The sequence below is a fragment of the Anopheles arabiensis genome, chromosome 2, assembly GCF_016920715.1.
Source record: "Anopheles arabiensis isolate DONGOLA chromosome 2, AaraD3, whole genome shotgun sequence".
In the NCBI taxonomy this organism is placed as follows: Eukaryota; Metazoa; Arthropoda; class Insecta; order Diptera; family Culicidae; genus Anopheles; species Anopheles arabiensis.
Window position 1 is genome coordinate 38,074,680 of NC_053517.1, and position 119,768 is coordinate 38,194,447.

At 47.5% G+C, this 119,768-nt stretch overlaps 17 protein-coding genes and 1 long non-coding RNA gene across 27 annotated transcripts; 10 read left to right on the top strand and 8 right to left on the bottom strand.

Moving 5' to 3' along the window:
• The first annotated feature begins 11,464 nt into the window (after nucleotides 1–11,464).
• On the top strand, nucleotides 11,465–17,400 carry LOC120894841 (phytanoyl-CoA dioxygenase domain-containing protein 1). Its single transcript, XM_040297689.1, has 3 exons — nucleotides 11,465–11,802; nucleotides 15,096–15,652; nucleotides 16,642–17,400. Exons 1-3 carry the CDS (start codon nucleotides 11,779–11,781, stop codon nucleotides 16,922–16,924), a joined length of 864 nt encoding a protein of 287 aa, XP_040153623.1. The 5' UTR covers nucleotides 11,465–11,778; the 3' UTR covers nucleotides 16,925–17,400.
• Nucleotides 17,401–17,598: 198 nt separating this feature from the next.
• Nucleotides 17,599–18,576, bottom strand: LOC120894842 (omega-amidase NIT2-like). The gene has a single exon (XM_040297690.1). The coding sequence runs from the start codon at nucleotides 18,521–18,523 to the stop codon at nucleotides 17,693–17,695; it is 831 nt and encodes a 276-aa protein (XP_040153624.1). The 5' UTR covers nucleotides 18,524–18,576; the 3' UTR covers nucleotides 17,599–17,692.
• Nucleotides 18,577–19,640: 1,064 nt separating this feature from the next.
• LOC120896211 (omega-amidase NIT2-like) lies at nucleotides 19,641–21,231 on the top strand. The gene is made up of 2 exons (XM_040300175.1): nucleotides 19,641–20,350; nucleotides 20,445–21,231. Exons 1-2 carry the CDS (start codon nucleotides 20,012–20,014, stop codon nucleotides 20,937–20,939), a joined length of 834 nt encoding a protein of 277 aa, XP_040156109.1. The 5' UTR covers nucleotides 19,641–20,011; the 3' UTR covers nucleotides 20,940–21,231.
• A 1,486-nt stretch (nucleotides 21,232–22,717) lies between these two features.
• LOC120897203 (omega-amidase NIT2-like) lies at nucleotides 22,718–24,006 on the top strand. Of its 2 annotated transcripts, none has more exons than XM_040301879.1 (3): nucleotides 22,718–22,848; nucleotides 22,922–23,009; nucleotides 23,092–24,006. In XM_040301879.1, exons 2-3 carry the CDS (start codon nucleotides 22,991–22,993, stop codon nucleotides 23,928–23,930), a joined length of 858 nt encoding a protein of 285 aa, XP_040157813.1. In that variant the 5' UTR covers nucleotides 22,718–22,848; nucleotides 22,922–22,990; the 3' UTR covers nucleotides 23,931–24,006. The 2 variants fall into 2 exon arrangements, with proteins under 2 accessions (XP_040157813.1, XP_040157812.1); XM_040301878.1 differs by having other exon boundaries at nucleotides 22,721–22,864.
• Nucleotides 24,007–24,703: 697 nt separating this feature from the next.
• LOC120896249 (phenylalanine--tRNA ligase beta subunit) lies at nucleotides 24,704–26,816 on the bottom strand. Its single transcript, XM_040300234.1, has 3 exons — nucleotides 26,631–26,816; nucleotides 26,320–26,533; nucleotides 24,704–26,249 (listed from the first exon to the last, which is right to left on the bottom strand). Exons 1-3 carry the CDS (start codon nucleotides 26,686–26,688, stop codon nucleotides 24,749–24,751), a joined length of 1,773 nt encoding a protein of 590 aa, XP_040156168.1. The 5' UTR covers nucleotides 26,689–26,816; the 3' UTR covers nucleotides 24,704–24,748.
• A 5,175-nt stretch (nucleotides 26,817–31,991) lies between these two features.
• LOC120893784 (ankyrin repeat and KH domain-containing protein mask) lies at nucleotides 31,992–44,461 on the top strand. Of its 4 annotated transcripts, none has more exons than XM_040295884.1 (9): nucleotides 31,992–33,279; nucleotides 39,935–39,973; nucleotides 41,015–41,150; nucleotides 41,244–41,333; nucleotides 41,442–41,502; nucleotides 41,581–41,737; nucleotides 41,823–42,122; nucleotides 42,586–43,000; nucleotides 43,130–44,461. In XM_040295884.1, the coding sequence occupies exons 1-9, from the start codon at nucleotides 32,191–32,193 to the stop codon at nucleotides 44,422–44,424; spliced, it is 3,582 nt and encodes a 1,193-aa protein (XP_040151818.1). In that variant the 5' UTR covers nucleotides 31,992–32,190; the 3' UTR covers nucleotides 44,425–44,461. The 4 variants fall into 4 exon arrangements, with proteins under 4 accessions (XP_040151818.1, XP_040151819.1, XP_040151820.1 ...); XM_040295886.1 differs by lacking the exon at nucleotides 31,992–33,279 and adding an exon at nucleotides 34,509–35,343; XM_040295885.1 differs by lacking the exon at nucleotides 39,935–39,973 and having other exon boundaries at nucleotides 31,993–33,279.
• Nucleotides 44,462–44,502: 41 nt separating this feature from the next.
• On the top strand, nucleotides 44,503–59,795 carry LOC120893783 (ankyrin repeat and KH domain-containing protein mask-like). Its single transcript, XM_040295883.1, is given in 13 exon segments — nucleotides 44,503–44,837; nucleotides 44,985–45,081; nucleotides 45,183–45,658; nucleotides 45,770–46,583; nucleotides 46,670–46,936; nucleotides 47,143–47,270; nucleotides 47,380–47,667; nucleotides 47,757–48,026; nucleotides 48,099–50,346; nucleotides 50,349–54,187; nucleotides 54,285–56,147; nucleotides 56,221–56,373; nucleotides 56,458–59,795. Coding segments are annotated over 13 exon segments (10,785 nt in total). The 5' UTR covers nucleotides 44,503–44,528; the 3' UTR covers nucleotides 56,491–59,795.
• A 680-nt stretch (nucleotides 59,796–60,475) lies between these two features.
• On the bottom strand, nucleotides 60,476–62,139 carry LOC120893786 (alpha-2-macroglobulin receptor-associated protein). The gene is made up of 2 exons (XM_040295888.1): nucleotides 61,818–62,139; nucleotides 60,476–61,733 (listed from the first exon to the last, which is right to left on the bottom strand). The coding sequence occupies exons 1-2, from the start codon at nucleotides 62,019–62,021 to the stop codon at nucleotides 60,738–60,740; spliced, it is 1,200 nt and encodes a 399-aa protein (XP_040151822.1). The 5' UTR covers nucleotides 62,022–62,139; the 3' UTR covers nucleotides 60,476–60,737.
• Nucleotides 62,140–62,269: 130 nt separating this feature from the next.
• Nucleotides 62,270–63,104, top strand: LOC120893787. The gene is made up of 2 exons (XM_040295889.1): nucleotides 62,270–62,380; nucleotides 62,466–63,104. The coding sequence occupies exons 1-2, from the start codon at nucleotides 62,369–62,371 to the stop codon at nucleotides 62,937–62,939; spliced, it is 486 nt and encodes a 161-aa protein (XP_040151823.1). The 5' UTR covers nucleotides 62,270–62,368; the 3' UTR covers nucleotides 62,940–63,104.
• A 655-nt stretch (nucleotides 63,105–63,759) lies between these two features.
• On the top strand, nucleotides 63,760–67,461 carry LOC120898163. Its single transcript, XM_040303624.1, has 4 exons — nucleotides 63,760–63,775; nucleotides 63,862–64,323; nucleotides 64,416–64,602; nucleotides 64,704–67,461. The coding sequence occupies exons 1-4, from the start codon at nucleotides 63,760–63,762 to the stop codon at nucleotides 67,333–67,335; spliced, it is 3,297 nt and encodes a 1,098-aa protein (XP_040159558.1). The 3' UTR covers nucleotides 67,336–67,461.
• Nucleotides 67,462–67,605: 144 nt separating this feature from the next.
• On the top strand, nucleotides 67,606–69,532 carry LOC120902941 (cytochrome P450 9b2-like). The gene is made up of 3 exons (XM_040312040.1): nucleotides 67,606–67,702; nucleotides 67,792–68,068; nucleotides 68,142–69,532. Exons 2-3 carry the CDS (start codon nucleotides 67,848–67,850, stop codon nucleotides 69,442–69,444), a joined length of 1,524 nt encoding a protein of 507 aa, XP_040167974.1. The 5' UTR covers nucleotides 67,606–67,702; nucleotides 67,792–67,847; the 3' UTR covers nucleotides 69,445–69,532.
• A 145-nt stretch (nucleotides 69,533–69,677) lies between these two features.
• On the bottom strand, nucleotides 69,678–78,709 carry LOC120902931. Its single transcript, XM_040312030.1, has 5 exons — nucleotides 76,075–78,709; nucleotides 75,449–75,568; nucleotides 75,265–75,345; nucleotides 70,947–71,086; nucleotides 69,678–70,841 (listed from the first exon to the last, which is right to left on the bottom strand). The coding sequence occupies exons 1-5, from the start codon at nucleotides 77,728–77,730 to the stop codon at nucleotides 70,622–70,624; spliced, it is 2,217 nt and encodes a 738-aa protein (XP_040167964.1). The 5' UTR covers nucleotides 77,731–78,709; the 3' UTR covers nucleotides 69,678–70,621.
• A 123-nt stretch (nucleotides 78,710–78,832) lies between these two features.
• On the bottom strand, nucleotides 78,833–82,992 carry LOC120902923. Its single transcript, XM_040312020.1, has 5 exons — nucleotides 82,700–82,992; nucleotides 82,219–82,382; nucleotides 80,566–82,146; nucleotides 80,028–80,497; nucleotides 78,833–79,941 (listed from the first exon to the last, which is right to left on the bottom strand). The coding sequence occupies exons 1-5, from the start codon at nucleotides 82,862–82,864 to the stop codon at nucleotides 79,343–79,345; spliced, it is 2,979 nt and encodes a 992-aa protein (XP_040167954.1). The 5' UTR covers nucleotides 82,865–82,992; the 3' UTR covers nucleotides 78,833–79,342.
• Nucleotides 82,993–83,331: 339 nt separating this feature from the next.
• Nucleotides 83,332–93,903, top strand: LOC120908608 (regulator of gene activity). 6 transcript variants are annotated; one of them, XM_040319794.1, is made up of 9 exons: nucleotides 83,332–83,464; nucleotides 84,796–84,988; nucleotides 86,347–86,560; nucleotides 87,815–88,420; nucleotides 92,354–92,576; nucleotides 92,673–92,990; nucleotides 93,082–93,286; nucleotides 93,369–93,533; nucleotides 93,635–93,903. In XM_040319794.1, exons 4-9 carry the CDS (start codon nucleotides 87,818–87,820, stop codon nucleotides 93,858–93,860), a joined length of 1,740 nt encoding a protein of 579 aa, XP_040175728.1. In that variant the 5' UTR covers nucleotides 83,332–83,464; nucleotides 84,796–84,988; nucleotides 86,347–86,560; nucleotides 87,815–87,817; the 3' UTR covers nucleotides 93,861–93,903. The 6 variants fall into 6 exon arrangements, with proteins under 6 accessions (XP_040175728.1, XP_040175726.1, XP_040175727.1 ...); XM_040319792.1 differs by lacking the exon at nucleotides 86,347–86,560; XM_040319793.1 differs by lacking the exon at nucleotides 86,347–86,560 and having other exon boundaries at nucleotides 83,333–83,464; nucleotides 84,799–84,988.
• LOC120908609 lies at nucleotides 89,200–91,577 on the bottom strand. The gene is made up of 2 exons (XR_005741156.1): nucleotides 89,502–91,577; nucleotides 89,200–89,405 (listed from the first exon to the last, which is right to left on the bottom strand). It is a non-coding gene; the product is annotated as an uncharacterized LOC120908609 (long non-coding RNA).
• Nucleotides 93,904–94,579: 676 nt separating the features above from the next.
• LOC120908607 (centrosomal protein of 152 kDa) lies at nucleotides 94,580–98,562 on the bottom strand. The gene is made up of 3 exons (XM_040319791.1): nucleotides 95,987–98,562; nucleotides 94,973–95,902; nucleotides 94,580–94,899 (listed from the first exon to the last, which is right to left on the bottom strand). Exons 1-3 carry the CDS (start codon nucleotides 98,162–98,164, stop codon nucleotides 94,702–94,704), a joined length of 3,306 nt encoding a protein of 1,101 aa, XP_040175725.1. The 5' UTR covers nucleotides 98,165–98,562; the 3' UTR covers nucleotides 94,580–94,701.
• Nucleotides 98,563–98,856: 294 nt separating this feature from the next.
• Nucleotides 98,857–103,642, top strand: LOC120897245 (O-phosphoseryl-tRNA(Sec) selenium transferase). The gene is made up of 5 exons (XM_040301959.1): nucleotides 98,857–99,041; nucleotides 99,111–99,240; nucleotides 99,307–100,218; nucleotides 100,291–100,542; nucleotides 102,997–103,642. Exons 1-5 carry the CDS (start codon nucleotides 98,925–98,927, stop codon nucleotides 103,044–103,046), a joined length of 1,461 nt encoding a protein of 486 aa, XP_040157893.1. The 5' UTR covers nucleotides 98,857–98,924; the 3' UTR covers nucleotides 103,047–103,642.
• Nucleotides 103,643–105,645: 2,003 nt separating this feature from the next.
• Nucleotides 105,646–106,752, bottom strand: LOC120897246. Its single transcript, XM_040301960.1, has 2 exons — nucleotides 106,498–106,752; nucleotides 105,646–106,218 (listed from the first exon to the last, which is right to left on the bottom strand). Exons 1-2 carry the CDS (start codon nucleotides 106,696–106,698, stop codon nucleotides 105,919–105,921), a joined length of 501 nt encoding a protein of 166 aa, XP_040157894.1. The 5' UTR covers nucleotides 106,699–106,752; the 3' UTR covers nucleotides 105,646–105,918.
• Nucleotides 106,753–119,768: the final 13,016 nt, after the last annotated feature.

Here is a 119,768-nt window from a genome sequence, read left to right on the forward strand (position 1 = left end):
GCTAGTGTAACGACCGTGAACCATGGGGCTTGCAACCTATCCGGCCAATAGCTGGTACGTCCGCTTCCCATTCACTTGAACTGGAGTTTCTGAAACGGAGAACGGATTACGTTCTAGGCGTTCTACTAGCCCCAGACGAATCGTGATAGGGCGCCGACGATAATGTAACCTTTTTCTTTTCTTTTCTATAGCGCTGCTGGCAACCGTTACCCGTCGGCCGGAATTCACGACCGTTCGAGCGCATCGTGCAGGTTGCCAATTCGCGCGATGACGCCCCGTAAAAGCGATGCCCTAATGCCTCTAGCCCACCGGCAGACGCTTGCCAACTTCACGGTGCAAGACGCATTTGAGTTGGAGCATTCGTCTGCTCAAGAACCTTGCACCACCATTCAATGCAAATCAAATCTTCGCTGCACCTGACGTCTTGAGAGGTTCGTTGCCGTTAATTTGACGGTCTGGAAAAGTTCTTTGTTTTGCTGGCAGCTTCCCTGGTGGGGCGCGGTAGGTTGTTAGGCACTGCAACAAGCCTCATCTCGTTGGCCCGGGCCCGGGCTGCAAAGTGTCCATTCGGGGCCGCTTCTACTAGGTGCAATCTTGCACCACGCTGTATAATTTATTCTCGTTTTGCATACCGTTCCACCGTTTCCATGTCAGCGTAACTTTTCCGCCGTCCATTTGATTGCACGGTAAGTTTTACGAGTTCTGTTAAAAGATGATAAATTGTCTACCCCGGCAGTAGGTTGTTATTTCTCAATGCTTTCATTGCAACCGATGCGAGTATTGCCGACTTCACTGTAATACTGCATACTACTTTTCTACACGCCTTTGGATACTTTCATCGTACAGCCCGGTACCACAATGTGCCACACACTTATCAATCCACTGGTTAGTTTTTCCTCCCCACTATTAGTTAATATTGTTATGTCTTTTCTTTTGCTTCCTCCATCTCTCGCTGTTTATCTCCTTCGCGTGTCTTGCTGTGCTGCGACTCTTCTTGCGCTGATCGACGGAAAAACGGAAACCGTTGTCTAAAATTAGTCTCATCCGGTAGACTACCTACCGTCTACCTTCCCACTGCCGCACAGCAAACCGGCTCGCTGTTATCGTTCTCTCAGCCTAACGTCACTTTTGCACCATCCGCCGGGAACCATCCCATTTCCCATTGCAAACCTTTCTTCTTGCGCTGTGCTGTGTTTTGACCAACCATCGTTCCAGCGATCATAAGCAAGTGAGGGATGGAGATTTTGTGGGACCAAAATGTGGGACAGATGCATTCATTGTTTGATTTTACTGCGCTGCCGGAGCGACTGTAACGAACGGTAATGGTGGAGTGGATACACTTTTACTATCGAATTTAGCAGGGCAGAAAATCGATGATTGATACGGGACGGGAGAACGCTAATGAAGACATTAGCTGACAGGCCGTGTTTGCGATCGTGCGAATTTTACTCACTCATTAAGCGATGTATTTTGACGCTACTTCCTTTATTTTACCTATTTGTGCGAGGGTGTTTAGTGTGGTTGGAAAGGCATAGCAAGCGACATGAAAAAGAAAGCTGTATTTTTTTTATTATTTTCATTTTTTAAGCTAAACCAACATTAGTCTTAAAATATATATTGATGCCATTGTTCAAAACAATGATTACAGAATATTGTTTATTTTATTACAGTAAAGAAAGATTTTTTTCAGAGAAAACATGATATTACTTGCAACTATTGTTTTTAAATATTTAGAATTTAATAGTATATGTTAAAGATCATGTAACTGAGTCTTTATTTTCCTCTATCAACTTCGTTATACGCTAGTAAAGAACCAAGCGATCATACAGGCCTACAGAGGCTATCGAGTCTAATTTGTAAGTATACTACGCAGCCGGATTGTCATTATTTTATTCGGGGAGACGAGGAAGATGTACGAGTTGACGACTGTATCATGGGACCGCTCTATACGCTAGTATTAATGTTAAATTAGACGATTTCTCTTGTTACTTTTTGTTACGATTAACCAATTTGCTATCGAACAACCGTTTAAACAAATTAATACACCATATTGCATACTTTCAGGTGCTTAGTAGAGCAAGATGCTTGTTTAATGAACAAAATAACTTTATTAGTTCAGGTTTACGCTTACGAACTAAAATAAATATTTTAAATATCATTTTCCCGAGCTACACGATACTCAAGAATGGCGTTTTTAAAATGTTGACAGTTTGTAAGTCAAATCGAGATAATTTTCTCCTACAATTGTCAAAAAAATTTAAATTTTAAAAATTTTGAAATCACAAAAAAATCAGAATTTACCGAATTTTTAAAACGAATTGTATTAAATAAGAAATAAAATGCATAAAAGTAATATAATTTTAACCAAAAATTAATGTGTATCGACTATTTTTTGGCTGAAAACATGCTATTCGACACATGACGAAAATCCGAGGTACGCGAATATCTCCGGAACGCATTACTCGCGTAATTCAGAGATATACTGTAAATAAACTTATTTTCAATACGCTTTTATAAAACTATTCACGCTATTCACAAAGTTGTCATTATCTGTTTCGTAAATGGTAACAGTAAATGGTATAGTGCAGTTATGTTTTTGCAAGTTAACTATCAATTTAAGCCTTTCTTTAAAAGATCAATTAAATTGATCAGTGATGATTCATTAATCATTATCATGGAAAAATCATAGAATCGATAGAAATTCATAGAAATCGATCATAGAAATCATAGAAATCGATTAAAAAGTTTTTTTTAACTCGTATCTTTGTAAAGCTAATATATCTTAATATTCTAATAACTTTTGTGTTCACCTAAACCAATCCTATCTGATCACCCTGTGATCGATTGCAGACCTCTCATGAGCATGAGATCCCAAAGATGCAGCAGCCACTCATCTCAGTGCATCACTTACACTCAGAGAGCTTTTCCGGCAATTACACCGTAAAAAAACACTTGTTGCATGTGCTGTAAACTGCTTTTAATGCATGTTTGAATACGCCTTGCAAGAGGGTGAAAAACTGAATGAATTATACATTTTATGAATGCAAAAAAAAAAACATATGGACTCATTTCATAATTACATCCTTTCTGCGCATTTTTTCACGCGCTCCCTCTACAACACATTCGAGCTTTGCGCCACCTCTGGGATGCAATTGAATGTTCCATTCCATTTCAATTGAATAAACTGCATTTTCTCTTTGCGTCTGTAGTGAAAAAAAATCACATGGTCAATTACGCATGGCAGAAGAGCTGATGATTCGATCTTGCTGCTGGTGATCAGCGAAACGTAAACAAAGCGTAACTCAAGAGATAGTGGACAACTTTAGATGATGGTGGAGGGTGCTCACGATCAGAGAGATTCAACAGGGTTCGTTAGGTGAAGAGAAGTTGGTTTAAACATTATTGGTTATATTTATTATTTCATCTATTCTATTATCTTATCTATTCTTGATTCTGATCATGTTATGTGTTTGGTTTTTATATATTTAAATTAGCAATAACATATATTTGTATCAGGATAGGAAATGTTCAGGTCAAATTGTAATGTTTTTAACGGTTAAAATATGTTATTAACCTGTAGTTGTCGAACAATATTACTCCTCAACATGTATCATTTAATGTACTTTGATAAGTATAAAGTTGTGTAATGTGATCGAACGTACGCGGGGCCGTCGTGCACCGTTTTTGCGGGGAGTCAGTCTTTACTGACATGAGCTGAGGTGGAACAAACTATTCGAAGCGGACTGATTTGATCGTCCAGGCGATCATGGAAACCCGGAAGGAGTTTCCCTTACTGGAAATGTTGGAGTTTAGAAGCCTTACCTTGGGTAGGGAGACATAACTAAACTCTTGAAATAAGTTGGTACACGAAGTTTTTAGGAAGCGTAACGTCCTATCTTGGCAGTCCGAACGAATCTGACTTGCCACGGTCGGAATTGGTTTTATTTATACTCAATGGGTTTCGAAATATTGGTTTTGGAATGTGTTTTGTCCTAATTAAAGGTTATTGATATGAAGTACAATTCATACATTGTATTGGAGTGAGGTGTCTGTCAATTTGTACCTATGCTGCGCTTTTAGTGTTTTTACAAAGGTTCTGGAAAGTTTCAACTATTATAGCCAAAGAACGAGTGCGTTCGTCGATCTTTGCCTACACTGCGCTTTTAGCAATAAGTTGCTATGCGTTCTCTGTTTGTCCACTTTGCTGCAGTAACGCTTGAATTGCTTATGTTGCGCGTTTCGGTTGTTTTCGATAAATGTCTCAATGGTTTTTTCTATGGATGGTATGGTCTAGGTATGTTGCTATGGTGTGGATTGATTTGCAGATGTAATATAATGAATGTGTTGCAATAATGTGATTTGGCTTTCCGCAGTGTGTTACAATGTGTCTATAGCTGATAGTGTGTATTATAATAAGTTCTGTATAACAGATATGCTACACCTCCTCCCTTTAGGAGAATAACGTAAATAATAAAATGATTGAAGTTATTCTTTTGATTTAATTAACCTGTTTTTGTGTACTGTTGACGATTTGTTGGTGGTTTTGTGTATTATGGTGCAGTTTGGTTCTTGTATATTTGTTACTGTAAATGGTCCAATATAAACGGGATCCAATTTCTTCCTATTTTCATTTGTTAAGTAAACTATGTCGCCTATCTCAAGTTTTAAGGAGTTAGTATTTTTATTTAGTATATTTTGCCTATTTTCTTTAGAGCTCACAAGGTTTTTCTGTGCTATTTCGTGTGATTTCTGTAATTTAAATTTCATTTCATTATAATATTGTTCAACATTATATACTGGCTCTATTTTGTTTTGGTAAATTTCTTGAGGTAGATTAATTCGTAAGGCGTATAACCTGTGTCTGTGTGTTCTGTGGTGTTATAAACAAATTCGTAAAATTTAATCCAGTCATCCCAGTCATCATGGTGCTCATTTACAAAGCTTCTCAGATATTCATTTAAACTCCTGTGGTTTCTTTCTAGTGCTCCTATGGTTTGAGGATGGTATGCTGTACTGAACGTTTGTTTAATTTGTAAGATTTCTGTTATTTTGTTAAGGATTTCGTTATTGTATTCTAAGCCTTGATCTGATTTAAGCTCTATAAAAGTTCCAAATGTTAATATGAAATTTTCTACTAATGCTTTTGCAATAGTGTTTGCTTCTTTATTGTGAATAGGTATTATTACAACATATTTTGTCAAGTCACATTGTATAGTTATTGCGTACCTGTAGTTGTTATTGGTCTTTGTCAATGGTCCAACTGTGTCAATAGATATAACGTTAAATGGTTTGTTAGGCGTCGTTGTAATTACTGTATGTTCTTTAGTGTGTCTGTTTACCTTATTAACTAAGCATGCTTCACACTTATTGATAAAATTTTTGATATCATTGCGCATGTTTTTCCACGTGTAAGTATCTCTTATTTTCCTGTAAAGTCTGAATTGGCCTACGTGTCCTCCCGAAGGGGTCATGTGATAATCATGGATTATTCTTAGCCGATCATGTTCTGTTTCAACCCACCTAGGTGGTGTAAACAGTATGAATTCATACTTGTCAATCACTCTGTTGGCGATTTCTTTAAGGGTTTGATGAGAGTACTGTGTAAATATTTGGTCGTGTAGAGACCAGGCTAGCTTTTTGTTTTTGTAGTTATTGGCGATTTTGCAAATGTTGAGAAGAGCAAGCTCTAAAGCTTGACTTCCATTTTTTCTGCTTTCGCGTTAACTTTCCCTAGGACTTTCTTGTAAGTGCTGTTGCACACTTCAAATGTTATATTGTTGTCGGAAATGCTTGTTCTAATTTTTAGAAGCTTCCTTGTTTTGGATGGTGTATCCGTTGTCCACATCGTTGGTTGATCAGACCTGGTATCGATGGGTTTATGAGGTGTTACTTTTTAGCCTCTTTTGTTTAACCATTGCTCTGGTATTAACCATGAGGATTGTTGATTTAAGATTTTGTATATTGTTAGTTGTTGCTAACATTATGTTTGTTGGTATTTGAGCCTTAAGTTCATCTGAGGTAATGACTACTCTAGACAACGCGTCCGCTGCTACGTTTGCTTTCCCTGCTAAGAACTGTACGTCAAAGTCAAATTCTTCTAGATCTAATCTCATACGAGTTAACTTAGATGTTGGATTTTTCATCCCAAATAGGTATGCTAATGGTCTGTGGTCTGTTTTTACAATGAATTTTCGACCATATATATATGGTTTAAAGTAATTGATTGCCCAATGGATCGCTGTCAGTTCTTTTTCTATTATTGGTTTGTTTTTCTCCCCTGGCGTGAAACTTTTGCTGGCAAATGCCACTGGTAAATCGTTTCCGTCAGTTATTTGAGACAATACAGCGCCACATGCTGTATCCGATGCATCAGTTGTTATAATGAACTGTTTTGTAAAATCGGGATATTGTAGTATTGTTGGTGAGAGTAAACTTTGTTTAAGTTTTTCAAAAGCTTCCTGACATTCTTTGGTCCAATCAAATTTTACGTCCTTTTTAATAAGGTTATTAATAGGTTTAGCTATTTTTGCAAAGTTTTGTACAAATTTTCTGTAATAATTACAAAATGCTACGAAGCGTCTGGCATCATTTGCATTTTTGGGTACAGGAAATTTTTCTATTATTTCGTATTTTGAGTCATCCGGGTATATACCTTTGTCTGTTATTTTGTGACCTAGATAGGTTACTTCTGTTTTAAAGAAGCAGCATTTTTCTGGATTTAACTTAAGATTGCATTTTCTTAATTTGTTAAAAACCTTACTTAAGTTACTTATATGGTGTTGTGCGCTGCACCCTGTAACGATTATATCGTCGATGTAAACAAATGCTAGCTCAGGTGATAATCCTGCCATAGCTATTGCCATCATACGTTGAAAACTATTTGGGCTTATATTTAAACCAAAAGGCATTCTCGTAAATTGATAATGACCTGTTGGTGTGGAAAATGCAGTGAATCTTCTTGATGCTGGTTCTAGCTCAATTTGGTGGAACCCTGACATTAAGTCAAGTGTGCTAAAATATTTTGCTCTACCTAACTGGTCCAATATTGTATCTATTCTAGGGAGAGGAAATTTATCCGGCAGGATTTTTTTATTTAGTTGTCTGAAGTCAACTACTAATCGCCACTTTTTACTTCCGTCAATCGATTTTTTCGGGACTAAGAGAATGGGCGAATTATAAGCTGAAACTGAATGTTCAATTATATCATTTTTCAGCATTTTGTCGACCTGTTGATTAATTTCATCTGCTTGGGAATGGATTTGTTTATAATTAGGTATGTATGATGGGTTGTTGTCCATTAGTTCTATTGGTTGTTTGTAGAAATTATTTGTTGTGATAGGCTCATTTTCGAGACAAAATATATCTGAAAATTCAGCAATAAGGTTTTTAAATTTCTTTTGCTATTTCCGGTACTTGTTCTATATGAACTTTATCTTGAATTATTCTAGTTCTTTCTGGGGTATTGTAATTATTTGCCAAGAAAATTTCATAATTTTTAAAGGTTCTATTTGTGGTCTGATTGTGCCTGTATTAATAAAGGCTGTTGACTCAGTTGTGTTGATAAGCTTGATGTTTGGATCAGTTTTGCTAATTATTGTGTTACCGATAAACACTCCTGGTTTTATTTCTTTAGAAAAATTACTGAATCTTCTGTTATTGGTTTTAAAGTGAGTTTGCGAATTACCTCACTTCTTGGTGGTATTTCAATAATTCCATTGATGCTGTCATCAACGGGGTGTTCAATGATATCATTTCCGTTACGGAACTGTAACATCCAAGTCGAAAAAGGATGTCGCATTGGAATTTACTGATAAAGTCCATTCCTAATACTCCGTCTGCTTGAGTTGGTAGGTCTTTTATAATAAAAATGTATGCTCGACATTTTTGTCACCAAAATGAATGGTTGCTTGAGTGTATCCCTTTGTTTTCATTGTATCTGTTGTGATACCTATGAGTGTGAGTTCCTTGTTTTTCTTTAACTGGATTTGTTTCTTTAAACTTGAGGCTTTAAAAAGTGATACCTCAGCTCCGGAGTCAATGACCAATGTTGTGTTTTTCCCGTTAGCTATGTTCAATTTAACCTTTATGAAGTTGTTTGTTTTTATCCCTGTCATCAAAACTACTGTGGGTATTGGTTTTGGTCGTCGTCTAAAAAACGATCCCCTTCCTCTTCTTCTTTCTTGTCGGGTGTGTTGGTTTGAATTTGTGTATGCATAACCCTGCTGTGTGCCGCTTTGAATGCATTTGCGTTTCTGTTTGTCCCGTTGGTCTGGGGGCCATATCGGGGTTTCGCTTGTGTCGAACGATTTGCGTTCGGTGTAAAGTTTGTGGTGCGACTATTCTGTTCATGTGGCGGGTTTTTTCTTTCATAACTTTTCACTGTATCCAGCATGTCGGTGATACTTGAAAACTCTTTTATGTCTAAAATTAGTTGGCTGTCTCTACTGATACCTGCTTCTTTTAGTTTTATTATGACGTTCTGCTGTGTTAGTGTCTTTGCTATGTCGGGTGTCATGTTTTCCTGAATATATGCTGTTTGCAGTTGATCAGCCAATTCGTTGAGGCTATTTGCAAAAGTGTTAAAATTTTCAAATTTACCTTTTCTTCTGTCGCATAATTGTTTGTAAATTTTGGCGACTGAGATGGTATTCGTATACCTTCCTTTGATGGTAACAATTATCTCATCGAAGGATTTAGGCAGTTCTTTAAACAATTCCCTAGGTTCTTTTCCTAGTTTTGTGAGTAGGAGGTTGATTGCTATAAGGGAATTTGATGAACTGATCATACTTTTACTGTATTGACTGTATCGATGAATTTAGTCAATTCGGATGCTTTACCCTCAAACGGTTGCATGCCCGTGAGTACGGAGAACCCTACGCTATTAAGATCGAAAGCCATTTTAGATTTTTTATGGAGTTGTAGAAAGGCTGATATGGTCTGTGCTAAGAGTTTGAACGATAAATTATTGGTTGTCAATAATGTTAAGTTGGTATTTTTGTCTTCTAAGCTATTTGTTGAGCAATCAGATGTCTTGTTATGTGAGTCGTCGTTGGTTTTGATGTGCTCATAGCAATGATATTATGAATTAGTGCGTTAGAAATTTTACTAAATTCTAATAGTTTGTTAAAGGTGTATTTGAATTTATTTTTTCTATCTCTTTTTGAATCTCTTTAAATGTTTCCTCGGCTTGTATTCTGAGTTGTGTTTTCGTACAAGTCCTTTGATTGGGGTCCTGTATTTTTTAAAGATATGTTTCAAAATTTCAATTCTATCGCTTATAGTAATCATTCCTGTTTTGAATTGTTTTCATGTAATCTTTTATAGAACTCATTTCCTAGCTTGAAAACTTTGATTTGATTTGATTTGATTATGTTCTAAAGTTTCAATACCTTAATGGGATATGCTGCGTGCATTTTGTTGCTACTGATGATGATGCTACGCTGAATCTATACCGGTGCTGGGTGTTTAATCGGTATTTGGTGCATACTCGATATTCTACGATGACGTCGTCGATCAGTCGTCGCTCGATGTCTTGTCGGGACACTTGTCTATTCTTGCCTGCCAATCCAGATTGGGCAGTGGGCTCGTCTTGTATTTTCGTCTTCCACGTTGGGAAGGGTGTTTCATTCAATCGCTGCTTGTGAACCGTAGTTTCGCTATGCACTTTATTGTCCCATATCAATTGCTCCACGAATCGTATAGATTACCAAAATGAGTTACATTATATAGGCAGTTGTATGTTATTGATTGCATCACGTTTTGCTAGAGTTTTCAATATTTTGAAAATGGTTTTAATTACTTTTTGCATGAGTATGATAGCAAGAAGTATCAGCACAATGTTCAGTTTTAATTCATGGGTTTCATGCTGCTCTGAATGAACATTTTGTGTTTGAATAATGGTAAGATCATTATCACCATCAACATTAGCTTTAGGGTTTGATGCGTCGTTACCCATTTTAAGGTTACTCTACTTGGTAAATCGATCGCATAAGCGTTACGTTTTTACACATTGGGGTAGGTTCTCACAACACTGTGATGTTCATCAATTTGACATTCCTTTTGCACTACATTGCACTAAATGTTGTTTTTTTTTCTGCACTGCACTTGCTTCTGGCTGTTCTTTCACCGTTATTATTTATAACATATGGGTCACTTGTGCCAGCAGCGTTGTTGAATGTTTCGTTAAAAAAAAAATGCACATTTGACACTTTTTTTTTCTCACGTCCCGTCGAATGCCGGTTATGGTCACAATACTTTTGGTTTGTCACACGACACTTACGTTTTACGTTACCGTTGTACTTATCACATTTTACTTGTAAATAATTTGCTTATACTTCTGCCTGTCGATTGCAGATTAAGGTCACGGTCGCCATGTAATGTGATCGAACGTACGCGGGGCCGTCGTGCACCGTTTTTGCGGGGAGTCAGTCTTTACTGACATGAGCTGAGGTGGAACAAACTATTCGAAGCGGACTGATTTGATCGTCCAGGCGATCATGGAAACCCGGAAGGAGTTTCCCTTACTGGAAATGTTGGAGTTTAGAAGCCTTACCTTGGGTAGGGGAGACATAACTAAACTCTTGAAATAAGTTGGTACACGAAGTTTTTAGGAAGCGTAACGTCCTATCTTGGCAGTCCGAACGAATCTGACTTGCCACGGTCGGAATTGGTTTTATTTATACTCAATGGGTTTCGAAATATTGGTTTTGGAATGTGTTTTGTCCTAATTAAAGGTTATTGATATGAAGTACAATTCATACATTGTATTGGAGTGAGGTGTCTGTCAATTTGTACCTATGCTGCGCTTTTAGTGTTTTTACAAAGGTTCTGGAAAGTTTCAACTATTATAGCCAAAGAACGAGTGCGTTCGTCGATCTTTACCTACACTGCGCTTTTAGCAATAAGTTGCTATGCGTTCTCTGTTTGTCCACTTTGCTGCAGTAACGCTTGAATTGCTTATGTTGCGCGTTTCGGTTGTTTTCGATAAATGTCTCAATGGTTTTTTCTATGGATGGTATGGTCTAGGTATGTTGCTATGGTGTGGATTGATTTGCAGATGTAATATAATGAATGTGTTGCAATAATGTGATTTGGCTTTCCGCAGTGTGTTACAATGTGTCTATAGCTGATAGTGTGTATTATAATAAGTTCTGTATAACAGATATGCTACAGTTGTATTTTCTCCATTTATATACAATATTTATTCGCTCACATTCTTAAATAAATAAGCAAATGCTTTTTCACAGTCCCTGCTTATATTACAAGCCCTATGCTTCAAACGATCCAAAACAAACCGACCTACACTCATGAGAGTATTGTAAACGTAAACAACGAATGTGCGCGCGCATCGCGAAGAGAGTGATTCAATGTTATTTTTTCTCTTCTCGAACGAATGCTGCTACCACTCGCCTTTGTCCATGAGATTTACAATGTCGACAGGCCAACATAAAACCCTGCCACCGAGCGGGTCCGCGCGGTAGTTTTGCTCGCATGTCCGACGCGACTAGATCGTAGCTCGGTGAACAACGCAGTATCGCTTTCAGTAAATTATTGATAAGGTTTTGGGTGCGTTTGTCTGTGTGAAGCAGTGAAGTGACGGTAGGGCATAAGGACTGCGATAAGATAAGCCCTACATTATTCCAGAACAAAACCAAACACTCCATCGTGATCGTTTGTGTTTGGTGATTCGGTTCGCATTCGCTCTTCAGAGTCACTGTAAGCTTATCGTGCTTGGAGCAGCAGTTGTGTACCAGTAAAGCTTCTAGAAATTGCCCGACCATGAGGAACCGTCTGATCGATCAGGTAAGCAGTTTGCAATCGTGAATTCTTGCCCCGTGATCTTGCACACAACCAATGAGCACCATTCAGGCACCTAAAATTAGAAAACCGTGTGCAATTTAACGGACAACACCGGTCCGCGGGACCGTGCCGTGGAGAACGGTTTCGGTGGCCAGCGCAACAGGATTGCGCAGGAATTAAAGTTTGAACACCCGCGCGTGCAAAGGAGACGACCATTCGGGGTTGGCGGGGTTTTGCGTATTTCAGTGCGGAAATGTAAATGTTAAACGTGTTTGCCGAATCTTAACACGTGTAAACCACTCGAGCTCATCGGTGTAGGTAAGGATGGCGTTGATACACAACAACGTATCCCAAAACATTCCACCACTTTCGGCACGTCAGATGGACGTGCTAAAATTAGGCGTTTTCGTGTCACCGCAGACTGCTACGAGTCTTTTCACTTTTCACACTCTACCTTGAGCGTTGAGGCGACCTCTCAAACACCCGCCAGTGGCCAGCTTCCAGTGACATAACTGCCAAATCCGTTCTTCGCAATTGCTTCAATCTGTGTTTGTGTCAAACCGGGCCGAGCAAGACAGACAGACAGACAACAAAGCAACGCGGCAAAGTGGATTTCCTTTTTTGGATGACCGAATCACTGGGCGTGACCGTATAAGGAAAACCCAACTATAGTACCACCGCATCCCGCCGCTTCGGACAGCTCCGCTCGCCGTCCCTGCGGTGTTCGGGTTGGCGGTGTAATAATAATTGAATTTTAATGAACTTACCTTGCCAACACACCACGCGCGCCTGCCATTACCTGTCGCACGCTGTGCCGCTAACGGTTTCCGGCGCTTTCGCCATCCGGCAATGGATCCGTACTGGGCCGAGGCCGCCTTAACGCATTAAACCGTTGTGTGGCTTTCCCAAAACTAACAGAAAGAGAGAGAGAGAAAGAAGGATAAAAAAAAACAAACACACACACAGTGTTGCGAGAGATTTTTCCACGCCGCAACCGGTCAAGAAAAATCAGATCAGATGGGCTACAACAAAAGCAATAAAACGTGAACAAACACACGCGCACGCACAGAGCCAGATTTTCATCATCAATGGCCATTGGCCGGCACCGGACGCCAATGAGTCAATGAGATGGCTCAGTCGTCGCCTGCCTTTCATCCCACCCTTTTCATCTCGGTCGGTGTGAAGAGAAGCGTGCAGGTGAAAATATATTTCCTTCGCACCATATGTGTGCATTTTCACGCACTTGCACGCGCGCCGCACCGTTTCGTGCCGGTCGCCGCCGTACCCGGTGGTTTATGCGCACGCATTCGCATTCCTTTCCTATGCCCGGCATACGGCAGCGCGCGCGCGTTCACACACTAACACCCGCGAGGGGTGTTGTTGTGGGGCGATCTTGTTAGAAAACCGGGCAAGCAAGTGGGTGTGTGGGCAGTGGGATTTGTCCATGATTCACTCTATTTATTTGAATGCCAGCGGTGTGGGGTGGATAGTGGCCAGAAGCATCTGGTCGGTGGGTCGACGGATTCAACCATTGCCGGGGCTTGTTGGTGTATTGAGCAATAGGGTGGAAATCATTAACGATCGGCTTGAGGAAGTGTTATTTTCCGTCCACTTGTTCACATTCAGGGTGGCATGATGAAACACCATCTTCACCTCCACTTAGGGTGTATTGGAGCAAATAGTTAAAGACGTGCCAAACCGACAGTGGGTAGGGTGTGAGGGTGTGTGTTCTTGACAATTTATTCTACTTAAGCGGTGGGTGTTCTACGCTTGCGACTTGATCTTCAAGCACATCCTGCCAAAATGTAGATTGTCAGTGACAGCTTTAAAGGGCATCTGTTTGTACTAAACCGATCAAGCTGATCGTATCTATTTAAAACAAAATTTATATGTGAACACGTGAGATAAGTTTGCGTGAGATAAGTTCTAAAACCAATTGAATATGGTCGAATAAACAGCTATTCATGTTATTGCTCTTAGCGAGTTTAAAATGACCTTTTGAGCATTGTAAATCAACCAATAACATATTTATTATCCAAATGTTGATATAATGTTTCATATCTTAGGTTTTTTTCTAGGGTCATTTCTTGTTTTTATTGGTCAGACCAAAATTTACGACCGCTTTTTTTAATCTTTTGAACTTTTTAAAACCGTGATCTGTTACCAATGAATCGTTAAATTCGGATTAAAAGGTCTTTAAGGGTCATAGAACGAACCAAATTGCAAATAACCAATTTGACTATACTCATTACTATTTTTTTATAGTTAAAATCCAATGAATAATCCGCGTATTTGCGGAACGTGACATACAATCTACGTCACGAACTTGGACGCTTCTTCAGCAAACCAAAATCAGTTAACCGATTACTAACGATTCGTCAATTTAGCACATTACCTCAACCAAACAACCGCAACAACAACAACAACTGCAACACTGCACACTCAGTCACATTCTTTCGCGATTGCTCACACAACCACACTGTATGACACACAAACACACACACAAATATAATACACAAAACGAACATCTTCCCTTCGCTGTTCGCGCTGGCCGTGTACAAAAAAGGCAAACCAAGCAACATCCTGTAGAGAGCGATGACGATAAGTCACTTTCGGCTCCTCCGCACGGTATTTCGAGTGGCGGGTGAGTTTTTAATTATAACACAAAATATTATCCGCATACTGCGGTGTCCCCGCCGCAATGCAACTCCGCACCCCGCCAGCATGATGCAATGCGCCGAAAATCCACTCGAAAAGTGCAATGCAAACGGCGTCCACCGCCAACTCCGGAAAGAAGCAAAGTAACAAACACGCACACACACACTCAAGCACGCACTTTGCGTTCGAAACTAACGACGCGAAACGGCGTCCTCTGGCGAGGGTGATGGTGGTGGTGGCAGTGGTTTGGGCGATCGCCGTGGTGATCGTGAAATAAGAGGATTTTTGTTATTTTTAACCCAACCGCGAGCGTCGCCGTTTTGGTTCGAGAAGAGAGCGTGGTTACTCTTCTTAGGACAGCGTCCTGCCCTGTCCCTGCGTGAGGGTGAATGGTTGCCTCATGTTTTGTGGTCGTGTTGCGCTTGTTTGTCATTACTTTGACCGAGTGGTTTCTCAGTGCGCGATCTCGGATGCGTCACCCCACCCGCTCGCTCGTACCCATCGTGAAAGAACACACTTTTATCTCACGCGACCGATGAGTAATTTCGAAAACAGGCAAAATGCACCGCACGTGACACACCAATCGGGTGGAATGTTTGTGATAATTTCTTTATCTTTCTCCCTTCCTTCCCGTACAGATCCGTGAGGATGGTTTCGCCGTGATCGATGACTTTCTGACACCGGACGAGGTGCAGGAACTGTTGCAAGTTGGCCAGAATCTACACAAGGACGCACCGAAGGAGGAGCGCAAAGTGTTCAGCGCCAAGTCGGACAGCAAATCGGCCCAGAGTCGGGAGCAGTACTTTCTCGAAAGTGCCGACAAGGTGCGCTACTTCTTCGAGGAAGGTGCGGTCGGTGAAAACGGTGAACTGCTGGTTGATCCGGCAATCGCACTGAACAAGGTGGGCCACGCACTGCACACCGAACATCCGGCCTTCGAGGAGGTTACGTTCTCGAACCGGGTGAAGGAGGTGTGCTGGCAGCTGGGCTTTCGCCGGCCGGCCGTAGCGCAGAGTATGTACATCTTTAAGAATCCGGGCATTGGCGGGGAGGTTAAATCCCATCAGGACGCCACGTACCTGTACACGGAACCGAGCACCACAATCGGATTCTGGATACCGCTGGAGGATGCAACGCTACAGAACGGGTGTCTACACTTCATCAAGGGTTCACACAAAAGTGGAGTCCATCGTCGGTAAGTGGTGGTGGTTGCTGTAACGTTTTGTTAGGTTCTTGCGCGGGAACTCAGTTGCAGCCAGTACGGTCCTACTTTTCCTTTGCTTACAGGGTTCTCATAGCCAATTCGATATTGTAAACTAGTTATCGGTTCTCGTCAAATGTGACTTTGGCGTCGTAAACCCTCAATTACTGCGTTTTTTAGTTCCAAATCAATAAAACCCTCACACTTGACAATGACTGTTACATACATCATACTAACACCAGAATAGAGTTGACTTGGACGCATTGAGGGTTTACGACGCCAAAGTCACAGTTGACGAAACCCAATAACTAGTTTACAATATCGAAAACCCTGTATCTTCATTGGATTCCATGTCAGGTACCACTCCAACGCCTTTCGTTGAATGTTATGGCATAATGTAAATGAATATCTTCTAGATCTAGGCAAGTTGCAATACTGTTTTTGTACTCAACTCAGCCGATTGTGTGATGATTGAGCCTTAGGTATTCTTGATCTTCGCCTTTGGTGTGACAATCGTAATTAGTTAAGGCCCGCTTAATCCATTCAAGGTGTGAGTGATAGGCCTTTTTCTTTGTGATCAAGAAAATAAGTAATTTTTTTTATGATAAATTCAAACTTTACTTATAAACAGTCATTGATTCAAGAATATTTAATTTTTTTATGTATTGCTGTCGATCATATTCCAATAATCACTTTCATTACAAGGACACTTTCCTTTTTAAGCTAAATTTCATGAAGTGGGTTTCAATCCTGCTATTTGAACGGTGAAGTTGGTGATCTATGCACCGATCACCACGATCTTGCACTCTAAAATATAGAACTTCCCATAGAGAGGTATTCCCGCACCAAAGCCTAGTATTAAGTCTAGAGAGCCTATGTAGAATGAGTTTATTATGCCTAGAAAGAAGATTATTAGTAGTTATTAGTACTAAGTGTTGTGCAAACCGTTATTCAATGTTGTTTTTTTCTCTTCGCCCTCCCAGATGGATTCGCAACCCGGACAAGGGCGCGGACGAGCTGCTAGTCTACGATCGGCCGGCACCACTCTACCCGCAATCCAATTTTGTCGCCGTGCCGGTAAAGGCTGGTTCGTGCGTCCTCATCCACAGCCAGGCCGTACACCGCAGCGATGCGAACAAGTCGGACCGTAGCCGGCATGCGTACACCTTCCATGTGATCGAAACCGAAGACTGTGAATATTCCAAAGAGAACTGGCTGCAACCGGCCGAGGATCACCCGTTTCCGGTGCTGTACGAACGGAAATAAGGAAAAATGACCGCCGCAATACCAAACAGTGCAACAATGCAAACGATCGATTCCAGCTGGCGACGATCGTTTTAGAGTTTAAGATGTTACTGTTCCTGCTCTACTCTGAAGCTCAGGTGGAATGAATTGTCTCTCTTTGTGTGTCTACGGTATATGTAAATCTGTGTGCTTGTGTTTGTATAGTTACTTTTTCCTACCCTACGGCCCCCTATACCGCCTACACTCCACAACTTGGTTTCCAACACCCTTTCCTCCGTGCCATAGATGTTTATTTACACTTGGGCGTGCGCGATCGGGCTCTCCGGGATTCCTTTGTTTTACTCGCTTTGAGGCGGCTTATATTAGAGCTCCTATCCACGATCAGCCTGATCGCAAAACGCAGAAGAAAAAAAACTCAAAGAAAAGGTAACTGCACCGGTATAAAGTACGTAGCAAAAAGGTGAATAAAACAACTATTAAATTGCTAATTACATCAACTGTTGGTTCTCTCTCGTGAAGTTTTCCCTTGTACGCCCCTTTCGAACGGAATGCCATGGTCACGAATCGGTTGCGATCGGTGATCACTGAAGAGGAAAGAACTACAAAGCAGCAATTTTTCATACCGGGCAAACACTTTTTCCCTTTTTTTCAGTGATAGATAGAGCCATTCGGTTAAATTGATCGGAGCCATAAGATGGTAGGAGCATGATTGTTATGATTTATTTAGTGCCGCGTTATTGAGTGGGCTAAGTGGCCACTCAAACAGTGGAATTTCCAATGGCTTGTCCGTTATTTCATTGCTTTTAGTTCGTAAATATCGCCCCGCTTCTGACGCAGGATCGGTATCTGCTGCTTAATCTCGCCGCACATCTTGAGATCGATGTCGGTGATGAGCAATTCTTGCTCCTCCTTTGCCCGACACAGCACCCGACCCCAGGGATCGCACATCAACGAATAGCCGTACGCTACGTACTCGGTCGTTGGGTCGCGGGCCGGCGATACCAGCGCCACAAACATCTGATTGTCTAAAGCTCTCGCGCGCCCCAGCAGATCCCAGTGCAGCGGTCCCGTATACGGATCGAACGCGGACGGGAAGATCATCATATCACAGCCCAGCTGTCGGTAGCAAGCCGCCAGCTCGGGGAACCGCTTGTCCCAACAAATGCCAAGCCCAATCTTCAGCGATCCGATCGAGAACGTTGCCAACCGATCGCCTGCGGTCAGTGCGGCCGACTCCTGGAAGGTACACCGCCCCGGAATGTCCATATCGAACAGATGCAGCTTCCTGTACTTGCACAGCAGTTCACCCTTGGGACCAAACACGGGACAGGTGTTGTACAGCCTGGTGCCCTCGCGCTCCGGATATGTACCACCGACCAGATAGACGCCGAGTTCCGCCGCCACCTTCGCCAGCGCTTGGCTCGTTTCACCGCGTGGAATTTCCTCGGCATGCCGCCCAAACTCGGCCGTACTGTACGGGGAGTTGAAACACTCAGGTAGAATGATCAACCGTGCACCGCGATCCTTCGCTTGCCGAATCTGGCTGATCGCATTAGCAATGCACTCCTGCTTCGTCGGACGACCGTACAACTGCACCAAAGCTACGCGTAATGTGGACATCTTTGCCTATGATCGGACCAGCTGGAAGGTTCCCGAGCAACTACCGATCAGCCACTGGGGATGGTTTATATACACAGACGACCCCCTGGAAGAATCGACCCAAACAGGCTTCAACGATATCGAACCGGCCTGTTCCAAGGTTGCAGTAATTTTGCTAACGTGTTAACAAACGCGATGCACGCTGGCGCAAAGGTTGGGCGAGGTTGCACATTATGATAAGCGGTACGGCGATCGATGACGATCGATTCCGGGAAGCATATGCAATTAAGAAAAGGGATTAATCCGCTTGCTCGTTATCGCGTGAAAACTGATACGAGAACAAAATATGCACACCAATAAGCTGACAATGAAGCTGTCTGTGAGGAAATTTAATGAAATCGTACTACCAAATTCTGATGCGAAAAATGTAAATATTTACTAACAATTTACTTTTTTTAAATCGATACTATAATTCTACTACTTCAGATTGTGTGCCTACCCATCAGGCGCAATCGTGTATAATGACGCTAACGATCTTCAACAGCTAAACATCGCATTGTTTATCAAAATGTCGATCACCATTCGTACACTAGCCGTATCAGTAAAGCATCAGTAAAAGAAGAGGTGCTTCTGTTGCAGTTCAGTGAGGCATTGGGGTTTTATTTTAAATTACTATTGTAGAAAGCTGTTAGCAAACATAACTATGCTCAAGATGAAACAAGATGAAGGATCATCATTTATTTTGATAGGAAGACGATGAAAGAAGACATCGAATCTACTTGCTCGCGATCACCGAAAACATGGAATATTCATAGGTAGATTGAACTCCCTTTTTTAACTATTAGCCAATAAAATTTGTATTTTTTTATCTTTAAAAGATACTCATCTTACATTATTATAAAACTACATACGTAAAACATTTAGCAGGTATCATTTTTGAATTATTTAATTTTAATAATACTTAAACGACAAGACAATTAAACCACTTTCCTCGCACTAGTGCCGATCGATAGAACTGAAACCGTTCAATATTCTTGTCTGCACAGAACAATCAATCATGCCTTTGACATTTCGCCTGCCATCTTTAACCGTCCGCTTCCCTAATTTGCATCTTCATCATCCCATCGCAGGCACGACCATCATCACCTCGCTCTCGCTTATCGATAGAGAGCACGGCAATAAACAGCTGCAGCCGTTTCATCGTGCGTAACGTCAAAACAAATCTCAGCTCTATACGCCCGGTCACCCGGTCGCCGTATGGTTTCCGGGGGTCAAACCAGCCAAAGCTGATAGCGTGTGCCGTCCTGGGATCCATGCGATCGTAACCCGCGAACGAACAGATGTTGGTAGTGTTCCTGGCGTGCAAGCTGCACCGTTATTAGTTCGGGAACGCACTTGACCGTGAGAGGCCGTCCAGAGTGGCAGCAGTCGTGTGTGTGTGTGTGTGGTGTACCGAAAAGTGCAGTCACTCGATCGATCAATAGCAGCGCAGAGAGTGTAGCCACCAAGATGACGATCAAGATCGCGCTCATACAGTTGCGGGTGGTAGATTCCAAGGAGAAAAACCTTAAAAATGCCATCGATCTGATACGCATCGCGAAGAAGGAAAAGGACGCAAATGTGGTCGTGCTGCCGGAGTGCTTTAATGCGCCGTACACCGCAGATACGTTGCTGAACGTGGCGGAGGAAATTCCAGCCGGCGAGACATGCCGCGCACTTTCGAATGCTGCGCGCGATTTCGGCGTACACGTCGTCGGTGGATCGATAGTGGAGTCGTGCAGTGGACGGCTGTACAACACCTGTACCGTCTGGGGCCCGGAAGGTGACCTGGTGGCAACATATCGAAAGGTGCGCCCAAAACACCCAAAAAACAAACGTCCACAACAACGCAGAGCTTTAATTTGTGTATGATCTTTCGGTGGATTTCCCCCCCATCCTACAGGTGCACCTGTGCGATTCGAGCCTAAGCGGAAAGATGACCGTGGCCGAGACGAAGCTGTTTACCGCGGGCAGCAAGTATGCCACCTTTACCGTCGGCGAAACGCGCATCGGCCTCGGCATCTGTTGGGATATGCGGTTTGCCGAGTTTGCCACCGCCTACCGTACGATGGGCTGCGATCTACTGATCTACCCGGCGGTCTGTGATGTACCGACGGGCGAGCAGCACTGGGAGCTGCTGGCGAAGGCGCGAGCCCTGGACAATCAGGCGTTTGTGGCGTTTTGCTCCCCGGCACGGGATACGCACGCGAAACTGATCCCGTACGGGCATTCGCTGGTGGTCGATCCGTGGGGCCGCATCATTCAACGGGCGACCGAATTTCAGGAGATCGTTGTGGCGGATCTGGTACTGAAGGAGCTGACCGACGTGCGCAAGCGGATACCGGTGTTCGAGCAGAAGCGCACCGATCTGTACGACCTGAAGGTTGGCTGCTCGTAATGTCGGACGCGTAATTTCCCGAACATTGTGTTTGTGATTGCGAATCACGCCACACGACACGAACGGCCAGAAGATCCTATATGTATGTGTGTATGTGTGTATGTGTTTTTGCTTCTAATTTAAAGATCAGCCATTTGGTTGTTGTGTGGTATGGAACGCACCCAGGTTTTTTTTTTTTTGTTGTAAAAGTCAAATGTGAAACAATCTTTTCGATGCTTTTATTGCTACTTTTTCGTTTTACTGATAATGAATAAAAACATTTTTACGCTTCTACTTGAGATGCAGTGTGTAATCAGAGATGGAAGTTATATTCAAAAGAAGAGAATGAGCGGGAAAACGTAATCACACGCGGCTCATGAGTGATTATTCGCCTTGTATTGCAATACAGCATGCCAGATTATAACAGGTGATCGCAAAGGCATTGTTCTACTGATTTTTTACTGTCTTCAATCCGTTCATATTGAGAAACAGCTACCGATGCAATATGTAAAATCAAAAATTTCCTGAGTACTAAAAGGATAGTCGTACGTAGACTATCGCTGTGTTCACTATCAGAAACAAAGAAATAAATAACAAAATTCCCTCAAAATTAATGCTGGCTGAAATTTGCAACAACATATTCTAATTGGACTGTAATTGGAACGACAAACTCAGAATAATATGATAATCATCACAGCTACGACAGAAGAAACAAATTTGCTAGTATCTCGTATGCAGCCGTCTTTTCGTAATCTCTTTAGGTAATGCTTAAATCCGCCTCTTTCAACGCAGCAAATTGCTGGCGGAACGTGCATTGATTCCCATCCGAATCGTTCCACCTGTTGCTACTTTCCGAACTGCCCAATTGTGTGGTAAACATAAGACTAAAAGGATAATGTAATGGGTCGCTGATAGTCTAATGGAGTTTCGTGCTACAATCGTCAAGTGTTTTAACCTAGAGACAAGGGTAGTGACTCCGGAAAGTAGGTGCAACACTCCAAGGTCAGGTTAAAGATAACCGACCCATGATTTCGATGATTCTGACCGAACGGCTTCTGGTGGAACCATGGGTTTAAATTAAACGGAATCGGAGTTACGATTTTTGGAAGCAGTTCGGAGCTATGGGTATCCAACTTTGAGTCAATTGGGCTCATTTGCCTCTTTTTCCCCATACCCTGTATCACGTGAACTGCGAATGAGTACCAAATGTAATAAGTAATAACGAGGTCCACTCGGATCACTCGATCATCTTCTATCATTTACAGGAGAAGTCACTACAGTAGAGGTGTTTACTAGTAAACCAAATATGGAACTGCTTTCACACTATTGTCGACGAATATAGGCTGAATTGAAAGAGTGGGTTTCCCTGCTATTTGATTCATTGGGATTATTTTGATCGATCTGACCAGCTCTAATCTAATCGCTTGGTCTTTTCTGATCTATACGAGCATTCCGATAATTCTGACACAATCGACGGAACCTACTAGGTTCGACCTTTTTAACCCAGTTCCAATCGTTTCGCTTAAAAAAACGGATCTAGTTCCGACAGAACCTACTAGATTCGACATTTTGAACCTAGTTCCGATCGTTCCAATGAAGGAACGGAACAGACCCACTAGATGCACTATTTTACACCCCGAACAAAAGAATAGAAAAAAGAGCAAATCACCGCACAGCTTCATAGCTGGCCATGGTAGTGAGTCATATAAGCGCTCTTATTAGACGCTGTACAACTGTGGTCGACATCGTATGTCGACATTTTGTTGAACGGGTTCTGGTGTTGATAACGCCTCCGATGTGTATGTCAACATGTAAAGTTTTAAAAACAGCTGATGAGTGTATCTCAGTGGTTAGTTGTATCGAATTTAGTGGACCGCAATATTTCAGTTGCAAAGAACCCCGCAGTGTCTAGCAAAGCGAACCATAAACTGTACCATTTCTTCTCTGTGTGTAGCTAATATCACGCTTAATAACAAATAAACTTTTAAAACTTTAAATTCCAGTTCTCTGTGCTCAAACTGCTGACCCGGAAAGTTTGTGCAATTTATCCCAACCTTCAGCGCACTGCGTAAATGAACAGGATGGCACGCGGTAAGACCAACGACACCGCATCGTACCGCAAACCGATTGCGCAGAAGTAACGCTTCCCTTCTTTGCTGCCCTCTTTTTACAGCCGGTTTCCGAATTGCTCTGCTTCAGCTAAAAGTCGGAGCCGACAAGGCACAAAACATCGAAAACGCGCTGGCCAAAATACGCTCCGCCGTGGCGGACAAGGGTGCTCGCGTGGTAGCGCTACCCGAATGTTTCAACTCCCCGTACGGTACGCAACACTTTCCGGCGTACGCGGAAGAGATACCGTCCGGTGAGACGAGCCGCAGCCTGGCGGCAATCGCGAAAGAGCTCGGCATCTATCTGATCGGCGGTACAATTCCGGAAAAATGCCGCATGGACAGTAAGCTGTACAACACCTGTACCGTGTGGTCGCCGGAAGGGTCCCTGCTGGCGACGTACCGCAAAATCCATCTGTTCGATATCAACATTCCGGGTGGGATTACGTTCCGCGAGTCGGACGTCCTGACCGGCGGCAGCACACTGGCGACGGTGGCCATCGACGGGGCGAAGGTTGGCCTTGGCATCTGCTACGACATGCGGTTCGACGAGCTGGCAAGGCTGTACCGCAATCAGGGCTGCGATATGTTGATCTATCCGGGCGCGTTCAACATGAAGACGGGCCCGCTGCACTGGGAGCTGTTGGCGCGGGGCCGTGCGAACGATACGCAATCGTACGTGGCGACCATTTCGCCGGCACGCGACCCAGCCGCCGGGTACGTTGCCTGGGGCCATTCGATGGTGGTTGACCCGTGGGCCAAGGTCGTCGCCGAGGCGAACGAGGAGGAAGCGACTGTTGTCGCCGATGTGAATCTCCAGACGGTGGATGAAGTACGGGCACAGATTCCAATATTTAGCCAGCGGCGCACTGACCTGTACGCGACGAACGCACTGGAGCAGTAGTGCTTTGAATGCCATATTGTAAAAAAAAACCTTGTTGAAAATATACAGACATGTTTTATGCATTTTTTAAACCTAACATACGATGGTTGCGGTTTGATAGCGGTTGCGATACTGCTAAATCTAGATTTAAAGCAACATTCTATCACTATTCCTCACTTTATCACGAAGGGAGATAAAGAAAACCGCACATAGATATGATGGTGTGTTATTTTACCCTGGCTGATAACGATTCAACCACGCAAGTGCTATTTGTGGAATCAATATTGCTAGCATCCGGACACATCATCAACCATGCAGCTTACAGTGATACGACACTTCCAAAACGTTTTGATTTTCCTATTGGTTCTGAATTTGACCCTACATTGCGATGCAAGCTGCAGCTTTGGATTGGGAGAACGAGTCTCTGGTAAGTGAAATTGAACATCAGCCACACCACGACACAGATAAATCCGCTCTTCTCAGCCCGTTTTTTCGAACAACGTTAAGGTGAGCGATTGCTGCACACTATAACCATTACGAAAGGACCCTATGAGCTTGATCAAATGATCGAGATGAACCTTGACTACCGTGTAAGTCCGCTGCAGAACGAGGAAATCACCTTCATACAGCTCGACGGCACCGCCGATGGGGCTGTTCCGCTCTCATAAGCAACAGTGTGGACCGTACAAAGCAACTGCTCGGAACAGTTCAAAGTGCCCGTCCGGTAAAAGATTTCACCCTCACGGTGGCCATCCACGGTATTGTGAGAATAAACGCACAGTAAACGCAGCAACTGAAGGTATGAGAGAAGGGGCTTTATTTCCGCATCCGACGTACATTTAAACGAAATATTCCATGTTAAACTCAACCACCGAGCAGGGTGTGGTGAGCTCGAACGCTTGCAGCACCGTTGGGTGCAGCACACCAATGCGCCCGATGGCCGCCCCCTTGTACAGCACGCTGGCGCAGCGCCCCGGGAAGTAGGCCGGATCGTCGCACGCCTGCAGATAGTAACCGGTCTGCCTATCCCACGGCACCTCGAGCAGCTGCATCACGCGATCCAACAGCCCGTGCACCACCTCAAAGCCGGCCGTTTTGTTGCAGTTGATGGCGCACACGCGCCGCTCATTCTTGGCGCCCACCTCCGACTTGCTGTCCGCCAGCACCACGTCCGATACCTCGAACAGTTTCAGGGGCAGTGGCATTTTACGATTGGCGGCCAGCGTTTTCAGCAGACCCGGTATCAGCGTAGTACGCACCACCTGAAACTCGAGCGTCTTCGGGTTGGCGATGTGCACCGCCGGGATTTGATCGATCTGTGCATTCATCTTGGTCGCGATGTCGTCCCGCGAGCAGAGCGTAAAGGTCAGCCCCTCCGTGAAGCCGGCCTGCGCGATCTGTTCGCGCAGCTGCTCGGTCAGCTTGTTCAGCGGGTACTGCTTCGCGATGTGCATCTTGGCCGGCAGCGTCTTCGGGATGCGGTTGTACCCGTACCCGATCGCAACGTCCTCGTAGATGTCGCACGCGTGCAGGATGTCGTGCCGGGTGGGCGGCACTTCCACCTCGAGCGTGTCCGGGGCGGTCTGCTTGGTCGGCAGCAGCCGGTTCAACAGGTACGCCATCTTTTCGGCCGATTCGTTCAGCCCGATGTATGCGTTCGTTTCGGCAACGGAGATCGTTTCCTTGCGGAAGGCCAGATCCGGGTACTGTTTCGTTTCACCGCTGGCCGACACCACCTCACAGTACTCGACCGTGAACTGTTTCGCGCAGTGCGTAGAGAACATGCAGACCAGCGTGTCGAGGACGATGCGCGCCTTGGTCAGATCCGTCGCCGTACACTCGATGAACACGTTCTTCGTTTGGAGCGTAATTTTCGAATGATCCCCGTTAATGATCGGGGGAAGGGATAGTACCACCCCGTTCGCGTCGTAAATTACCGGATAGACCGGCGAGTCGCGGATGATGGGCAGGTACGTCTTGAGCTGGGCGTGCGTCGAGTAAAATTCCATCAGTTCTTCGCCGGTCATCGCCTTTTCCTGATTCAGCGGCACGAAACGAATGTCCTTCGGGGGTTTCGCATCGAACGTGAACGGTCCCTGCAGCTTATCCAGATCATGCGTTCCGATGGCGACGAGTGTACGCTTGCGGCAAATGTTTTGATGCAGCTTGTCCTGCAAATCGATGAAGCTGTCGTACGAATCCTTGGTGAAGGTGATATCGCGCAGAACGGCCGCTACCGCAAACGGTCGAATCTGAGCAGTTGCCTTCGTGACGATCAACTTCTGCGGCGCGGCCCCCTTGCCGACTGGGCCGACCTTAGTGAAACGGGGGAATTTTATCCTAAAAGCAACGACAAATGATCAGCTTTACAGTCGTATCGCACGCAATATACGCAACATTGAAATCTTACTTTCCCATAAACACCTGCAGCCCCATCACGAGCCCTTCCAGGCAGAGCAGATCATACCGGTTGGCCGGAATGTCGATACGGTAGATGATCTCCTCCGAGGCATCCTTCGCCGCCTCTACCAGACCCTGTTCCTTGGTAATCATCTGCTTCTCCGTCGTCACCTCGTCCAGCTCGAGGCCAAACTCGAAGCAAAACTTTTGAAACTCATCATCAGCTGGAAAGGAAAGCGAACCCGGGCACCCGGCGGCAGAGCGTTAATACCCATGCAGCACACCACGTTTAAGCTGATCTGGCGAAGCCGAATTACTAACTGTATGTTTTGCCGAGTGCCTTAAACAGCAGATCACGTTTTACGCCGACGGTAGGCATTTTCAGGTAATAGACGCAGAGCGATGAGCTGGCGAATTTAACTTTTTAGCAGCAAGGCCTGGATATCTGCACCGAAAGGATATTTGTTATTGCCAACACACCGAAAGAATTCGCCGATGTTGGAGAGAAACGTCAAAAAGCCGCAACATGTTGACCAGAGTGACCAGAAATACCGATTTATCTGTATTCCTACCGATTTTTTATATGCCTACCGATTCACAGATGACCGCCCTAAAACTACCGATTTTCCATTTATCCTACCGAAAATCACAGATATTTGATTTTTCAGCCGTTTAAGCTTAATCTGTGGCGCTTGGGATACTGTTTCAAGGATTGCTAACCTCATTTGTTACTTATCGCGCTGATGCACGTTTGTTTGCCTGGCACTTTTTATTTTTATCCGTTAAAATGTAATGTTCATAATAAGTAGAAAATGTCAGTTGCGTGGATTCCGAGAATTTCTCGTCAAAGAAAATCATTTAAATTTGAATTTGAATCTCGCTGTCGGCGGTTAAAGCTTACCCGACAGAGCGTTTCTACATACACCGTGACTGCAGCTGAGAGATGGCTGTGAGAGAATTGCCATAAACTGCCAATTTTTTTTCTCAGCTTCATCGTTCTTTGCATGCCGAGGAGATTTCTCTCATCGAAAATGCTGTCAGTCGCTGTCAATGCATGCTGTCAGATATTTTCTCAGGTGCTTTCTCGGTGTATTTAGAAACGCTCACAGACAAAGAGAATGAAATTTTCAGGCGAGGGGTAAGTATACTTCTATAGAAACACACGGTGGGGGTCCGGCCCAAGATCGGATCCGAAGTCCGTTGTTTTGGGCTAAAAATTAAAAATGGCGGATGGGGTGCTACCACGGAAAGAATGCGCTCTATTGCATGTCTTTAAAATGCACGAGGCGCTCTCACTGAAAAGAACGCTCGCTCGCGCTGTTTCATTGTATTTTCCTCATATCCCTTCCTTTCCGTTTCTTTCGGCTTGCGCTGCGCTGAATTGGTACCCCACTTGATTCCAGCGAGTTGCGCTGCGCTGGACTGAAACCCCCTCCCGCTCGTTTCTTTCTTAGCGCGCTGTGCGCTTCCCTTCATACGGACTTGGTGTACCCGAATCAAAAGAAAAACTTTAACACATTAAACTTGGTTTATAAGGCTGGAAATAGACGAACCGAGATCGTCGCGGTACCGCGAATTTCGCGCCTTGTTTATAACAGTTGTAGAACAGTTGAGCTGTCAAATCTTCCGCGCCTCCAATCGCGCCTGCTGTTTCGCAGAGATACCCAACTTCGGTATTGCTGAGATTTTCGCGGTAGCGCGAACCGATTATTTTACTTTTCTGGCGGATTTGTGTGAAAACTCGTGTCGAGAAATGAGTTTTGTATTTTATTTTGCATAAACTATGTGAAATAAATAATTTGATTCGCAAATTGATAGAAAAATATTTCTTCTAGGCACATTCAATCGTCACCAGACCTCGGATGGTTCCATACACGAACCGCGATTATCTCGCCTATCTGTCAGATTTTATAACTTAATTGGCAGCTCAAGTCATACGCGATTTTCGCGGTACCGCGATGATCTCGGTTCGTCTATTTCCAGCCTAAATATTTTATCACTTTTATTGCAAATAAAAGCACATTTCAATTCATAGCTTCACACAATCTTGCTTCAAACCACATACATTATTTATAAAAGACGCACACTTTTTCATTCTCTTTGCTAGTAGGGAAAAAGAAATTAATCCGTAAAATAATTGATAAAATTTAAATGGGTGCGTTCTCAACAGTGCTCCTGCCGAAATCTGCCAATATAATCTGGCCACACTGGTCCGCAGATCAGGCGAGCTTTTTGGCGGCCACCGTCGCAAAACCGTCGCAAAACGTCAAAACCGGCGTCGCTTGTACTGCAAACCGACGTCGCCAGCGAACGAAACTCGCAACGATTTCGAGGCGCTGGCGACGGTCGTTTTTGACGTTTTGCGACGGTTATTGACCTTTCGAGCGAGCTTTTGCCCTGCGGGCCAGTGTGGCCAGATTATATTGGCAGATTTCGGCAGTAGCTCTGTTGAAAACGCAACCATTTAACCAAAGTGAGTGTATATATCAGGTGGGCTTATGGTGTTCTTTCTCACCAATACAGGCGGTCCCCGAGATACACGGTACCTCTTATACGCGGATTCGGAGATACGCGGTTTTCCAAATTTGACAGTTCTTTGAGCAAATTGTACTGATTTGACACATCAATTGAGAAATACCAAATAATTTCCGTATTGATCGAATGTGAAATACCATTTCAAAAGGTTTTAAACTATTCAATTCAGTAGAAACATATCAAATAATTAATTTGGTGGTTAAAATCATCCCCTACTTGCAAAATTGCATGACAATTAGTGATATTTTGGCTGGAAATCACGAGATTCGACTTACGCGGAAATTCGAGATACGCGGTATATTGCGGCCGTTTTCGGTCCTCATTAACCGTGTATCTCGGGGACCGCCTGTACATCGACACACAATTTGACGGTTTGTTCCATAACAAAATCTAGTATGCCTTGAAGTTTAAACAAAATCTCGCAGAAATTGTATGTGGTTTTGCTCAGGCGTAGCACAAAGAAAGAAGCCAAAATAACCTACGCGACGGCCAGTTCTTTAATTAAAATGATGATCTGAAGATTACTGGAAAACAACAACATAGTTCCCTAGCAAAATCTGATATATAGGAAACGATTATTGAATCCGTTCAGTCAGCGAGCAAAGAGAAGTGTACCAAGCGAACCAAATATGAATTTATACTAAAAGTGAGGAATTTATCAGAGTGCCAGTGCATATTTCCTTTGCTCCTGTTCAACAGACCATCGAAATATCTCAAATATCGAGTAAAATTGTGAAAATTTTGGATAAAGTTAGTAGTGAGTCCATAAAAACATCATCAAAGCATCCAGTTTGTTATGGATCTAGCTGTCAAACCAGGGTTTCTTCCTATTTTCGTTTTTAGACGTCAAATTGCACTGAATAAGCCCACCTGATATATCAACTCACTTTGCATTTAACCTTTCCCAAGCGCCACAGATTAAGCTTAAACGACTGGAAAATTGAATATCCATAGAAAAAAAATGAAAGCTCCACAGCTTCATTGGTTTGATCAAAAGATGGCGTTTTAAAACTGATTATTATATTGCTATCCTTTTCTTGCAATGTGTTTCGACAAGTTTCATCTTATCATGACCTATATAGCCTTCTAACTTTCCAAGCAAAAATCTATATGAATGCTCGTGTGGTCAGATACGTGGGTATCAACACCAACGACCATTATTCAAATCTCACTTGCTTCAGTGCTGGTGGTTTCCGTTGGAGTTTAGTATTTAAACAATCGTATCGCCGTTCTAGTTCTAGCGATGCATAACTTCAATGCGAAACCTTACAACAGTACAGAGGAAATGAGAAAGCCCTCCTCCAAGCGATGAAGCTCAACTAGTTGGGGTATCCCACCAACAGAGAGCGCCACCAGCTTTTTGCTATTTTTAAAATGCATGAGTCGTTTGCCGTCTGCTAAACGAAGTCTTTCTATATTCCGTTTAGGTAGAGAACTTGAGTCGTTTAGAAGCCGTTTAGTGGTCGTTTAGTGGATTTGTGGCACTTGGGTTGTTTCCATGACCAAAAATACACCCCCATCTTTATGACCACCTACCCGGGTAGGTCATACATTTTGTATGAGAAATTGCTCTTTTGCGTGGTATAACTTCATATTTTCAAGGAAGCTTGAAGTCAGGTGTATCTTGGGGACCGCCTGTATATGAAAAATAATTTGGAAAATTCCTATGTTTTAATACTGGAGAGAACATAGTTTTATGCAGCTTTCCTGAAAATTTGAAGTTGTTTCAATTATTAAAACAGAAGATATGATCAATTTACCATCCAGAAATTAAAACTCCCATACAACATGTATGACCTACCCGGGTAGGTGGTCATAGAATTGAGGGTGTATTTTTGGTCATAGAAACGAAGGTTAAATGGTTGCGTTTTCAACAGAGCTACTGCCGAAATCTGCCAATATAATCTGGCCACACTGGCCCGCAGGGCAAAAGCTCGCTCGAAAGGTCAATAACCGTCGCAAAACGTCAAAAACGACCGTCGCCAGCGCCTCGAAATCGTTGCGAGTTTCGCTCGCTGGCGACGTCGGTTTGCAGTACATGCGACGCCGGTTTTGACGTTTTGCGACGGTTTTGCGACGGTGGCCGCCAAAAAGCTCGCCTTGCCCTGTGGGCAAAGTGACCAGAAATACCGATGTATATATGTATCTAATATCTACCGATGTTTGAAGGAGAAAATCTCAATTTTTTATCATTGAACTATACAACTCAGCCAAACAATCAAATCAGTGTAAATAATCCAGCGAAAATCAAATGACAGCACGTACGATAAAATCGTATCCGATGGAGCACTGCAGCGGCTCTAAGGTCGCGTGGAGGCCCGAGAAAAAGAACTTGCCACCATTGAGAAGAAAATGTGCATCTTAGTCTTTCTTTGGCTTAGAATTCCTAGTACAATTTTCAGATCAACACTCCAGAAAGACTTTCATTTGTGTAACCGCTGAACCAAATCTAATCCATATCCTAGGTAAAGGATGCATATTCTTTTGAAATGGAACTTTCATCTTGCGCATTAGTAACCCCTCCCCTTCATCCTTTTAACACTACTTTCGCTTTCACTTCTTTTAACTCGAGTTAAGTTTCGAGTTTAACCTACCGAAACTACCGATAAAATTTTGATGAGCCTACCGAAAACTGCCAAAATAAACTGGCCACACTGATGTTGACAGCAAGTGAAGAAATTTGATGTTTTGTGAAAATCCGTCAAAAAATTAAATTCGTTTTTCTAAGTTTTTTTTTTCAATTTTTGCTGAACAGGACTTGGAATAATTGTTTGAGTAAGTCTGCTTCGTACACACGTGGTAGAGCACAATTTGATTGTCTATCAGAAGCGTTTCATTGCAGTTGTATGTAGATTTTTTTCTAAATTGAATTAATTTAAATTTCGTAAAACAGTTTTTTTCGCATGCTTATTATTCCATTCTATCCACTCTCGATTAATGCAAAGTTTCGTAAATAATTTTGCGTTTCAACCGTCCTCTGGAACGTTCTGATACGTCTTGCTTGCTGGAGCCCACGATACAACACATTTTCTTTCCCCCACCGCATGAATTCGCTCCGGATGTGACGAGCCGTTTTCGGGCGAATTAGCTGTCAAAAGTGGACGGCTTTCGGGCAGATTTGCGCGAAACCCCTCTCGTTTCGAGCACATTTCGAGCAGAACGGGGTGCGGAGCGAGAGAAAGCAAAAGGGAGAAAATAAAATATGGCGAAAAATTCTACTGGCGGTCGAAGCACGGTAGCTCCGTATTGAAAAGCGATTTTCTATGGTAAAAAGTGATTGTACTCGTACCGAACGTGTGAAAAACGCATCGCGAATGCGGCTTGTTTGTTGCAAGCATAGACAACAATGCAGAATGCTGAACAATCCGGAGTGAAAAACCGGGAAAAAGTTGTAAAATCAGTGAATCAGCAGACTTCGTCGAAATCACAGCTGCAGCAGAGGCAGCAGCCTCCATCATCATTGTCGTCGTCTTCGTTGTCTTCATCCGCATCAACATCAACGGAAGGAGAAGTGGCAAAGGCATTCGCATCAGCTTCCCTCGGTGGAGCACCCAAAACTTCGTCATCGCCACCGTCGAAACCAGCGAACAATAGCAACAGCAGCAACAACAGCAGCACAATCGGTGGTGGCAGTAGCAGCAACAGCAGCAGCAGTAGTGGTGGTGGTGTCGGCAATAGTGGCAAGAGTGGTGTCAAAAGCAGTGGTGGTGGTGGTGGTGGAAGTGGTGCTGCTGGTGCTACTATCGTCGCCGACGTCGTTGTTGCTGGTGCGGCTACCACTTCCTCGACTGGTTCGCCGCCATCGTCATCATCATCGGCCTTGGGTGCAGGAAAGAATGTTGATGACGAAACGGGAACGGTCGTAGAAGCATCGACGCATCCCTTGCCAACGTCGGCGGAAGCGGAAGACAACGCTGTGTCCGGGGCGCTGGGCAGGCTCACGCTTGGCCCAGCCGGCACAGCGACCGGCGCTGTACGCTCCGCGGCCTCCGTCGGGGTCGAATCGGGTCGATCCCAACTGGACGGTGGCAGCGTGATTTGTAAAAACATTTCTAAAAATAATGGTAAAACAATGTCGTCAGCCCAGAGTTCCACAACGGCAACAAAGCCCTCTTCTGCACCATCGCACGCCCCAGGCGCTGCTGGACGAGATGGTAGCAGCGGCGGCAAGCAAACTAACACCAACAACAGCGATGGCGATGGGGGTAAAACCGCAGGAGGCGTAGGAGGAGGTACCGGAAATACGGCCGCAGCGTCGAAGCCGGTTACCGCCGCTGCAGGTGCGCCTCCTGGCCAGAGCGCTCACAACATCAACAGCAAACCATCAGCGACCAGCAACAGCTCGTCTCCCGCCAAGTCGGATACCGAGACCTTCTCCGAGATACAGCCTCGCGTGTCGGACTCGTCAGAGTCAGAAGAGGAATCGGTGTCGGAGGTAAATACTTCACTCTAATGCTAACTTTGTTATTGCAGGGCACACGTTCCACGTGTTGTTTATTAGCGGTATCGATCCACTTCCATCATCGAATCATGAATATCTCTCTCCACATAATTTACCTCCGCTTTGGCACAACAACCTTAATTGGTTCTGCACTTTTCCTACCCCTTCGGTGATGGGCTCAGGGTAAAGTTATCATCAGTACCGCGTACAGGAACCACGAGGGGTATAGTTGGGATTTGACGATGTCCGACCTTGAAGGATCCGTTGCACCCCTACCCTTAGACCGCCGGTTTGTTTTCTTATCTACTTTTAGATTGACGTTATTAGTGTTTCATCAAAATTTAGCTTTTGACTGCACTCTCAAAACAAGCCAACAGTAGTGTTTACATATCGCCCGTTTGTTCTGCGCATTATTATCCTAGAAAAAAAGCAAGCATTTCGTGTATGCTTGGTATTGTTTAAAATTGGGTATGCTTCAATGTTATTAGCTTTTTAAAATAATTGAAAAAACCTCTACCGGTTCATGATACAACTGAAGGCAAACGATCTCAACGTGAAGACACTATTTTATTCCTTGTACAGCTTAAATATGTTGGCTTCACATGACACATCAGTGTCGGTATAATGCTACATAATTGTACTTTTCTCATTGGTAGCACAATACGACACAACTGTTACTTTTCGCAACATTGTCGGGTGTCATCTCTGCTAACTAAACAACACCGGAAGTGTAAATGCGTTGGAAAACAGGAAAGAAGACAGCAGCATTATTCATATACGCTCGCCGGGGATGGCCATTATTCTGCCATGTGCATACCGGAGCATGGATTATGCGTTCGATCGTACGAACGCGGCAAGTTGCCGCGGGAAGAAGAAATGGAGCACAGAGACGGAAGAAGTCGACCCCTTGTGCCGTCCAGCATCCACAAAAGTGCGTTCTAGCGAAACCGGAAGCTAGAATACTTTTCATTTTTACTTGCAATAGCAATGTTCAGACTTTGATGATGGGTCGTCTAGGTGTTGAAATAATATGCTAGAGCAAATCAGTTCTAAGTTATCCGAATACTCTGGCTACTATTGGTCATCAAAGCCAGCCCATCGATCACACCCTTAACCCCAAATAGATGGGGTGCCGTGTTTGTCATCCGGAGTCGAGCAATCCACCACGCTTTTTCCATCTTTTTTGTACATTCTATCTAGTCAGCCGTGGTGTGAGCTCTGTCGGTTGCGTGCTATGCAGCAAATGGGTGGTGGTTTTGCATGGGATGCAGAGCCTGCAGCGCACCGACCCGGGGAATGGGGAGATCCGGCAGTCGTCATCGGGCCCAGAAGCTGCTGGTAAAAAAAAAGATATATACGGGCCAGCAATTTACGGCAGTAGTGTGTAGCGACCGCGTAGTGTGCGTAATGGCAGCTGTGTGCGCCGCACGTGTATGCGTGCGTGTGTGTATGTGTGTGTGTATATGCGCGAGAGCGAATCAGGCAAAGCAAACTAACACAGTGACAGTGCGGTCACTGTGGCAGAAGGTACGCGAGTGTGCGTGTGCATGTGTCACGGGTAAAAGTGGCAGCAGCAGGAAAAAGGAACAGTCGCGACCGTTCGTTCGTCGAATTGGGTGTCGGAACGTTTTTCAGTGTGCGGGCAGCAAAATCTTTTTTCGGCCCCAAAACTAGTTTAGTCTGCTGACAGTGCCGTAAAGGAAAAGTGGGAAGTGCGTGCGTGCATACGGCTGTGTGTGCGCGTATATGGTGTGGTACGTCGACGACGACGACGACGGTTTGACTGCAGAGAAAGATGCTGATGGTCGAAGTAGTAGAATGTGTGACGAAGGCCTCATGATGGCGAGCATGGAAGAAGTGATGAAAAGGTTAAAAGATTGTGCCCTAATCGACGATGAGGAGGAAGAGGAGGACGACGACGAAGAAGTGGACGAAGAAGACGAAGAAGAAGAAGAGGAGGAGGTGGAAGTGAATGTTGGGAAATCGGAGCAAAATTCGCGGAACGTCGTTGTTCTCGGCCAGCAGCAGCAGCAGCGTGCGTTGGAAGTCAGAATGCTTGTAAGTGTCATTGAATGTGTGTTCTTGAATGCAAAATTCTCCGTACGCGGTGTGTAATGGCGTTGTGAAAAAATGCTTGCCGAATCATGGCCGAAATGGAGCGGTGCGAAAATATAACCTGCAGTGTGGAAGGGGAATTTCCGCAACATGCGGATCACCGTGTGGTGTTGTGCGGAGCAGACAGTGGCCCGAAAAGATGGGATGGGTTGTCAAAATTAAGAAAAGAAAAAAGGTACATCCTCCACCAACACACCGTCACCGCGTGTGTGTGCGAATCAGCAGCAGCAGTATACGACAGTACTGGAATAGTTTTTGCAAGTGTGTATTGGTGTGTACGTGTGTGGGAATTGAGTGATTTTTTTTAAATTAAAGTTTCATCCAGTTTTTTGTTCTTGATATTGCCGCCGTGCTCTTTTACTTCCTTCGATCAACTGAACCGTGGAATTCTTCACTACATCTTGTTCTTGTTAGTGTGCGTTTGCTGCAATCCGGGAGCTTGTCGTAACGAAAAATCATGTGAAAACCTGTGAGAATCCAGCGGCCCAATTCTGATAGAACCGTTTTTTGTTAAACTGTCAGCGGACTAGAAAAAAAAAGAACGTGGGTTACGTGATTCGGGCGGAGCACGGTCGTTGTTCCTGTCTTCTGTGTATAGCGAGTATGCCCCGTTGAAAGACAAAAAGAGTTCAGAAGGATTGTGGAGAGCAAAAAAAGTCGGCAGACATGACATGACATTACTTCCAAGTTCTGCTCTGGTGCTGGCGCTGCCCCTTTCATGGCAGCCGTAGTGTGCTGCGGGCAAGTAGGTGTACCGGATCGAACCACTACATCGAATAGCGGTCCCCGGCAATGGATTGTGTGTGCATGGGTGGTAGTGTACGTGCGCCGTGAGGCACCATACCACTACACGGCGAAGGAATATAGTATTAATAGTGCACTCGAGCGAGTGCGATAGAGAAGAGAGCGAGAAAGAGACTGTGAGGTAGGGAGAAAACGTGAAAGTGCTGCTGTGTGCGCTGCCTACATAACTTTTGCCTAAACTCTTCGAAACTCTTTTTTGGATGCACTTTTCAAACGCGATTTCTAAAACAGTTTTAGTGTGCTTTATCAGAGAGGAAGAGCTCATGTAGCCAAAATGTACCATGTACACAAAGAAACGCGCATCCCTAACCTTACTTTGCAATCGCGACCGTAATAGGGATAAAGAGAAGGGATGGTTCATAGGCGCCTCGTCCGTCACTGTTTTAACCGTGAGGCATAGCTCTAAAAAAATCAATTCCCTGTGCCTGGGCAGAATGGGTCCCCACAATCACATTCGCACAATTTCATCACAATAATTGCATTTGCACATCCGCTGGACAAAATCTCGCAATCGTGTGTTTAAGCTAATTGGTGGTTGGTTGGTAAAAAAGAGCAACGGAAATATGGCACACACAGCACACAGTATGTTTCTCTATGTGTGTGTGTGTTCCACATTCCGCAAAGTCGCAGTCGATGCGGCAAGGCGATTGTATGGGTGGGCGCATACGGGTACGTGTGAGTGTGTGTGTGTTGGTGAAAGCACACTTCTATCGTAAGGGTGCTGGCTGCCGTTGCCGTCGCCGCCACTCTATACCATTGGAGACGTTTCAACGGAACGGCGGCGATCCAAGAAGACGACGCAACGTTTCTTTGCAGTATTTTTTTTTTGCTTTCACGATGTGTGTGGCAGAGCACACGGTTTAGCCTTCGCCGCACACGCAACACACACAAACACATACGCACATATGTCGCTCTATCTCACTCACGCACGAGCGTTGCCGCAATTTGTTTTCCTTTCCTGGCTGACGGCTGCTGCTGCTTCTGTTGCGGCTACGGTGGGATCGATTTCTCTAAAGCGTTTTTAATGTGGAATGCATTTTTCGCGTATTTCAACAATTGATTCGCAGAAAATCGATGCTGCTTGCTGCTACAGCAACAAAAGCGCACATCAGAGAACAAAAATTGCAAGCGTTGTGAAATTCAAATGCTTAAAAAGGGGATCCACCAGCGTGTTAGGAGACGCAGTTTGGTACGCCCTTTTGTTTATTTGAATAGTTAAACAATAGTTACCGTGTTTCATTTAGCCTGCTGTTGGAAACATGGTTTGCATACAGGTTGTTTAGCTGTTTAGTCGGCATAACTAATGTACTTCTTGATTTGTGGTTTTATTTTATTAGTTCTTACACAGCAAGCCGGCCTCTGTGGCCCCTTCTTTGGGAAAGCAAAGCGAAAAAGGGAACAATTTTTTTCACTTTTTAGGAAACCTGAAACAAAAGAAAATGCGACACTTATCTTGTTGTAGCATATATAAGGAAGCGATACACCGTTTCCATTGATTCGCAACGCACCGTCAGGGCCCGGGACAGGTGACATTTGTTTAGTACAAATACCATCCAACAGATGGCGCTAGCCGGCAATGCGTGTTTTCATCCGTCAAGCAAGAATGGGAAGAGTGTGATTTAAGCTGAACACACTACACACGCAGTAGTGGTCAATATTGCCGTACTATCACACTAACCAACACAAAGGTTAACAAATAGGAATTGAATTGAATTTATCGGTTGCGGAAGCACGTGGCCGGCGTCTCTTGCTGCATCGTGCCGGATTCCATCTCCGGCTCGCGGTTTCGCGGATAAAGGGTAGTGATAACGGGTAATCCAGGGCCAATCATCGACGGAGCTACTAGTTTTTTTTTAAAGTGCTCCTACAGTCTTGCTGGTCTAAGTATTCCAAACATAACTTTTTATTGTAGGAAAAATTGAATGTAGACTTGGGCGTTGCCGGAAGGTACAGTGCGAATATTTGGGATACTTTGCTACCATTTCGTTCGTATGTAACTATTTGCTACAAATATGAGTTATAATAATGACATTTATTTCTTTTAATCAGTTTAAACTAGCAATACAAAGTACATCTTCAAATAGTGGTGCTTACAACGACCCGGCGTTGTGCGGTTTGATTGGTGCGAAGCTATCAAATCAACCCATCCCACCGCCGACAGAATGTTTTTGAATTGACCGTCCGTACCGTCGCTTGGGACAACATTTGCAATTATGATTAAAGCACCAGGGCGTGTAGAAGATAGGAGAAATAAAGAAGCCCGTCGCTGGTAGTAGTGGTTGTAAAGCGCACTGGTCATGATCCGGTAGCAGATGGTAATTGGGGCCATAAGATGGAAGGGACCACTGGCTGTTGATGGTGTGTGTATGTGTGTACGTTGGTTTGTGTAGGGTGTCAAACAAATGGACGGTTTACACAAGGAGGGAGGGGAGGGTAGGTGGGTATTAATTCCACCGTTTACCGCCGTGTTTTCGTGTTCTTCTGATGGCGATTCGATGGATTTCATTCGTGACACGAACGGGGTCGATAGCGACCACCAGTAGTGTAAATTTCAAGCAAAAATCGACAAATTATTTGCTGTTGAAAGCAAAATACCCCGTACCATAAACACAAAATCTCAAAAATTAGAAAAAAAACATTTTAAAATTAAAACCTATTAGCAATTTTTAGATAGAGAATAGAGGTCAATGCACTTAAATCGCTAACGTAGGGCACTAAATCCTCCACGTGTACTTTTGAAAAGTTGGTGCAAACACTGTCCCACTGATGAAAGGGCAGCTTGTGTGTTCAATGCTTAAGGGAAATATTATGCAAAAGCATATATGATAGTTCTTTTTACCAATTATTGTATGCCATTTGTATATAGTAATATTAGCATGATACATTTGTGAAACAAACCAATGGTATTTGTCCTTTTCAAACACGCAACGTATGTGCAAGAAGATTTTTTTAAACTGTTTCCAAAAGCGATTCCTCAAAGCCAGAGCCGCCAGGTAGCACAAATATATGATTCCTTCCTGTCTGGTCGCGATTAGCCAGTGTCTGTTTTAATGTCAGTGCAGTGATTTAAATTTAGAGAATTACGGCATTTCCCTCTCAGCTCTGTGCTGTGTGCCGGTGTGCTGCCTTTAGAGCAAACGCACACACCGCACCAGCAGAGAGACAGAACTGCACAGCAAAGTTACCTTAAACATTGACCGAAACAGTGTCACTAAAGGTATGGGATGAAACTAGATCGTAGTCTCGTTACGGCGGATCAGCCAGACAGTTAAAAGTGTTAAATTCGGCATCCATCAACTTCTTCCCCTTGCAAACGATCTTTGCACTCGCGTACCTTTTTATAACATGTTTATTTACAGTGCAGTGTTTATTTTTTATTCGGATCATAGGGTTGGAGCTGTGGGTAGTGTAGAATATGTCGTGCACATCAAAATGAATGCTGTAGCTTTTTCTTTCATGTATATATTTTTTTATTGATTTTTTTTTTAATATAGGTTTTTCTTGAAACGAACTAAAACGTGATTCGATCGATGGGTCGTAAGGGTCTGCAATGTCATTAATTAATAAGTGTGAATGATCTTAAAATTCTTGTTCCTATAATTTTCTGCCATAAGCGGAATTTTAAGAAAAAGTTCAAAAAATAACTCTGCTGTCTGTTTTTAAGTTCGTAAATTTTATAGTTTACGTTATGTTTGCCCTTTTTTACCTTCCTTTTTATTTCACCTCTTAGATTTTGCTGGCTTGCCTATGTCTAAGGCCAGATCTGCTGGTAAGTGTTGTTGCTTGTGTTGAATGCGGTCTCCACCCTGTCCCAAGAGGCCTGCGCGTTCTCTGTGTGTGTGTGTGTGGGTGTGTTTACTTGTGCGCGTTTTATTCCCATAGCTTGATGTCATGCTTATGTTTTTTTTTCATCAGTTTAATGTGGTTTTCCTTTTTTCAACTGTGTTTCTCACTTGATAGTACCTTTCGTGAGCTAAATTCTTACCCAAAAATTGTTAAATTTCAATACCATAAACTGTTTTCCTCACACCATGTAACGACCACGTTTTGTCATGAATAAGGAGAATCAATTCTGTTTCGTTTTTTTATCCTAGAAAAAGCTTAATAGAAATTATTATGCGTTTTTATTAACTTGTGTTTGAACAATTATTAATATTACTAAACAAATTATGCTACAGCACATGTTAAAGTTAATGACTTTTAATTGTTGCTTAAATTGATAACTTGCTAAGACCCTCTCACAACCAACAACACCATCCAGCCGATCTTATGCCTTTCGACGCATCATCCAGCAAAAGAAGGGCCAGAACTAGTAACAAATCCCAATAGTTGGGAAAATATTCACAGAGATTTTTTTTTTCAGAAATACTTTTTTCATTATAACATGGATTGTCGGAATATTTTCTTCGTTATTTTCCCTCCTTTTTGCGAAAGAAATAATTTTGAACTATTGCAATACGGCCGGCGACAACGCATGGCTGTTCTTTGATATGAATAAAATAATGAAATAAAAATATTCAATTTTGCTCCACTACTTTCCACCAACTAGGCGAGCAAGTTGGGAAAGTATTTATTGTACATTTCTTTAACAACCATTTACTATTACACATTTTTGTCGTGAAAGATAATTTTAGCGAATTGTTCTGCAAAAAAAAAAGAGAGGCTGCTGCAACGCTTACGAAGGCTTCAAATATATGTGTCATATATTTTTGACTTTAACGAATGCGTTTGAAACATTTTATCTACTACGAATTGTTCAAAATAAACAATACGGCTTACCCTTTAATTTGTTTTGTAATTCCTTTGACAGGTTGACGACTTCGCACTAGATCAGCAATCGATCGAAATTCCGGAAACGGAATGTTCCGACAGCTGCGAGAATGATGTCGATATGGATGAGTCGGACAGTTGCGACAACGATGCCGACGATAATGAAGATTCCGACGGTACGCATGATTCAATGGCGCGCGGCATTCACTGTGTTGATCGATTAATGTACTGATTTGTTCTGTTCTTTTTTAAATGCTCGACCACAACAGAAGAGGACGAAGATGACGATGACATGGTTCATAGTACGGTACCCGGAAAGTTTCTCTTAGAGAACGATGACGATACCGACCATGAACGAGGTAGGTTTGGTTGGTAGTACACTTGCGAAAGATTGTTATATTTATTTAATAACAAACTAATGCTAAATAATGTTTCTTTGCATTTTCCTACCAATTTTGATCATCCAGACGAAGCAGCGCATGCATTGACGCGAATGAAATCCAGCGATGGCAGTCCAAGGGATAAGAAGTAAGTGTAAAATGTTCTGTAGTAAAGGTTCCTTAGTAGCAACACCTTGTTTTACATCCCGTTTTCATTTTATTATAGTTTGCTATCGCGTTCGCTGATTGCGGCCTGCACTGATAACGACGTAAACACTGTCCGGCGACTGCTTGTCGAGGGAAATTCGCTGAACGAAGCGACCGAAGAGGGCGATTCTTTGCTATCGTTGGCGTGTTCCGCCGGCTACTACGAACTGGCCCAGGTATGTTTGAGTGGCACCAGTGTAGCAGTGTTGCAATATGATACTTATGTTCGATCTCCTGGTTCTGCTCTCTCCAAATTCCCAGGTACTGCTGGCAATGTCTGCACAGGTTGATGATCGTGGCCAAAAGAACGACTGCACACCGCTGATGGAAGCTGCGTCGGCTGGTCACGTTGATATCATTGAGCTGTTGTTCAAGCACGGTGCAGACGTGAATGCGCAGTCTTCCACCGGCAACACACCACTCATGTACGCCTGTGCCGGGGGTCACGAGAAAGCGGTGAAGTTGTTGTTGGATCACGGTGCCAAGGTGGAGGACCATAACGAAAATGGTCACACCCCACTGATGGAAGCCGCCTCTGCTGGTCATGTTGGAGTGGCTAAGGTATGTGTCCCCGGTCATCCGCTCATAGTTTGATGACCCGATAATCAAGCAACACTTGTCAGTTTTATCGTACCCATTCCAAATGATTAAACCCGAGAACAGAACTCTCATGCGTTACACAATTGTGCTGCCTTGCTTGTGGTCATACCAATTACAACGAACAATGATTTGATTTCCTGATTTGCTCCGCATTATTGAGTCGCTAGCTCTTTGCTCGATTCTAAGGTCGAGCAGGTTGGCAAAATTGTACCATTTTTTTGGTTGATAGTTCGATAACCATCTGCATGGTGTGCACTTTTGTTACAGAGTAATGATTTTTATTTGATCTTATCTGATGGATTTAACATTCGATGTTACAGTGCAACAAGAAATATGCACTTACTTTACTTATTATTGCCAATTCTTGCTGGCAGTTGGTACAGCGCAAAACATTCATCAAGAAACAATGTGGTTCTCTTCGCAGATCCTGCTGGAACATGGTGCCGGAATTAACACCCATTCGAATGAGTTTAAGGAGAGTGCACTGACCCTCGCCTGCTACAAGGGCCATCTAGATATGGTGCGCTACCTTCTGGAGGCTGGGGCAGATCAGGAGCATAAGACCGACGAAATGCACACGGCTCTGATGGAAGCGTCCATGGATGGGCACGTGGAAGTAGCGCGGCTGCTGCTGGACTCGGGGGCACAGGTCAATATGCCGACGGACTCATTCGAATCTCCGCTCACGCTGGCAGCGTGTGGCGGACATGTCGATCTGGCCATGCTGCTAATCGATCGCGGAGCCAACATCGAGGAAGTGAACGATGAAGGCTACACTCCGCTGATGGAAGCCGCACGTGAGGGTCATGAGGAAATGGTGGCATTATTGCTACAACAGAGTAAGTATTACTTTCTTATACTATTGTGCTTCAATTTCTTGCACCTTTTAATTCTCGAGCCTCCCGGAGTTACACAGCATTCGATTCGATTATGGTTTACAATTTATCTCCCTCTCTCTCTCTTACCAGATGCGCAGATCAATGCTCAAACTGAAGAAACTCAGGAGACGGCTCTTACGCTAGCGTGCTGCGGAGGCTTCATCGAAGTGGCCGAGTATCTCATCAAGAATGGTGCAGATATCGAGCTCGGTGCATCGACGCCGCTAATGGAAGCTGCCCAGGAGGGTCACATCGATCTGGTGCGCTTTCTGCTGCAGCACGGTGCAAACGTACACGCCCAGACGCAGACGGGCGATACCGCGCTGACGTACGCGTGCGAGAACGGCCATACGGAAGTGGCGGACATCCTGCTGAATTACGGTGCCGAGCTGGAGCACGAATCCGAGGGTGGCCGCACGCCGCTAATGAAAGCCTGTCGGGCCGGTCACTGGTGCATTGTGAAGTTCCTGATTGAAAGGGGAGCGGATGTGAATCGCCACACCACCAACAACGACCACACGCCACTATCGCTCGCTTGCACCGGCGGTCACCAGAATGTTGTGGAACTGCTGCTGAAGAACGGTGCAGATCCGTTCCATCGGCTGAAGGACAGCAGCACCATGCTGATCGAAGCGGCGAAGGGTGGCCACATAGGAGTGGTTCAGCTGCTGCTCGATTTTCCTCACTCATTGATGAACGCTAATGCTGCCCAGCAGCAGAACATACTCAGCAGCGGTCAGATGCAGCAACTGCAGCAACAGCAGCAGGTGCACCAGCAACAGTTGCAGCAGCAACATCAGCAGGCGGCACAGCAGTTGATCATTACGCAGAACCACCAGCAGCAGCATCAACTGCAGCAAGCTCAACAGCAGCAGCAGCAGCAGCAACAACAGCAGCAGCAGCAACAGCAGCAACAGCAACTGCTAGCGGGTCCACCCGGGCTGCGCGAGGTTCCTGAAGCAATCCGAGTAAGCAACAAACAGATTTTCCAACTGCCAAGCAAGGAAATGCTCGAACAGCAGCAGCAGGTGCAAGCGCAGGGACAACCGCAACAGCAGTCTCAGCAGGCAACGCTGCAGCAGCAGCAGCAGTTGCAGCAACACCAGCAATTGCTTGCCAACAGCCATCAGCTGATCAATCAGGCAAACATGCTGCTGGACAGCAGCGGCAACGATACTTCCGTACTGGCACAACATCTGCTGGAAATTCAGGACTCTTCAATATCGAAGGACAGCTTTTTCGAGGATTTGCGCAATGGCTTTCGCACGCGGGCCCGCCGCATGAACACCGTTCGGCGGGGTCTGCTACCTCCTCGGCAATACCACCCGTTGCTGGACAGCAACAGCAGCAACACGATCAGGCCGCTGTCGCGCAGCAACAGTTGATACAATACTTGCACCAACATCAGCAGCAGGCGCAGCAGCTGCAAGCAGCGCAGCCAATCATTTTGCAAGGCAACAACGTCGTTACTCAGCAGCAGCAGCAGCAGATGGTCAGTAACAACAACAATGCGGCCGGGTTGAGCGGTGGAAACAAGCAGCAGCGTAGCTTGCTGCGCAAAAAACAACAGCAACCGACAGTAGCACTGCCTTCGCCGTTTGAGGCAAACCTTACCAGTTCCGAGGCACAGCAGGTGCGAAGCGAACCCATTGGGGAGGATAACAAGGGCAACTGCAGTGCTGGTGTGAGCAACGTTTCGCCGCTGCAGCAACAGCCACCACCCCGCGTCAGCAATGTGGCGATGCGATCTGATTATGAACAGTATCAGAAGCAGATGAACGAGATCCAGTTCCAGAAGGTAATTGTTTTTCATTGGTTTGATGGTTTTCATGTTTGTGCTAGAGCTTAGTATGGTGCTGTACCCTCTCCTAGCTTAGTCTACGTAACAGTTTGGACATCCTAGATGTGGCCATTGATTGTGATTCTGATTGTAATTTCATTGCAGAAGGCGAAAATACAATTCATCAGTGATGCTAAAGGTCCACCATCGACTCTTTTGCCACCAACGGAAACATACATCAATCTAGGCACACCCGTTCAAGGTAAGCTATACCAAAAAATAGCGAAATGAGTTGGAAGGGGATGTAATGTTTTCTATGGGTGTACGGTATGAAATTGATCTCTTATTTTTGTTCTGCTGCAGCTGGTAAAACATCAATCGACGGCAACAGTGGGCTTCTCTTTGGTACGCCATTGCAAACCAACTTGCCTCAATCGCAACAGCAGCATCTTCAGCTAGCAACAATAGCTGCTAATGCCGCTGGCGCTTCGGTTGTATCCACCGGCACTTCCGTCAGTCCGGCCACCGGAGGGACCAGCAGCGGTACACTTTTGACCGGCCCTTCGGAAGTGTCACAAAGCACTGCCATCAGCGATCGTCCAAAGGTTAAGCCCGTGTCGAAGAAAGATGCCAAGAATAATCGCAAAACGGCGGCAGCAGCAGCCGCGGCGGCAGCGGCAGCTGTAGCAACTGCCACGGCCTCCGTACAGCACACTCTTGCACAGCAGCCGCAGCAATCATTTTTCAGGCCGCTGGCGGGTAACAACTCGTCCGGCGGTAGTGGCAATTCCACCAGTGTCCTACAGCAGAACCCGATGGTGTCAATTTATAACAACTTGGTAAGCACTTCATGTACTTCAAAAACTCTCCTTGTTCCCAGATGGAATACAACTATGCATCCGGATGTGTGTGTTAACTAAAATGTCACCGTTGTTTATTTGTTTGTTTAGTCCTCTGTGATTCCAAGTTCCGAAGCGAATGTGCAAATGTTGCAACAATCGATGGCGAACTTGAATCTGCAGTCACAGTCATCCATAACGCCATCCACCATGCAGTCAGCACCAATGCCATCAAGTGCAAAACCGAGCGAAAAGAAGACGCTCGTGAATGCAGGAGAGGAAGTGAAGAAGAGCGACTCGGATGGGGCAAATGACACCGAAACGTTGGCAACTGCCAACGCCGGGAGTGAAAGTGGCAGCATGGTTCCTACGCCATCCGCTAACCCGTCGGTTATCACGAGCACCGCAGCAGCTGCAAAGCGTACATCGGGCGGCCAGATCGACGATGCCAGCAAAGGTCGATCGGCCGACCAATTGTCTGCAGCATCCTCCGCGCAAGAGGAGCGACAGTCAAGTTCGGGCAACTTACCGGCCGACGGTAGCGGAGCAGCGGACAAAGATGCAAATGCAACCGGCACGGCTACTACACCCAGCACCGCAAACGCCGAGGGTGCTAGTGATAGTGCGAGCAGCAGCAGCAGCAGTACGGGCGAAAGTGGTTCCACAGGTAGCGTTAACAGTAGCACCGTCGCCAGCAGCAGCCACTCTACAACGAGCACAACCAGCACCGATGGTAGCAGCGTGCCTCCTGGCGAAGCTGGCGCTGGTGGCGACGGCGAAGGCAGCACCACCAGCAGTGGCAGCATCAGCGCCGCCAGCAGTACCAGCAACAGCAGTGCCAGCAGTAGCGACAGCAGCACGACTACCAGCGGCAGCTGCGACAATAACACCACTGCCCAAGGCGGAGATGGAAGCACCGGTGCAGGTAAGTGGCGAAAGCGTCACCCACACACACAGACACATTATCAAAGTCATTCTAATTTTCGAAACAAACAAACAAAACCGGTGCAGGTAATGCCAATGGTGAAGAAGAAGAAGAAGAAGAAGAAGGAGGCACCGGCAGTGGTGGTAACGGCGGAACGATGGCCAGCCTCGATCCGGACAACCATTTCAACCTTTTTGCGATGGTCGATCGTAAGTTGATGCTCAAGCTCGCGCATCGCTTGCTCTGCGATACGTCCAAATCGCCGTCGGAAACGCCACCGCTGAGTAGCAGCTGCCCAGGGTCCAACCTGGACCCTCCCGCCTCCCCCCCGCCAGCGATGATGAACAATGCCGGTAGTGTACCGAACACCAAGAGTGGGTGGGGGTGGAGAATGGACAATAGTAGTACACGCGCAGCGCTTGATACGAATTGTCGCCCACCTTTCCCCCAGATCATGCACATTAGTCCTGTCCAACTGGACTATTTGCGTTCGATGGTGTGCATGACCAAACAGTTGAGGCTGATTGTGTTTCGTTCTCTCTCTCTCTCCCTTTTGCAGATATTGAGTACTCCGAGCTGTCGCGCATCATCTGCAGTTTCAGTCGCTCGGACATACTGCCTGCCCCCGAATTTGTGCAAGTGCATCAGCATATGCAAAACATCATTCAGCATAAGGGTGGTAGCAATGTAAGTACTGAACGAACTGGGCGCAATTGTTGTTTCCCCCTTGCAGGTGTTTTTTTTCCGCTGCTGGGTTTTAACTAACGCATCGTGCCCATTATTTCTACTGTTGCAGCCTATCAAACTCGGCGATTCGACCGACGGCCACCAGTATGCTGAGGAAGGCGAGGAACACCTTCCGATGTTTAACATCGAGGAATCTGAGGCAGACGGCATGACCGAGTGTGTTGGCGGAATGTATCCAGCGCTGGACGAAACACTGGAAACGTTCCACGGGGAGGACGGAACGGCCACGCAAGCGCACGGTTCGCGGGAATCGATGTACAACTACGAATGGGTGGACAGCATTGACGATGTGATCCATGTGCTGAATGGCTGCCCAGAAATTCCAATGGCACTGCATGTAAGTACTATAACGAGTCCGCGAGGAAAAATGACACTGGCGGGGTTGTTAGCACATACACTTATACCCTACTTTTTACCCCACAACAGGATATGGCTGCCAACTTCGGGTGTCAGGATATCGACATGTATGCAAATCTGATCGGATTAAATTCGTTCTGCAAGACACGCTGGGCGGGCAACCAGAACCAGCTTACGTCTGGTACGTCGTCTCCAGCCGAGGAGGACGGCAGCGCGGTTGCCCTTACCGATGAGCAGTGTGCGTACCGCCAAGGCCAAGCTGCCGCCAGCCAACTGCTGACGTTTGATCCGCAACAATTTTCAATGGATCAGATACAACTGCTGAATCAAATACACCAGGTACGTACCCGAGATGGGCACCGGTTACGTGTTAAGTGCAATGTTTAATAATTGAATTCATCTTTATCACAGGCATCCGCCTCCGGATCCGTATTACATCATCCGCAAGCGAGCAGCGGTGCCGACGGGCAGCAACCAAAGCTTGTGTTTAATGTCGACGCAGATAAAGCCTCGCAAGTGCATTTGCTATTTCAACTGCCGACTCTGCAATCTCAGCAGCAGCAGCAACAACAACAGCAGCAGCAGCAACAGCAGCAAATCGCGCAAGATCAGCAGCATGATCATATGACCATGCTTCCGAACAGTGGTCAACAGCAGTCGCAAGGCCAGCAACAGTCACTATCGCTGCAACAAGCGACCGGCCAGCAGCAGCAACAACAACAGCAGCAGTGTAACATTGCCACAATGCAACCGCATGCCGCTGCAGCAGCCGCCGCAGCAGCAATTCAGCACGCGCAGCTGCAGCAGCAATTGCATGCGCAGGGAATGGTCGCTGCCGGTCATTCCGGTTCCGTCACGTTGCAGCAACATCAACAGCAGCAGCGACAGCAAATGCAGCACCTACAGTCCCAGGCCCAGGGACAGCAGATACAACATTTGCAGTCGCAGCAGCAGCAGCAGCAACAACAGACACAGCAACAACAGCACTGTTTGCAGCACGCCCAAATGCAGGTCTCCACTCAAACATCCCAACAGCAGCAGCAGCAGCAAGTCGCATCCACCAGAGGCGAAGAAGAGATGCCCCCGCTGGTGAGGACGCAACACTTTGCGCTGATGGATAACAATCAGTCGGCGAATGCTGTCGCTGGCGGTGGCAAAATGGCCGGTGCCGGTGGTGGCAAAAAGGGAGAAAAGAATCGCAAAGAGAAAAACCGTGTCGCCGTCCCGGCAGTTCGCCAGGCACCGGCCGGACAGCAGAGTGCTGGTGGCAGTGGACAGCTGCAAAACTATCAATACGATACCACTGCCGGCAACGGGCGTTCGGTTGGAGGAGGGATGGACATACCGCCACCGAGCGGGGCCCTTCAGCCCTTCCACGCGGGTAATGGTATATTGCCCCCGCAGGGTGGATCGGTGGTATCGGAGCGTACGATTGATGTGGATTCCGAAACGGATTCGAACCACGACACCGCGCTAACGCTCGCCTGTGCCGGTGGGCATGAGGATATGGTGGAACTGTTGATTACCCGCGGTGCCAACATTGAGCACAAGGATAAGAAGGGCTTCACCCCGTTGATACTGGCTGCCACGGCCGGGCACGAGAAGGTGGTGGATACGTTGCTGCGCAACGGTGCAGAGATTGAAGCACAGTCGGAGCGAACGAAGGACACTCCACTCTCGCTAGCATGTTCCGGCGGTCGGTACGAGGTGGTCGAGCTGCTGCTTAGCATGAACGCTAACCGCGAGCATCGCAACGTGTCCGACTACACGCCACTCAGCTTAGCTGCTAGCGGTGGCTACGTGAACATCATCAAGCTGCTGCTCCAGCACGGCGCCGAGATTAATTCGCGAACCGGAAGCAAACTCGGCATTTCACCGCTCATGCTAGCGGCAATGAACGGACATGTGGCCGCCGTAAAGCTGCTGCTTGACATGGGTTCGGACATAAACGCGCAGATCGAAACCAACCGCAATACCGCGCTTACGCTGGCCTGTTTCCAAGGACGGCACGAAGTGGTAAGCCTCCTGCTGGATCGCAAGGCCAACGTCGAGCACCGTGCCAAGACCGGCCTTACCCCCCTGATGGAGGCGGCTTCCGGTGGATACATCGATGTCGGTCGGGTGCTGCTGGACAAGGGAGCCGACGTCAATGCGGCGCCGGTCCCTTCATCCCGCGATACGGCACTTACCATCGCTGCGGACAAGGGACATCTGAAGTTTGTCGAGCTACTGCTGTCCCGCGGTGCTTTGGTGGAGGTGAAGAACAAGAAGGGCAACTCCCCGCTCTGGCTCGCCGCCAACGGTGGCCATTTGGGTGTGGTGGAGCTGCTCTGCAGCGCCGGCGGAGACATTGATTCGCAGGACAACCGGAAGGTGTCCTGCCTGATGGCTGCCTTCCGGAAGGGCCACACGAAGGTGGTGAAATGGATGGTGGGCCAGGTGACGCAGTTCCCGTCCGACCAGGAGATGACGCGCTACATCAATACGATCAGCGAGCAGGAACTGCTGGAAAAGTGTCACGACTGTGTGAAGGTGATCCGCGCCGCCAAGGATCAGCAGGCCACGAAGGCCAACATCAACGCGTCGATCCTGCTGAAGGAGCTTGATCTTGAACGGTCTCGCGAGGAAAGCCGCAAGGCGGCTGCTGCCAAACGGCGCGAAAGAAGCGCCGTCGGGCGGAAAAGCGGGAACAGCAGCGCAAGCTAGAGATGGGCGAGGAGGGTGCAGCGGGCGACGGGAACGACGACGACGACGAGGAGGAGGAAGCCGATGACGATAAGGAGGAGGAAGAGGAGGAGGAGGACGTCGACAGTGAGCACGACGAGGACGAGCTGCTTCTTTCAGCTGTGATGCAACAGCAAGCGTCTGGCGGTAATAAAAATAAAAACCGCGGTTCCAACCACGCTGCCGCCCAGTCGCACGGTGGCAAGCAACAGCAACAGCAGCAGCAGCAGCAGCCGCTGAATAATCGTGAGAAAGAGAAGGAAGGCAAGGGCAAAGATAAGGAAAAGGAGAAGCACAAGGACACGGACAGGGAGAAAGGAAAGGAATCCAATCAAACTGCGTCCTCTTCCGCTTCGTCCGGTGGCAGCAATCAGCGCCAGCAGCAACAGGGTGCGAATGGGCAGCTGTACCAATACCGACCGATGTCGATACCGTACCAGGTGCAGGAGGAAGGTGATTCCGGCATCGATGCCAACAGTTTGGGCTCATGCTCCAGCTCGGAGGTAAAGTCGTCCTCGAACAGCAACGCCCTGGAGCAGAAGAAAAACAACAAGAAACGCAAACAGCAGCAGCAACAGCAGCAACAGCAGGCACAAACAGCACGCGGTGCCATTGCGTCTACCAATGCGGCCGGTGCTGCAAGAGCGGCGAAGGCAGCAGCGGTTGCCAACGCTACCGGTGGAGGTAAGTCGTCCAACAATGCGCATCAGCAAAGCAGCAGCAGTAACAGCAGCAACAGCAACAACACCAGCAACACCAACAACAGTCGTCAATCCAAGAGCCCGGAAAGTGGTTCGGCAGCAGCGTCTAACGGCAACACTGTGGTGCAGGATAAAAACTCAAAAGAAAAGAATCGACGTCAGCAGGAGAAAGAACAGCAGCAGCAGCAGCAGCAGCAATACAGTGGAGGACGGGACAAGCGCGAAAAAACGACGGAGAAGGAAAATGTCGCTCCGAAGGACCACGAGCGGTCGGGTGGAATGGCAGCGAGCACGAAAAACGAAAGCAAAAAATCCTCTTCCAACGATCATCATCATCAGCAGGCGGGCAGTGCAGGAGGTGGAGCGATGCACCACCAGTCTCACCAGAGCAGCAGTGCGGCTGGTAATCGTAAATCCATCATCGTCTTTGGATCCGGCAATCGGCACGCTGCCGAACAGGGTGATGACACTAGCGGTGGTGCTAACTTCTACAACACCACCAACGCTGGCGGAAAGAAAACGCACGGCAACAAAAGCAGCTTCTACAACACGGAGGACCATGGTCATCATAGTAAACTATCCTCCGCAAGTCCGATGAAGCAACACCAGCAGCAGGCGGCGTCCAGTGGCACTTCTGCCTCGCAGCAGCAGAGCGCAAATAGTTCGCAATCCAACTCGGCGGGCGGCGCCAAGCGTGAGGAGGGCTGGAAGGAAGTCGTTCGCAAGAGCTCTGTGCAGCAGGGTAGCGGCAGCGGTAGCAGTGGCACGGGAGGAGGCAGCAGTGGCGGGGGCGGTGGTTCTTCCTCCTCGCTAATGGAATGTCGCAAGGTGCAGGTGCCAGTGCATGCCATTTCGCGTGTAATAGGGCGGGCGGGAAGCAATATCAATGCCATCCGCGCTGCCACCGGCGCCCACATCGAGGTAGAAAAGCAGGGCAAGAGCCAGGGTGATCGCTCCATCACCATCAAGGGATCGCAAGATGCGACCAAGCAGGCGCACTCGCTGATCGTTACCCTCATCAAGGATCCCGACGTGGACATACTGACCATGCTGCCAAAGCACAACTCGAGCTCAAGCAGTGCGACAGCGAAGGGAGGATACGGATCTGCTTCGTCATCTGCTGCCGGTGGCGGATCTGCATCTTCGGCCGGCCAGCACGCAGCAGGGACATCTGGTGGTATTGGGTCTTCGTCGTCGTCGTCTACCACACCGGCACAGCAGTCACCAGTGATCGTGCCAGCGGCCATCATACCAACGAATGGTGCTGCACCGACCATGTCTGCTATAGTGGCATCAGGCGGTGTGGCGGCCGCAGCAGCAGCAGCAGCAGCGGCAGCGGCAGCAGCGGCAGCAGCCGCCGCCGCCGCAAACAACACTTCGACGGCCTCTGCCAAGGGTGCAAAGAATGTGTTCAGCTCTTCGAACAAAGCGGCGAGCGGTAGTGCCGCCAATGTCGTTGCTGGTGGAGCCACGGGAGCCAGTGCAGGAGCCACCACCGCTGGGCCAGTTAACACTAAAACTCCGTCCAGCCAAGGTTCCGCACCATCAAACGCAAGCTCACGGCCGACGGCGGCCAAGAATCTGTTCCTATCTTCTGCCGCAGTCGCTTCGCAGCAACAGCCGTCCCGCGGGTTGGCGGCAGCCGGCAGCAACAATGCCGGTGTGACTAGTGGCAGTGTGCCATATGCCGTGGCTGCTTCCACTGGACAGGGCAAAGATTCCAAGCGGCAGCCGACCACTGCACAAACATCACAACAGCATTCGTCTGCTGTACCGTCGGCAAACGGTGGTAGCACCGGTGCGAAGGGATCGCTCCACCAGTCAGCAACGGGCGGCACGGGTGGTTCCGGTGCTGCAACATCAGCTCCGTTCGGAAGCTCGGGAATGAAGGCCAAGAACGGTAACATCAACAACAAGGCATCAGTTGCTTCCAACTCGGCTGTACCACAGGCTGGTGGTACAAACGTTGGTGGCAACACTGCTGGCGCGACGGCTGGTGCACCAGGAGTGGCGGCAGGATCGTTTGCCAAACTGGTCGCATCCGACGGTGGAAATGCGGTGAGCAATACTAGCCAGAAAAAGAACTTCCCCAATGCCGGTGGTTCCATTGGCAGTGGCTCGAATTCCGTCGTCGGACCGCAGGGACAGCAACAGCAGCAACAGCAGCAGGTACAACAGCCACCAGTTGGTGTGATTGGAGGGCGAGCATCGGCACAAGTGCAGCAATCGCCGGCTAAAAGTATCAGTGGAGGAGCACCCGGTGGAACACTACCAGCACCATTTGGCAGCAGTGCTGCCAATTCAATCGGTGGTGGTGGAGTATCCCCGATTGGTTCCCACTTAAATGCATCCACTTCGCTACAGTCCGCTGGAGGAAATGGCGCAGGAGGAGCTGCTGGGCAGCAGAAGATATCGACGTTTATTCCTCCCATCGCAACCAGCGGACCAGGGCCAACGATTGTGGAGGCTTCCGCCGTACCGCCGATACCACCTATCAGCGTACCAAACACGGCCAATCCGCTAGCAGCACCGGGCAGTGGTCGATCGATAACCCCGATCGGGCAACCACCATCCTCATCGGCAGCGTCCTCATCCGCACCTACATCCGTTTCGATCGTTTCGTCGTCCGCATCGTCGACGGTAACGTCGGTGACTGGGCCGATCGGAAGTCGCAGCGTCACTACGCCATCGCCTTTGCTGCAACAGCAAGGCTCCTCTACCACCTCGCCAACCATTGGTAGTCAGCTGCACTCGAAGATGCAACCCATCGGACAGCAGCAGCAGCAGCAGCTTGCTCCATCGCCTCCACCCTCGAACGTGTATTCGCTGTTCAATTATCCCTTTACCAACAGCCAGTGGGGTGTGGGCGGAAACGCGACCGCTAATAATGTGGCCGATGTTGGCAAACCCCCACTGTACGGTGGCCACCAGCATCAGCAGCAGCATCAGCACCTGTCGCATGGAAATATGCCACCCCACCATCATCAGCACCAGCACCACCAGCATGCCGGTGGTGTAGGTGGTGCAGGTAGTGGTGTGTTGGGCACCTTCATGGAAAATCCGCCAACGCTGCAGGTATGTGTATTTTAAGCCGTGTGTAAAAAAGCTCTCTAAAACAGAATTTCATTAAATTAAAAAAAACCGACAATTATTTCCCTTGCCTCTTTCATAGGTTGACGCATCAAAGGCGCCAGGATATCGCGGAAACGCCATCTCGTCGCCGGTTAGCTCGAAAGCCTCGAGCAATGCTACCACACCGCCAGCCTCTAGCATGTCCTCGCATCAGCATCAACATCAGCCCCAACCGTCTTTACACCCGGTGGTGCAGCTGCCCAACGGTGGAGGTCCAATGCATCTCCATCACCATCCGCCGCAGCCTCACTCGCACCAACAGCAACAGTCGCTAGGACTGGGCCATATGCTGAGTGGGGCAAATAGCGGCAGCAACAGCACGTCGCCACTTGCCGGCCTGGGCGGTCCACAGCAACAGCCACCGTCGTCGGTGGTCGTCTCGAGGGACTCGGGCGTGTCGAACATGGTCGGCGGGGCACACTCCGTCTCGTCGGCGTCATCGTCCATGTCGTCATCCAGCTCGGGCGGGGGACAGCATCAGCATCAGCCATCATCCTACCAGTCAGCCAATGAGCCGCCAAACGTGGGCATGAAACCGACACCGCCGCCACCATCAATGCACGGGGGCGGCAACAGCGCGCAGGGCAATGGGCAAGGCGCTCCCGGCGGAGGCCTGGGCATGCTGCGCTCGATGATGAATCTTTCCTCCCACATGCGCCACCCCGTTGGGGGCAATGGGCCGCCGGACTACCTGGGTGGAGGGAATGCTGGCGGTCGCGATCATTCGGCCGGTCTAGCGCCGCAGCAGCAGCCACCGGTAGGAAGCTCCCGCCCGCCGCCGTCGATGTTCGACAATGTCGGAGGTCTTGGCGGTAGCGGTGGCGGTGGTCCACCCGATTCACTGCAATCTTCCTACCAGCCGCAGCTTGGCCTGGGTGGCAACGGCAATACCGGCCTGCCGCCCATCTCCCGCCTGAATCCGAAAGCGTCCGCGTTTTCGGGTGGAATCGGCCCGTCAGTCATGCCGCCATCGCAGCACCAACCGGGCAAGATGAACCTGTCCAACAACCATCAGCCGTACGGTGGTGGTGGTGGTAGCAATGCGGGTGGCGCAGGCACCGGAATGTTCCACGCCCCGCCGCCAATCGGTATGGGCGGTGGAAAGTATCCGTCGATGTCATCGTACAGCCTGGCGCCGGGACGACCGAACAGCCAGCAGCAGCACGGTGGTGGCGGATCCGGTGCAGGTGGCAACAGTGGACCGCCTCCGGTTGGAGGCATGCATCACCGCGGCGCTGCAGGAGGAGGTGGCAGCAATTGGTTTTCGTCCGACTTGAGCCACCTGCAGCGAGACAACCTGATGGGCATGGAAAATGGGCTGGCGATGGCATTGAATGCAGCTGGCGGTTCGCCGAACATATCGCCGAACAACAACAACAACGCGCCGCATGCCATAAACGGTGGCGTTGGGGGACTTGTGCCTCAGCACCAGCAACAGCAGCAGCAGCAACAACAGCAACAGCAATCGATGATGGAAGATGCACGAAAGCTGCCGCGTGCCATCGGTACCGAGCGGGCCTGGAAGTTCGGCGGAAATGGTAACGTCGGTCTCGTTGGCAGCGGCGCTGGAGCTGGCGGAGCAAGTGCGGGCGGTGGCAACAATGGCGCAAACATGTACAATGCCGGCATGGTAACGGCATACGTCGGGCTGGATGGACCGGATCTAATGAACGGTGGAGCATCGCCAGCGGCAATGGCGGCGGCGGCGGCGGCAGCAGCGGCTGCTGCATCCGGCAATCAACCGTGGATGAGCATGGATAAGAATCAGTTCATGGGCAGCGGTGGTGGACTGGGCGGATCGCAGCAGCAGCATCAGCAGCAGCAACCGCCCCTTCCCTGGCTAACGGCGGCGGGAATGAACAGACAGTACATGGACGACATTCATCTACCGGATCATTTCCAGGTAACATTAATCACAATCCTAACCGCTGTGATATCGGTAAACAATGCTTTGTTTTGGTTTCTCTCTTTTGCAGCAGCTTCAAATGGATTACCATGGTAACATTGGTGGTTCTGGACCCAGCGGGCCGAACCCACCTAACATGAACTTCATGCAGTATCCGTTCACACCATCCAACGATATGGCGGGAGCGGCAGAGCTGCGACCACCATGGGAACATGAGAAGCACGTAAGTTCCTCCCTCCGCACAAACAATTAAATTAAAGTTGTGTTGAACCATCATTCTGACGTACTTTTCTTTGCGGATTTGCAGGGCGGCTGGTCGCAAAAATGGTCCGGACACTAGATGGAAACGCGAATGACCGGCTGGCTGGCGGCTGACCATGTGACGAGGCTAGTTGAGATGTCGAAAACCAGTTGTAATAATATACAATACCATAACTACCACTTGCTTCAACCAACTGCAGCAATTAGAAAAGGGAATAGAAAGAATAAGTGGGTGAAGGAAAGTCATAGAAAACCAGCTAGTAGAGTGTATCAAGTTTTGGTAAGTTGGCCTCTCGCACTGCGCGGTGTTGATAGTTGATTCTGCCCATATTCTCCATTGCGTGCCGCTTGCCTGTCTCAAAGATGGGATGGGGTGGTGTTGATTCATCGATACAACAACACAATCACAACTCCACAACCACACACAGCACACACACATAACACATACTATCCTCTGGTCAGAGATCCCGTTCGCATGCCTGCGTTATATATGTTACAACTAGAGTGTCAATGCTGCTAAACAGATGTTTCAAATCGCTAGTACTGCTGACGTTAACACGTATAATCATACAATTCCTCTATAAAATCAGTAAAGCAAATCGCGCATCAGATCGCGCACACAAATATGAAGTAGTACTGAGGGGCAGCAACTGCTGCACTCAAGGGTGTGCCCCAAAACAACACCGATATTTAGTTTTCAGTCGTTTTGAATGTACGCTTATTATGGTACAGTTTATAGCGAAGCAACACACTAATGTTCATTTACAGTGTATAGGTAAACGACACTATGTGCACCATCTCGTTCTCGGTAATGGAATATAAGAATATATGTCAAGATTGTACTTTTGTGCCTAGTTTTGTTTTTTTTGTTTTTGGTTTCTTTCTTACACCCGATGTCACTTCAGAGAGGGGATCATCGCTCTGAGCATGCCGAAACGAACGCTATGAAAGAGAATGACCGAATTGACAAAAGAAAGATTAACCGTTCGCGGGACACGTTACGGTGTAGAGGAGCTCTTTATACATACACACCATAATTTTTGAGTAACAATGTTTACATACAAAGTGTGTTCGATCACCTTGAGCAGTGCAACAACGACACTACCGCGCAATCCCTCAAACAGCAGAAGCACCACCAGAATGGGGTCTAATCGAACGGTTCAGTTTGGAGGCTAGTGCCGTTAACCCGTGACGCGATATAGGGCCATTATCGAGCCACACAAAGTCTAACGTATAGTATAAAAAGGATAAAACATACCACTACTATAACACCTACTAGAGTAATATCTACTTCTACTCCGTTACTACTATCCACTTATAAGCTACTCTTTGGATGATGCTACCCGCAAATAAACTCACGCCTATGAAATTAACAAAAGCGAAAACATGCAAATGATTCACAGAAAGAGGAAGAAACAAACAGTATAATTCACTCACTCACCACTCAAACACTTAAAGCCATACGCTGCTGCTACCCAAGCTTAATGAAAAATTATTGACTGGTAAAGGATATGTTGGAAGCTTAACTAAAAATAGAACAAACAAAACACACGGAACTAACGGCTACCACCGGGTTCATCCGCGCCCGAGTGTTGATGGGTGGTGGCTCAACGTAGTTTTGAATATCTATTGTGCATTCAAATACGAAGGGCAGGTTTGAATTTTAGGATTTAGCGTTTAGATAAAGCAAAATCTACTCAACCAACCAATAGTTTGTTCTTTCTCCCTATGCGCTACAGGCGATCGATAATGGTCGAGATCATCGCGCGCGCGGCACCCATCGGTAATTGGATTAGTTTAGTAAAAAACAAAACAACTAACGTAGAACATAGTGAGACAATTTGGCGTAGAAGAATTGACTTAAAAACAGTAATGTACTAACGTTTAGCCAGGAGGGTGCTTGAAGAGAGAAAAAAAGTGGTGGACGGCTTGGAAGAACACAATTTACAAAGCACACGTATGTTAAGCCCGGCAGGAAAACTAAGAAAACTGAATGAGTGAAAACTATTGGAACATTTATAACGCATAACAACACATACATTAGATTATCTTGGCAAATACAGAAAATCCCATTCTTTAACCTCGGCAGTGCAGAGAGAGGCAGTATGCTTTCCTTTTAACCCCAACTATCGGCACGGAAAGGAAGGAGAAGAGAAGAGAAAAAAAGTGTTTCTCCCCCCCGAACTTTAAAATCACGCGCCATCAATTTGTTTTTAAGACGCTTTTTCGCTAGAATCAAACCAGTGTTTCGTCGTTTGGCGAGAAAGGGCATATAAAAAGTAGCAATGCAAAACGGGGGGAGGGAGAACTATTACCACCACTATCGGCAGGCGGACGTAATTTCTGCGTAGATTGAATAACGAGGCGCATGGCATTCATAGCCGTAGAACTTTAGAACAGTGGATCCCAGTTAAATACACAGAAAGGATCTGCAGCCAAACAACAAACAGTGCTTTACCGGTCTTTTGCAACACAACACGACCCAACCATGATCTGGAAGAAAACTCTATAATGTGCATTTACAGTAGGACGACAAATGCTGCTGCTACTACTACTGCTTAAGCTGTGCTGTGCTGGGCAGATAGATTAAGCAACACACTCTGAGGGATGAATTGGATGAGCGCTCCTCCCCCCCTGCGCTCCCTGAACACTCTGTTTTCAATTGGGCCTTGAAGACGGAGAGGAAAGCACGGGCGGGGAGTAGTGAGAAATATGCCAAAATCATCTATATTTCTTCGCTTTTCGTAAACGCGCCAGTGGTTGAAGTTTCGTATCGAATACGAACAACAGCAACCCCAAAACGATGAACGCTTAGTAAACGATGCTAGAGCACTAACATAGATTGCAAAAAAAAAAATGCATTGCTGCAAGTATAATGTGTGTGTGCATAATAGAGTGTGTTTAACAAACAAACGATCATGCATACATTATTTTGCTATACGTTTTATTTTTCAATTGCAATGCAGAAGAGACGAGCTCGTCTCATCTATTGCAAGCGCAGTGGGAATGGAAAGGAGGTGAGCCGAGCCGAGCGCAAGTCATTTCTGCAACGCAGGCACACACACAGCCGTGTATTGCACATTACGATATAAGTAAGAAAATGTAAACCGATCGAAGAGTGAAAAGAGAATATCCACTGGATGATTTCAAGCGATACGACGACGCCCGCCACAAGATGCTGCTGCGAGCCACATATACACAGAGACGAAAAGGAAAAGTGGAAGATAGAAAGAGAAAGAGAGAGAGAGAGAGCCAGCCCATAGGGCGTCAATGAAACAGTAAGGGGGAAAGTGGAAGGTATGTTAGCAGGAGGAAGAATAGTGCAAGCGCATTGAGTTATAAATGACGATGGTTATCTACTAATTACCAACTATATGGAGAAAACAAAAAAAAACAAACACATACATAATGAGATGAAGTGGGAGACGACGGAAACAGTGAACATATAGAGAGAAGGAAAAAACGAACAGTTATAGAAATAGAAGCTGCGCTAAAACGTAGAAGAATAGTCGCAACAAAACACACGTACACTCCCTCACACACACCTATTACACTAACAATTATACACACAAAACACACACGCAATGTGGTGGTGGGAGAAAGGTGCAGCGGGAAACCAGATCCACCCACACGCCGAGTGCACGTTTACCGGCAAAGTTGGTAAATGTGGGGCGGGTTTGTGGTGTTTGTACACGGAGGATGAAGAGAAAACATGATGCAAAACAACAACAGCAGCAGCAGCAGCAGCAGCAACAGCAGCAACAACCGCCGCGCGCGCAACCCTTACAGATTAATGATTACTGATGGATTATTGAATAATTATTATTATTATATATTATTATTCTATAAATTATATATTATATTTGAAAGGTAACCAATATAAAAACTGAAAACACGGAATATTATAAGTAATGAAGCAGCAAACTCTAAACAACCAACACATTATTCTGCCTCTCCCCGTCATCGATGGTACTGATGCACGTGAATTGGTAAAGGGCGAACTATGATTATCACCATGATGACATTGGTTGGGGAATTTCCAAACAAAACAGACAAACTCCATGCTTGATTTTACTATAAATTTTTTATTCATTTCTTTTACAATTAGTAGAATAGAAAAAAATATGATGATGAAATGGCAGCTACCTTATTTACTTTTGGTGGAAGAAATTTCAGATGATTCATTAGCCCCCGTCCGTTGCCCTATCGCTTACAGTCTATTCGAGAACTATTGCATTTCGATCATATTTGTGGCACTGCCGAATCAAATTGCAAAAATATCTTAGTATTGCTCATGCATGGAGAGATGACGCGTTGTAATGTGCATCAAGTCGCTCCCCCCCCCTCTCCACTGTCTGTTGCGGGTAGGAGGTTCTCACAGCTCGAGTGTTTGAAAATGCGTCGCTCGACCTCCTCCTGCATTTTCTCCACCTTGCGCGTTTGCTTCTTGATGTTATCCTCCATCAGCTTGTGCGTGTCCGCTTTGGCATCGCTGTGCTTGTGCTTCTCGAGGCTTAGCGCATGCTCCGCGTGCATGTGGCGCAGCTTGAGCAGGCGACTTTCGTAGTGCAACAGCTCCACCTTCAGTGAGGCCAGCTCGTCCGCACTAAAGTCACTGGCGAGCGCGACCCGCCACAGGCCCTGCACCTTCGGTTCGACAAAATCCTGGCTCTTCGGTCCCTTCGAGGCGATCCGGTCCAACCGATCGAAGTTGTCCCGAATCTCCCGGTGCTTTTCGCGCAGCTGGTTCGATTTGTGCAGATAGGCGTGCTGCTTGTTGGCGCCCGGCTGCGAACGATCCGTCTCCTCCGCCCGATCGACCTCATTGTACCGATCATGCTCCTCGTCGTTGACTGCGTTCAGCAGCGCATCATCGTCGCGGCGGCTTCCCTGTCCAGCGGCACCGCCATCATCATCATCGCCCAGCCGCTCCAGCAAACTGTAGTAAACATCGATCTTCGCCTGATGGTGATCGAACTCTTCGCGCAGCGCGTCTAGCTCCTCCTTCGTGAAGCCGGCCGACTCGGCCTTATCCCACAGCTTGTTCAGCTTTTTGTCCTTGAAGAGGCTCTTGTTTTTGTACGTGTCCTTCTTCGGCGCCCCGTCGGACGATTTGGCCAGCTTGTACTTTTCCGGATCCTGCGTATCGTCGAAATGTTCCAGCAGCCCGTACGTGCTCATGATGCTGACCAGCTTATTGCGCAGCTCGGCTTCCTTCAGCCCGTCCTTATCTTTCTCCTTCAGCTGTTTGTACGTTAGTTCCTCCTTATCGTGCAGCTTCAGCTCGGTGTACAGCGACTTGAGCTTCGGTTCGGTGAGCCGCTGCACAAACCCATCAGTTTAGCAAGAGCGTAATTAGTTTGGGGATTCAGTCAGTCAACGGGGGGGTTGTCCACGCATACTTACATGTTGGGCCTTGGTCCACACCAGGTTTAGCTTTGCCATGCGGAATGGTCGTTGAATGTTTCGGAAATCCGGCTCGTATATTTCCGAGTCGGGCAGTGCGTTTGCGTGCTTGGAATACTTGCTATGCGCTTTTTCCGATTGCACGACATGTTTGCATACTAGAACTGTAAATACTATTGCACACAATCTTGTGAATAGCGGCATGGTTAGTGTGTGTTTTATGCCGCGTTTTCTTCGCGCTGTGGGACACAATTCCTACGACTAGCTCATTAACTTTACTGCCCTGTGCTGTTGGAAGCGATGATGCGGTTTTTGGAACCCGATCGTCAGCTGACAGTTTGTGCCGTGGTGAATATAAACTGCTCGAGTGGCGAGTGGCGGTTTTCTTTAGCATACTCACCACGCTCCAGCATGCTTGAACATTTAAATGCCCACAAATACCGTTGCGATGCAATCAAAGAAGGCTGAAAGCAGATGAAGTAATTTAGCATTCAGATACCAACGAATTGAGAAGCGGGTTTTTTGTTGCATCGTTCTACTTCCCATGTGCAATGGACTTAAAGGTAAGTTTAAAGTTAACTAAAACCCCACGAAAGTTCTACAGTGCATAAATTATCGCTTTTATTCTCTCTTTTCTCTCTCCAAAAGATTCCCGAACAATGGCTTGAGTTTCCTGAGGATGTGGAGAGCACGGAAATCATCCCGCATCGCACATCAAGCACGGAAGATTTTGAAACCGACGCTGCAGACCTACCATACGAGGACCACGATCAGTTCGAATTCGATCGGGATATTAATATTCCGACAGCAGCAACATCAGCAGCAGCCGCACATCTTGATAATGACGAAATATTGCTCATCGAAGTGTTAGTCCCTATGCTCTCGAGCAGCTCATACGAACAACGACCACTTCAAAACAGGCATCGAAGAAACGACCGAAGGAGAAGTTCTCGCCGATCACGTCGATCTCGAAGTCGCCAGAGAAGACGGTCAGAGCGCAATCGAAGAAGGCGGGAAGAGGGCGGCCCTGATAGTGAGATTAGCTTCCACAGACGCTCTAACCGATTGTTTAGCCGACGTATGCATCCTAGATCAGCCCGGGGCAATAATCCAACACCATGACGCTTCCTCGTGAACATTTCGTTCAAGAGATACAAATTTCAAGTAAGATTACCAAATTTTCTCCATTAATCAAGTATACCGTTCTAGAGCGTAGCACGGTCTAAAAAGGATACATGTATTTTTAGAAGAAATATAACATTTCTCAGCGAGAATTCCTTTCATTCAGTTTGTTGTTACACGATGAACGCGACACGTGCTTTTTGCATTGTTAGCAGTACGCAAATGTTACCAAAATTTTAGCGTCCCACTTAATGGTGGATTGCTGAGTGGGCCACATTCACAACCAACCAGAACTATCAGCTTTACAGTTTTACTGATGAATCGTCGAAATGGCTTGCCCTTTCGACTCTCCAATACTATCCAACCGAGCAAAACCCGGACGGGCATTCCAGCAAGGGGTTTGGTGCCGTTAGCTAATTACTTTCGCTGAGGCTCGCGTTTTTATGCTCCGGTGGCAGTTTGTGTAGCCCCCGTGCTAACCTTAACCGAAAACAAGCCGCCAGTGTGTAGTGTGGTGCGACGGTTCTTGCTATGGTGAAAGAACTGCAACGCCGTACAAACATAACAACAAATACGCCCGTGCGCCTAAGAGCCTCCGTCTCGGGTTAGGTGGGGTAGAAAGGCTCTTCTGGAGAAATTATCCCCAGTCCATCATTCCTCCCATCCCACCCTTGTGGTCCATCGCGAATAAAGCACAAAAGAACGTGGCGCCGTGAATTCCGGTGTACAGTTGCGGTCAGAAGCTGGCACGTTCCGCACGGGAACGAACCGATCCGAACGTACAAACCCGTAAGGTGATTGCCAAGTGATTGCTGTAAGCATGACGGTGGTGCAGAGTAAGGTGAAACTGTTCGCCCGATTGTGGCTGGTGGTGGTGATTTTACTACTCGTTCCTGGTGTACGTGGAGTAGATGGTGACAATGAAATGCCGCCGGCGGCGCACCGGAATCGGTACGGCAGCTCGGTGTCAGTGTGAACACAAGGCGGCTGGCAAACGTGCTGGGGGACGAGTTTATTAGCTTCTCCGCCAAACCGCAAGACATCTTCGATGGCCAGGGCAACCCGATCACCGAAACTAGCTTCCTGATGGCGCAGAGTCTTGGCGGTACCTTCCTGAAGGTGATCGCGGACTCGTCGCAGCTTCATCTGCAAACAACCGGCGGGCAGAGTGTGATCGGCAATCCGGACGACGTCGAGTTGGTGCAGATTAGTGCTAGTGCATGGCAAGCGTTCTACGATTGGGCTCGGCGGGCCAACATCCTGCCAGTGTTTGTGCTGGACTACCCGACCGACGGCGGCCAGTGGGACGTAAAGAAGGCACTGCGCATTCTAACCGCGGCCAGCGCGCTTGGCATCGACGAATGTCGCTGGCAGTTGGGAAATGGTAAGAGATCTTCCTGTGAGTGGATTTGAAACGTGAAAATTTGTGCATGTTGTATATTGTGTCTTTTCTGGTCCACACTTTGGCGATTGCAGGACTCGTTAAGGACGGTGTGAAGTATGCGGATGATTTGCGAACGTTCCGCACGATGTTGCAAGCCTTCCCCAAGCAGAACTGGACGGTTGTAGCGTCCGAACTGAATCCACAGCTGGTACCGCTGGAAGACGTTCAGTATTTCCATGCCAACGGGGACAGTCTGGTGGATGCCATCACGATCTCGAGGTAAGATCCAGTGCAAAGAAGTTTTGTTTCATCTATTTTGATATTTCCATTAGTTTAGCTTAATGATAATAATACTTGTGCTTCCTATTTCTACCTCATAGACCACGATACGATAGTGCGGCCTGGAACTACACCACTCTGCAGCGGGATATTCATCTTCGTGGCCTGTCTAAGCAACGTCTTCCGATATGGCTCGATCTAGTTGCCGATTACAATCGTAGCGAGGTGGAGGCATCTGCTGATACGGAATCTACCGCTGCTCCTACTTGCTGCAAATCATGCGTCCAAGAAGGCCTCGACTATGCTCGAACACTCGGTGAAGCTGCCCGCGGTGGTATTAGTGCGGTATTTCAGCCCCTACAGCGGGACGATATTCAACAGTATTCGTTACACTATTTAATCTCCGCGCTGTACAAACAAACCGTCGGTCACAAAGTCTTCCCCGTCCATTTCAACCTACTTCCCGCGGGCGAAGAACCCGGCCAAACGTCAGTGTACGCATACTGTACACGCAATCGTACCGGATCGCTTACGCTCGTGCTGGTGAATGGTGAGGAGGAGGGTGCGACCAACGCCACCATCAAGCTGCTGACACGGTCCCTTTCATCTCCGGTCGAGCTGTTCCTGTTGAGCGTACAGGACGGACAGCCGATGGTGAACAATCTGCCCCTGGATGCGACTGCGACCACCACACCGCCCAGCATAGAACCGGTCAAAGCGGTCACGACCCTTACGCACGGTGTCAGCTTCTACGTACCAGCGCAAACGATCCTGTTCGCTGTCATACCCGGCGTCCAGGTACGCGAATGTCGCAACGATGCCCTACCCGAACGTAAAAAGCTTCCCCGGGAGCTTCAGCACGATCGTACCTCTACCGATCTGCTGCTCGAAGAACTCATCGGCGAGCTGTTGGCCAATGCGCCTCGCGACACGCTGCAACGCCGGCGACGTTCGCTAGGCGAGCAGGACAAGCCCACAATTAAAGCCAACAAGAAGTGGAAACGATTTCACGCTCGTTTCACTGATGCGTCACAAAGCGATGGTCTTGCGGAAAGCCTCTCGGCGGTTCTCGCGGACGCGCAATCGACCGTTGGGCCGACGGAAAGGACAGCGCGTGGTCCCCGCCAGACGCAAGCATACAAGCGGCAGCAGCGGCGGATTCGCAACAAGGAAAAACGCTCGGAAATGCGCAACCTGAAGAAAATGAAGCACCCGTTGCGCGAGGCCCGACGGGAACGGTCGAAGCGTGGCGATTTGCTGAAAGCACGCCGATCGGCCGCCCATCCACATCGCCGGATTCATCAGCGTTTGTTGAACCGGATGTCGGCGAAGCTGGAAAGCCGCAAAACGAAACGATCCTCGCTGGCGGAAGCCGTCAATGAGCCACCGAACTTTGGCGCCGGCAGCGATGAGCAGGACGAGCTAGGCCAACGGTCGGACTTTCCGCTCGGCGATGTGCACCTAGTTATCTCCAAGGGAGGCAATGGCGATGGGGAGGTCGAATACGTGCCAACCGATGATGATGACGACGATGATGATGGCGTTGAAGTTGGCATGGTAGAGCGAAAGCAGAGCTGGAGTGGGGCCCGTCATCGACCGGCAATTCGGCGAAGGATCTCGGTGAATCAGCGCGATTTCTATCGTTTTGCTCCGGTCTGGGATCGAAGCCGAACTTTGGAGGGCGGTCAGGAGCAGTCTGACTGTGGCCGGCGACGCACGCTTCGTCGCGGTCCAAAGGATTCGGAAGCGCGGGAAACAAAGCGCATCGATCGGTTCATGTCCATTGGGAAGGAACGGTCGGAGGAGGTGAATGCTATGGAAGCAAAGTCGGGTCAACCGGAGACAGCATCTACTAGAGAAGAGTTTACCATTGCCAAGAAGGAAGAAGTGAGGCTTGATTCGGAAGAGGGCCAACGACAGCAAGAGCCTGTGGAAGAGAAATCCCAGGAAGAACCCACAATTGTTTCTGGCGAGAACCACGACCAAGTAACGGATCGTACGACGATGCCTCCTTCGGAAGAGGAAATACATCTCTACACACCGGCACCACGCACGAGCGAGGAGCAACAGAGCGTGCCGCAACTTGATCCGATCTGGTCGCTGGAGTCGTCACCTGAATCATCCGCCGAAGTGTCTGAGCTGATGCACAATCGCTACAAACGTTCGCTCCAACCATCCGCAGAGGCTTCGGTCGAGTCGCAGGAAGTGCAGCGGTTGGAGGACTTTTTCCGTACGAACGCAAAGCTGCAGCAAAAGTTTGCCGAAATGTTTGACCTGCTGCTGGAGGCCATCGAAGAGCTGGATGCGGAAGAAAACGATGCCCGCGAGATGAGCGACGATGGCGAAGCTGAGCATGATGGTGACGAGGTGGCGGAAAGAGCCGGAACTGGCATGCCGTCCCACAAACGCTCCAAACGTAACGTCCTGCTGCACCCACAATCCTGGGAATCCCGGGAGCGGTCGAATATGATTCATCGGCGGGAACGATCGGAAGAAGATTCGTACGAAAATCACATCATTGCAGCAGCCCAACCCAAGGCACCGTCGAAATCGCTGGCGGAACATGCTGGCGGTGTGCAGACGTCGCAAGAATCGCAGCAACCAGAGCATGAGCAGGACAGCGATGAGGGAAAACCGGGCGCGTTCATGCTACGGTCGGTGGTGAACTTTATGCGAAGAGCGTCCACCGAGTTTCACCAACTGTTTTCCAGCTGGTTTGGAAAGACCGCGTAAAAGAACATAGGCCAGGTGAGGGGTCGAGGGAAATGCATGTGGGTAACACCTATCGAGTAAGTTTGTATGTAAAATAGTGTTTACTAGTTTAGTTAAATAAAGTGCCTGTGGTTTCTTGCTTAATTATGATGTAGTATTTTGGTAATTGCTTTAAATTATTGAGTTGAGGTCGTTTGATTCTACCTGGCAACGGTTGTTTCAAAGCGCAGCAATCGTAAAATCGAGCAGTTTGGCTGCTCGAATCGTGCTGCAATTGGGAGGATTCGTCTGGCATCACTGCTCGTGTTGTGTTTACCATCAAACGGCGTTGACATCTCCATGCCGGACATCAGCTGACCGCCAAGACCGTTTTCCTTACCATTTCTCCGTGAGTGGCTGCTTTTTCTGTGTCTTATCAATGAAATTGTCTTACAAATAGCATCACAATTGATTTATAACCTTCCTTTGCTTGAATAGGAGTTCTATGTAACATTCACCAGGCTACGCGATCGCTAGCCCAACCCATAGACACGATGAATCAGGAAGATCTGTACTGGTTTACTTTCATCCTTGTAACGCTGCTCGGATTCTTCACCTACAAGCTGCTGACCCGCCATCGCTCGTACTTCCGACTGTTGCGCGTTCCGTTCGAAAGACCACACTTCCTGTACGGCAACCTGGACGATGTGCTTAGCGGCAAGCTAACGACGATGGAGAAGCTGGAGCAGTTCTATCGCAAGTTTTCTAACCATGGGTAAGTCAGCTTAGGTCGTTTGTCATCTCAGGAACACTGCCCTTCACATTGACTCACAACGAAACATTTGCAGATTGTTCGGTTTCTTCAACTACATGACGCCGGCATTGTATGTGCGCGATCCGGCCCTAATACGTCAGCTGCTGCAGCCGAACATGAGTCATTTTGAAAGCCATGGCTACTTTCTGGACGAAGAGAAGGATCGCTTCCTCGGCTGCCAGCTGCATCTCGTCAAGGGTGCGGAAAAGACCACCAAGATGGCCTCCTTTCTTTCGCCCATTTTCCGCACCCCGAAAGTTCCCTGCTCGATGGATGTGACCACGCGAAGGTGTTGCGCAGCGTTGGTCGATTTCATTGCGTCACGTGTGGAGCTTGAGCTGGAATTGAAGGCCATTTTCGTGAAGCACACGCTCAACCTGTTTGCCGGTATCGCTTTCGGCAAGGAGCTCAACACATTCGAGGACGACACGGATCGGTTCTGTGCCGTGGCGAGCGGAATGGCGTACGGGACGAATCCGGTGCAGGTGATCAAAACGATGGCATTCTACCTGATGCCCGGGTTTATGCGCACCGTGGGCGTACAGTTTACCGACCGAGAGGAGATGGATTATCTAGTTAAACAATACCATACGGGAGCTTCGGCACCCAACCTCCATTCCGTGGCGCGCTATCTTCGTCAGGCGAATGGAAAGATGAAACCATCCGAGCAGCTAACCGACGAACAGCTTTCCGCGCAGTGTGCCATGTTTTTCACCAAGGGATTCGAACCGACACTGAACCTGCTGTCCTTTGCTGTCTACGAGCTGGCCCAAAACCCGGACGTCCAGCGGAAGCTGTACGAGGAAATGCACCACAATGGGCTGACCACCGGAAGCGCCACCGGTGTGCCACCGTTTGAAAGCATCCGTACGCTTCCCTACCTCGAAGCGATCGTGCTGGAAACGCTGCGCAAGTGGCCGTCCCATCCACTGCTGGTTCGAGAATGCACCAAACCATTCACCATTCCGGCGACCGAGAATGGGGACCGGGCGGCGATTCCGCTAAAGGTGGGTGATAAGCTTTACGTGTCGGTTTGGGCACTGCATCGAAGCGGCGATTACTTCCCCGAGCCGGAACGCTTCAGCCCGGAGCGGTTCGTGGGGAAGGACGTAATCAATGCTGCCCAGCCGAGCACGTTCATTCCGTTCGGCATTGGGCGCGGCTGCCTGGGCCAGGAGTTTGTGAAGCTGATGGTAAAGGCGACACTGGTGGCACTGCTGCAACGGTTCAAGCTACAGCCCGGAGAGCGTACGCCGGAACCGCTGCAACTGATCGAGTCTGCCTCGTCGCTGGAAGCACGCGATGGTTTCTGGATACGGCTGGAGCCGCGACTGTAAACGTTCCTTCCACTGCCGAGCACTGACAGTATTTACGAATATGTTTTAACCCATTGCCAAATAGAATGTAACGTACAAGAAGTGTCCATATTGTGTGTTGATTCTAGTCCGCCACGATGACAACCGATTTTATAATATTTGCGTTGCCATAGTAACGCACCACTACTTAGACCAACAATCAAAAGGTGATGCACACAAACAGTTAATCTTATAAATAAAGAAACACAACAAGCTATAGTTTTGCAAGCTATCTAATATTGTGTAGCAGATACAAATTACTTCACAAACGTTCTTCTTACTCTTCGGTCAGGGACTTATGTGTATGTGGGTATGTGGGAGTGTGTGTGTGTGTGTTTGTGTATATTTGTTTTTGTTTCCCACTATTTCCCGTTCCCGTTCATTCGTACAAGATGTATGATGCTCCTTTCACCCCATTCCTTATGCATTAGTACAAGTACAATACAAACAAACCTTTTCTACAGTGTAGCAGCCAAATTCCGCCAATTACTCCTGCTTGTTTTCGATCTTCTTTTCGTTGCCCTGCGCCAAGCACGTAAAAAGTACCCGCGGGGAAAAAACATTTAAACAATTTTGCTAGCTAATGAAACCGATCAACATTGCCGTAAACCAATATCCGATCATCACTGACATCCCGCTGCACATCGAAAAGATGTCCTCTCATTCTCTCTCAGTGTTTAGTGCTCCTGTACATTTGCCCATCTGCTGCTATTTACACTGCAAATACGTTTGCAAAACATATTCACCTCCTCTCCTTGGCCTAGGCTGCTCGGTCGTTGCTTTATCTTACTTACTTTCTCTACCATTCTAATGCATACTGCTCTCATTGTATTTTAACGCACAATGTGTGCAAGTACGTAAAACACTGTACGTAAATTCTGTCCACTAAACCTCATGCACACTCACACACACATACACACCCACACGTATAGTTATATCACATTTGGATAACAAGGTTTTGCTTTTTGCTAATAAATTATTCGATTTGGTACGAACGCGAGAGCACCCGCGCATCACCGGGAACGGATCCAGTAAACCACAAACGACCGATCCTCCTGTCCCTGTCCATCTGTCTGGTCTGGCTGAACGCTCTTTCCCTCTTGCACCTCCCTTTGCACGTGTGCTCTCGCTCCTCTTTCGACCCGAGACCCGACTCCGACTAGGCCTTGCTGTTAAAGCGATTCTCGCAGTCCCGCTGGTAGCGCAACCGGGCCGACTCGCGCTCCTCCGCATCGAGATACCAGAGCGTGATGGCGTACCGGGTGCGGTGGGCCGGCTGCACCTCGTGCGGGTTCCGCCGGTCGGACCAGAAGAACAGAATGCGATCAAAGATGGGCTCGATGTCAGCCACCCGATCGTTGCATCCCTCGGGGAAAATCCTACAAACAAACAAACAAACAAGCAAACCAAAATGGACAGTTAGACACATACACGTGTGTTGTGTAATGGACGACGAACAAACGAAACGCGGCGTATAATAGTACCTTAACAGACCGCCACTTTTCCGCACGTCCCAGTCGAGATTGAGATAGTAGATGGCGGTAATGCAGCGCCCGTCACGGTTGGGATTGTCGACGTGCTTCACGTAGTGCGAACCGGAACCAGGATAACATGCTACCATGGCCTATAGTCAAAGAAAGGAGAAAGCATATATTTTAGTGCGTTTCATGCGATGTAATGTACTTTAGTTTAAATAAATTCCGCTTTTTCTTTCTAACGCGACAGGAATGCAATTATACATCGCACCACATTAATCCTTGTCACACTCGAACGCATATCGTTCGATAAGCCGTTATCTCGTCCTCGTTTGGTGGTGCTATCAACGGTGCCAAATTCCTGCCCGCAAAACCTTCAATCAGAACAGGGAATTTACTCAATTTTAATAACTAAAAGGCATACAATTTCATACGCCCATTGCAATCCAACTTGAGCTGTTGTTGAGTTACGATAGTTGTAATTATGTATGCCATTTTTGCATAATTTGCATTCTCCCCGAGTCAAAGTTCAAGTAACGGTGAGCGAATGATTTCTTTTCCAATCTCTCGACAGACAAAACACGAAAAAAGTTTGCATCAAATGCGTCTCCACACCCAGGGGCCGTTTGCCACCACTTCGGTCCGAAATTCCGACTACCCATCATAATATCCCCGGATTGGCGTACGTGACAAACTCGGGACGGCTCTGCTCCCTGGTCAACAAGGTGCGCCGAAGCTTTGCGCACGCGTTGCGCAAATATCCACACTGTCTACCCTCTTCTCGCCTCTTCTTAGTGGTGGCCACCATAGAGGTGGAAATGTGTGTGCGCGCGTTCGTTCGTAGCATGGTATTTGTGCGCGTTTAGTGTCGGTTGCACCTGCGTACACCACCGGGCCATTATCAGTTACCGCGAAGAAGGGACAGAACGCGTCATTATACGAGTGAGTAGAGCGCAAGAAGAAAACAAAAAAAAAACGAGCGCACAAAAGAAAGAAAGGTGTGCTGATAGAAAGCCGATCGCAGCAGGCGCTGATTAATTGCAAGTGGCGGTGTGCTGGCCGTACAGCCGTAGAACGTAAACAATCAGGTTGGCAGTGAGCATTAGCGGGCCCAACCGTAGCTTAGACGACGATAATAAAAGGAAATCCGGTGCAAAGCTCTACCGTCTTACTATCAAACTAGTACAAACTGCGCCTCAATCGTCAAGATTGAGCGATAAAAGAGCCAGGATACGGCGTGCAGCTTAAAAGTGTTTCGTTTTTTCCCCTAGAAATGTTCATCCCTTTGAATGGGGTGCGTCCCTTTTTTTGCCGACCAGATGATTCACATGATGATAAGTGTTGGTCGCAACTCGTGTCAATCACCTGCATAGAAATGCATTGAAACAACTGTTTAATAACAAAAATAAAACAAGACTTTTCAAATTCGTATCTCACCGGAAATGTTTTGTTGACCCGACGATAATGATGATAATAATGATGATAAAGGTGATAGTACATTCAAAAGCCTTATCCGATTCGTTACCAATGGGTGGAATGGAAACCCTTGCATCGGCAATTAAATACGTTATAAAAAACCCCCTTTTCTATCAGTAATCCAGTAGAAACTGTACAAAAAAAGCATCGTACGAGAGTCTGCTAAGCGACAAAAAAGGCTAGAGAGACAGTAATTAAATTTTGTTGTTCGCTTAAGCCCTGGCAAACTGTTTACAGGGTTTTCCAGGAGTTCTCATAGCTGTGGGACACTTTATTGACTATATCTTATAAGAAATGAACTTATCGTAATGGGAATTGGACTCTCTAGCATCCGTGTTGGCAAATCTAATACGAATTTTCAACGAGCCTGTCCAAAAAGGATGCCATAGAGTCCAATTTCCAACATATGAAGTTCACTTCCAATAAGAAAGAGGAAGTGTCCCACAACTATGAGTACCCATGGAAAACCATGTAACAAACACCAAAGGAAATTACCGTTTAATATCATTTTTGAAAATCACTTCAATGATTTAATTGGAATTAGAGAAACAGGCTGATTTGTTATGCGAAGGATTTGTTTGAATCCGTGTGCGAAGGATGTTTTAAACATAATTTAATAAAGGATTTAAACTATAATGACCCACCACTAACGCAAATACCAACTCTACTCTACTCTTAGTTTGCCAATCCGTGTAGAAAAACAAACGTCCTTGAGGAGCATTCTACACGGACTACAGACTTACAACGCGGGGACTAATGAATGCTATGAAACCGTGGCATCTAACTCCGAGTCTAAGTCTCTAATGCTTACTAATCCCTACACAAATTCCCGATTCCGATATCGAAGAATGAAAGGTGACCCCAGGCGACCTTATCGTCCGTGCACGTCCCCCGTCCCATTCAAGGAAGGAATGCAATGGATTTTTTCTGTCAAATCACTACCATCCTTCTCCTAACACCGCAAAGACACCACCAAAGACCATTCGCAATCGGATCAACCTCCTCAAAAAAAAATGGAGGGAGAACCCATGCATCGATAAACGCAGAAACCATTTAATCGAGATTTATTTTTCGGGACGGTTGTGGTTTTTTTTAGATGGTTTTTGGTGGTTTTTTGATACTACATCCCACCCCAACCCCGTGTGTGGGACTCTCTCTGTCTCTCTGCGTATGGTGTGTCATCAATCACGTTTCAGTGATTGTGGGAAATTGTCTCCCGCGATCGGGATTATGAAGCTGCGATTGAAGATTGAAGATTGCACCATTCAAAACAAACAATAAAACAAATAAGTCTATCTATCGCGCCGTTTGCTTTTAAAAGATGATTTCATTGCACCAATCAAATAGACCGGATGTGGCGAGTCGGTGGGGGTGTTGTGGGAGAAGCAATATCGGAAGAAGTGCTAGAAGGGCAGATACCATTTCCAAGAATCTGATCCCACATACTGCACACTGGCGAATCGAGTCAGTGTAAATGATTTGAATAAATACGATTAAAAGTTTGCGCAAGTCACTGGTACGGACCGCAGATGAATGAACACAGCTGTCCCCATGGGCATACACACCAGAGGATGACCGAAGGGGGTTAAGAGAACACTACACCTATGATGATTCTACGACTCGTGGATTCGAGGAACTTTGAAGTGCTGTTTGCTAAGCAAACAAGTTGACAAGTTGGGGTGGCCGTCAAAACGGCTGATGGTTATGGTGGTGGATGGTTAAATTATTATCACGCAAAATGGCTCTATCGCAAACACACAACCGACACAATTCTGGAATAAGCGTGGCAAAAGATAAGACTGTCATGGGCTGCATTCGATTGTGTCACTCCCCCCCCCCCGCCTTCCGACAGCCGCCCAGCCCTGGGTAAATGAGGTGTGAAAGTGCAGCCTTGGCGCGCTGATGAATGGCCCTGAATGCGGTTAATGTCCAATTGCCGGTTTGGGATGTACGTGACCATTCGGTCATACGCATTTGCCACCCGATCAGAACGAACCAGCCGTTAAAGTTTACATTTCGCGGTAACTGATGATACTCCAAGGTCTTTCATTGACATTGCTCGGTACAGGGGAGAGGGCGTTGTGGAATGAAAGAATGAACAAAAAAAAACAGTAAGGCGGAAAAGGAAATGCAAACAGATGGGTTCGATAATATCACTAAGCTAAGAAAGAGAGTGTGAGAGCGAGCGAGAGAGCAGTAAGAAGCCCACTCCAGAACCAAACGCACGCGCTGAACTCAACCCACCGAAGAGGAGGCTGTGCCGAGGTAGACAGAATGGCTCGCTCGACATTGCAAAAAGGGCACGTAGGCCACTTGGGCTCCAAGTAGTCCCTGAACCTGCAGAGCGACCGAAACGAGACGTTAATCCCGGTGCCCGAAAGCGAAGCGAAACAGGGAAAAAAGCCAAGGCAAAGAGATGAGAAACCAACAGTCGGTACCATAACCTGGGCCAACGAACTGGCGGGTCTAGGGCTAGGGCTGAACTGGCTACTGCCACCCGTGAGGTTATTTGGAGGGTGTAGAAAGACGAGCGAGATAGCGCGAGCGGGTAAGACAAGGGTAAAAACACACACACACAGCCGACGCGTTGCTTCGTGTGCACGTGCGAGCTCACGTACGCATCTCCCGGTACAATGCTGTTGCACGACATTCAAAATTTGGGGAAGTTTTGTCGCACCAAACCAACCAACGCTGTGTCGGTGCGTGTTCGGCTGCACGTGCTCGGAAATGCGTGTGCTCCGTGTGTACACGTGTGTGAGTGAGAGTGCGTATGTGTGGTTTTCTTCTTCACAATCGAATCAATTCCACATTTGCGTACTAATCGCATTACTTTACAACTAGCAAAACGTACCTTTGTTCGCTCTTTGATGTTGTACCGGCCGAGTTTGCCGTTGTTCTCCATCCGTTTGCAGTTGGTAATCACTGCATCCACCTGGCAGAAGAAACATAAGCGGATTGTTTTGTTAACGCATTTGTAGGTTAGGGACACATACATATCGCTTTTGAAGCGGCTTGCCGACGGTGCATACACTTACACAATTGATAAGGTAGCCGATACTGCTGCATCCCGGTTCCTTGCCGCCTATCCACGTGATTTTGTCTCCTCGTATATGGCGTAAATTGTTAGCGCCTCGGTTCGACACTAGCTGGCCGTCCTGTAAAAGAAAAAATGCACGAGATTATAGGGTTTGAAAACGACTAGCTGAAGGGGCTGAAAACGAAGCTTGTGGGACAACTGTAATTCTACTGCCGAATATAGGGTACGTGCCCTGCCAGCCTACTCCGTCGCCCTGCTTTTGCAAATAGCACCGTCATATGAAAGGAAAAGAAACTGCGCTTCGGCGAAGCAGCATAAAATTGATGATAAGATAAGAAAGCACAGCACAGAGACATATTTATCCTTCGGCTATGCCATATGTTGCAAAAATAATCCAAAGCAAAATCAGATTGCAAAAAAGGGTGTGTGATAAGGTTGAAGCAAACAGAGGAGGCATTCGAACGTATGTGGTTGGCAAAAGCAAACGAAACAAGAAATGGCCTTTTTGCCTTGAATGTGTACTTAGTAAATTAAAAGTCCGTTAAAACTAATCATAAAAATGGTGCTACACTGGAAGAAACACTTCGTACGTCGTTGCTATAACGGCTGCGTCGTTCTGCTTACCCGAAACACTCCAGACGAATACATTCCGGTCACCTCGTCCAGCACTTGCTGGCCCCGCTCCTGGCCAAGGAAATTGTCCAGCACACAGACACCGTACTCGTTCATATCCCGGATCAAGCTCCGGCACGCTTCGTCCAAACTATCACTGTCGAAATCGAACGGACAAGGCTCTAGTACGCCCGCACTCACTGGCCCGCTCACACCCGTCGGTATGCCCAGCGTTACATTTGCTCCCGGTGCCCCGTTCGCCTGCACGGTCCGTCCCTTTCGATTGTCCTGCTTGCCGCCCAATAGCAGCGCACTAGCTGCATCACTGTTCGTCACATCCACTTTCGCTAGAACCGGGCTACCGTCCACCGCACCACTGGCTTGTCGGAACAACGCGGCCAACTGTTGTTGCTGCTGCTGCTGCTGTGCCTTCGCTGTGCGTTGCTGTTCAAGATGGTTCTGTTTCTGCTGTGGCGGATGCTGCGGTTGCTGTAGCAACATCACACTACCCGACTGTGCTAGCTGCATCGTTGCTGCTGTTTCTTGACCGTATCGGTTGCCTAACTGTTCGTGGCCCTGCCCACCACCGCCAGTACCCACTAGTAACACGGAACTGTTCACAAAATTGTTATTGTTGTTCAGGAACGCGTCCCCACCGCCACTAAAGTTCTGATTCACGTTGTCTGTGGCCGCAAACTCGGGCTGAATCAATGGTTCTGGCTGCTGCTCGGTACCGTCAAACACGTTCAGATTGTTGATGTTGTTGAGAAAATTGTTCTCGTTCAGTATGTGGTCCACATCGAGCTGGTCGAGATCGGCGAGCTCCTCCGCGGACGCGAGTGCATCGATCGGGAATAGCTTGGAAACTGCGAGCTCGTTCAGAAACTCGTCGCCACTGTCGCTGCCATCGGACGCAATCGTCGACTGCTGCGTACGCGCGCACGTCGCTGCCGATGTTGCCGCGGCAGGCAACAACAGACCCCTCCCTCCGCCGAACGCAGGGCCAACGACGGTTGATGCTATTGTTTGCGCTGGCGGGGTAGTGGCGGAGGGTGCGATAACAGTGGCAGCAGCAGCAGCAGTCACCACATTCTGGCCAGCCTGTGTCTGTGGTAGTGAAGGTTGCGAGGCGATGTTTACATTCGGCGCTTGTGGCACGAATCCACCGCCGATCGTGGTGGTATTGGTGCTGCCGTTCGGACCTAGCATTTCTGCACGTACACAAAAGCTGCCCTCACTCATCGGCACGGTGGCGGTGCCTGCGGTTGGCATTACAACATTCCCGGGCTGGCCTGGCGTCGGTTGCTGCTGGCCAGCACTGGGGCACACTATCCCGAACGGTTGCTGGGGCTGATGGATCGAACGGCACTCCAGCTTGTGCACCTTCCAGTCGACCCGCTGATGGTCGACGGAGCAGTAGTACGCAATCTGGCAGCGGCTGCACCGCCGCAGCCCCTCGCTCACCCCACATATCCGGCACTGGTGCTGAAAGTGGCGATGCTGCTGTACGACCATGCTCGTCGGAGCGCTTTGCGGCAGGTTGGGCTGCAAATATTGCACGAAGCGATCGCTCATCGCAGTTGCGACCGTCGCAGTCGTCGGTGCTGCTGCTGCTGCTGCCGTTGGCCTGCCGCCCTGCTGCAACGCACCCGGATATCCACCATCCATGACCACATAGGCCCAGCACGAAAACAAACACACACTCACACACTACACACGGGGGCAGATGAGATGGGGGTTTTGCTATTCGAAAACAACACGCACAGCAACACTACATTCGCATGCTTCTCTGCTGTACACCACCGAGAAACAACACTCCTGGATCGATATTTGTTTTGTATGGCTTTTACTCAGTGAAACTGACACACCGCGAGGAAAGCTGCCTGTGGTAACGGGCGGCTGCTGGTGTTGTTGGTGAATTTGCCTGCAATTGTTTTGATTATCCAAGCAGGCAGTGTGGCCTTGTTTGACATTTCCAATATGCCCTTCCCGCCCCCTACCCTTCCTCTCAGCCCTATCGCTCTGTTGCACTACTGCACCCGATAATCACACGCACACACGGATACACACTCTCTTTACTGCCGCACTTTTCACTTTCTCCGCCGTGTGCCAACTGCTGGCCAGAAATGGAAGGGAATTTCACAACTTGACCGACAACGACCTTGCGTGTGTGTACACCGTGAGGTACACTTTACTGCTGATGGCCGTCACTTTGCTCCTACCGGCTGCTGCTGCTGCTGCTGATGCTTACCACCATGGCTGACGAGGTTTCGCATTTCCGACAATGTCCGCAGCCTGTTATGGGATCAAATTGTCGTCGCACAACCGCAGGCGGCACTGTTTTTGCTCGATGACTTTCATCTTCTCCGCTAATCTAGCTCCGTCCGCCCGTAGCACTAACACACACTGGTACACTGGGCGACAATGGCAAAACACTTCCCCGTGCCGTGGCGTACGGGTGTTCCGCACAATTTTGCGTGCAATGCGTAAGGACGGTGTGCTGCACTTGAACTTATTTCCCAAACCCGACACCGACAGCGGGCTCGCGATTCGCAGCAGCAAAGAGCGCTAGCAGCAACACCAGCAGACCCCGACCGACACCGCGTAACCGAGCGTGCAGGAAAGCGCTGTAAAATCGTTCGCTGCATATGTGTGCGTGTAGCGTGTGCTGCTCTGCAGCGCGCTAGTGCAGGGTTCGCACGGCACTGTTTCCGACTGTGCGCAAGCAGGGTTTCGGCTGTGTTGGGAAGGAAATGTCACACTACGCACATTTTGTTTGGACATGTTGACGAGCCCTTTCCTTACCTGCCTACACTTGTTTTTTTTATTGTTTGCAATTAATTTTCTCCCACCTCTTTGCCCTTTAAGAAGCATTATGAGAAGGGGCCCACGAAACAGTGCGTGTTTTGTGCGGCGGTGTGGTGGTGGCGAGAACGAATCTGTTCTTGCGGGGTACACAAACACACACACACACGCGCTTCAGCTGCTCACTCTGAACAATGCACCGGATTTTGTCATTTTCTACACTCATAATCCATAATCTTAGCAGACAGACCGATTGCTACTACTGCTACTTCTACTTTTACCGCTACCGCTACTATTCACATTCCACGAGCGTGTGTCTGCATCTGCTGCTTACTGGAGGACTGAGTTTCAAATAAATAATACTTATTCCAGGTTTGTTTTCTCTCTCCCTTTCTCTCTCCCTTTCTCTCTCTCTCTCTCTCTCTCTCTCTCTCTCTCTCTCTCTCTCTCTGCATCTTTCCCTCGCTCACTTTCATTAACTACTACCTAAACACGCTAATCCACCGCTAAGCTTATTGTAGTGCAGTCGATAAATTCGCCGACAACCAGTTGAGTATGCGAGCAGGAGATTATTGCTACTGGCGGCCCCCGTGCCCGCCACTGGCGGCAGCCCGGAAGCTGCTGCCGTATCGCCCTGATGATGTCCTGTACCACTTCTACCACCTCCAGCAGCACCGAACGCTGCTGCCGCTGCCGCCACCTGCTGTGGGTTGTTGGCTGTGATGTTCATCTTTGGATTGGAGGTGCCATTGTTAAGCGTGGCGGCATTGTTGCTCCGTCCAGTCGTGGACGCTAGTGGCGTTTGGCCCATCAACACTGACGTGCTGCTGCTGCTGCTGCTGCTGGTGGAAGTGGTAGTGGAAGAACCACCCGACGAAGGGGACGACGAGGAGGAGGACGGAAGCAACATCCGCTTAGCATCCCAGATCCGTATCGTTCCGTCCGCGCACGAGGAAACGAAATGCGTACTGTCGGTGCTCCACGTGATGCAAGTAATGGCCGCTGTGTGATCCTTCAGCTCGGTTAGCTGCGAACCGGCAGTCAGATCGAAGATGCGCACACGATTCTCTTCCCCTGCAACAAAACAACAAAAAAAAAAAACAGAAAGCGACAGATAAGTCAAGAGTAAGACAAAGGAATGGCGATTTGGGTGTGCTTACCTCCGGCCGCTAGATATTTCCCATCGGGACTGAAGCATATCCGCTGCACCGGTTGCCGACAGTCGGTAAAGATGCGGAGCAGCTTCCCGCTGGTGACGCACCACAGCCGCACGGACAGGTCGGTCGAACCGGTGGCCAGATAGTTCCCGTTCGGGTGGAATGCCACCGCGTCGACGTCCTGCGTGTGGCCGACGTACATCTGCAGCGGGAAGCGCCGATCGGTAGACCACAGGCGGGCCGTCGTGTCGCGCGACCCGGTCGCCAGGTACAGCCCGGTGGGACTTTCCGCCACACACCAGATCGGATGGTTGTGGCCGCGGTATATCGCCCGGCACGTGTAATCGCTGCCCGTCCAGGCGCGCATGGTGCAGTCCCGCGCCACGCTTACCAGCAGTGGGCTGTGGTCGGAGAACAGCAGATCCGTCACCGCGTTGCCGTGCCCGCGCAAACACAATCCACCGGTTTCCGAGCTGCATCGGGTCAAAAAGAAAGGAAAATTATAGATCCACTGATTTAGGTGAGGCAAATAAAAACGTACAATGTGTTTTCTAAGCAACGGTGGTCGAGAAATTGCTTCCATCGTTCCCGTTTCGTGAGCCGGCGTTTGTGCGGTGGCAGCAGCTTATTCATACGCTCGATGTCCTTGCGCGTCTTCAGATCGAACATACTGTCGATGCCGTCTTCCAGCAGCGACGTCCCGTCCCGGTGTCTATCCTCTCCCGCTATCCTGTGCTCCGGACGGTGGTCATCGCCCCTGCCCGCACCATCGGCACCATCGTCCCCGTACTCGTCGTCGGATTCATCCGATTCACTAAACCTACTATCACAGGAAGTCACATTCCAGCAGCACTGCCGGTCGCGCCAGCTAGCGTACGGTTTCCGGCCCATCTGGGTGCTGCGGTTGGTGGACCAGAGCATAATGGTGGAGTCTTCGAAGCCGCTCGCCACATGGCAGCAGCCGGGATCGATCGCCACGCTCGTCAGCTGATGGCCCACGTTCTCCAGGCTGTACACGCACAGCGGTCGCTGGTAGACGGACAGCCTTTCCGCACTTTCCTTTAACCGTCGCAACCGTTCCTGGCTGCTCATTCGCGGGAACATTCCGTCCATCTCAACGCCACCGGTGACCGAGCCATCTTGCTGCTGCTGCTGCTGCTGCTGTTCCGCAATCCCGCTCTCCGCCGCCTGTGTGTCTTTCATACAGCTGTCGTACTCATCCTCATCGTCGTCCTCGCCGAGCAGTGTCGTGCCGCCGAGGCGATCATTGGCGGGCACTCCGTTTTCTGCGTCGAGCAGTTTGTAGCGCAAGTAACGTGCATTAAAACCATTCAGCAATAGGTAGCGTTCATTTTCACGCTCCGTATGCTCAGTAAAATCGTACTCCGGCTCCACGGCTGGACGCAGCTGGGCAGGTGTCGCACCCTCGTCCACCTCCATCGGTACGCTGGTGCCGTTCAGCTGACCATTGGAGGAGCTGGAACGGGGCGCCGACCGCTCGATCGAGCCCGCCTGTACGACGGCACTCGTCATGTCGGGCCGGAAGTCCACAAAGTTCTTGTCATCCGCCGTGTCGAAGCAGAACCAGGTGCGCAACGTCTGCAGAATGAGAGAGTGGCCGTATTTCGCCAAATACTGGCGCATGGCAGCGATGGACGCGGAACGGAGCCGTAGCTGCGTCTGGCAGGAACGAAACTGCACGAACAGGGGCTCGCTTTCGCAGTCCTGAAACCGGGTGATTTGCGAGAGCTTCTGGATCAACCTTCGGTACGTTTCTACGCGTGTCGAGTCGGTCGACCGCCCCGGCCCGAAAACGATGGCGGAACTGTGGACAGCTGCTGCGGCGGGCCCGAACGGACCCATCTCCGCTCCTAGCGGTGCACTGTCGATGGTGCCGTTTATTTTCTGCTGATTCAGCAGGAGCAATGGCGACGAACCGGGCGGCCCGGCGGACGGTTCCACTTTGCCCACCAGCGGTGCATGCTTGCGCAGGAACTCGGCTGCCGGCCGCCAGTCGCGTCCCTTCAACATCTCGATGTACAGATGGCAGAGCAGCGGTGGGATAATCTCATTCAGCTCCGAGCGAATCGGGTCCGGCTGGTTTCGTACAAACTTTGCGAATCTGTTAGCGGGGAAGAGAGAAACAACAGAGGTAATCACGGTGGACCCTGGAAGCGGCATCGGTTACACCTACTTGGCAAAATGTTGATCAACTTGCGTTAGGTTTGTGTTTAGGCAGATGTTGGAGTACAGAAAACTGTTCACCATCGATGTGTCGTTTTTGATGGCAGTGTTCATCACGATTTGCTCGGTTGATTGCGTGAGAATGAGATCCGACTTGCGGTAACGATCGGTAACCTGGCAACGGAAGGGCAAGAAATCGGTTAGTAAAGTATCGACGGGATGATCTTCCCGCGAAGCGCCAAGCGTCGCGGGATTTTTTAGCGGTCAGCGGCCTCGGGTTTTTGGGGTTAGGCTTATATACGGTGGTTTCAGTACGCCTCTCTCTCTCTCTCACACACACACACTCTCTTCCCGCCCTACCAGCACGGAACGGAACGAGCACCAATCGCGAGCTTCCCTTCGGCCAAAGGTGTTCCGTTCGCCCCGCAAACAGGTTTGCACGGGCAGGGCGCGGACGAAATACCGCAACACTCCTGGCGTTGCTGACTTACACTGTAGTTGCGCGCTTTCAGATAGGACCCGACGATGCTGCGTATCAGATCGGTTTTAGATTTGCGAGATTTGCTGGTGCTTCCACTGTTGCTACTGCTGCTGCCGCTACCGCCGCCGCTGCTGCTGTTGTTCATCGTTATTGTTGATCTTTTCGCATCAGCCATTTTTCTTCCGTGTGTTTTTCCATTCGTACTCGCGCAAGAACCGCACAAAACAGGAATCCGGAACGCGGCTGGGCAAGAGGCGAGAAAAAAACAGACGACTGTCAAACCACCAATCTTCGGGCAAAGTGTGTGCGTCTGTACCAGGTTGCTACCTGCAATACGCTTTTGACAGCAGCAGCAGCTGTCGCTTCCCCAAGCTCGACAGTAGATAACCCACATCGGACAAAAAACTGCAGAATGCGAAGAAAGCGTTGGTTTTGCGGTGGGAAGGAAATGATAACAAATGTTTAATAATCCATATGTTTATAGAAACGCTTTGTTTCGTTCGTTTTTTTTAAATTCAAAACTGATTAAAATTATTTCGATCACAAAATTCGTCCCATAGTGCCTTGTGACGAGTTCCGCTGTCAAACCCTCGTGACCGGCGCTGCTGTCGGGCGGTACCACGTTGAAAGCTTCGCGACGGTCCTCGCAACAACGAAACGTCAACGGAGGAGCTTTACTGAAAGTGGAAAGAGTTTCTCAACATTTTACGCGTCCGAAGTGTTACGTTTTTCGGTAGTAATTGCTCGCAAAACTTGGTGCAAATTGTTCGCAAAGGTATGCCCTAACGGCCGGTCGGTCGCCAGCACGGATTACGGCACGGCCAAGCGGTGCAAAGCGCATCCGAAGCGAAACCTAGATACCTAGATCCTCCACTCTTAGCAGCAGTGAGTTCGTTGTCTTCTTCGCGATACACCTCCATCGCGTATTGTGTGTGTGCGTGCGTGCGTGTGTATGATGTAGTGTGTGTGAGTGTGTGTGCGTGCGCATGTGTGTGTATGTATGGTTCGAGCAGCACTCGATGCATACAACCATTAGCCTTCACAATTCGCCCATGGAGTCAGCTTCTTCTTCGCTCAGTGCATTCAAATAAACACTTTTTCGTCCTTTCGTGATGAATGGAGGACATTGATTATCGTCCCCCCGCGCTCCGCTCGGGGAATCTCTCTTCTCCCCTATTCGGGGGGGTGATGGTGCACGTAATCTTGAGGCAGTGATCACAGCGCAAAGCACACTGTGAGCCACCCCACATACTGTTATGCAGTTGCGCTCTGTTTATACGGTGTGGTAAATTACTGTAATAATTTTTGTATATGCCCTCGCATCATCATCCCTCTGGTGTATGTGTGCTGTTGCTGCTGCTGCTTCAAAGTGGTGAAACAACAAAACAACGCGGATATAGTTATTTTTGGCCTATTGCTACTTGAGCGAAGAAAAGACGCGAAGGAGCGGGTTTGTTTATCCATGTTTGGTTGCGCAGAAGGCAAGTACGCTATCGCGCCAAACGCGTTACCTGTGGCAGGCGAACTTGTTCTGGGACATCTTTCTGGGATGGCGTGAAGATGGCACCGCCAACTGTGACTCCGGTCGGGAAGGTGCAGGGCAGATAAATTGAGCTGAAATCATGTTGCACACGTGTGGTCACAAGAGCGGAAGATTCAGTTCGTTTGCTCGACCCACCAAGGCGGAATGTATGCTCTACATCCCCCTCTTCAGGGAGTTCGAAACCGTAGCACCCGTAGCTTTCGGGTGTGCTCTTGTTCGCTTTGAACACAACCACCGAATCAACGCATAAAACCGGTTCACGCGAGAGTTGCGTACCGTCGCGCGGAGGGTGCACGTACCCTCAAGAGTGCACAAATACACGCACAAGCGCCATTGCCTGGTGGTCCAAGGCTGTGTCTCGATTTTCGCCGTACGTGCGGTTACGCGATTCTTCGCCGCACGAAGCTTTTTCGGTCGGTTTGTTCGACCGTTTGGCCGCTCTGAGGTGCTCTCATGTCCGCCAATGCCCACCGTGCGTCTAGATTGCAAGCAAACCAAAAGGAAGCTCTAAACCACTAAAACAAAACATCACCCTCTTCGTTCTCTTCCCATTTCACTCTCAGCAGGCGACGACATCCAGTGGAAACATACTTTGACGGCGAACACACGGCGCGATCGGGAATCGGGCAGAGAAAGGGTGGGGAGCCGCGCATGATATCAACATAACAACGAACACCGACGTGTTAAACCCTTCCCTTTCCGGCACCAGTGTACCGTGCACGCACACACACACGGGTTGGATTCTGACTTGACGAGGTTGGTTTTGGCACTTTCCTGTGCGTTTTTAACGCCGAAGCAATCAATAATTCTCTATCCTACCCGCCGCCACCACTTCCACATCAGGCGATCTTGGGGGCAGCGGTGGCGGCGGCGGCGGCAGGGATATGTGGTGAAAATTGCAATCGATTAATCGACCCTTCATTAGAATGGTGTGTTTGTTAGCCCCGCGTTTCCGTCGTGTCGTGTATTTGTGTGTTTGTGTGTTTTGCGTTGGCCCAAACCAGCATCCCATTTTCGCGGCAAAGTTTTGCTAGTTTGTGCGGCAGGAGTGGTTAAACGCATAGCGTTTTGGATGTAGGAAGAGAATTAACATCATCACGAGCAATAACAACAACAAAAAACTACCATAATCATCCGAGAGAAAACGATTAGGCAAGAAGACCAATAACAATAACAATTTTATTAGACTCCAATTCATACCGCTGCTTGCGTACACACGCATACATTCACGTAGCTTCCGTGGGGTGTGTGTGTGTGTGTAGGCGTGTGGGCTCGCGTGTGTTTATGTGCGCGCTCGCATTTGCAGCTGTGTGCGTGGTTATGCTCACGGCACAAGAGAGACTGGCAAAGAAAGGTAAAGCGAAGAAGCAGTTTCTTCTGCTTTCTCTATCCGGCCGCTGCTACCGATTCAAGGATTCTTGTTGCGCTGGTACACATTCGCAAATTTGCCTGTGTGTTTGTACCGATTTGGGGTGCATGTGTGTGCATGTGAGTCAAGGAATTATTTGCCCAACATAGGTTTTTGTGTGATTTTCCCATAGTTCTGTTGTCGTTGCTTTTCGATGACGGGGAATGAGTGAGCGCCAACACCAAACACCAAACCGTGGCGAACGAATCACTTCCCTTACACACTGTCAGGGGTTAGTCCCATCCCTGCTTCACATTACATCGGGCGAGGGACACGGAAGAAAAGGGCCTCAAGCACACAACAGCATTGACGGGAAAATCACGCATAAAAGTGTATGCATGTGTGTGTGTGCATGTTTGGTTTGGTGTACAGGTTGATTATTTTCCCTCAAAAACCTTAGGAAGCAAAAGGGCAAGAAAAAAAAGGAACGAAAAATACACACACACACATCCCTGTAACAGTCCGTTCAATGGCGAGAGCAACATCAGACCAACGAAGAAGAAGAAGCCTGGTTTGTGTTGTGAGAGAATGCGGTTTTGGTGGGGAGAGTTTTTTCTCACTTTGAAGAAGTAAAAGTGTCATGTTTGCCAAATCAACGCCTAATCGAACCGAGTTGAACGGACACCGGAGTAATCGCATCGCAGGATACCAAGGACAAGGAGGGACAAGCTTCACATGTTTTAAGACAATTTCGCTCCACGCCTAGGGTTCGCCCTGTTGTTCAAATACCTACACACACACACACCCGGAAGCTCTTGGTGGCCACATTGGTGGCATCTTAACGACACGAGGGACGACAGCAACATATACCACACGAGCAACAAAACTGTGTGCACTGCGAGAGAGGAAAGGCGGGGACGAGGAAAGGATTTAACACGCTCAGGATACATTTTTTTATGAACCGTTTCCACACCAGCTAGGTAGGTTGGCTTGCACTGTACCGCTTCATTTAAGATTGATGTTGTTTTCGTTTTAGGGACTGAGCATTAGAGCAATGTGCGTATGTGTGTGTGTGTCTTGTTGTGTAATTTGTAATTCAAAATGATAGGAAAAGTCGAGCTTTTCTGACGTCAATCAAGGGGATCGCTGGCCGAGCAGCGAAGAAGCACGGGAATAGGCAGATTGGATTGCCGGAAAATGAGGCCTATTTGACCGGCGATTCCTTTTTTTGGCGCTCTTTAGTAGCGTGGGAGATGATGCCCTTACTAATCTCACCCACATATTTTCGCGCCGTCCGCACCCTTGTGGGAAAAGTGCGCAAAGAGCTGCTGGATGGGCAGTGCATGATGTTTAGGATTCGTGTTGAGCATAGAACCTAACAGACAGCAATCAGGGAAGGGAAGCAACCACGGTCCGAAGACAGTGGGCCAAAATAACAGCAACTTTTACATGCAATTGGAAGCAGTCGAAGACGATACCGGCGTACAATGGCGTGCTTTTGCTGCAATTTGGCAAGGGAAATAGCAGCAATCAGCAAAGCGGAAGCCAATCGATAATACGCATACAGCAAGAAAATGTTACTGACGCCTGTTTTACCTATTCTCATAAGCAGCTTTATCACACTAATCGTTTGTTTTACTTTTTCTTCTCTTTCCATCTAACGTAAATAATTGTAAACCATCAAAAACCCCATAACCATGGCATCATTCGTCCCGCTTCTTCTGTGCCGGATTGATGGATGCCACAATGTGATGCCACTGCTGCTGGTGTTTTGTAAATTTGAACCATCTAACAACCGCCAACCCACCATGTCTCCCATAACTTTTGCAATCGCAACGAACCAAAATCGAACCAACCACCAAAAACATAAACGAAAACCCCAAACGGATATTTCCATTGACCATTGCGCACTCTGTGTGCTCTCTTTTGGTACGCATTTACGTACGTTCTGTCCTTTATTGATACGCTGCAAACCCTCTGTTTGTTGTCACTGTGCTGACATGGCGTCATTGCTTTATCTGATCCAATTGCGTGTGTTTTCGCGTATGGTTTGCGCATTGTCACAATGACTTGAACGCGTTTAATCCGTGCCATACACGCACACACATACACCTGATACGCTTCCAAATTACTCGGTTGGTTTGTGATGTTGTTCTAAAAAATTTTCAATTTTCGTTGTCACAAAACAAAACAAAACAAAAAACACAACCCTTCAAACACATTCGACCGTCCAGGGTATGGCAAACTTAAACTTCCAACAACCGCCCAGAAGCATACCGAGCAGTGTGTCCTTAAGCGGGAGAGGAGGAGGAGGCGGCGGCGGGGGAGGCAACAGTAGCGTGGTGGGCGGTGCCGCCGGAGCCTTCAGCAATAGTGCGCTGTCCGGTGCCGGAGGCCATGTTACCCCAACGTCCGGTATGTTCCCTTCGGTGGTCGGCGGCAGTGGTGGCCCCTTCGGACAGAACGCTACACCTCCGTCGCAGCAGCAAAGCAATCAGTCCTCCGCGTCGGTGGCGCCCCTCTCGCCCAGCGCGAACGGTGCCGGCAGTGGCAATCCCGGACGGCCGGGCGCGGGCTCGGGCGTTATGGGCGGCGCGAGCGGACCGAACGGCGGTGGCGGTGCAGGCGGCGGTGCGGGGCTCGCTAGCAATGGTCCCAACAGTAGTCAGCAGCAACTGTCCTCCACCAGCAATGCGCTAACGGGAGGGGGCCGAATTAGTACCCTGTTCGGTGGAGCCGGCGGCCAGCAGCGCGGCGGTGGGGGCGGTGGCGGTGCTGGAAGTGGTTCGGTCGCTTTCCCGGACCGGAGGATACTCTCCAGCGTGGGCGGCACATCGATGGTAAGTGGAGACGAAGCAAACTTAATCAATTTAACCAACAACACACCCACTCTACAGACCCTCTCCAAAGAGCACATCACACGCCACACTGTGTGGGCACTGTCTAGGAAGCGATCCGTGTTTTTGAAGGTCTTTTTATGGCCATTACTCACTCGTTAGTAACATATTCTCACTAGTAACATGACCAGTAAACATTCTTCAGTAACGATTTCTAAACCTCCGCCGTGGATGGTGTAGTTGTACACAATATTTTACCAACAAGTTCATAAGCCGTTTACACATGAGTCCATGTTTTTCTTTATTATTTTGTCAAGCTCCTCTTGAGTGTGTGTGTGTGTTTTGGGATTTAAAGTACCCATTACATTGTCCTTATATATGTCCTGTTTTATATGTTTGGTTTGGTTGTTTTGGTTCGGTTTTGGTTGGTTAATGGGATGATGTTTGTGTGTTTTTTACCTTCTCTTTTATTCTTTATACTCTACGGGGAATCGTATTGGTCTCTCTTACTTCTTATTTTCTGTACCTAATTAAAATCACTTCTTTGCTCATTTTGTTGTTATTCTGTTGTTATAGTATTCAATCAAGGTTTTAAGTTTAACAGTGCGGATCAACTCATATAGCCCACGGCTCCATTAGTGGCTTTAGGAATGGATGTTAGTAGCGCCAAACATGGAGAAGCATAAGCCAGTTGTAGAAGTTCGCAGAACGTAGAACTAAATCAATGTTTTAATGTTTACCTTAAAGTTACCCGTTAGCGAAATGCACAAATTCATGAAATCTTTAAGGATAATAGGCAGCAAGGGCAAACAAAACAGCTTTATTTATAATAAGGTAGTAAATACAAAAAAAAGCATATTAAAAATACTCCATCCATCGTCATCCATCGTCAAATGAGTAGAACGGTGCACACCGCTTTTTGGTGGAATTACCCTGCAGGAGGATTCGAAGTTCTTTGCCTGCATATCAATTTGTTTACAAAGCCGCGCTACGTTGTAAGGGTAAACGAAAACAAAAACACTACCAACTAGCGGTTTCGGGCAACTTTTTTTTTTGGTCGTTTTTCGTTATCAAATATACGTACCCTGGTTGTTTTTCAAGATCCGATGGCTTACAACGCGATCTTAAGCTGTGTTTGATTTCGCTTTCTTAAGCGCTGGAAGATCTTTCTTCGCGATAGACGAATTCAAAAAAGAGTGGATTGCTGTGATCGCATTTTTAATGCTGCTGGTACTGCAGTTTATGTATTTTAAAACAACAAACATACAGGCACAGACACACGCACACTACGCTTCCCAGCAACAGCGGGTGAATGGTACGACCCACACAACACTCGGACTCAACCGGTGATCAACCTCTCGGCCCTTTATTCGCGGCTGAGCCCAGGGGGGTAAGATATGTGCGTTGCACATTTGCATAGCGACGGCGCACAGCATACTTATTACCCCCTATCCCCCGTCCGCTCAACCTCCCGAGGCCGCCGTATATGTTGCTGTGGTTCTGGTTCTTGTGCCGCATCTGCCCTTTTTGTTTTGTTTTATGCATCGCGAATTAGCTCGAGAGCATCCGGCAGAGAAATGGCCGCATGCGTGTGGTTGTGTGCGGTGCAGTAGATAGGTAGCAGTCGTTTAGTTAGGGACGTTAGCGGGTGCATTTGTTTTGTCGGTGGTATGCACTGAATGCACCGAATGTCGCTGGCGCAGCTAAACGTGCTACGATGACGCTGTGTGCGTGTGCGTATTGAGAAGCGCCCGCGCATGAAGCGTTTTTCGTTACCCCGTGCGGTGTCCATGTATTCTCCGCTCTCGTGTGTGCGGCGCTCATCTCTCGACTCGCATTAGATGCGCGCAGCACCACCATGTGTTTGTTAGTTCGCTGGGGAATGTTCTTACGGTCGGTTTGTGGTGGTGGTTTGTGTCGTCTCGCTGTCCCTCGTGCCGCTTTGAAGGGCCATTAATGCGTTGCTGTTGTGTTGAACTCGCTAATTCAGTGCGCGTCCGTATATGGTGTGGTGTGATAACAACGATCCAAACAACAATCCATCCGTGGATTAGCTTTCCCTAAACGCGTTTTATCGCCAACAGGCACAACTATTCTACCGAATGGTATAACAACACTCTTGCTACTACGGCATCAGCACTGTACAACTACTACTCTGCCTTAGCAAAACAAACGGAAGAAAAGTGCTTAACCACGCGTGTGCAAATGTAATAAATCCCACCAATAAGGTCTGCATCGCATTGTGCAAAAAAGGGAGCGCGTGTGTGTCACATTGCGAAGAAGAAAGGCACGCGTAGAAGATTCAGCAACCGCGCTTCCCTTCTCTAATCTGCTGCGCAGTTGTGTTGTGTGCTTGAAAACAGCCGTGTGTTGACGCGCCTGCCTCGTGCGTGTTTTTTTTGTTGATCGCGCTTGCGCTCATAACCTCGCTTATGGTGTTGCTTCTGTGCTGCGCTCACTGACTGACAGCTGTCGCCAGTTTTGTTAGGACGAAAAACACTGCGCCGTGTGTGTGAGTGTGCAGTGGAGCAGCCGGCCCATTGGCATTGTGTTGCACAAAGCATCCGATCCGCACATAGCCTGTTTTGTTTGTCTCCGCTCGCACCGTGCTCTGTCGCGGTTTGCGTGTGTTTGTGTGTGTGTGAGAGAGTGTTTGTGCGTTAGTGAAGGTATATCGCCAGACAAGCCGCCACTTCCGGAAGCACTTGCATTGCTGTTTCCTTTGCTTTTCCCGCACCCATTGTTGTTGTGTCGCTGTTGTGTGCGTGTGTGCGTATGTGTTTGGTCTGTACGTTTGATGAAGCATGTGCTCTGTCACGCTGTCACAGAAAGGAATGCCACAGAAAGGATACTACCATCAGAGATCGGCCTCGGTGTCGTCGGGTTCATCGAGCTTAGCAACCATTGGAGTAGGTAGCGCTGCTGCTGCTGGTAGTGTAGCAGTAGGAGGTGTAGCAGGTGGAGGATTAGTAGGTGGAAGTGGAGGATCAACGGTAACAGCAACAGCAACAGCAGCAGTAGGCAATGTAAGTGCAATTCGTCGCGGATGGCTTAGATCAACCTAATATTAACCGATAACGCACAATTACACGTTTGTGCTTCTGTTTCCCGCGGAAATATGACGCGCACACGAAGCATGGCGCCAAACATCCTGAGGCTGATGACTGGTTGGGTTGTTTAGTACGCTACAGAACAGTACTAAACACAAAAAACATCCAGGATATTGGAGCTGTGTTTATACTGAGGTCTCCAAATTTCCAAAATATCCTCGGAATTTTAGGTTTTTTAAGTCAATTATTCTGTTGATAATTCGTTTTGATGATTTGGCAAATGCAAACATTTCGTGAGTGGTAATTAGTATCAAATAACAAAAAATAAATAAATAAACAAAGGTATTGAAGTATAAATGATCGACAGGAAATCAGCTTGTGCAACAGCGATTGTGCAAACAAAGATAGATTATTTGCGCAATAATGCGATAATTTGCGCAATTAGCTCATATTGTTCTTTAAGCCATTCACTTACTTTTTGCGCTTTCAGGTTACTAAACGTTTGGTTGTTATTGTAAAAAGTATTGTTAGACAATTCGCGTATCAAATGGTAACATGGTGTATGAAACATGTAAGGTTTAAAACGTGAATTCTTTAATTCTGTAATGTTCTATGCTGTTTATGTGATATTGGAAGATCAACCATGGTTTAAGCAAAACGTTTTAAGCAATGTTGCACATGTTGTGGTGTGTTGGACCCCTTTGGTTTTCGTCGTTCGATTTAATGCTCTTTAACAGGTGTAATATCAATCCCTCTTCAATATTTCAAACCGTCTTCATTCTGCACTATGCTCTGGTGCCACTTTTTCCACCAACACTTCATCTTTTATGTAGTATTTTACCCACGCTGATTTAACGTTTTCTTCCCTCTCCGATTCTATTTACAGTCCAATATGGTTTCGTTCATGCAGTCGCGAGGATACGGATCTCAAAGTGGGAATAGCATCAACAACTACCACGGTGTGTTCGACGGCAGTGCGGCGGAAACTGGCACCCCGCCCCTGCTCGATCTCTCCGAATTTCCCTCGCTCACGAACGCACGCGGTGGCCAGAACGATCAATCCCTGCCGCAGTCGAACGCGCTGCAACCGCCGGGCAGTAAACCGTACGGTAAGAGCGACGCCCACTGTGTGCCCTTTGTTTTACCTAACTATACTTAACATCTCATTTCTGACCATCTCTTCACACACACACACACACACGCAGTTGGCATGGTAAAACAACCGACGTCCGAACAGATTGCGTTTACGATGTCGAACGAAGACTTTCCAGCGCTGCCCGGCACGCAGAACGCCGAAGGAAGCCAGATGGGTGCGGCCAGCCAGGGCCTGCAGGGCGTGCACCACCATCACCATCCGGACCATCACGGCGGCACGGACAGTTTGGGGGGCAAGGGTGCCGGCGGCAGCGGACAGGTGGGCAGTGCGGCAGGCATGGGCATGGACCTGCAGAGTGATTCCGGCAATTCCAACGTTAACATGGACAAAGGAGCAATGAAGCGAGGCGTACAAACATCACCCAATGGTATAATTCGGCTAGCAGAATGTGGAGCCAAGCTTAACAGTTCCATATTGAAACATCTCTCTCTTTCTCTCGATGCCTTTCTTACCAATAGGAACGGTAACGAACATCCCTGCCAGTATGGTGAACAACCAGTTCGGTATGGTGGGCCTGCTAACGTTCCTCCGGGCGGCGGAAACGGATCCCAATCTGGTGACGCTAGCGATGGGGCAGGATTTGATGGCGCTGGGTTTGAATCTGACCGCGGTGGAAAACCTGTACCCGTGCTTTGGCGGCCCCTTCGCTGATGCGCCCGCGAGGTACGTGTGTTTGTTGTAAACGTTTTTGTGTGATCATTTCTAATTTGCATTCGTTTTTCTTCGCTTTCGTCTTGTTGCACAGGCCTCAGGATATCGAGTACCACGTACCACCAGAGTATTTGATCAACATGTCAATAAGGGACAAGCTGTCGAAGCTAACGCTGCAGAAGTATAAGGATGATCTATTATTTTATTTATTTTACACGAACGTGGGTGATATGATGCAATTAGCAGCGGCTGCCGAACTGTAAGTCATTGCGCTTCGTTTCTCCTGCATCCAATCCGCAGCATCGCCATTTAATTGTTTGTTTGTTTGGTTTCTTCCCGTTTGCACACACACACTCACAGGCACAGTAGAGATTGGCGATATCATACGGAGGAGAAGGTGTGGATAACCCGTGTGCCCGGCATGACACCGTACGAGAAGAATGGCACAACCGAGCGTGGCACGTACTACTACTTCGATGCGCAAACTTGGCGGCGAGTGCCAAAAGAATTTCAAGTGGATACAATGAAGTTAGATAAATGTCCAAACATAAGTGCTTACGTTACGATGAGTGGACAGCCTGTATAATATTTATTAATTTGTAATTAAACCAGAAAATCACGGTCAGAAACCTCGGCGCTTGTTTATTTTCGTTGATGCTGTACGTTGTGCGTGTGTGTGGCTCGATGTATGGGGATCAATTTAGAAGAAATATCACCAGAGATGCCCGTCAACTAACAACAAGCCCGTCATGGGTTCAAGCCCTGAATAGACCGTGCCCCCATACGTAGGACTGACTAGCCTGCTACGGTAACAAAAAGTCACTGAAAGCCAAGCTCACTTCACTAGTGGGTACAAGCAGGCCTTGACCGACAGCGGTTGTTGTGCCAAAGTATTATTATTATTATCACCAGAGATATAAATGGTCAACGAAGTCGAACAACAATGCCAAAGAACGATCAAGCAACGAGGTAACGTTTTGTCAACAAATTTTTATTTAGCGACCGAATAGAATAGCTATTATCGTCCTTCTGCCGATGATTAAAAGCACATGCAGTGTGTGTGTACCGGTTTATCTACAGCAAAAAATAATGTTAGCAAAATACTTGTTACGTTTTCCATATCTTCCAGCACTTCCGCACCACGGCGGGATGTGTGTGTGTTTGTATGGGTTTGGTAGCTGGAACTGGAAATAACGCCCAATTCATACTCATTCAAAATCAATAATGCCGCGTTTACAAATTGGCAGTTGTTTGTCTCATCTCTTCCACAACAATTCCAAGGCAGTTTTGTGTTAAACAATATGGTACAATATCGTCATGGAGCTGGTAGTATATTAAATAGCATTCATTCTACCCTATTACCTATCACACGGCACGGCACTACCAAGCGCACAGCAAATAATCTTAACCCTACAAAAAGGCTAGTTTTAACTTTTTTGCCGAACATGCTGCAGCTTCGACTCGTACTCGGCTTCCAGCTTGGCGATCTTTTCCCGCAAGTGTTGCTCCTTGCCTTCCAGCGCTTCCTTCATGCGCGTCTGCACCTTTTGCAACGCCACATTGTAGCCTTCCTTAATGCGGTCGTACTCCTTCAGCATATGTTGCTCCTTGTCTTCCGCATATTTCTGGAAAAACGGAAATTTTGTGTGAAAATGCGCTTTCTCAACCGGTTATGCTTCGTAAACCCGTCCCAATTACCTTATAGTTGAGTGCGGTTTTCTTCGCCGACTGATACTTTTCCGTCACCAGGTCCAGGCTCTTCTGGTACTCGGTTTCCACCTCCTGGAACCGGTCGTTCATCTCCTGCTCCCGCTCGCGGAACATTTTCCGCTCGGCCGTAATCTGCGCGATCAGCTTCTCCATCGACTGCCGCTCGCTCGCGCACAGCTCGCGCTTCTCCTGCAGCTCGCGCTCGAGAAATTGCACCTTCTTCTGCCCGTTCGCTACCTCCGCCTTGTACCTGCCCATCAGCTCCGACTGCTTGTCGAATAGGGCGCGCGCATCCGCGTCCTTTTGCGCCAGCAGTTCGCGCATCTTTTCGCGCTCCGTCACGATCGCACACTTGAGCACCTCCACCTCCTGGTTCCGCACCTTCAGCTCGGCCACCCGATCGTACAGCTCGGTCTTGAGCGTGTCAATGTTTTCCTCGAACCGCGCAAACTGGGCGCGGAACCGCTCCTCGATCTGTTTGATCTGGCCCGCGAACGCTTTCGCCATCTCTTCGCGCACCTTTTGCTCCTGATCGCGCAACTGGCGCCGGATGTCCTGCTGATCGATCGGTGTTGCGCTGGAGCGATCCTCACTGGTGGCACCACTATCCGCCGCCTCGTCTGCCGTGCCGACACTCTGGTCCCGCGACGCTACCCGTTGCCGGATCGGGGAGGTGGCACTGTCGCTCGTGGTGGCGCTGGACGAGTTGGTGGAAATTTGGTTCCGTATGATCTGCTCGAACTGGGCCGCCTTTTCCTTCAGCTCGTCTATTAGCTGATCGCGCTCCGCCTTCAGATCGAGCCGGTTGTGCAGTTCCGTGACCGTCGCGTGCTGTTCGTTCAGCTGAACCTTCAGTTCACCGATTTCGCGCAGCTGTGACGAGCAGGCAGATTGCAGTTTGAGATTTTCTATTTCCAGCTAGAGAAATGGAGAGAGAGAGAGACAGAGGAGATGATTGTAAATTCCAGTACTCGCGATGAAACGATCGTTTCCGTTGCTTACCTTTGAGATTTGTGTCAGCCCATCGATACACTTGGTGCAACTGTTGCCGGATGCTGTGCCTGTTCCTCCTCCTCCAACGGATCCCCCCTTCTTCTGACCGCTCGCAACCATCCCGCAGGACACTTGCTTCAGCAGCTCTTCGTGGCTTGTCTTCTCCTTATCGAGCAGCTTGCTCAGCTCGCTCGCCTTCAGCTCGGCCAGCTGGAGGGCTCGCTCCAGCGACACGGCCTGCTCCTGCAGAGCAGCGATCTGCTTCGCACTGTCCTGTGCCCGCAGCGTGCTCAGCTCCCGGCCAAGCTCCTCCTTCGCGCCGCTCACCTCAATGTACAGTCGCTTCAACCGATCGCACTCCTGCTGTGCGTCCGCCAGGAGAAACTTTTGCTTTTCCACCTCCAGCTTGAGCGCGGCGCAGGTGCCCGCTTCGCCGTCGAGCGTTTTACACCGCTCCGTGAGTTGGGCCTTCTCGCGCTCCAACAGCTCGATCTGTTCGTCCGCTTCCAGCTTTGCCTGCTGCAGGGCGAATATCTTATCCTCCAACGCTTCCTGCCGTACGTCGTAGCTCGAGCGGCGTCGATGCGTGCCGGCCGATCCTCCCACCGACGATCGATCGCTATCCTTCTTCGCGCCTTGCCCCTCCACCGACAGCTTTTCCAGCTCCTGCTCCAGTATCCTACACTTGGAGGCCAGCCGGAACGCGTCCTCCTTGTACTGGTTCATCTGCACGAGCGTTTCGCCCTCGTCCCTTTTCAGTTGCTCCAGTTCGCGATCCTTCGCCTGCAGATTCGCTTCCAGCTGGCGGATCGATTCCCGCTTTTCCTGCTGCCCGGTCACACACACGCGCAGCTCGTTCTTAAGCCGCACCACTCGGCTGTCCCCATCGTCGTCCCCATCGCCACCCCGGTTGTTGTTGTTGGGCGTACTGCCGATCAGGTTGCGCTGCGCGAACGTGTAGCCCGCCGTTATGTTGGCGTTGGGTTGCTTTCTATCGCCCGACGACGCGTCCGCCCCATTCGCCTGCCCGTGCACGATGCTGTCCATCAGCTCCAGCTCGGCGTTCGATTTCTCCAGCCGGTGCGTGAGATCGTGTATGGTTTGGCGCATTTCCGACTGCTCCTGCTCGAGCGCATTGATGCGGCTGCGCAGCCGCAACCGTTCCTGCTCGAAATCGCCCTGAGCCTTCGTCCGGGACAGCAAGTTCGAGCACTGGCGCTGCGAATCCTCCAGCTGGTCCTGCAACCGCTGCACGGTTTCGGACTGCTCGATCAGCAGCGCCTCGCGGGACTTTTGCAGCTCGCCGTAGCGAGCCTCCAGCCGGCGGCAGTCCTGCTGCCGGTCGTCCAGCTCGCTGCGCAGATTGTCGATCTGTTGCTGCATCATCGCCACCTTCGCGTTGTGCCGCTCCTCCGTCTGCTTCAGCAGTGCGTCCGTGTGCCGGTCGGCTTTTTGGGCGGAGTTTTGCTCCAGCATCCGGTAGCGGTGCAGGCTGTCCTGCAGCATCATGTTCTTCTGCTCCAGCTCGGCCACCAGCTTCACGTTCTGGTCCTCCAGCCCGGACACCTTCGCCCGCAGCTTCTCCGCCGCGTCCTCCAGCTCGGAGATTTTCGTCTTGCTCTGCACCAACAGCTCGCGGGTCTGGTCCCGCGTCATGTTGGCCCGATCCTTCTCGGCCTGCTCGATGAGCAGCTTTTTCTCCAGCTCCCCTATCTGCTGCTCGTGCTTGTGGCACTGATCGTACATTTCCCGCGTCACGTGCTCCAGTTCGCGGGTTTTCGATTCGAGCAGCAGGCGCAACTCCCGCACGGCCAGTCCATCTTCTGGCGCCGGTCCGCCGCCGTCCTTCGCAGGAGTGGCCGGTGCGTGATCGAACAGGTTCATCATGCCGTTCAATTGCATTCTTGGCGGTGGTACAGACGCGGGTGGGAGCGTTCGTTTGCCATCGCACCCCGAATCGAAATCGTCCTCCTCGTCGCTGTAGTGGTGGGTGGATGAGTTCAGCGTATCGTCGCAATCCAGATCGTCGAACGCATTCTCCAGCTCGTTCGCCAACTGCTCCTGGCGTCGCTTGCGGTCCGCCAGATCTTCCTCCTCCTCGGCGGCACGCTGCCGCTCGATCTCGCTCCGGTTAAGGTTGATACTAACGCCATCGTTGAAGATCGACACTACCGGCGGCCCGTTCATACTCCTTGGTCTTCTTCGTCGTCGTCGTCGTCGTCGTCGGTGGTGCAACTAGAAACGGTGAAACACACCCACGGACAATCGGCACTTTTATCACTGCCCACGCCAATCACTCTCTGGCGCGATACATTTTGTTTGATGAAAAATCGCACTGCCAACGATCGTTGATTTGCGCAAAGGCCCGCACTCGCTCCCACGGTTTTCGGCCAACGCACATTCGACCTTGAACTTTGCAGCCGTAAAGGGTGGTGAAAAATGTTCGGAATGTCTTCAATCGTCTGGCGGGTGGAGATGTAAACAAAAAAAAAATGCGATAGACAATTTCTTCTCGCTGGGATAGTTTTTCTTTTTGCCGCCGCGCTTCTTCTCGTTGCTTTTTCAAAACTTTGATCGTGTTTTTCTTGCACTGTCAACTTCGCGTCCTTTTGTGGCCAAGGTGAGTAGAGTTGAGGTATGAATAGGGTTAATACAGTTTACAAAGTGAAATGGGGACGCATAACGCAAGCGTTAAATTGCATCAGGATCATTCAAAATTTAATAAAAGAGAAACAAAAAAAATCATCGTCCTGGAATATCATTCTTGGTCGGTTTTAGCAAAGAGATGAGAAATACAACCATGAAATCCTGTGTACATCTTGTCCCTAGGGTTTTACACAACCCTGAAATCGTTTTGACAGTTCTTCGAACGAGGTAAACAAACCGGTTCATTGTTCATCAGCGGTGGAATTTACCGGTCGGGCAACGACCAAACTGCGGCATTTCGATGAACGATAATACGCTTAAATCAATCCCAAAGAATCTTGTCCCGGAAAATTATCTCACCCTAGCGAACGATGCACGCGTGGAGCGTGATAAACAAATCAAACTACTGCTCGAACAGGTATGTAAGAAGCGACTGAACATAGCATTGCTAATGGTAACCAATGGCTGTGTTCCCCATTCACTGCAGCGTAAATTACCGGCCTCGGGATGGTGCGAACCGATGATCGAACACTGCATCAGCGAGCTGGCATTGCTGGACAGTAACAATTTCCCCACACGATGCGGCATGGGCGAACGGGAAGGACGGATCGTTTGTGGTAAAACAGCAACGAGAAGCACGCAATCATATCCCGCTTAACTCTAACGCCCCTTTACTCTTGCAGATCTGGTACGACGGAGACATTACAACTTTTCTCACGGTATTGGACGTTCCGGAAATCTGACCGATGCACAACCCAAAGCAGCCGGGTCGACGATAATGGCAAATTTAACCAACAGCTTGGTGCGGGACTGGATCCGTACGATTGGCATTCCGTCCTGTGGCCACGCGATCGTTGTCCCGCTAGCTACAGGCATGACTGTGATGCTCACTTTACGCGCCATTCACGCCAGCAGGCCTGCGGCACGCTACGTACTCTGGTCGCGAGTAGATCAACAATCTTGCTTCAAAAGTATCATAGCCGCTGGACTTACACCCATCGCGATCGACAGTTTACTAGCATCGGAGATTAACGAAAATGGGGAACAACCGCAAGACGCGAATCCTACGTTTGCCACCGATCTGGCAGCATTTGCTAAGCACATTAACCAGCTCGGTGCTGACGCGATCTGTTGCGTGCTATCAACTACGAGCTGCTTTGCGCCACGCAGCAGCGACGATGTGATCGAGCTGGGCAAGCTGTGCAAAGCGCACAGCATACCGCACGTGGTGAACAATGCGTACGGTTTGCAGAGTTCGTACTACTGTCATCAGCTGAATCAAGCGGCCCGAACGGGCAGAGTGGATGCTTTCATACAGAGCACGGATAAGAATCTGCTCGTTCCGGTCGGTGGTGCTATAGTGGCAGGATCCAGTGCCGATACGGTCGATGCCGTGGCGCGACTCTACCCTGGCCGTGCCTCCGGTACGCAGCATTTGGATGTACTCATGACGCTGCTTTCCCTGGGACGGAATGGCTACAGCGATCTACTAAAGGAACGAAAAGAAGCTTACGCTGTGCTGTTGGAAGGATTGGCGAATCTTGCCAAAGCGCACAACGAACGTGTTCTGCCCTGCCGCAATCCCATCTCCATCGGTATGTATTGCAGCAGCAACCATTTACTTCTAAAGAACGTTATGAATAGGACGCTTTTCTTTTAAATTATAGCCATGTCGCTGGTGACGTTTGAAACGACCACATGCCGGCTGGAAATGATCGGCTCCATGCTACAGAAACGTGGCGTGTCCGGCTGTCGGGTGGTAAGCACGACCGATAGCAAAACCATCGACAGTAGCGCATTCCAGGCATGGGGCTCGCATAGCTCGAAGGCCAGCGTACCATACCTCACGGCGAGTGCGTCCCTGGGCATTAAGTCGCACGAAGTGGCGAACTTTCTTGCAAAGTTGGATGAAGTTCTGCGTAAGTATCGCACCAAGTATATGGGTGATGGAAAATAATGTAATTATTTGTTATTTCCTTACAAACAAAAATGCGAATTGTTTGAGTTTATTTATTAAAGGGAACATAGAATGGTACACAAATGTTAACACTTCTTGTTCTTGATGTTATTGCTTTAAACAAATCACACGAATCACATACTCCGTCCGGTGGCATTACATGTCCCCAAACCCCATACACACCCGAACCCGAGTTGCGGCAGAACTACATATTCGACGTTGTCATTCCCTCCGTCAACCGCTCCGTTTCTAGCATAAGCACACACACAGACACACACACACACATGAACGAAACGCACTGAAGCTGAACAAAAGCGCGCAAAACAATGCGCACACAAAGCGAATGAACTGTGAGAATACCCGAATGGTCCCTAGTTGGGGAGGGAAAGAGGGGTCAGTCTGCCCGTTTCGCTGCCTTGCCGGGAGCAGCAACATGCGTACGCAGAACCAATGCCCATTCGTTCATTTTAGTGCATACGTTTCTTCATCCGGCTTCTTCTCCACGTTTGGATCAGTTGCGCTCGTGCACCACGTGGCACAGCTGATCCGTTTATAGAGGGAACGTCTTTTTTTCTTCTTTTTTGATCCCTCCCAATCCCACTACCCCATCCACCTAAAACTAGAAGCGGCCACTCCTTGCTGCTCGAATCGGTACGGGGTTTTATTTTGAATAAGCTCGTCTACCCTCCCTCGCGTCGTGCCCACCCGTTACCGTATTGCGTATGGGAATCGAACGGGAAGGGTGGCAAGACGCAACGCTTTTCACCTCATTTCAGGTTTTCCATTATTTCGAACGGACAATTAGAACCGCTCCCACTTCCGGCAGTCTCTTGTGACGGATCGGGTTCTACTACGGACCGACATGGTGGTGTGTGTGTGCAGCAAATTTGTTGCAGCGAACGGGTTTGAGGCAAACCAGACGGTTTTGAATCCACTGTTGGTAGGGCCACATTGTTTGTTTCACATATCGATTACAGTGGGTAGTATTAAAAACAATCCGAAGATGGAGTGAAATTAAGCAGCGATGACTGGATTACGATCACGGCGGGTCATAAGAATTCCATCTAATTGTATCTTAATTTTGTTTACTATTCACAAGCGTAGTTGCGGAAATATTTTTGGTAAATTACAGCATCCTGCACGTAAATTTTCCATCATTTTCCATTAACCAATGACCGGAAACGATCTGTTCGCTTTTCAAATTGATCCAAATAATGGTTTCTTTGCAAGCAAGCGCACCCATGGAAATGTATAATATCCTTCCGATCCCCGACACAAAGGACCAAAAGGACGAACCCTTGGGACGATTAATGATGCCGCAAAACCGATATCCCGCGGATGGTTTGACGCCAAAAAAGACGGACAAAAACAGCCAGCTTACCTTCTCAAAAAAGGCGCCCCCTGGTTTGTCAGCACTAATGAAGATTGATGAATCGATCGTGTCCTGTGCATTTGATGTTGGTGCGTCCGCACATTTTACTCCGGATCGGATGTTGAGTGAACTGACATGCATCACGGAAGGGATGGTTTGCTTCCCTTTAGTGTCAGAGACCGATGACTTATCGTTTTGTTCAATGATGATTATGCACGATCATTTCATGGATTCGAGATGACGTAAAGGTGTTACTTTTAGGATGCATCTGCATGAAGACGGATCGATCGTTATTGGCACGTGGTATCTTTGTCAAGCAATCCAGTGCTGTGTTCAATGGAAAGAACATTTCTCTGCAAGACGGAGGGGAAAATTCCCCAAAGAATATGATTATTAATTTGTCTTGCTTTTTTATTAATTCCATTTTGAAATCGGATGTTCATTAATGCAGAAAACGCTAAAAGAAGACATGTTTTAAAATCATTCCTCCCACTGCCTGTTTTTAATTCGCCACAAGGAGTTAAGGAGAACCCTGTTTTTACTGCTCTTTACACACTCACACCCATTCCAAATGACACTCACACACCGAGAGGATGCAATCAGGCGTTCTCGTTACCGTCGCTATTAAAATTTTGAAAGTCATTAAAGTCCACTTCGGAACGCTCGCTGCAGTACAAATTGCAGCAGCGCCCACAGCGTGCAGAGCAAAAGGGCCCACGTGTGCACAATGTATAGTGCACAGTGCGGCAACAGCTTTCGAGAGGAAGTGGCTCTCGTGTGCACCTGCCCGCACGCTGGATCCTGCGCGCCGCATGCATATGCTGCCCGGCCGCCAGCCGGATTTGAACGATGTATCGTATCGCGATCGCGTGCCCTTTTGCGTGCGGCGTTTGCGAGTGGAGGAGGAGAGGTTCACCGGACGATTATCAAGCATCATCCCGGTTTCTTTCCACACCCGATCAACACCCGAATGGAGCGATAATGGTGGTTTAGGGGGGAGTTTGTCAGAGTATTTTAAAAAAGTATTGTGTTTTTATTTTCCAGATTGCCGTACAGCTTGTAGCAGAGATGGCCTTAGGGAGACGACAGTCTAAGCTGGGTAGGTTGGTCTGTGTTGTCTTTTCGGTGATTTTCGTTTCCATTTCTCCACTCAAGGTGTGCCCATTGGCTACCATCTGCTGCCGCACGGAACAAACTCGCGTTAATCATATCCTCGAATCCTCTGGAAAAAGAACCGAAAACCCAAACCAATGATCGTGATGAGGCATCGAAGCAGCACATGCCAACTGGCGCAATGAATTTCACCGACCAAGATCGCGACCATGTTAAGTGTCCCGCCGCACGTCCCGAAAAAAAAACGCATAAAACCATCCACCAGCTGCCGAGAAACAGTGCAATCCCGCCGTACGATTAATAGCTTTATGATAATTGGGCAAAAGCAGCACACGTTGGTCGCGCTGCTGCTTGCACTGGCTGCTTGATCATCCTGCTGGTTGCAATTAATTTTGTCACCGATCGTGTGCCACTTGATCGCGCCAAACAAACATGACAATTAAAAGCGCCGTATGTGTGTGTGCATGCTACGACGTACCGTTATGAATTTGGCCAGGTGCCTCGTCTTTCAGTTTTTAAACAGAATCATGTTTGATTTGCTCTCCAAATGTAGAGAAGGTCTTTTCAGTGCACGAAGCAATGCTGTGTAATGAAATAATTGTTTAAATAATTTTAAAACACATCTAATTAGAACAATCAATTACTTGCTGTTCGATTGCTTTAAGAAAACTAGTTGCAAACTACGATCGCGTGTTGCCGGTCACGCCAGCTTGGTTAAGCTTTCGGGACATTTTACGATCATCCTCAGTTGGGTTTTTTGGGCCTTATTTAAATGTGTGCTCTTTTTCCTCGACCGATGGAAACCTTCCTTCCACACCTTCCTGGTAATCGGTTGCGGTTTATACGGTTTTGCGTGTTTTTTTTCTTCTCTCTCTCTCTCTCTCTCTTCTCAACCCGGCTTCCCGGACGATTGTTGCGTTGCCTTCGAAACGACACAAGTTGCGCCATCTTTTTCCCTTAACCTTCATCGGGGTTTTTTTGTTGCTGTTGTTGTTTTGAATTGAAGATGCCGGCAGCTGCAGATCCGAAACCGTTTTTTTTGCTTTCGTTTTTCGTGTGCCGTCCAACCGTCATCCCCCCACCGTAAGGCTGCTGTTGCCGTTAGCAAACGCCTGTACGACCTGTCCCGCACCTAAAGGGTCCGGGGTGTATTTCGTGTCTTCTGGTATTTTTTCCAGTTCGTACGAAGAAACCCTTCCTCCCCCCTCCCGGTTCCATTTGCTCCTTCCCTTTTCCATGTCCCGAAACGTGTTCATCGGAGGGCAAAAGTGGATCCCTTCCGTTGATTTGAGAATAGGGGAAAGAGATGGGTGTATTGTTTCGAGTCCTGGTAGTGCTGCTGCTGCCGCTGGTCAGCCCAAAAGAAACGCCATGCCCTTCCCGTCCTTCGTCCTTGATTCGCTTCCCTTCCTTTACGCCGCTCGTGCCAGCCAACGATCGTTCGGTTTTGCGTAATGGTGATGGTGATGATTTTAATGACGAGCTCGTTCTCTTTCTCTGTCTCTCTCTTTCTCTCTCGGTGTTACGTCTACCGTATGTTTTGGGTGCTATTGTCCACCGGGCTGACTTCCTACATCTCTTGGCGGGTCTTTCGCTGCAGGTTGCGCACTACACGGGGACGTGTTTCTTAAGCGCCATCTTTCAAATGGACACAGATCGTTCAATCCGTCCTTTTGCCTGTTGTCTTTGTATCGAACGAATCTATCACTAACCTGCACCATGTGTGAGGGATGTGGGTACAAGGAAGGTGCATTTACGTGTGATAACACTTGCCTACAAATTGTCCGAATCCTTTGGCCAACCAGTTAGGAAAGGACAATGTTGAGAAATAGAGAGTTTCTTTCGATGGAAACCCTTCTTCATTTAATTTTCCATTTCATTTGTTAATCTTAACATCTTACAACTTCCGCCCGCAGCCTATAAAGTGGCTGTGACGGGTGGAAAGTAGCACCTGGAAGCAGTTCGGAAAGGAATAGCCGCCGATGGTTTAACGTTCCCTCATGAGGATTTGTGACGATTTCAATTTAAGAAACTGAAATGAAAGAAAATGTATGTAGCCGAAGACATTGTTTTTGCAGTTTAAAAACTGTCAATTCAAACTACAGCTATTATTGCTAACGTGCGTTAGTAATCGTAGCGTTTCCTTATGATAAGAAATTGGTAAGTGGAGGGCAATATTAAGCATTTTTAAAGAATTAAGAACTTAAGGATTTACCTTGTCTTTGCGATTGAACACAATTGACCAGACACTTTGATTGAAGAAGTTTATGATCAATCTTCTCAAGACGCGTCATATCCCTAAACCCCGTATAGAGGATAACAGTACTGAACGCTTCGACGGAAAATTTTACTTTTTTATAAATATAACATCATAAAAGAACAAGCGATTGTTCATAGAAATCGACCATAAATCTTTGCACAATTGTTATTCAATAGCGAACTGATTCGAATCGATATAGAACATGTGTTATAAATCTTATCATTCGAATAAGACGTAATTCTATATAAATACATTTTCTACGCAAAATAAACTACCAGCAGTCCATTTTACAGTGCCATAAATAAATCGTATTGCTTTATGACTACATGCAGTTCATGATTTTAAAACAAGTTTGTCGATCACCACCACAGATCGCTCTACAAACGAAGACATCGCTTCGCTCCCTGCAAGCAACTGTGTACCATGGATATAAGGATCAAACGCTGCTGTAACCAGGGAAACCACTTATATCTTTTCTGTGGCACAATGTTTAGGTCACATCCAGCCACAATCGTTTACAACTTTTCCGTCGTCATTAGGGAGCTCTAAATTGTCCCGAAATTATATAATTCACACATCCAGCACCCAATTCATCATCCAGCACATGGTACGACGATGTACATTTTTACATCGTCCCGTGTGTGTTTGTGTGTGACACATCTGGCCCAACAACGACAGATCGTAATGGCCAGCTGTGTTTTGGGCTGTGGAACACTGGAAAGAGAAGAAAGGCTGCCATGATATGATTTTGCGATGTGATGATGCAGTTTCGAGTGGCCACACTCGGTGAGTCGTAATTTTTGTTTTCCTTGTCCGAAACCCCTGGCCGGGCAGCTGTCGTACCAGCGGTAGAAGCCTCGGGCGCACGAACGTATCCTGCCTGGCCTGGTCACCTGGTCGAGAGAGAGTGTTAGTAAAAGATCCAATCAATCATTCCACGGCACACGGTACAATAGCACCCCAAAACTCATCGAGATGATCTTGTCGCTGCATCCCGGACGGCGGCGAGAAGTGTGTCGCAAAATCTCTGTGTACGTAGGCAGGGTGGACATTTTTCTCGCAGCACTACTCTAGCACCACTTTCAATCAACAAAGCATACAACCAAATCCTCATCCTATCCTTACGGGAGATGGGACAAAACACGAAAGTAGATTTCGTTAGCTCTTGTTACCTGCGTTCGATCTCCGGCGTTGGGATAATCCGGCGGATGAGATGATGATGCTGGTGGTGGTGGTGGTGGTAGTAGTGTCGTGATGCTGGGACCAGGTGGAAATATGATCCTTCGGGGATCGGGGGTCGTCTGTTGCAGCCACACCATAGTTTCAGTCGTTCCGCCGCTTCCAACTACCAGCAGCAGCATTAGCAGCAGCATGTCGGTGGGCCAACCGTCGCCTACTCTTCTTGACCAGCACACATCAGTACGAGGCAGCAGCACATACTTAAGCTATCAGTACGGTCGGTCGGGATGAGCTTTGGGCATCAGATTTACACAGCAGCACAAAAACAAAGCAGCCATCAAAGAAGGCCAACATCTAGAAGAACAAGCATTAGGGCACCGTGAACAGCGCGCGGGACCCAAAACCGGGGTACATACACGCACAAACACAAACAGGTATAATCAAGCGTTCCTTCCCGGACTGCTATGTTCGTCGCTGGCACAAGACAAGCCGAGCCAGCGAACAACAGCAGCAGCGCAAGGATAACGGATATCGGTCGGCTCGTATTTCCAGGTGTTTCCTTTCCTTTTGTATTTGCTGGCAAGGAAAGCTTTGGCCTTAAGACGCACGGGTCTCAGCAACCCATTGCCATTAGCAAAAGACCCTACCAAGAACCGAGATAGAGATAGAGAGTGAGTGAGAGAAAGAACAGGTTAGACATGGTTTGCATTGTACCTTGTGCTGTGCTGTTGCTCACTAAGCGAAGAAGCGGATTTGCCATTCAGCCGTAATAAGAGGCGATTGTAGCCAGTAGGCTCAAATACTCTATGAAAAAAATATATAAATATCCTTCAGCCGTATTTTGCACGGTCTCTCTAACAACCGGACGAAGGAATTGGGATCGGAGTCGTCGGATCTGGTGGTTCGTCCTGAGGGGAGGAGTTGGCTGATTTAATTTTGCGCTCCGACACTGGTTTACGCTTGCCGGTTACCGGTTTCGGAATGTGTGCACAATCCTGTTTACGGTTGACGAGTTTTTGCTCGTGTTGGATTAAGCTTGCCGTTGTTAATTTTGAATTGGCTGGATGAAAGTGAGTTAATTCCAGCTCAAAGAATTGAGCTGTGATGAAAATGCTAATTTTTGTTTAATTCTAATTTGGAGCAACAATCGTACAGTGGCCGGCAATATAAAGTGGCCACTACTTACAATTTTATATTTTTTCCATTTTTTCCGTGAAAGATGAAGTTATTGTACTGCTTTATTTTTTGAAACATTGTTCGTGATATGCTTAAGAATGCGCAGTACCATAGCATGACAAAAATGAGAAGTTTGCTACAAGAAAACATATTTTTTCCAAAATTGATCAAAATCACTGTGCCAAAATAAAGTGCCCACTTTATTCATTCTATAGAAAATATTTTTCTGAACAAATATAACACTAAACTTATAATTTATATGCGTTCCTCTTGCATTCTTTACATGTTCGAGGATCTTTGGCGTATTTTTTTTCTAATTTTTAAAGGTTTATCTAGTTCTGCATCTAGTTTTTGGATCTGGTTCTTCTCAAGCGTTATCAAGAGCTTTAAATTTCAATTTATTTGTTTGTGACACCAGTTTTATCCACCTTCGCACATAGAATCTGCCTCAAATTCTCTATGGAACCAAGATTTAGACTTCATGGAGGACATGCAAGGTGTTTCATACGATACTAGTTGAGAAATGTTTTTTGTATTGATTGTGTGTGTTGAGATGTTAGCCTGTAGGAACATGTTTTTAGTTTTCAAACCCCATTTTTTTAAAAGAAATATCCCAAAGTATTGATGAAGAATGTTAAAAAAGGTATCAGCCATAGTTGTACTTTCGATTCACACCAGTTTTTACGCTACTCCTAAAGATAAACACCCCCTAGCTATCACATTGCAATTTTCGTAATTTACTGCCTGTTAGATGTGGCGTCCTTCAACTTCCTTGCTCGAGCTACAGTAATCTAACAAAGCCAATTGGCTTCAATATGATCAAGAACATGCAGATATATCGTTAGATTGTTGAAAAACTGGTATTTGGACAGATGAGTCCAAATTAGAACTGATGTTCAAAAATATCTAGACGCGATCCAACAAACCAATATGTATGAAGAGTGCAATGTGATGACCAGGGAGGGGTTTTCTATGCGAGGAGTGGGGAGCATGGTATGAATCGACAGCATAATGAAAGCTTATACCTATATAAGCATCCTGTGTGAATTTATCTGTTTTCTGTGAAAAATACGGAGTTAGTAAATAAATTTATGTTACAACAGGAAGACGACTCAAGTTATACACGAAGAATTTTTAATTTTTTTTTTTCATTCAAATCGAATAAAACTTCTTTAATGGCTCCTACTTAGTCTTAACTTTAATACTATCGAGATTTCGTGTGCAAATTTTGATGCAAATGTGGTGAGAATGACGTGGTTAGGAAAAACAAAATATGTTAAAGCTCTGAAATACTCTTAGGAAGAATAAATGCCAAATATGTGCAAATAAAACAAAACTAAATTATGTCGAAGATCCTCGAACATGTAAAGAATGCAAGAGGAACGCATATAAATTATAAGTTTAGTGTTATATTTGTTCAGAAAAGTATTTTCTATAGAATGAATAAAGTGGGCACTTTATTTTGGCACAGTGATTTTGATCAATTTTGGAAAAAATATGTTTTCTTGCAGCAAACTTCTCATTTTTGTCATGCTATGGTACTGCGCATTCTTAAGCATATCACGAACAATGTTTCAAAAAATAAAGCAGTACAATAACTTCATCTTTCACGGAAAAAATGGAAAAAATATAAAATTGTAAGTAGTGGCCACTTTATATTGCCGGCCACTGTAGATGTTCTTGGTCTAGCTTAGCCTCGAACTGGACTATGATGTATGGGATATGAAATCATGCCATATTGGTGGATTGTCGACCATCAAATATTATCTTTGTACGATATTGAACATTCTTGCCATTACCACTTTCTGATATAAGCCTAATTCAATTGGCGACATCGTAAATTAAGAGGACCCAAAATAAAGATAAAAAACAACCTTTACTGCTGTACCTCAGTTATCATCTTCCACGACGAGGAATGGATTCAAACTTAATTGAGATCGATTAATCTAGTTTATTTACGGGCCGGTAGTATATAAGATAAATGCATAGGATCTTACAAAGTTGGACGGTATCGATTCCCAACCGGACTATCTTCTCGTAGCATTAGGCTTTACTATCAGGCTGCGCGAGTACACAAATAAGTCTTGGAACCCTGTAAATAGGCCGGCTCCTTATGTCGTTACGCCAAAAAGAAGTAGTGTAATAAATACTTTACTTTATTAGCTATTGATTTAAGGACATAGATTTTAGAGGTATGGTATCCTGGTACAAAGTCAATTATTATTTATCATTATTATTATTATTATTATTATAAATTTCAGCAATGTCGTTGTTCAATTAGTTAAATTAATGCTGATTAAAACAGCCTTAGTAAAATAGATTTAAATGCTGCGTAAGCAATGTTATATGGCATGAGGATTATAATGTGCCATATACTGCTCCCAATGTCTCGAACAAATATATTTCAATACACCGAGCTGAAATATTTGGGTTTCGTACATTTCGTGCGTTTAAAATTTCTTGTTTTGTTTCTGAACTTAACACATAAACTTATAATTGTTGGTCTACCATTATTCAAAAACAAACATTTTCCATCAAACGATCACAACTGACCTCATCAAAAAGGAGTTTCTTTCCCTTACCCACCAAACGATCGTACAATTTATGCTGTAGCTCGTCAAATCAGAATATTCACCATTACACTACGTGGGGTCGTGGATAAACAATCAAATTAAAATTAAGGGTGTCAACTGTGTAGGGTTCCTCTTTTCCGTGGCCCATTGCCGTCTCCTTTGGGTCGGATCGGGATCGGATCGGTTTGCTCAAATCACTCAACCAAAAGTATCCTGTTTGATTGACTGTGCTACACCACTGTGTAACCATGGTAAAATGAACCAGAAGGTCACGATACCATATCGCACCATTTAGACGGATTGCCAACTACCAGGAGGGACCGTACAATTAGTATCGTTTCAAACCTTTCGTTCGAAACGATGTGACATTTTTAAGCAAACGATCAAACGATCAAAAGAACGCCACGTAAAGTAGATGGAAAGGCAAGTTTTGTGGTTTAATAAACAATATAGAAAAAAAAAGCACCCAACGCGTTCGCCTTCCAGAGCGCAGAAAGGGCCAGTGCACATATAAAATCCCACCGAAGTACGTGAGGAAAGCGAGAAGCGAGGACAAGAAGAAAGATCGAGCCTATTCTCGGGACATCAAGGCTCTTGTGTTGTCACGGAAGCACAACGTAAGAATAATATGTAAATTTCGTCCATTCTTATGATAAATTGAAACTGACATCTCTTCCAGCGGGGTTCGGCGGGGTATTCGGAACAGCAGCAAAGGGTACACGACGATACACTAATCCTGTGCGTGTGTGTGTGTGAGTTCCGTGGGGAGCTCTTCGTGTGTTTTTTTATTTCAATGGCAATATTCTGCTACGCAAGCGGTCGCTCTGTTTTATTGTACCTTTGGTCCTTATGCTGCCCGCCCGTCCACGCCCGGGAACAGCAGTGATAGGGAAGGGGAGGGAAAGCAAAGGCTTCCATCATTTTCTCCATCAAAATCGAACTCATAAAAGGATGCATAAAAAAGCTGCTGCCGTTCTGCTACTGCTGCTGCTGCTGCTGGTCGTTTCTCACGATCGTTCGGCGTCGCTTTCACGTGTTAAGGATTGTCTGTTCTGTTTGGAGCATCCAGGGCAGGATGGAAAGACGATTCCACTCGGGTGGAAGTTTCGCTTGATAGGAATCTCCTTGATGATGCGTGAGAACTTACTCCTTTTTTGTGCTTGTCGGTCGGTCGGTTGCACATACGGCAGGAACGCAACGCGCGCAGACGACGAAGGATCTTCTTTGTGCAAGAGCGCGCAGCTTCCTTTTAGTCGAGCACTCGAGCACTTACTACGCCCCGGCTTGCTGCGTATGCGGAGTGCGTGTGCGCAGAAGAAAAACACTACACAAACCACTCAACAACATGCGGCGATGTGGCCGTGTTGGCATTGTGCCATTGTGTGGCCACCACCAATCCAAGGCAAAGGGCTCGAGTTTTGTCGTTCAACAGCGTGTGCAACAACTGGCAAAGGCTGCTGCTGAATGAAGCTGCTCCTCTTTCGTCGGTGAATGAATGTGAAAACACTCACACACACAGAGACATGCCCAAAACTGCATTCCATCGTTGCACTGGTTGCAGGATTTATTCCGCTTTTGTTTGGAGGAACAGGAAATGCGTTTTGGTGCGCATTTTGTTCCCCTTTTTCATCCTGCTCTTATTAAACAGGGAGGGAATGTTTGTGCCCTCCCATTTTAGCTGGAAAGGAAAATACAAACAGAATTCATATTTTAAGATGTTGTTTCCCTCCTTTTTTCTCCTATTTTTGCGCTACTGTTGCATAACGTGTGAACTATTGCGATAAGCTTTAAATTGTCTAGAACGAATGGTTACGATTCATTTCAAATACGAAATCCGTTTCGCCCAACGGCGCCCAACACATTCAGAACTATCCCGTGGGATTATTGCGTATTGATTGTCCTCATTTACGCATTATAATCATTGTTTATGTATCACGTATGTAGATTATTTTTTAATTTATTTAAACCTCAATGTAATTTATGTGTTTCCCTTATTTAATAACATTTTATATGGAATATGAAGAAGGCTTAAACAATGGGAATATCTTTAAATTTTAAAATATATAGATTAATTAATTTAGATGGTTATTCTAACAAATCTTATTTTCATAAATGAGCCAAAAACTTTGTTGAATTTAGCACATGCTTTTTCTCTATAATCCTTTTCCCGGGCGGATAATGTCCTGCGTACGACAGCAATGCGTACATTCCATCTATTCGCACCACAAAGACAATCGCACCAAACCCCAAACCATAGGGAGAGTGAGTTCGTGTTCTATTGCCGAGTGTAGTTTTGTGTTGTATTCACCAAGAAAACCCGCCTTGCTGTCTCTGCCTGCCTGCCCGTACTTGCCCGTTCATGCTCAAGTTCTACAGAACAACCTCCCTGTGTTCGGAAACGGGGGAAATCAGTAAAAAAACGTCAGGAATGGGAATCAATTTCCCATTCCCCAGATGCCCACCCGGCCGTGTATCTCGGTTAGGGGTGAAAAGTAAGGCTTATGCGTAAGGACCTGACCTTGAGAAGGGTTTCGTTTGCGTTTCGCGTATGCGCAAACGGTAGCAGCAGTACCACCAAAACCCAAACCGACCCGGGCGAATCGGTTACCAACGACCAGGACTCCAGGACGCGCGCGCTCCGCACTTCCTTTTAACGAGCATTCAACATCCTTGCGGGGATCCGTTTCGCAGAGCACGGTCATGGAACGCTATAGCATCATAACAAAACCTCCTGGTCGAGCTGGCTAGGCCACAGTGAGCGGGGGGAAACGGAAGGCCTTTTTAAATGCGGCGCCAGGACGCTTCGTGCTTCTAGAAATAGCTTGCCAGCGTGTGTAAGATGGTTGGTTTGCCAAAGAGGGGAAAGCGCATAAATTATGCACTCAGGGGACTGACTCATCGGACCGGTGTGGATTGCAAGATTGAAGGATTAGTCCACCGAAGCCGGGGGGACATTTATCTTTTATTAAACGGATCAACGGAATTTTATGCTTTATTGTCGTCTTTGGCCTGAGGATAAACATACAGGCAATATTGATTATATTGTTATTTTAAAATGTATCGTTTTCTACATCGTTCTTCCTTTGATAACAAAACGGACTATAGCAATTGTGACACAATGTATCCCTAAGCCTATCGGAACTGTCCTATTTCACAGCCATTAGCGTTCGCACCCTCTCGAGCGGTCCGTTTTCGCATTGTGTGTGGCTGTGAAATCTGTAGCAACGAAAAGGGAAAATCTTTACTGTATGGCCAAGTAGCATCATTGTTAGAGATTATTTATCGGTCATACGTTTCTCATTAGGGATAGACATTTCGCTTGTTCTTGTACCGTTTATGGTTGCCCAAATGGACATTCCTCCAAATAACAGCAAGAGCTCAAAAGCTACATTCACTATGTCATGCGCTGGAATGCCGAGAGTTTGATTTATAGACCAACGATGTAGCTTAAAACCAAACCAAACCAACCAAATGTAACTTAAAATCAACAAAAATGTCCCTCTTTGCTGTGAGAATTGTGCATGTCGATTTGTTTCCCGAATCATCTCCTCGGTCGCAGCTACCGTAAATCGCGACCTGATTCCCATGATCGATGATGACTTAACGATCGATTTACCACGGTATCTGTGCACGGGGCGCGTTCTAAGGATGTGGTTTCACTGTTGATGGTCATAAATTCTCGCCAAAATATCACCCCGAATGAAAGAGACATGCGTTCGTCTTGCTGTACTGCCGTGTAACCTGGTACAAGCGACCGTGGCCACGCATTAGGGGAAGCAGCAAAATGTATATCACCCTCCCTTCACGAGGTGTGACGACGATGACACACACCAACCCTTGGGGAGGATAAAAAGGCCAACCGTTTGATTGGAATCGAATGTTTGCCCTTAAGCGAAACTCCTCTCGAGGGTCATGCTTCCGTTGGGAAAAGGAAATTCAATTCAATTGCTGCTATTTCCCTACTATATGCAGGTTGCTCGTACAGTTAGTCATGTTTTTATTGCGTATCACATCATTAAGGGATGGGTTTGGTGAGGATTGGATTATGTAGTGTGATTCTAAATATTCTTCTAAATAAATAAAAGAAATTGGCATTGGAATTCGTGTAGAATGTACAAGTTGATCCAAGACCCGAAACTACCTCAAACATAGGCTAATGGTATCCTTTGCTTTGCTACTTTATGGGCAGTCAATATGGTCAAGGACGTACCATCCATCCAAAGGCAATCAGCATAATGCATCTTATTGCTATAAATATTATTCCAACATTGTTATCCATCCATCTGTACTATAAAACAGCATTTATAAGCAGCAAGGGACAAACAATTATCCTACCATATACACTTACGTCCTATACGGTCGGTGCACGGTTGAGTGCAGGATCAGCAAAAAAAGGACTCACAGAACCTTTCACAGAACCCTTTATCTGGAACGGGCTAGATTCATCCCGAAGCAAGCAGCAGCAAGAAAGGGTTGTAATTTTTGGAGAAAGGTAAGGTAAACCGGCCACTGAATCTCCCAGAAGGATGTGCCAAACCGGCAAATCGTGTTTGGTGATTATCGTTGCAGGTAATTGTCAGGCAAATGAGGTGCTAATTGATCAAGCGTCACATTCGTCACAGTGTATACCCGCCGCATATGCTAGTGTAACCTGTCCTATCTCCCGGTGCGTCCTTGTGAGTAAAGGAACGAGGCTGCAAAGATCATTGATTCGATTCCCCTGTGCCGGTTTTGGGAAGGGACATTTGGTAGAGCTACATTCCACACCGTAACTGCATCAATTTCTAGTGCATGTGAAAGCCAAGTTCATACCATGCCAAGGGGAAAAGGACATTCTGTTGTGCTGCTAGCTTCTTCCGTTGCCAATAGGTTATCCGATTAGAAAAGACTGTGCAGACTATTGTTATCCGGTAAAAAGGATCTTAAAATTCAATTTAAATACGATCACATGAGCGTGAAGCGATGCATTCACACGCGAGATAAGCCATCTTTGCAGTAGTGTGGTCTTAAATAGCTTTTCGACCGTACAAAACACATTTTTGAGCGAGCTTTCAAATGTGTAACCATAAAATGCTTCCCCTGCCGTAAATTTAAATATAATTTACACCACCTAGAGAGCCTCCAACATCTACCTGTTACGCAGCGTGCAATGAGTTAACGTGCCATCTCTCCACAAAAGCTCCATAAACGGATACTTTAAATAAAGTGGACGTATGGATAGCTGGTTAGTGGGTGCATTTTTATGCAGGCTCATCAAACCTAAACAGCTATCCATCCCATTGGTGTGGGTACAAGAGAACCAATAAAGTAAGGAAAAGTGTGTAATATGTAAAATTAATTCCACCAGCAATGGTACGCTTTACAACTATTCAAACCAATTTCTTCTCGCCCTTCTGTCGATGATTTATGACAAAATTGGTATGGGTACTGTTAATTTTCCATTCCACCCTGCAATTGTCCGGCAGTTTTTAGGTTGTATGGAACTAAATGCCGAAACTGTTCCGTTCCCAAACCGATAGAAGAATGCGATCGCCTACAGCAGAGTTGTAGGCTCCGTTTTATGAGGGGTTTTATAAACCATCCTACACCTACCAGTTCCCCCGGTACTGCTGCAGAATGATACCGCCTCTCCCTTTCGGGAATTATGATTGTTCTTTTATGCACATGCACGAAACGCAACAGGCATATGCGACACGATTCTACTGCGATCTCAATGTACGATTCCGATTCCATAAAGGGTTATAGCGCTATCGCTGAACGTACCCCAAAACGGAGTACGGGCCAAATCCTTCCACCATTGCGTCTGCCACGAACTGTGACACGATATATACGCATCGAGCGCGCGGGGTACGTTGCGCAGCTGTCCTTTTTATTGCACACACTACCCTACCTACGTAATAAAAGGCAAGTGGTGGAACAGCAAATTCCAATCGATTCAGGTTCAAGAACAAATACACGCATACACGAATAAAAGCACACCGTTTTACACAAAAGTGCATCATAAAGGTGGCAATTGGAACTACTAACCCTTTCGCATCTATACGTCCGTAGGGCGGCAGGTGTCGTCGTAAATGGTGTATGTGTGCCTTCTTTTCTCGAGATCGGCATGCTCCGTGTTGTTATTTTGCGACATAATGAGAGACCAACACAATGCTTTCGGGCGCGAGGAAATGCATTTTTCGGTATGCCTCAAAGGAATGTTCTTCTTAGTTTGGGGGAAAAAAGAATGCAAAAAAACCACAAAAAATCAGCATATTTTGTTATGATCACTCACAAGGGAAAGAAAGATGTCAATTAGTTAAAGGCAAAGTACAGTTTAAATGTTTTAAATGTTCATTTAAGTTTTAATGGAAAATCTAACAACCTACTGCAACTTGTAGCAAACCGTTAAATCTTCTGTTTAAAAACGCGTCCCCATAACGGTGCCTGCAGCTTTTTGAACTTACAGGCCTTTGCCTTTACGATCGATACACTCAAACGAACCTTCAAAACCCTCTAAATAACCTTATTCCGGCCAGGAACCGGGAGTGGCAAGGGTCGATTATGCAACTAATTGGACCCGTCTGCGGTGCCGATTGGCTGGCTGGCTGGCTGGCTGGCTGTGCTGTGGTATGCCCAATCAGCCGTGAAATGGAAACATCGATCGGACCTATGCCGAGGGAAGCAAACGTGGCCAGCTCGATCGGAAGTACATGGTTTCGATACCATGTGGTGTCCTACTATCGCTTCTGGGTGTAAGGCGCCTAGCACGGCAAAGGAAATCGTAAATGATTAATTAGGCACGCTGGACATGTTTGACCCGAAACCACCACCCAAGCCTCGCTGGCCGCAGGTAACAGGTTTAAACGCTATCGGCATAAAGTTATCGGCGATGAGCCGATCATTGGATCAGGGCAATCAGGAAGAATGTTGTAATTAGACCGATCGAGAAAAGATCGATCAAGCAGGCGGTGGGGTAGTGTATTGCCATGCTCGTTCTTGCTGATGAACGAGATATTGGATCTTGATGTAGCATGCTTGGGTTACTATGGATTGGGGGAGAAAAAAGACCAATTTGTACGAAATCTTCTTAATTTTCAGCTGATCATCGATTTGGTTTTGGTTTTAGCATAGATTTTCGACCAACCAAGTAAAACCGAGCTCCTGGTTAAATTTGTCTGTTTGATGACATAATAACATCGATTCACTAACAATAAGGAGACCATATTTCAGTAACAATTCTAGCTCCAATATCCAGTAAAGCATTCTTCCGATTACATGAAACTGATCTTTAGTCAGACATTGTGCATCTTTTTGGTATCCAATTGGTATCCACAGCGCATTAGTTGCTCCCGTACAATCTGCCAACCAAATGATTCTGTGCTAAAACTCTTGTTTCTCCAAAAAAACTCCAAACACACAATACCCCCAAATCCGTATGCATTAAACCGTAGCACATAAGACTCTTCCACCAATTGCACGAAAATGCCCCCCTCCCAACAAAAAAAAACCAAATAGACAACAACAACAAAAAAGAATCTTTCCCCACGCAACGGCAACAGCATTAAAAAACGGCGTCGAAAAAATGTGTACATATAAAACATGGATCGTAAACCTGCTCACCTGCATAATTCCAAGAAGTAATATGCCTGCCCAGTTTCTTTGCTGCTATCACAGACACTACACACACATACTATGATTCCTGTGGGCCCACTCTCAGTTTACCATAGCGTACCCAATCATCCTGGGGTCTCGGTGGCAAGATCTGTACACCTCCTGCACTGCGTATGGAGCGAGCGAACGAACACGAAACTGTACTGCGGGGCCATGATCATAACTTTCAGCAGCGGCCACCGCAACCTGCTTTGTGGGCCCTTTTTTTGTTTCGTTGTTGTTTATGGTTCATCCACCCTTACCGCCCAACTTTTTTCAGGCTCATCCGACCGTTTCAATCTGATGCGACCCTTAGGCATGCAAAAGGGGAGGAGGGGAAAGCGTAGAAAGAAAGCATCGATCGTCGTGTGTTACCGTACCCAAGTCCCAAAACAGGCTCCCCACCACCACCAACCAACTGCTGCTGCTCACTGGTGGTGCATTGCGTGTGCGTTTGGCGTGTCTCAAATTTGGCCCTTATTTACCGTGGCCGCGTAGGATGAGATAAGAAGCACGGGCACACACACACACATAAAGCCACGGGTGTTGGGAGAAAGATCGGTAAGGAGCAAAGAGTTGTGCTAAGGCGGTACGTTTAATGTTACTTATGGTGCTGCTGCTGGTGGTGGCTTAAGTAATGCGCACCTTCTTCTTCGTGCCGATTAGTGTCGGTAGAATGGTATTGTCTTTAGGCAGTTGACCATCCGCTCGCAGCCCGGTAAGCGCACTCTCCTCGTTGATAATTGAAGCCACGGTAACACCCTTCGTGCCAGCTTACATGCCTAGAATGGTGAAGAGATAGCTGTTTAGTGCGGGTGATGAAGGTTCGGAATTATATGCACATCTCATGTTACTTATCTTGAGTGTGGCGTAAGCAGCTCGAAGCACTTGTTAGTAAATGCAGTTTCCTCGGTAATCTAAAACGGCGTGCTATATTAGGATAAAGCGCTACATTATAGGCTGTATCGTTAGGGCAAAGAGGTTCCATTTAAAACGCTGCCCAGTTGTATGAGCAACAGCAACGCTTATACAATTTTGTTATTTTGTTCATAACCTTGAGAAAACATAGTAAAAAAACCCACCATTTGACTTTAAGCGGTGAAAGTAGTACAGGTAACATTAAGATCTACCTTCACAAGCGGGGTACAAATTGTATCTTCCGAACCTTTGCTTTTCCTTTATATCATTGGAGTAATACCGCCTTTTGTCCGTTTTATGGAAGCTCTGTCATTAATCTCTCCCAGATCCCAGGTTACATGCCAGCAGCTATGGACAGGTACCCGCTACCCGCGGTCCCTAAATTGTTGCTTTTGTTTTAACATTAAATAATGTGCATATTCTCTATGGTTGCCGCCTTCGTTGAAACGGCTCAGCAGCACACCGCTCATAACCTTGCCAATTTGCTCAATAATCCACCCCATGGGAAGAGGATTACTTACTTCTGCCGGTCAGGGATTCTGAGCTGTTTCTTTTGATGGTAAAAGGTGCTTCGTCGCTGTACCTGTTGCTGTATTTGCCAATCCACAATCGACATTGAAATGTTTTCGGAATAAATTGACTTCCCTATTGCCCGGTTCGTCCTCCAAACATGCATGCGTACATGCCAACTTTTGGCGTAAGTCAAATGATACGGAACACCCACATATCTTTACATGGAGTATGATATATGACCTCTCCCCCACGGGTCGAATCCTCCTCCTCCTCCTACACCTCATCAGGTGCTCACCTGGGAAAGTTCGAGCCATCATGAACAATGTCCCTGCAAGAGATGTGCTACCCGCTACCGGTGTGTGTGTCCGAGTGAAATCCGAGTCCCATCCTGCACAGCAACATCCTGCCGACGGGGTCCATCCGTGCAGCAAAATCCTTGAACGCTCCTGGTA

Coding starts and splice junctions, on each gene's coding strand:
- LOC120897246 (XM_040301960.1), bottom strand. CDS start 106,698: ATGCTGCTGCTAATGCTGCTGCTGGTAGTTGGAAGCGGCGGAACGACT. Junction 106,219..106,497: donor ACGCCGGAGATCGAACGCAG/GTAACAAGAGCT, acceptor TCTCTCGACCAG/GTGACCAGGCCAGGCAGGAT.
- LOC120894842 (XM_040297690.1), bottom strand. CDS start 18,523: ATGTCCACATTACGCGTAGCTTTGGTGCAGTTGTACGGTCGTCCGACG.
- LOC120893786 (XM_040295888.1), bottom strand. CDS start 62,021: ATGCCGCTATTCACAAGATTGTGTGCAATAGTATTTACAGTTCTAGTA. Junction 61,734..61,817: donor TGTGGACCAAGGCCCAACAT/GTAAGTATGCGT, acceptor GGGTTTGTGCAG/CGGCTCACCGAACCGAAGCT.
- LOC120902941 (XM_040312040.1), top strand. CDS start 67,848: ATGAATCAGGAAGATCTGTACTGGTTTACTTTCATCCTTGTAACGCTG. Junction 68,069..68,141: donor CGCAAGTTTTCTAACCATGG/GTAAGTCAGCTT, acceptor AAACATTTGCAG/ATTGTTCGGTTTCTTCAACT.
- LOC120902931 (XM_040312030.1), bottom strand. CDS start 77,730: ATGGATGGTGGATATCCGGGTGCGTTGCAGCAGGGCGGCAGGCCAACG. Junction 71,087..75,264: donor ACATCAAAGAGCGAACAAAG/GTACGTTTTGCT, acceptor CTTTGACTATAG/GCCATGGTAGCATGTTATCC. Junction 70,842..70,946: donor AAAAGTGGCGGTCTGTTAAG/GTACTATTATAC, acceptor GTTTGTTTGTAG/GATTTTCCCCGAGGGATGCA.
- LOC120898163 (XM_040303624.1), top strand. Junction 64,324..64,415: donor TCGCTGGCAGTTGGGAAATG/GTAAGAGATCTT, acceptor TGGCGATTGCAG/GACTCGTTAAGGACGGTGTG. Junction 64,603..64,703: donor GATGCCATCACGATCTCGAG/GTAAGATCCAGT, acceptor TCTACCTCATAG/ACCACGATACGATAGTGCGG.
- LOC120908607 (XM_040319791.1), bottom strand. CDS start 98,164: ATGAACGGGCCGCCGGTAGTGTCGATCTTCAACGATGGCGTTAGTATC. Junction 95,903..95,986: donor GGCTGACACAAATCTCAAAG/GTAAGCAACGGA, acceptor CCATTTCTCTAG/CTGGAAATAGAAAATCTCAA. Junction 94,900..94,972: donor AAACCGCACTCAACTATAAG/GTAATTGGGACG, acceptor CCGTTTTTCCAG/AAATATGCGGAAGACAAGGA.
- LOC120893784 (XM_040295884.1), top strand. CDS start 32,191: ATGCAGAATGCTGAACAATCCGGAGTGAAAAACCGGGAAAAAGTTGTA. Junction 39,974..41,014: donor GTCTAAGGCCAGATCTGCTG/GTAAGTGTTGTT, acceptor TTCCTTTGACAG/GTTGACGACTTCGCACTAGA. Junction 41,151..41,243: donor CGATAATGAAGATTCCGACG/GTACGCATGATT, acceptor CGACCACAACAG/AAGAGGACGAAGATGACGAT.
- LOC120902923 (XM_040312020.1), bottom strand. CDS start 82,864: ATGGCTGATGCGAAAAGATCAACAATAACGATGAACAACAGCAGCAGC. Junction 80,498..80,565: donor CGTTGCTTAGAAAACACATT/GTACGTTTTTAT, acceptor GACCCGATGCAG/CTCGGAAACCGGTGGATTGT. Junction 79,942..80,027: donor GAAATATCTAGCGGCCGGAG/GTAAGCACACCC, acceptor GTTTTGTTGCAG/GGGAAGAGAATCGTGTGCGC.
- LOC120897245 (XM_040301959.1), top strand. CDS start 98,925: ATGAACGATAATACGCTTAAATCAATCCCAAAGAATCTTGTCCCGGAA. Junction 99,042..99,110: donor TCAAACTACTGCTCGAACAG/GTATGTAAGAAG, acceptor CATTCACTGCAG/CGTAAATTACCGGCCTCGGG. Junction 99,241..99,306: donor GGAAGGACGGATCGTTTGTG/GTAAAACAGCAA, acceptor TTACTCTTGCAG/ATCTGGTACGACGGAGACAT.
- LOC120908608 (XM_040319794.1), top strand. CDS start 87,818: ATGGCAAACTTAAACTTCCAACAACCGCCCAGAAGCATACCGAGCAGT. Junction 92,577..92,672: donor GCCGGGCAGTAAACCGTACG/GTAAGAGCGACG, acceptor ACACACACGCAG/TTGGCATGGTAAAACAACCG. Junction 93,287..93,368: donor TTCGCTGATGCGCCCGCGAG/GTACGTGTGTTT, acceptor CTTGTTGCACAG/GCCTCAGGATATCGAGTACC.
- LOC120896249 (XM_040300234.1), bottom strand. CDS start 26,688: ATGCCTACCGTCGGCGTAAAACGTGATCTGCTGTTTAAGGCACTCGGC. Junction 26,534..26,630: donor GGCACTCGGCAAAACATACA/GTTAGTAATTCG, acceptor TTTCCTTTCCAG/CTGATGATGAGTTTCAAAAG. Junction 26,250..26,319: donor CTGCAGGTGTTTATGGGAAA/GTAAGATTTCAA, acceptor CGTTGCTTTTAG/GATAAAATTCCCCCGTTTCA.
- LOC120894841 (XM_040297689.1), top strand. CDS start 11,779: ATGAGGAACCGTCTGATCGATCAG. Junction 11,803..15,095: donor GGAACCGTCTGATCGATCAG/GTAAGCAGTTTG, acceptor CTTCCCGTACAG/ATCCGTGAGGATGGTTTCGC. Junction 15,653..16,641: donor AAAAGTGGAGTCCATCGTCG/GTAAGTGGTGGT, acceptor TCGCCCTCCCAG/ATGGATTCGCAACCCGGACA.
- LOC120896211 (XM_040300175.1), top strand. CDS start 20,012: ATGACGATCAAGATCGCGCTCATACAGTTGCGGGTGGTAGATTCCAAG. Junction 20,351..20,444: donor TGGTGGCAACATATCGAAAG/GTGCGCCCAAAA, acceptor CCCATCCTACAG/GTGCACCTGTGCGATTCGAG.